General features: G+C 35.9%; 11 protein-coding genes, 1 non-coding gene and 5 pseudogenes across 17 annotated transcripts; 2 read left to right on the plus strand and 15 right to left on the minus strand.

Annotated features, from left to right (window-relative positions):
• The first annotated feature begins 18,075 nt into the window (after positions 1-18,075).
• Positions 18,076-20,074, plus strand: LOC143534592 (small ribosomal subunit protein bS6c-like). Its single transcript, XM_077029047.1, has 2 exons — positions 18,076-18,426; positions 19,711-20,074. Exons 1-2 carry the CDS (start codon positions 18,085-18,087, stop codon positions 19,948-19,950), a joined length of 582 nt encoding a protein of 193 aa, XP_076885162.1. The 5' UTR covers positions 18,076-18,084; the 3' UTR covers positions 19,951-20,074.
• A 652-nt stretch (positions 20,075-20,726) lies between these two features.
• Positions 20,727-24,501, minus strand: LOC143534633 (auxin response factor 11-like; annotated as a pseudogene). The gene is made up of 12 exons (XR_013135581.1): positions 24,392-24,501; positions 24,176-24,279; positions 23,980-24,075; positions 23,799-23,855; positions 23,565-23,716; positions 22,717-22,892; positions 22,473-22,637; positions 22,187-22,396; positions 21,967-22,079; positions 21,542-21,879; positions 21,271-21,458; positions 20,727-21,179 (listed from the first exon to the last, which is right to left on the minus strand). The product of XR_013135581.1 is annotated as an auxin response factor 11-like (transcript).
• A 14,128-nt stretch (positions 24,502-38,629) lies between these two features.
• On the minus strand, positions 38,630-44,997 carry LOC143534593 (3-oxoacyl-[acyl-carrier-protein] synthase I, chloroplastic-like). The gene is made up of 8 exons (XM_077029048.1): positions 44,928-44,997; positions 44,475-44,833; positions 43,765-44,196; positions 39,708-39,881; positions 39,515-39,628; positions 38,987-39,088; positions 38,831-38,897; positions 38,630-38,742 (listed from the first exon to the last, which is right to left on the minus strand). Exons 1-8 carry the CDS (start codon positions 44,986-44,988, stop codon positions 38,675-38,677), a joined length of 1,377 nt encoding a protein of 458 aa, XP_076885163.1. The 5' UTR covers positions 44,989-44,997; the 3' UTR covers positions 38,630-38,674.
• Positions 44,998-49,308: 4,311 nt separating this feature from the next.
• Positions 49,309-50,632, minus strand: LOC143534594 (uncharacterized; annotated as a pseudogene).
• Positions 50,633-55,757: 5,125 nt separating this feature from the next.
• On the plus strand, positions 55,758-56,378 carry LOC143534634 (uncharacterized). The gene has a single exon (XM_077029077.1). It carries the CDS (start codon positions 55,758-55,760, stop codon positions 56,376-56,378), a length of 621 nt encoding a protein of 206 aa, XP_076885192.1.
• Positions 56,379-57,068: 690 nt separating this feature from the next.
• LOC143534595 (RNA polymerase II transcriptional coactivator KELP-like) lies at positions 57,069-64,890 on the minus strand. The gene is made up of 3 exons (XM_077029049.1): positions 64,456-64,890; positions 58,183-58,288; positions 57,069-57,485 (listed from the first exon to the last, which is right to left on the minus strand). Exons 1-3 carry the CDS (start codon positions 64,804-64,806, stop codon positions 57,391-57,393), a joined length of 552 nt encoding a protein of 183 aa, XP_076885164.1. The 5' UTR covers positions 64,807-64,890; the 3' UTR covers positions 57,069-57,390.
• A 2,603-nt stretch (positions 64,891-67,493) lies between these two features.
• On the minus strand, positions 67,494-69,465 carry LOC143534596 (uncharacterized). The gene is made up of 3 exons (XM_077029050.1): positions 69,166-69,465; positions 68,450-68,725; positions 67,494-67,730 (listed from the first exon to the last, which is right to left on the minus strand). Exons 1-3 carry the CDS (start codon positions 69,405-69,407, stop codon positions 67,697-67,699), a joined length of 552 nt encoding a protein of 183 aa, XP_076885165.1. The 5' UTR covers positions 69,408-69,465; the 3' UTR covers positions 67,494-67,696.
• A 756-nt stretch (positions 69,466-70,221) lies between these two features.
• On the minus strand, positions 70,222-73,616 carry LOC143534597 (F-box protein SKIP8-like). The gene is made up of 3 exons (XM_077029051.1): positions 73,112-73,616; positions 70,984-71,180; positions 70,222-70,878 (listed from the first exon to the last, which is right to left on the minus strand). Exons 1-3 carry the CDS (start codon positions 73,520-73,522, stop codon positions 70,611-70,613), a joined length of 876 nt encoding a protein of 291 aa, XP_076885166.1. The 5' UTR covers positions 73,523-73,616; the 3' UTR covers positions 70,222-70,610.
• Positions 73,617-81,002: 7,386 nt separating this feature from the next.
• Positions 81,003-84,838, minus strand: LOC143534620 (SUN domain-containing protein 5-like). 2 transcript variants are annotated; one of them, XM_077029067.1, is made up of 4 exons: positions 84,637-84,838; positions 82,310-83,625; positions 82,134-82,219; positions 81,003-81,440 (listed from the first exon to the last, which is right to left on the minus strand). In XM_077029067.1, exons 1-4 carry the CDS (start codon positions 84,833-84,835, stop codon positions 81,218-81,220), a joined length of 1,824 nt encoding a protein of 607 aa, XP_076885182.1. In that variant the 5' UTR covers positions 84,836-84,838; the 3' UTR covers positions 81,003-81,217. The 2 variants fall into 2 exon arrangements, with proteins under 2 accessions (XP_076885182.1, XP_076885183.1); XM_077029068.1 differs by having other exon boundaries at positions 84,643-84,772.
• A 1,195-nt stretch (positions 84,839-86,033) lies between these two features.
• LOC143534598 (mitochondrial import inner membrane translocase subunit Tim13-like) lies at positions 86,034-88,107 on the minus strand (annotated as a pseudogene). Its single transcript, XR_013135571.1, has 2 exons — positions 88,004-88,107; positions 86,034-86,330 (listed from the first exon to the last, which is right to left on the minus strand). The product of XR_013135571.1 is annotated as a mitochondrial import inner membrane translocase subunit Tim13-like (transcript).
• Positions 88,108-90,454: 2,347 nt separating this feature from the next.
• Positions 90,455-90,948, minus strand: LOC143534599 (photosystem I reaction center subunit II, chloroplastic-like; annotated as a pseudogene).
• Positions 90,949-92,997: 2,049 nt separating this feature from the next.
• LOC143534600 (GDSL esterase/lipase At4g10955-like) lies at positions 92,998-94,626 on the minus strand. Of its 2 annotated transcripts, none has more exons than XM_077029052.1 (3): positions 94,592-94,626; positions 94,246-94,312; positions 92,998-94,112 (listed from the first exon to the last, which is right to left on the minus strand). In XM_077029052.1, exons 2-3 carry the CDS (start codon positions 94,305-94,307, stop codon positions 93,128-93,130), a joined length of 1,047 nt encoding a protein of 348 aa, XP_076885167.1. In that variant the 5' UTR covers positions 94,308-94,312; positions 94,592-94,626; the 3' UTR covers positions 92,998-93,127. The 2 variants fall into 2 exon arrangements, with proteins under 2 accessions (XP_076885167.1, XP_076885168.1); XM_077029053.1 differs by lacking the exon at positions 94,592-94,626 and having other exon boundaries at positions 92,998-93,845; positions 93,921-94,112; positions 94,246-94,381.
• Positions 94,627-97,884: 3,258 nt separating this feature from the next.
• LOC143534602 (origin of replication complex subunit 4-like) lies at positions 97,885-101,288 on the minus strand. Its single transcript, XM_077029054.1, has 16 exons — positions 101,122-101,288; positions 100,927-101,017; positions 100,783-100,839; positions 100,179-100,226; positions 100,021-100,071; positions 99,888-99,931; positions 99,738-99,801; positions 99,570-99,656; positions 99,361-99,452; positions 99,198-99,279; positions 98,991-99,076; positions 98,788-98,897; positions 98,607-98,699; positions 98,457-98,521; positions 98,188-98,328; positions 97,885-98,068 (listed from the first exon to the last, which is right to left on the minus strand). The coding sequence occupies exons 1-16, from the start codon at positions 101,217-101,219 to the stop codon at positions 98,039-98,041; spliced, it is 1,239 nt and encodes a 412-aa protein (XP_076885169.1). The 5' UTR covers positions 101,220-101,288; the 3' UTR covers positions 97,885-98,038.
• A 619-nt stretch (positions 101,289-101,907) lies between these two features.
• On the minus strand, positions 101,908-105,586 carry LOC143534635 (dynamin-related protein 5A-like; annotated as a pseudogene). Its single transcript, XR_013135582.1, has 13 exons — positions 105,382-105,586; positions 105,223-105,286; positions 105,040-105,144; positions 104,736-104,838; positions 104,584-104,634; positions 104,437-104,498; positions 104,269-104,359; positions 104,120-104,184; positions 103,850-104,044; positions 103,506-103,778; positions 102,838-103,063; positions 102,246-102,296; positions 101,908-102,162 (listed from the first exon to the last, which is right to left on the minus strand). The product of XR_013135582.1 is annotated as a dynamin-related protein 5A-like (transcript).
• A 1,820-nt stretch (positions 105,587-107,406) lies between these two features.
• Positions 107,407-111,478, minus strand: LOC143534621 (UDP-glucose 4-epimerase GEPI48-like). Its single transcript, XM_077029069.1, has 9 exons — positions 111,060-111,478; positions 109,482-109,531; positions 109,253-109,388; positions 109,070-109,171; positions 108,756-108,983; positions 108,595-108,673; positions 108,401-108,483; positions 108,183-108,274; positions 107,407-108,068 (listed from the first exon to the last, which is right to left on the minus strand). Exons 1-9 carry the CDS (start codon positions 111,363-111,365, stop codon positions 107,963-107,965), a joined length of 1,182 nt encoding a protein of 393 aa, XP_076885184.1. The 5' UTR covers positions 111,366-111,478; the 3' UTR covers positions 107,407-107,962.
• A 9,859-nt stretch (positions 111,479-121,337) lies between these two features.
• Positions 121,338-139,371, minus strand: LOC143534636 (uncharacterized). The gene is made up of 12 exons (XM_077029078.1): positions 138,835-139,371; positions 124,344-124,504; positions 124,154-124,231; positions 123,987-124,066; positions 123,787-123,883; positions 123,560-123,688; positions 123,361-123,468; positions 122,663-122,730; positions 122,494-122,581; positions 122,332-122,403; positions 121,642-121,695; positions 121,338-121,488 (listed from the first exon to the last, which is right to left on the minus strand). Exons 1-12 carry the CDS (start codon positions 139,277-139,279, stop codon positions 121,399-121,401), a joined length of 1,470 nt encoding a protein of 489 aa, XP_076885193.1. The 5' UTR covers positions 139,280-139,371; the 3' UTR covers positions 121,338-121,398.
• Positions 139,372-139,410: 39 nt separating this feature from the next.
• Positions 139,411-139,483, minus strand: TRNAA-CGC (transfer RNA alanine (anticodon CGC)). Its single transcript has one exon. It is a non-coding gene; the product is annotated as a tRNA-Ala (tRNA).
• Positions 139,484-143,878: the final 4,395 nt, after the last annotated feature.

Genomic DNA, 143,878 nt, shown 5'->3' on the forward strand with positions numbered 1-143,878 from the left:
TTAGTAAGTCGTTTGATCAGAAGTTCGTTTATTTAATAAGCAAACAAACATCACAAAAATAAAGGGTCAAATTGGTTTGTCATATTGACGATGCGTGCAAACGAACCAAACTTTCAGTAAACTGTTCGACAAGAAGTTCGTTTATATAATAAGCAAACAAACACGACAAAAATAACGGTTTCATTACTTGCTTCATCATCTATGTCACGCCCCAACATAACGGCGGAACATGCCGGGGCGCGACATAATTTGTATCATAGCTCAAAGACACTAAAAATAACAGTAAGTGTCAATATCTAAATTTAGTTATTCATAAAATCATACACAAATAATTCAAATTAAAAAGAAAAATTTAATACAACATCTAAACTCTATAATTTTTAGCCTAAAGTTCAATCTAAGTTCTTCACTTCAAACCATCTGAAATAACAACTTGCAATATGCGTAAAAATAATTTGTCAACAACACATGTTGTGCGAGTAATTCACTGTTTGGTGTAATAGTAATAATGAGAAATAAACAATTCCTTGCGATAATGTGTATTACATCAATTAATATAAACAAGTATAGGTGTCTTTTCGATCATGCCATTAGATTACGGACATATCTACTAGGACGGCGTATGATCATACTATGAGTATGAGGATAAGGATGAGATACCAACCAACCATAAAAGCAGTAAACACATAATTCATATAGCATTCAACAATTAATCGAGCAATATCACAACCAAGCAAATAATGGAATTGGTTTGAAGTATAATAATACTAATTTTTAATACGCATAATGCCCCCAAAAATAGAGAAAAAAGAGGATGTGATTACTCACCTGAAGTAAGCACGTAAGATGAAAGGTAAAGTGACTTAAGTGAGTGAACCTGAAGAGTTCAGTTCGATTTCAACTAAGTGATCCTAGATTAACAAATCAATTAGGTTCAACATGGAGTTTGACCAAAATGTGAAAATGAGTAACGAAATTGATGATTCAGTTTAAGGTTTATGAGTTTTGTTGATAAAAATTAAGGTCTTGTAAAAGAAATATATTGCACTATAATTCATATTTGTTAGTCATTTTGGTTTTAAATCATTATGTCTTGGATTTTAAATAAAATCTTTGGTCAAGATAATTATTAGTCAATATTAATATGGCCTGTTCGTTTTGAAATGACGCGTTGAAAGTTATAAAAGAGAAGAAAATGATTTAAGCGAGTAGTTCGGTTTTGTTGGACACGAACCCAATGTTGAGTCGAGTTTGTTTTCAACAAATTTAAAATGTACAAATTATGATAAGAGAAAATTTTCAGATTTAGCTATGTTTATGAAAATGTCAAAACTCGAACATAAACCAAAAAGATAACAAACTGAACATGATATTTGAAACACTACTACCTTTGTCAATTAAGTCTGACAACATGGCTATGATCAAAATAAAGTGTAAAATAATAATAATAAATAAAACAAACAATTACCCGATGATGGATTAACGAGAAAGAGGCATGAGATGGTGGTCATGTAAAAAGCACCATGGGCGGATCTACGGTAGTAACGGGTGGTTCCGCGGAACCACCCGAGTTTCGAAATTATAGTGTATTTATATATAGAAAATAATAAAGGAACCACCTTATAAATTATACAGGAACCATCTTAAAAACATATAAAGTGCATGCCCGGCTGGTAGTTTGTGGGTTTTGTAACCCGGAGGTCGCAAGTTCTATTCCCGTTTTTAACAGTTTTTTTTTTTTTTTTTTTTTTTTTTTTTTTTTTTTTTTACTAAGTTACCCTAAGTCCCTAACTGATGTTAGCCTGTTAGGGTTTTTTATAACATAACCAAAGCAGCTCAGCAGCTGCAGCGACTCTGTCCACCACTCCACCCTCAGCTCAGCCACTCCGGCACACCGCCTCCGCCTCTGATTGAATCAGTCACACGTAAACGGTAAACCGAACTGGTTTCAAACCCCTGAACCAATCCTTGCCCCCATAAAAATCAATTCCAACAAAAACCGATATTGACCAAACTAAACCCGGTTGTCCACACCGTCGTCCGTCGCTGCAGACTGGTGTCCTTTGCCTGCTCACTAGTCACTGCTCCTTGTAGGTATTTTTTTGCTTCTTGTATGATTCATTTTATTTAATCCATTCGAAATGATAATTGATTATTGAAAGTAGTTTGCTTTGTGAAAATCTTTTTGAAAGAGAGTGTTGTATTCTAGTTATCCGATTCATATTGATCCAACCCAGTCCTTCTTATGACGATTCCCGAATCCAGGGATGCCCTCCACCTGTTCGACGATTTGTCTGAGTGAAAATTTGTTTTGATATTTGTAACTTTATTTTTTATTTATTTCACTAAATAAACTTATGTGAATAACTTTATTTTTTTTATTTATTTCAAATAAACCCAGTCCTTCTTGTAACTTATGTTAACTCTGAAAATTTGTTTTGATATTTGTAACTTTATTTTTTTTATTTATTCGAAATGATTATTGAAAGTAGTTTGCTTTGTGATTAATGATAACCATCTGCATTCACCAACACTAAATAAACTTATGTGAATAAAACAAATAAAGCTCAATCAAACAACACACATTGGCAGTTACAATAAAGCCTTAATGATTATTGGTTTTAATTTGTTAGTTTGTTAGTTTTTGTTAGTTTCTTAGTTTTAAATTTGTTAGTTTGAAATTGTTGATTGTAGGTATTTTGAATATGAAGAGATATTATCAAAGTGAACCATCGAACCTTGGATCATCATCTTCAAGTAGTAAACCATTAAAAATAAATTTGGATGATCTACCATGGGATCCTTCCGAAAGGCAACCAATTTCATCTTATCACCCAAGTCAAAAAGATGAAATTAGACGGGCATATCTACTTAGAGGTCCATGTCAACCAACCGTGCATGATTGTCCTCTAACAAATTTTAGTGGTAAATTAAGACGCTTTAATGAGGAATGGTACACTAGTGAATTTGGAAATTGGTTGGAATATAGTGTCAAAGCGGATAAAGTGTATTGTTTGCATTGTTACTTGTTTAAGGAAAGTGGACAAAATGATGCATTTCTAAGTGAAGGATTGCGATGTTGGAATAGGTGTCGGGAGAAATTTAGCAATCATGTTGGAAAAATCAATAATTTCAACACGGTTCTCGACATGCAAATTCAAGAGCTTGGAAGCCGCTTTAATGAGGTAACCACTAAATTGCTTACTAATATGAGTTCTTTGAGCCCGTCTTGTAATTTTAGTGCCTTTAGTAAAGTAAAATAATTTATTTTATCGTATTTTTATTATGTAATGAACTTTTCCCGAACCATCGAACCGACCCGAACCTCAAACCGACCCGGAATTTTATATACCCGACTCGGTGAAATTGAAACATATAAAAGTAGTGAACCACCCAAAAAAAATTCCTGGATCCGCCACTGAAAAGCACCATACCATAGAGTTTTGATAGACACAAAAGAGGAGCAGGGGTAGAGATAATTGTTTTATGACAGCAATTAGGTTTCTGGATAAAAATAAAATGTGATAGTACTCAAAGGAATTAATGCCAGATGATACTGTGAAATTATTGATAGAAAATATTGATTTATCCTCATTTAGAAACAAAACCATAATATTCGAAGATTCCTAAATCCATAAAAGATATATGCATGTAGTCAAACTCATTTAGAATTAATTATATACAGAAACTACAATTGAAAATTTAATGCTATAAAAAGATTATATTTCAATATTTATATGTAGTTTTTACGTAGATGAAACCTATAAATCAAAAATCTACTAAATAATTTAATTAAAAAAAAGCTTTTAATAATCAATACGTTAAATACGTTTCAATGGAATGGTTGTCTATAATACATATAATATACTAACTGCCATATAAGTACTAAATTTTAATAACTAATATCATTTCCTCAATACTACTAGATTTTTTCAAATGTTTTACAACTCTCAATTAATCCACATTGATATTCTTTAGAAAATTATTATTAATACCAGAAATGTCATTTTAAATTTGTTTACAGTATTTCGACTACCATTGGTGTAAAAACAAAAGAAGGAGGATTATGAGTTGGTAAACTCAATTTCTAATTAATATTTTGTTTATTACCTCGTAAAAGATAATAATAATAATAAAATTCATTTTTTCAAGTCTATAACTATATATCATAATAGAGACGTTTATATTACCATTGACATCAAAACTTTTGCTTAACCTTATTGGTTTCGTCAAGCATTTAAATCAACTTTCAATACATTAACTCGTTTAAACACGTTAATAATTTGCGTCTCAAGCAAGGGAATAAATATAATAAAGATAAGATAATTTAAAATAAATAATAAGAATATGTCGTTTTATTTAATGAGCACATATCCGAATAATATAGTTTTTTACAATGGGTCGGGTTTTCGGTTCCGAAAATTGATGAATGCCACATTATTCACAACTTTTGAAAATTTCGTCCCGAAATTAAAATACAACAAAAATAACAATAAGATTAAACCATAATATGAAAGCGATCACCAAAACACAAAAAATAATAAGTAAATAAATTAATAATAATAATAATAGTAAAATTAAACAACACGGAGGTGCGAATGACCCGAAAAACGCAACAAGTGGGTAATATGACAAGTCCATTTATATATAGGATGTATCAGTGGCGTATCCACCATGATCTTGTCATATTATATGTCATTTGTATCGTTGTCCTATAGTCATCCGACTTGGAGTTGTTCACACACTAACGTAGCCACTATGACTTCCATGCGAGGGTTTCGATAATTATGTGTGCACTCATAATTACTTATTCCGTCGCATGGTCCGCATGGATTGTTCCATTGTGTTGGTTAAAATCGTACATACATTAATAAGAAAATCATTTGAACATCAAGATAAAATTTGGAAATAAAGACGAACAAAATCTTTAATGGCCATTGAAAAATAAGATAACTTTTAAAGTTGATTTTTCAAGATGAGAAATGTGACAACAATAATAGACAACGAAATAGTTTGATGAACGGAAAACAACGAAATCATAATATCAAGATATGATGACGTAAGATGCAACTAGTTGCCGGGTATTAAAATCAAAAGAAAATCCAAAGTAACCGAACATAATTATCAAAATAGTTAAGTCAATATATGAATCATTAAGGTCATGAAAAATTTGTGTAGACCATGGTATCCATAAGAAATTGTCATACTAATAATAATAATATAATGAATAAATCAATAAAATCGGGTGAAGTGAAATATGACGCAAATATGTTAACAACGTTATTCTCGGGGAAGTTTAACCATTATGAGGAGGGTTTAAGTTTGTGACGCTCGCATTGAGATAATGATAAAACACAGATGAGAATATAAGTAATAAAAATAATATAAATACATAAGGCTCCTATTAAGTAGCTATGCCTTAACCAAGTACACAGTCGAGACAGATTTCGAGTGACGGTAAGAGTGGGTATTGTTGTGTGCTTCGAAAAAGGAGTGTGAAGGTTGGTTTAAATAGGGTAAACAATGCGTGATCTATAATTGGAAACCTCATGATTTTTGCTCAGTTAAATTGGTTCTTAAAATCCTATAGGAACTTCCTTAACAATTGCGAGATCGCTACAATAAAATCGGGAACAAAAAGTTTTTGTTATGAGTTGTGTGGTGAATACTGAGGCAGGTCCCCTATTTTATTATATGTTTATAGTCAAATGAGTAAAAGAAAAAGTCTTAAGCTTAGAAGCAATTGGCAAAAAAAAAAAATTAAAACACATATAGAAGAAATTACATTAGCTTGGTTGCAAATAAACTATTTTGAATAACAATATATATTCTTTACCATTTATATAACCATTTTTTTCTCGGAATAATATTAGGCATTCGTGAGAAAGACGATGTTTTATAACCTTTTTCGTTTAAGAAATCATATCTACCAGGTTTTGTATATCAACTTAAAATTGTATATGACAAATAACATATGATGTACCTAAAGAGATTCTATGTTCTAGCAGTTTCAATATATATGTATATATATAAACTATTTATGTAGTACTATGTTATGTTTCCAAAATTTTTTTTTGACATAAATATAATTAACTAGTAAAAATTATTTATAAGTTGTTTGAAACAAAATATGACAGTTTCTAAATTCTGTAACGCACCAAAGTATGATAATAATAATTAATTAATATTAATATAACTATTACTTTTCACAAGAAAAACAATATATTAACATGACCACTAAATCTTATTATATAATAACATAGATAATGTAATTAAATTACTTGAAATAATTAACAAATGTATAAAAAGTTAGTCTCAAACACCACTAAAACCAAGTACTAGAAAAAAAAGGAAACCAGGTCGGTATCTTTATTCGATTACGTTTGGGAGTCACCGGTCATAGGCCGTTAGATTGATTTGAGCATAAGTAAAAAACTATAATTCTATAGATAGTATAAGTGATACGTGTCGAGTTTCATGAGGAGAGTAAATGAAGATATATATACCAATTGTGAACATGATTTCATCACTAATACTGAAAATTTGAGTACAATGAGACATTATTTAAATGAAAAGAACAACGACAAAAGTAATAAATGCGAAAAGGAAAGAAAAAATGTATACCGTAGCGCTTATCTTCTCGTGATAGGTACGTATTGGGCATAATAACTATTGTGAGGTGGTGCCATGATTTCTAAGCTGAAATTCATTGGTGTTGATGTAGTACACACGTCCTTGCGCACCCTGGCTGGCATGATTCACTTGATTTTGCTTGGCTTGGTTTGGTTGAGGTTGAATAGCTTGAATGTGTTGGGTTTGAGGTTGGAAGGTTTGGGCTTGATATATTTGAAGTTGGTTGGTTTTGGTTTGGGTAGCTTTGGATTTGATAAACAAGTTTTGGACATGTGTTGCAAAGATGGTTTGGGCTACCGCAATGATAGCAGGCTCGCATGATTGGGATTGTGGGTGCATAATATGGTTGAATAATGGGTTGTAGGGAATATGATTTGTGTTGAGGCGTCTTAAATGTGGAGGCAGTTATTTCCGTCCAATTTAATTGATTTAATTCAATTGTGGAGGCGTTTTGATTTTTGATGATATTTTCCAGAATAATTTCAAAGCAGTTTAATGGGAGATTTTGGTTTAATGGAGCTTGATTGCACAATGATGTAGGAAGGTAACATTCAGTTGGTCGGTTTCAACTCATTGGTTTAATGGAGCTTAACTACAAAGTAATTCACAACCAACTAGTTTGAAACCCATGTAGTAAACGGACAATTAATGAAAATTTTAATATTTAAACATTAAGCAAAATACAATCAATAACACAATTGTCATATATTGTTAATACAATTATAAATTACATTAAAATTACAAGAATTGAAAAATAAAATATTACCCACATATTTTATAAATAAGAAAAAAAATTTGTACACAACGTTTGTTGTATTGGTTAGATTACCTTGTTTATCAAGAATCAGAATCTTTAGGCCACACCTGCTTGTAACTCTTGACAAGGCGACATATAGTTGTCAATGTGAGAATACGAGTTCTTTTAAGTACAAACCAACCCTTGATAATGATTGACATTGACTTTTGTTTATCGTCATCGCGAAACATACTGCAAGGGGAAATTGTCGTCTTTGAAAATTTAAACCTAAGTGGAAGAACTTTAAATTTAGCTTTTAATAAAATGTGAAAAATAAGCATACGACATGTTTTGTACATCCCCTAATTGCATATTTTACACTAATGTCCGTATTTATAAAAAAGGTTGAAATTTTATGATTTATAAGTATTTTTCATCAACCAGTCAACTGTATATATTTTTTAATGTAACATAATACTTACCAACAATGGTGTTCGGTTTAGTAACCATGTCAATAAGTGCATCAATGCTTTGAAACTTGAATCCGTGTAAATCACCACCAAAATCTTCACATGGTGTAACAGTTGACTTCAGATAGAGATTGACCTTTTTGTCATTATCCACATACTTGTATGTAGGACTGTAGTCACCAACAGAAACATTCTTTAAAATGTAACACGCATATTCAGACATGGACCATGTTTCCCTGACATATAAAATGAATTAAAATCAATTTATAAAGGCAATATAAATGAAAATATAATGAAATTGCATAAAAGAACTAACAGAAAAGAACTCATGTTTCACAAGCTATACCACTCAATCCATGTTTCCCTGGCGTTATTTCACAAGCTATACCACTCAATCCACTTGCCATCCCTGCGGTTTGGCATTTATCTTCTTTCATAAAAGAACTAACAGAAATTGCATTGCGTTAGACGTCTGGTTTTAATTGAAAGAAAAACAAAACCACATTGACTTAGAAGTGGTTATTTTGGCCAAACCAGACTAAAACTCTAATTTAATCTAAATTTATATAACCCTTGAAATTATATACAACATATATGGAATATATATCTCGTTTGACAAATTTTGAAACAGAAAATTGCTTTGCTTGAAGCAAGAAACATAGAGTTGGATTTGGAAAACCAACTCCAGGAAAATCAAGTAAACTCTGAACAGTTGACTAAAACAAGAAATCAAGTAAACTTTGAAAAACCAAGATTCTGACGATGAAGACGACCCCAAGCGAGAGGATTCACAAGATTTCCAAGATGAGTTTCTCCACGTAAAAGAAGCAACTACAAAGATAAATTCCAAAATGTCACACCAGTGTTCATGCACTAGATATTCTGGTTGTAAAACAAATATGTGCGAGTGTCAAGCTCTTGATCAATCTTGCTCTACGTCTTTTGAATGCAGTGCGATATTTTATTTTATTTGATTGTCCCTCTCTATAGTTGTTAATATCTCATGTGGCGGATCCTTACTGGAGGTGACAACATGTTTAGACTCAAACCATCCTATAGTTGTGCTCAACGTCTTGTGAATGCGGTGCGATATTTCATTCTTAGACTCAAACCATCCTATAGTTGTGCTCTACACCTTGTGAATGCGGTGCGATATTTCATTGCTTAGACTAAAACCAATATGTTGTCAATGTGGTTTCGTTTTTCTTTCAATTAAAAATAGACATCTAACTCCATCCAATTTCTGTTAGTTCTTTTAAGAAAGAAGATACATGCCAAACCACAGGGATGGAAAGTTGATTGAGTGGTATAGCTTGAAGGGTCCCATTTTCAGAGGTAAGGTTATTCTGTTTTATTATATCATTATTCGTAATAGTAATCAGATTTTAATGTTTAGGAATATTGTATTTAATTATTTAAGAAACAGTAAATCATTTATGGTCCCTGCAGTTTGGCATTTGTCTTCTTTCATAAAAGAACTAATAGAAACTGAATGGCGTTAGATGTCTGGTTTTAATTGAAATGAAAGCGAAACCACAATGACTTAGAAGTGGGGTTATTTTGGCCAAACCAGACTAAAACTCTAATTTAATCTAAATTTTTATAACTGTTGAAATTATATACAACATATATGGAATATATATCTCGTTTAACAAATTTTGAAACAGAAAATTTCTTTGCTTGAAGCAAGAAACATAGAGTTGGATTTGGAAAACCAACTCCAGGAAAATCAAGTCACCTCTGAACATTTGGCTAAACAAGAAATCAAGTCAACTTTGAAAAACCAAGATTCCGACAATGAATACGACCCCAAGTGGGAGGATTCACAAGATTTCCAAGATGAGTTTCTCCACATAAGAGAAGCAACTACAAAAATAATTTCCAAAGTGTCACATCAGTGTTCATGCATTAGAAATTCTGGTAGTAAAACAAATTTGTGCGAGTGTCAAGCTCTTGATCGTTCTTGCTCTACGTCTTGTGAATGCGGTGCAATATTTCATTGTATTTGATTGTCCCTCGCCATAGTTGTTAATATTTCACGTGGCGGATCCTTACTAGAGGGATGCCAAGTGGATTGAGTGGTATAGCTAGAAGAGTCCTTCTCTTCAGTGGTTTCGTTTTTAACAACTATAGAGATGGACAATCAAATAAAATGAAATATCGCACCGCATTCACAAGACATAGAGCAAGAACGATCAAGAGCTGCACACTCGCACATATTTGGTTTACAACCAGAATTTCTAGTGCATGAACACTGGTGTGACGTTTTGGAATTTATCTTTTTAGTTGCTTCTCTTATGTGGAGAAACTCAACATGGAAATCTTGTGAATCCTCCCACTTGGGTCGTCTTCATTGTCAGAATCTTGGTTTTCAAAGTTGACTAGATTTCTTGTTTATCCAACTGTTCAGAGTTGACTTGATTTTCCTGGAGTTGGTTTTTCCAAATCCAACTCTATGTTTCTCGTTTCAAGCAATGCAATTTTCTGTTTCAAAATTTGTTAAACGAGATATATATTCCATGTATGTTGTATATAATTTCAAAGTATATATATATTTAGATTAAATTAGAGTTTTAGTCTGGTTTGGCCAAAATAACCACTTCTAAATCAATGTGGTTTCGCTTTCGTTTCAATTAAAACCAGACATCTAACGTCATCCAATTTTTGTTCTTTTATGAAAGAAGAGAAATGCCAAACTGCAGGGACCATAAGTGATTTACAGTTTCTTAAATACAATATTCCTAAACATTAAAATCTCATTACTAATACGAATAATGATATAATAAAACAGAATAACCTTACCTCTGAAGATGGGACCCTTCAAGCTATATAACTCAATCCACTTGCCATCCCTGCGGTTTGGCATTTATCTTCTTTTCATAAAAGAACTAACAGAAATTGGACGGCGTTAGACGTCTGGTTTTAATTGAAAGAAAAGCGAAACCACATTGACTTAGAAGTGTTTATTTTGGCCAAACCGGACTAAAACTCTAATTTAATCTAAATTTATATAACTCTTGAACTTATATACAACATATATGGAATATATATCTCGTTTAACAAACTTTGAAACGGAAAATTGCTTTGCTTGAAGCAAGAAACATATAGTTGGATTTGGAAAACCAACTCCAGGAAAATCAAGTCAACTCTGAACAGCTGGATAAACAAGAAATCAAGTCAACTTTGAAAAACCAAGATTCTGACAATGAAGACGACCCCAAGTGGGAGGATCCACAAGATTTCCAAGATAAGTTTCTCCACATAAGAGAAGCAACTAAAAAGATAAATTCCAAAATGTTACACCAGTGTTCATGCACTAGAAATTCTGGTTGTAAACCAAATATGTGCGAGTGTCAAGCTCTTGATCGTTCTTGCTCTACGTCTGGTAAATGCGGTGCGATATTTCATTTATTTGATTGTCCCTCTCTATAGTTATTAATATTTCACGTGGCGGATCCTTACCGGAGGTGACAACATGTTTAGACTCAAACCATCCTATAGTTGTGCTCTACGTCTTGTGAATGCGGTACGATATTTCATTGCTTAGACTCAAACCATCTATAGTTGTGCTCTACCTCTTGTGAATGCGGCGCGATATTTCATTGCTTAGACTAAAACCAATATGTTGTCACCTCCATTAAGGATTTGCCATGTAGAATATTAACAACTATAGCGAGGGACAATCAAATACAATGAAATATCGCACTGCATTCACAAGACGTAGAGCAAGAACGCTCAAGAGTTTGACACTCGCACAAATTTTTTTTACAACTAGAATTTCTAAAGCATGAACACTGATGTGACACTTTGGAATTTATCTTTGCAGTTGCTTCTTTTATGTGGAGAAACTCATCTTGGAAATCTTGTGAATCCTCCCACTTGGGGTCGTCTTCATCGTCAGAATCCTGGTTTTTCAAAGTTGACTTCATTTCTTGTTTAGCCAACTGTTCAGAGTTGACTTGGTTTTCCTGGAGTTGGTTTTCCAAATCCAACTCTATGTTTCTCGTTTCAAGCAATACAATTTTCTGTTTCAAAATTTGTTAAACGAGATATATATTCCATATATGTCGTTTATAATTTCAAGAGTTATAAAAATTTAGATTAAAATAGAGTTTTAGTCTGGTTTGACCAAAATAACCACTTCTAAGTCAATGTGGTTTCGCTTTCGTTTCAATTAAAACCAAACATCTAACGCCATCCAATTTCTGTTAGTTCTTTTATGAAAGAAGAGAAATGTCAAACTGCAGGGTCCATAAATGATTTACTTTTTCTTAAATAATTAAATAAAATATTCCTAAACATTAAAATCTGATTACTAATAAGAATAATGATATAATAAAACAACATAACCTTACCTCTGAAAATGAGACCCTTCAACAGTCAATCCACTTGCCATCTTTCCAAATAAGAGGTGGTCTCACATTCCATATCTAACAACAAATGTCTTTTCTTGGGCTGCAAGATACGCCAAATTATCAGAACATTTTATTTTGAAAACCTGAAAATAGATAATTGATATAATTATACATACCGGGAAATTGAACAGTTAGAAGTTACATCAATCTTATTTGTATCCACAACTACTGCTTCACACCAGCTACAAAAATGTATCACCATTTGGAAAATAAATGAAATTGGTTACACAAGCTCTTGATAATAAAAACATTATATATGTAAAATGCTTACCAATCTTGCACACACACATCAACTCGGTCTCCACTACACCAACCATAATCTGTAAATGTAAATGTTGTTATGCTTCTTTTTCTAGTACCTTTAGACCACATGGTAGACACACGATGATCAATCCGTAATATGGGCGGCTCTGTGCCTACAAATTCAAGTGGGACCCATTCCTTCAATTTCCCATACCCTAAAAAAATCAAATAAGTGCAAGATAAAACATATTATTCTATTTATATATACAGTTATATACTTATATGTTAAGATTTTCTAAACTTTCTTATTTCTCCAAATTAGCAAACATAGAATGTGGCAATGTCGTCATCATCATCATCATCGTACTCAGTATATCCCATCAATAGCAAAGCTATGGTAGGGTCTGAGGAGGGTAAGATGTAGACAGTCTTACCTCTACCCATAGGGATAGAGAGGCTGCTTCCGATGAGACCCCTGGCTCGATAGTAGTTTTGCATCAAGCCTTGGACATAAGGCACATAACACTCAATCATCGGGACACCGGCTGATTGGTGCATGTACCAATGTGGCAATGTGCTAACTACATATTAATATCATACTATTTTATTTAATTAAATATTTCATAGTTATAATTTGAACTTTTTGCCATCATCTGATTGAGTTTCAATGTAGCAGACATACGCTACGTGTTGTACGTTGGCTTTAAATCAAAAAAACTTCAGCAGTATGCGTCTGGTATGTAGGTAGGGTTGGTTTTAATGTAAGGGGGGTAAGCGGCTTGCTTTATTATTTAGTTCATAACAAGTTCAGGTCAAACTGTTTTTAACTGAAATGATTTTAAGTCGAAATCGGTTGCTGTCAAAAATATAAAAATAAACTGACTACATATTTTTGGAAACTGATCTGCACAAGTTTTATTCCTTTCATATACACTTTAGGCAGATTTGGAGCTGCAGGTCTTTTTGTAACTTGTGTCTATTTGACTTTTTAATTTTTTTTTGTTAGCTATGATGGTTGTGTTGGTTCCTATGTGTTGTAGAAATATTAGTAAATTTAAATATGCACTCTTGCAAGGGTGTTATGGCAACTCTAATTTGTTAGTAATTCACAAGACATTGTTTTATGTTATTTAAACTTGTATAACCTTTTATATCTGATGAACCTATTGTGTATTTTATTATGTATATTATTAAATTATTTTTTTATCAACTCGTGTATCACACGGGTTCTAACCTAGTGCTAATAATATAAATAACTAAGTATATAATATCACAAATTCGAGCACATAAGCATAATATAACGAGTTCAATGACCCGACTACGAAGTAGTGAGAAATCAAATTCGTACACATAAGTTGTTAAGAGATCCAAACCTGATAGACGAGTAGCAATAAGAAGCAATCCTTGCACGAGAAGTAACGATGCAAAAACCTATAATGATTGCAACGGTAACTACTTTGATTCCCATTTTACATAATTGCTATTTATATAAAAAAAATCAATTAAATAAATCACCATATCTAATTGGAGTCGTTAATTGTTGGAGCCATTCAATTATTATGCTTTAGAGAACACTTAATTAAACTGCACAGAACAATTTTATAAATAAAAGTTAAATATTCGATTTCAAAATACAGTGGCCACAACTTGATATTAAACCTTTAGTTTTGAAAGGGTTCATCACTAGTTTGGACTTTAAAGTAATATAAAAAAACAATTTAGTAGATTGTTTAAAACATCGTTAGACTCACTAGAGGTGCACAAACCGGTTTTAAACTTAAAACCGGTTCGGGTTGATCAATAAAAGTCAAAACCGGTTTATGATCGGTTTCGGTTCGGGTTGAAACCGGTTTCATGAACAGTGGCGATCGGTTTCTGTTTGGTTTTTTATCGGTTTTGGTTCGGGTTTTTGCCCGGTTTCGGTTCGGTTAACCGGTTTGGAACCGGTTTTGGTGGAGAAAATTACAAACCGGTTCCAAACCTACGGTTTCAATCAGTTTCAAACCGGTTTCTACATAATCGGTTTCAAACCGGTTCGGTTTAAGTTCAGTTTTCGGTTCGGTTCGGTTAATCGGTTTATTTGCCCACCTCTAAGCTTATAAGCTAATATTTGTAAGTAATATTTCATAAAATTGATTCAACCCAAATAAACTGACTTTATGGTTTTAAACGATATAAAGCTAATAAACACTCTCAGTAAGTAAAAAATTTAACCTTTGCATGTTTTGACTTTGTAAAACATGGCAGATAAAAGAACAGAAACATTAATATAGTGGTGTAAGACTCACCTTTAATTGGTGCTCGATGTACAACGTGAGACCTCGCTGGAGACTTTGACGACGGCACAACTCGCTAGCTATACCGAAGTCGGTAGTTTCGGTACAGCGAATGAGGCGTGTTTTGGAAAATTAGCAGAATTGTTATTATATATATATACTTAGCATAATATAGATCGTGTTACGTTACATACTTATTAGGAAAGGATTCCCAGGCCATAAACAGGTGATTGAGGTCGCATGATTTGCGGTTGACGCGTGACACTAATATTTCGGAAATTTATTTAGATACCAATTTAGGTAAAGATGCAGCCAAAAAAAATAGATTTGAGATTAAAATAATTTTTCATATTACACACCCTTTAGATTTGAAGAGTTCACTATTTATTTTTATACTTTTACAAGTAGACAAAGCAAACCCCTTTATTATACTATACTAATCATCATTATCTATACAAACTTAAATACTAAGAACAAATCAATATGTTTCTTATAATCCAGATTTACGTTTGCGCAATTTAATAAATAATTAAAAGTTAAATTTTTAGGGTTCCGAAAAATCGGGATGTTACATTTTCAAAGCTGACATTTTAACCTAAAAATAAATATGATATTTTTCGAAATGTTATACATTTACTGTATTTTTTATTTACAAATTGGTTATGAATAACTTTGTAGTTAAGCTCCATTAAACCAAGGAGTTGAAACCGACCGATTGAATGTTACCTTCCTACATCATTATGCAATCAAGCTCCATTAGAGCATTCACATCCCATCCTTCATCCACATCTCTATAATTACACTACATTTCTCTTTCCTGTTTAATTAAATAATACTTTTATCATTACAGTTTTTTCTTTCCTCTACTCACAACCAATCCAACAAATATTAAAAAATACATAGGGGCAAACAATATACCCCAAATATTTCCCCAAATTTACAAAAAATCACCACATTTCCCTCTCCACCCCTATAATTTACACTCACAATCATTTAAAGCTCCACCCTATAATTTACCAATCCCCCTCACATAATTATGGGGGATGGGATGGGATGGGATGGGATGGGATGGGATGGGAATGCTCTTAAACCAAATTCTTCCATTAAACTGCTTTGAAATTATTATTGGAAAATATTACCAAAAATCAAAACACCTCCACAATTGAATTGAATCAATTAAATTGGACGAAAATAACTGCATCCACATTTAAAACGCCTCCAGATTTTAGTCAATTAAATTTGAATCAATTACAACGCCTCCAAGTTTCACATTTAAAACTCTACTTTCAAGGTCAAAGCAAGTGCTGGTCAAAGTCATAGTTTATATTCACATGTAGTCAATTTTATCATTGCGCTTTACATGTTTGTTTCTCATTGCCATAACTCTTTTTAGCACTGCTTTTTTCATTGACATTTACTTCTCATACATATTCATCTTTCATATAAACATGTATATTTTTCGGCTTAGACTTTTAATACGTGTGAATGTTTCAGAACTGGAATGCCGCCTCATATTATCCCAATTAGAACTCCTCTATGGAATATTCCTACCCCATATAATGGTCAACGGTTTGAGCAAAGTTGAGGAGTCAAAGGTACAAGTGGGTGGTTGACGCAGCGGTGCATGCTGCTGCAGCTGAGCACTGCGAATACGTATGGAGTCAACTTGAAAGTCAAAAGAGTTATGATTTGGTTTTGGATGATGAAGCAAGGCTATCATCGTCAGCTGCATTAGTTGCAAATAATGAAACCGTTCCGGTGATTTCTGAATCAAAGTTTGGAACGGGGAAAGATGACATCTTCAAAGAGGGTTGCCTTGATGAGGTAAGTAACTGGAATTGACAATTGTTTAATAGTTAACTAAAGGGCTAATTATTATTTCAAAAATATTGACATTATGATATCTTAGTCTTTGAATAAAACGATTTAGAGGGTTATATGCACGGAATTTAAACTTCATTTGACTTTTAAGTTCAACTTGTTCGACCCATTTATCACATTCCCCGTTTAGCTATCCTATTTGACCCGTTAAGATAATACACAATCTGATTTGAGTATCTGACCGTTTTTGCATTTTTTGGTGAATCAATTGGTGTGCGTTTTAGGTACTTAAAGACAATATAAAAAAGAAGAACCGAGCCTGGTTCGCAGTAAATGTAATGACTTTGAAATATGGAAAAACGTATGTCTGCTACATTGAAATTCAATCAGATGAAAGTTCAAATTATAACTATGAAATATTTAATTAAATAAAATAGTATGATATTAATATGTAGTTAGCACATTGTCACATTCTATGTTTGCTAATTTGGAGAAATAAGAAAGTTTAGAAAATCTTAACATATAAGTATATAACTGTATATATAAATAGAATAATATGTATTATCTTGCACTTATTTGATTTTTTTAGGGGCTGGGAAATTGAAGAAATGGGAAATTAGTTAGTTTCTAGTGTAGTTTGATAATACTGAATGCCTTACCAGACTTTGTTCAAACCAATCAAACCATCTAATCACACTTTTTATTAAGAAAAGAAAGATTGAAAAATAATGATGTCTTCGGTTAAGCCTTTTATGCGTTTCTAATGTAAAAGTTAACAAAACCCTCGTACATACGTAACAGTAACACTGATGTGTAAATCATTTTAACTTTTTAGTAAACCGAAACTAGGATTGAGCACGATTCAGTTATTAGACGAAACCCAAACCGAAACCGAAGTAATCGGTTATTTGAATATACAAACCGTTCGGTTTTCGGTTTTCCGGTTATTATCGGTTTTTTTTTTCAATTTTGTGTAAACATTGCAAAAATAATAATAAAAAAAAATGAAAATGCATATTTTAAGCTTGTATAAGAACGTATTAGAGTAGCACATATATATTGAATTCAAAAAACAAAAATAAGCACGTGCTAGGTGAAACTGTACGAATACAAAGTTGCTAAATAAAGTTTAAAATTCAACAAAGTTCTTAACTAAAAAGCATTATAAGTTTAGTCCCAAATCCCAATCTTCATTCATCATCTTATTTACTTCAAAGTTTTGTCCATTCCTCATCATCTTGATAATCTTTATCACCATCAATCGGTTCGGTTTGGGATTTTTCGGTTTTCTCAAAACCCAAAATTCTGTTTTAAAAAAAAAACAAAACGTCGGCTAGCGCTTTAGTTTGGTTTTTTCAATACAATTTTCTTCGGTTAATTCGATTTTCTGTCCGTCCTTAACCGAAACACAAAATACATTTGAGAATTGTATAAATAAAAAACCATACCTTTGCTAAACCCTCTTCTTCTTTCCCCTTAAACCTAAGACGATGATGGTCTCTTGTTCTTTAATTCGCCCATCACGTCCTCTGCTTCAAACCCTAACATCTTATAAGCTCACACCTTTTGTTTACAATCATCAGATCAAAGCAAACCCATACAAAGGCTTTTCAATCAAGGCCCAAACCCTTGATTTCTCTGGAACATTCTTCGAAGGTGGACTCGGAAATGGAAATGGAGACGAACAACAAAACACTAACTCTTCTTCCACGGTTGAAGAAACCGAAGAGCCACAGTGTCCACCGGGTTTAAGACAGTATGAATCCATGGTTGTTTTGAGACCAGACATGTCTGAAGACGAGCGACTCGCTCTAACCCAGAAGTATGAAGAGGTAGTGTTGTTATACAAGTGCGGGAAGTTCGTTTATTTAATAAATGGACGATTTAATTAAAAGAACATGAACACATGTTTTGTTCATTCATTTATGTTCGTTTATGTTTATACTCTGTTCATTTATGCTCGTTTATATGTTCGTTCGTTTATGTTTGTTCGTATAAATTTTAATAAATACACAAGTAGTTATATTTATATAAACATATGGGAAAGTTAACGTGCAAACTAAAAAAGCGTGCTAATTGTGCGAATCAAGCAATGTAATTATATATACAAGTAGTGTAATTACACTACACTCTAATTACACTATGTTGTATATATAATTACACTGCTTGATTCGCATAGTTAGCACGCTAATTTAGTTTGTATATGATCCAAACCATATAAATATAAACCTATGCAGTCAATCTCGGTGGTATCTCGATTATCGGTCATCTGTGAAATATCGGTCAAAATATCGGTACCGATAATATCATTGATATTGACCGATATTTCATCGATATATCACTGATATTCCCGATATCAATGTTTAAGTCTTAATTTTCAACTTTTAGTGTTTAATGTTGGTGTTTTGAGTCTTAATAAGTTCATATTTGCTACAATTGTTAGTGTTTTGTAAGTTGCAAAAGGATAATCTGTTAATAGTAGGTGAGTATACTGAATTGTTAGCGTTAAAGTGCTACATATATAAATTTTGCATGATATTAAAGTTATCGATATCTCACCTCGATAACCGATATCTCAAATATCGGTCCTCGACCGATATCTGATATTTTTCCGCATTAACTGCTTAGATATAAACATAAAGGGGCTCGTTTAAATTGCACACATACACGCACACTTGGTTGTTTTTATTGAAAAAAATAAATTATTGTGATCATCCACTAGAGTTTGTGTTCGTTTGTGATTGGTCATCTATGTTCATTTGTTTAGTTATGTTCGTTTAGGTTTGTCTGATTACGTTCATGACCTGTTTGTTTAGGTTTTAAATAAACGAACATGAACATAAAAGTTGTTTGCTTATATGAACAAACACGAACATGACCCACCCGTTCATGTTCATTTAACTCGTTTACAGGCCTATTAACTTGAGAGGAAATGTTGAGAATTATTATTTATTTATGTTTATTAGTATTTGTTCGAGTTTGATTGTGTGACTTTATAATTACCCCTAATTCGTTAGGACTTAGGAGCGATGCTTATGGTGATTTGAACTCAAATTTGTCGTCTTTTAATTATTATTTATGACTTAATGACTTATTGACTTGTGTTGTTGTTGCAGTTGCTTGTTGCTGGAGGTGGGATGTATGTTGAGGTGTTCAACAGGGGAGTAATCCCACTTGCATACAGCATAAAAAAGAAGAACAAAGCTGGAGAAACGAACACGTACTTGGACGGTATCTATCTCTTATTTACGTATTTCACAAAGCCTGAATCAATGGAGGTACTCGAGGCAACATTGAAGATGGATGATGATGTGATCAGGTCATCCACCTTCAAGATTCGGAAAAGAAAGTATTAGTTTATGTAGAATAGCGTAGGAAGTTAGGAACCAGTAAAGACTATGATGTTTTCGTGATGTAAAACTAAAACGGTGTTTAGCAGAATATGTTGCGTCGACTTCGAATTCTGAAACTCTTTTCTCATATCACTTGCTTCACTCGATATCTGATACTTTGATCGTCAAGTCAATAACCGATATAATATAGAAATAAGTTTTAACCTTGGGACAGTTTGATATGTTGTCAAAAGTCAAATATTTGTGCAGCCTATGAAAGACATAACAGAAAGAGTAATTTAGGGGTGCAAACGAGACGAGCCGAGCCCGAGCTCGACTAGGCTCGAGCTCGGCTCGTTTCGAGCTCTATTTTCAAAGCTTGAGCTCGGCTCGTGAATAGATTTTCAAGCTCGAGCTTGGCTCGTTTACTATTTATCAATTATTTTTTATATAATTATAATTATTTTTATATATTTTTTCTATTATAGTATTTTATGTATAAAATAACATATATTATTTAGTTATTTTTATTTATTTTTCTTACATTATATAAATTAATTAACAAATCTTAAATATATATTTTAAAAAATTATATAAATGGCAGGCTCGTTTAGGCTTGTGAGCCGGCTTGAGCTCGATAAGTGAAGCTTGGGCTCGGGCTTGTTTATTAAACGAGCTTACTTTTAGGCTTGAGCTCGGGCTCGATTTAGCTTGGCTCGATTGAGCTTTTTAACGAACCGATCTCGAGTAGCAGCTCGGCTCGTTTGCACCTCTTTAAGAGTATACACATTATGAACACAAGAAACTCCCCATCATCATTATTATTAAACCATCCAAAACAAACAACTAATCATATACACATCTTTCATATGCATATATATGTTACTTCTAAATACTCACATCTCTCTTACTCTATCCTATAACCTATTCCATCCGTCTAGAGGGTCGCTAATTATCTACCAAAGCAGACATTCGTTCATCCCCTTGTTTAGGTGGAACCCAACGCCTATGAACACCTTAAAACTCGTTTAGGTGGAACCCAACGCCTATGAACAGCTTAAAACTAAAACTATAGAAAACCCGAAACTAGCACAGGGGAGTTTCGTAAACATCTTCAACATCACTTTCCAGAAGCTCCTAAGCTACCTGATGCCTCGCCGTCGGTTGAAGAGGGAAACTTACTTCCCACCCTCATTTTCTTGACTCCTTGACTTGAACGAATGGTGATGCGTTTCACCGTGCTTCAAAAGTCCCTACAATCACAAATTCACAACCACATCATGAGACTTTGTTAACATACCAATGCATATTTCAAAAAATTAAAAGTAGTTTTTAAAAGCTTACCGCCACGGCTGATCTCCCACGAGCTTATCGACGTCTTCACCATCGGTATACACAATTTCCCACTCATCTCCATTGTGCAACTTTCCTTCGACACCAAACATTCTTTCCATCTCTTCGATGAACTCCTTATAATTCCTCAAAACAGTCAGGTCAACCGCTCGGCCGACCGCCACCCCTTGCATCATCACCTTTCATAATCATAACCAAGTTGGTCAGATGCATATCTTGATCACAAAGATAAGTCAAAGTTAGAATAATGTTATATGCATACCTTTGTTCTGGTTCGGGTTGAACTGCTTTGTATGTTTCCAGCTTCCTTATCACCTCCTTTCGGTGGGACATTTATGTCAATACCAAAAATTCTGCAACTTGATCCGCTTGCAGAACTTGGTATCGAATCTTTTCGCGGCTTACCCGACCAAGGTGAGAAAGCGCTTCTTCTTTCTTCAGTTTCGTCTACTTCATGAACGTTCCTTGAAGCTATCACAAGTGGCGATGATGATGATAACCACGAACCATGGTTATGGTTACGGCGAGTGCCGGGGTTATCATCTCTCTGTCCTTCGTTGGTCGATTTTAACCAAGCGGATAAACCTGAACTTCCGGCTTCTAAAACAAATTAAAAGATGTTAATAAGATGCATATTGTATCCATATACAATAAGGTAGTAATAATATATAAGAAAAGTCAACGGACCAGCATTATGGTTTCCCTTTGATGGTCTTGACCTTTTATGTTTTAGCACCACTGCTTGACCTAAACTCGCGGGAACAGGTGCTACGAACGGTTCAATCTCCCAAGGTTCTGGTCTCACAATTGATGTCGGTTCATCCCACGCAACCTGGTATGGTCAACAAAAGGTTTGACTTTTTAGTTTATCTAAACAAACATCAAATTCAAACACATGTTATATTACATAAATAAGTAAATAACCATAACCTTCAACGATCGCCATTGTGAGTTTACCCACTGAGGCGACAAGTCTCCGACTTCAACAATCGTGCCGGTAAACCTTCTCTCCGGCGCATCATCACCCTCAAACCGCATCTTAAATCTCATTCCAACGCTAAACCTGTTATTCACACCTTCTAGATACTTGTTTACACCGATAATGTACTGGACCGTCCTGAAAAACAAAAAAAAATCATTATTCAACAAATGCTATAAGAAAAACAGTCAAAGATCAACATCATAATTCATACCTTGGTTTGTAAAAGACAGTAAACCGGGACTGGCTGGAAACCGCTTGTGACGCGGTTGCCAGCACGCCCAAGTGCATACTTCGGCTTGAAATAACTGAGGAAGGTGCTGAGCTGTGTTGACGAGTTTGACGTCTAACACCAACACGCGAATGACCATTTTCACTCCTAGAATTAAACATGGTATTTAACTATTTAAGTCATATAAAATGTACAAACTTTACAACCAATAAATAAAAAACAATACCTTAGGAATACAAGTGTATCCCCTGCCACTAAATTCTTTTGAGTAACAAAGGGACTCCATCCTGTTGTCAACAGATGCCTTTTTGGTTGACCCCTGAAAATATGCTTGAATTTCCACAGGGTGCCATGTAGATCAAAGGCCTCTATATCTTGACTAGGTGCCTCTTGAGTCATGATCTAACATACAAATTTACTCAAGTTAGACATAAAAACAAATTATTATTTAAAACATAAAAGTGTAAAAGAGTCTGGAATAATAATATGTGTGACCATATAACTAAATCCTACTAATAATTAATGTGACATGGTATCCCTTGTATAAATGTGAGGTGGAACTTAGGTGTTAAAATAATAATAATTAATTATAATTAATGAACTGAAAATGAGAAATTGGATTTTAATAATTCAAACTTTGCCTTGTCGGCTCGCACTAAGCCGAACTTTAAAAATATACCACAACAGTCTCAAGTTTCAACCTATCGACCGGCAACGGGCTTTTCACCAACGTGGTTAGATTCCATTAGTTTTTGCTGACGTGGACTAGCTTACGTAGATTTTTTAAATTTTTTATTAATAATATCGGTGGACCTGGCCACCGACATTAATAATAAAAAAATATCTTTTTTTCACGTAAGCTGGTCCACGTCAATAAAAACTAACTACGTAAGCTGGTCCACGTCAATAAAAACTACGAAATATAACCCCGTTAGTGAAAAGCTCGTTGTTGGCCAACATGTTGAAACTTGGGACTGTTGTGGTATATTTTTAAAGTTCGGCTTAACGCCGGCCAACGGGACAAAGTTTTGATTATTAAAATCCAATTTCCCACCGAAAAAAAAAGAAGTTTACCAACGCGGGAAAGCACTCTTGTGCGTGCTTTCGGAGCACTGAAACCCGCCATGGGTGCTAGTGTCCGAGGCCGTCAGGACCTTGGAAAACGAGCGCATACCTGGCCTTGCTGGCTCAGGTAAACATGGAACAAGACTTCTTAACTCCCTTTGCTGCAATTAATGTGACATTAAAGTAAGAAAACCATGATTTCATATATTTTTAATATAAATATTTAATGAATCAAATTCTTACATCCATTTCCGGGAGCAGTGTGACTTGGGCGAACACTTCATCCGTGTCATGCTCTGCCTACAAAGTCACAACATTTGTATATGATCATTCTTGATAAAAAGCCGAATTCGCTCCCACTTTTTAAGCAATTAAACATAAATCCCATGTTAAAATCTTAATCCAAAAATAGCAAATTACATACCAACAAAAGTGTGTTGACAACATGACACAAGATCATTGAGTTGAGTTCAAAATGTGGCATCTCTTGAGTTGATGTTTCATTCATTGAAGCTTCCACCTAAACCAAAAAAATAAAAAATAAAAAAACAAAAAAAACAATTAATTAAAGTTAAAATATTAAACTTTAACAAACAAAGATTTGTAATTTAATTACTCACTTGCTCTATATGTCCTTGGGGAAAATAATATACACGTTCTCCTTCTTTAGGCATATCAACCAATGGTCCAGCACAAGATTTCCAAAGCTCTTTGAACATAGCATCTGCATAATATTAAGATTAAGAACAACATTAGTTATGAAATAAACTTATGGAAATTAAAAAAGTAATCATTATGTGACAATATTATAGAATGAACTTATTAGGTAATTTCACCTTCAACTGAGACAAAAGATGATGATGCTGCTGATGATGATGGTCCTGCGTTCTCCATGATTTTAACAGTAGATAATTTTATAAAAAACACAATTATTTTATATTCTGTAAGATATGTGAAATATGTGAAAACTGGTGATAACTCAAGACTTATGGCTTCCTCTTTCTCTCACTAGAATAAAAGATATGTGAAAATGTTGTACACTTGAATTCTTCTCTCTCTCTTTGTCTCAATCACAATGTGTATAATGGGATATATATATACACATATATATAGGCATGTGTTTGTCTTATTTCTGGGTGGTGTGTAAAGCATGAGCTATTCTAAAAATTTAATGTGGCATGTTGGGTTAACTTACTTTAATTCTTTCTCCCTTAAAATATAACTTTTCACTCTTTCAGTGCAATGTATTATAATTGTGACATAACTTTTATAACCGGATAGTATGGATAAAAAGCTTGCCTTTTTAAATTGATTTTTTTTTTTTATTTTTTATAGTGGATTAAATTAATAATTAATAAAATACAGAACAAATTTTAAGTAAAAAAAGATCATAACCGTATAATCGCTTACACATTACATTGTGTAAGATAAAAATAATTATGTGTTATTTATTACAATAAAAACAAGTATAAATGTTTAGCTGGTATCCATAGTTTGGTAATTAAATTCTTGTTAATGATTATATAAAAAAGATATTTAGTTTATCAAATAATAAATGCAAAAGGATAAATATAGATTAAAACGTACTTTCACAAAGAATGGTAATAACTTTTAGACCTAATATCTGGCAGAAAATACTATTGACTTATTTCATGCATAACTAACATAAAATATAATACTCCCTCCGTCCCATTATAAATGTCCTAGTTTGATTCTTTAAGTCTTTCTTATTTAACTTTAACCGACAATATTTTTGTTTGTGTTATATAATACTTGATGTAAAATTATACTCGATATTTAGCGAGTTGCTCTAAAATAGCTTATGAACGGCTTGACTCATGTGCACACAACACGCTTAATTACTATCCTAAATAATTTAATATGATATAATTTTATGCAATATGATGAAATATGAAAAATATAATGTAATATGTTATAATATAATGTCATTTTATGCAATTAGTAAATACTCATGTAATATAATTTCATATATATGATGTAATATTTATATTTAATGTAGTATGAAGTAATGCTGTGCAATCTAAATTATTTAATGTGACATATTATAGTATAAATATTCCATCACTAAACTAGTCCCAAACCTATTACTTTAAGTGATGGAATATTAGTTTTTTTTATTTATTTTTTATTGAATGTTTGTGGCGGGATATAACCCGTTGTAATTTTTTTTAATTAAAAATCAAAGTTTATAAGTTGCTAATTTTCTTTGAATTAAATCGTTTATAAAATGCTTTGTTACAATTAAATCACTAAAGTTTCATTTGTGTTATAATACTAGATATTTTACCTCAATGGTATGTTATGTAGGTTTTTTTATTTATTTAAAAATTGAGAAAAATAATTTCAAATTGTGAAAAGTTACAAAAAAAAAAACTTAAAAAAATGGATTTTTTGTTGCAATTTTTCAGTTTTTTTTTTGCAATTTAAAATTTATTCTCAATTTTTACTACTTTTTTCAAATTTTTAAAAAATATTATGAAATGTTAAACTATTTAAAAAAAACCTACATAACCTGTTAATAATTCATTAGGATTGCAAAGGAATGTGAATTATTTATTTAATGGATCTTGGTAGTTAATACATGGTGATTTGGGTAGGGGAGTAGGTTGTGTATAGGGCCGTCCACGGGAGAGTAAACCGAAGAAATGGCTTTGGGCCTCAATTTGAATAGACCACGACTATTTTGTAAAAGGTATAATGAGACCAGGTGACAGGCCCAGTCATTGAGATTACGATAGAAATATTTTAATGAAATTCTATATGAAGTTATGAATTAATTCTTTTCGCTTAAGCCGTGAAGATCTTCAATACAAGTGGAGCTATGCAAATTTTTTCTATAATGTGTTAGGGAATTAGGGATTCGATAGGTGGAGTTGTTAATGAAATAATAATTTTGTGATATCTTTATATGCAATCTTCTTAATGCGGCATTCTTTCATACAATCATGTGATCTACACTAGCAAACAATGATATTTTAGTAAAACTGTTAATAATTCATTAACATTGCAAAGGATTGTGAATTATTTATTTAATGGATCTTGATAACTAATACACGGTGATATGGGCAGGGGAAAGGGTTGTACATACGGCCGTCCACGAGAGAGTAAACCCAAGAAATGGCTTTGGGTCACAATTTGAAAAGGCCCACGGATGTTTTGTAAAAAGTATATTGTGACCAGGTGACAGGCCCACGACTGTTTTGTAAAAAGTATATTGTGACCAGGTGACAGGCCCACGACTGTTTTGTAAAAAGTATATTGTGACTAGGTGACAAGCCCAATCATTGAAATTATGATATAAATATTTTAATGAAATTCTTTATATTTGAAGTTATGAATGAAATTTTGCTTAAGCCGTGAAGATCTTTAATACAATTCGAGCTATGCAAATTTTTTCTATAATGTAGGGAATTGGGGATTCGATAAGTGGAGTTGTTAACGAAATAAAAATTTTGTGATATCTTTATATGCAATCTTCTTAATGCGGCATGCTTTTATACAATCATGTGATCTATACTAGCAAACAATGATATTTTAGTAAAACTGTTAATAATCATTAACGTTGCAACGGATTGTGAATTATTTATTTAATAGATTTTGGTAGTTAATACATGGTGATTTGGGCAGGGGAAAGGGTTGCACATAGGGCCGTCCACGGGAGCGTAAACCCAAGAAATGGCTTTGGGTCACAATTTGAATAGGCCCACGACTGTTTGTAAAAAGTATATTGTGACCAGACGACATACCCACTCATTGAAATTACGATAGAAATATTTTAGAATTAAATCTCCCTCTCCCCTATTCCCTAATTTGTTTGATTAAATATCTTGAGAAATTTTTGATGTAACTGAAGTTGTTAATGAATTCTTTCTAGCTTTAGGAGAACAAGGATTTCTCATCTTTTTATGTACATGTGTGACTATACGGAATTTGGGATTTGACAGGTGAAGTGGTTAATGAAAATATGATTTTGCGAATGGATCACGAGCATAGCTCTTTCGAACTTAGCTTGTTTAAAGTTCTATATTCAAAGTTCGAGGCCGTAGCATGAGTAGAATTTCAAATTCAAGCTCGGCTTGCTTGCATTTAATTATTAATTTATCAAAAGGCGGTTATTGAATGCTTACAAGGTCCTCATGCCCAAGATTTTCTGACCGTTATCCCGATTGATGGCTTGGGCCAAAACATGTCTACGGTCGAGTATAGGGCCATTCTTAAGTACCGTTTGATGGTCCCAATATACCCAGAAGACAAAACATGTCCGATCTGCCGTAAGGCTTGCCTGGATAAATTCGGAGAGCATGCGGTTCATTGCAAGGAGATGCCTGAGTTTAAATACCGACATGATTGGGTGCATGACATTCTTTGGGACATCTTAAGGCGTGCTGGGATATCAGCTAAAAAGGAAGCCCCGTAAACTTCCTTACAGTCCCCACGGAAGGGAGATCCACTCTACGACCGGCAGATTTGCTCGTCTTTGGTTGGGCGGGGGGAAAACACGCTTGTGTTGACCTCACAGGGGTATCTCCTTTAGCTGGTTTGAGGGATAATGGTTTTGTAGCTGGGCAAGCAATGAAATGGGCCGAAACGAAGAAGGTGGAGAAACATGCTAACGCCTGCGAAGAGAACCAACATGTTTTTGTCCCTCTGGCTTTTGATACCTTTGACTCCTTGGCACCGGAAGCTATCCGTTTCCTAACCAGGGTCCAACGGGTTGTGCGTAATAATGTGTCGACTCCAAAGGGGCAGGGGTATGTCTTTAGCAGGTTATGGTTTGCAATTCAGAAAAGGGTGGCGGCGCAGCTTGTTGCCCGCCTACCTGCTATGTTGATGTAATATCTATGTTTCTATATAATGAGAAGTATTGATATAAAAAAAATTAATTTTATACACATATAACTATTTATATTACAATATAGGTTTAATAAGAGTTAGGTTAAAATAGGTAATGTCACCAAAATAAGAATGGTAAGAAAGATTCTTGGTATAAAAAACCCCTAAAAAGTTTAAGATAATAAAATATTAATAAAATCATATTTTTATAGGATAACTCAACTCTATTAATAAATAATAATGATACTTCTTTCTTTAAAGCTTATAAGATTTCCTAAACTAACACTCAAAAGTCACAACTTCAATCATGAGGAATATGAAGATACGAAACGAGGTTTAAATGAGGAGGTGAATGCCCATAATTTACGGGTGTCGTCAGCAATTATCCAAATTGTTGGATAATAATAAGATACCCTAGCTTTTAAATAGAAAACAAGTAATAGTTTTGTAACGCAAATATAATTAGGAAAAAAGTTAACAATGAGTGACGTCATGGTAGGGAGTGCTCCGTGGTTAGGCAACAATTTTGGCTAGGTTAAATCCTGCACAGAACAGAAGAGAACATAATAATTATTATTGTTTCAGTTATTAATATAGTACGAGATCCACTTGTCATGGATAATTACACTACACTACACTCCACTACTTGCCCCACCACGTGCCCTTAACCTTTTATTGCATGGACTTTGGCTATATGGCTGATCTTAACTCAGATACACAAATCTTTATATATTTCTATTAAGTGTTACAATTAAAATTATATGACATTTTGAAATGGTATATCCAAAATTTCTTCTCTTTTTTTAACACCAATTAGGTTAAAAACAAAGAAATATTCTTTTGCCCATTTGCTTGATCCATACGAAGGAAGCTGATTTGATGTTGTTTGTCGTTTTGAACAATACAAAGGGGAAGTTATTGAATATGAAATCATTCCTTGAAAGCCAAATTATTCAACATGTAATTACCATCGAAATGGATTGAACCACTTGACTCAACTCTTTGTTCTTTATGTTTTTACTATCCAAAAAAATTTCTAACTTATAATTTTATGTTAAGTGTATGCTAGGAGAAAAATCTGGGTGCTTTTTGAAATGTATATATCATTTTTCTGGACTGTTTTGAAATTTACACATTAATATGGTTATGTTTTTAAATTAATTTGTAATTAAATCTGAAACCTAAGATGAAATATATTAACCTCTGCTAATCAATTTTAGTCATGCAATAGCTTTTTTTTAATGAGCAAGTGAATTAGTAATCTTTAACATCAAAGATTTTAGATTGGAGTCTCACAGAAAAGTTTCTTTTAACACCCAAAGATTCTAGATTGGAGTACATGTAACAAATAAATTTACCTTAAAAAGGGTATATTTTAGCCATTTTAAAGAGATTAAAATTTGTCTCTTCTTTTTTCCCGCTTTTCAATGGGGAAAAGAACTTTACTCTTTCTTACAAATTAATTGTCACGTTTTTTTTCCACAAGCTGATCAATATTGACTTTTTATGATATATTATGGAATATGAATTAACGTATAAAAGATGTTCATTGTATATATCTTGCCTTCAAATATAAGAAACCTTTTCATCCTTACCATATAACAAAAATCCAAAAACACTAATAAAAAAATACTTAACATAAATCGATAAAATAATAACTTATTACATCTATAAATATATCTATGTACATAAAAAAATACACCATTGAACACTATACTTACGGATATACAGTTTAAAAAAAATTACAATTGAAGGTACGTAAAAATTTCCGTATTAATTATATCAAATCCAAAAACAAAATTTATTTTATTCAACCATGCATAACAGCATAAATGGAATACTAAATAGTGAGGATGTGCTTGTAACTTTGTGTAGCATGCCTAGAATTTTACTTTGTTTTGAGTAATATAAACCGGAAATTAATGACACTATACACATTTATTTTTCTTTTACTAATAAAAAGGAATAAGAAACTTTTAAAATTAAAATAGGACTTCGTATCTCATGATAATAGTAAATCATTTATATTATTATTATTGCTGTGCAGAAATAATGAAACTGTTATAAACAGTGTCGCGTACATTGATGCCCACCTTGCATGTGAAAAGTAGAAGCAGGTACATTGCAAAACATTTTTACCTATTTCATGGTCCCATCAATAATTTCATTTTTTCCTTGAAACGCGGTTTATCTTGATTCAGACATTCAATAACATGCCTCTTCATAGCTCAGACATATAATCCATACCTCATATGAAGTTACAACCGTTCATTATTAGTTTGACACTCGAGGATAAGACCAAACCGTTCAATGAGGAAACTAATTAGTTTGTAAAATCTCCGGACTTGCCTGTAATAAGAAAATTGCAAGATTTGAACCTGAGTCTAAACTCCCCGGTGGAAGTTTGGGAGAAAGCGGGTGCCGCTAGACCATAATTTCATATGGAGGAATTCTAAATATGCATCTTTTAAAACATTTCTTTTACCGTCAATCCACTCAACTAAGCCGTAAACTAATTAATCATGCATGATGCATGCTATGCAAGCTATTTTAAATTCAAGTCTTGATTATATTCTGAAAACGTTTTAAATAAATTTCTGATATTATTACGTTGGTTATATTAAATACATATTTTTGTTTTTGTAGAAGAGAAATATAAAACAATGAACAAAAGTACTTAAATTAGCTAATGAGCAATGTTGTAAAACTCGCTAGACGGTCCCTAGACGGCTGATCCCTTGTAGGGAGTATTCGGGGAGTACTCGGCTTGTATTCAGACATGATAAACATAATATTGGATATTATATATATGTTAAGATAAACATAATCCACATTAAAATAAGCATAATTCATATGAAAAAAAAAACATAATTCAAAAAATTCATGCTTTGTTGTTATTTATAATTTTTTACTAATTTTTTTTTTAAAAAATAATAAAAAATTGTGGCCAAGTTGACATTGGAGGTCGAGTAATCCAGAGTACTTCGACTTTTGACCGAGTTAGACCTTGGCGAGTAATAGTGACCGAGTTGGGAAACTACGGCAATGTTGATGTCCGAGGACCTTGGAATCGTCGATTCCAACATTACTACTGAGAATGTAACATTATCTATTAATTGAACTAGGTGTATATATGCAAGTTCAAAGTTCATATTTTTAGAAATATAATAATTAATATTGTCTTTCTACGCTTAATAACACACACTATCATCCATATAAATAAAACATAAATTATAGAAAATAGCTAAAAGGAAAAGTATACATTTCAAATTTCATATAATTTGTTTGTCAAATAAGCATACATACAATGGAGCGCATATAATTACTATATTAGCACGTGGGAAGTAGAAGGTTGGTGAACATTGTGAAAGCACTTTATACGCTTCATATTATATAGCCCCACAAATAATGTGAAAACCGGACATATAATATAAGTATCATCAGTCACGCTATCAATTAACCGGTTTGATAATTTCCAACAACCCTAAAATCCTCACACCTAAACTAAATAAAAAAAAAGGGACATTTACATCGCTATCAATTTACCGGTTTGTAAAAATTCCTAAAGAAAATCCAACAATCCGAGGTTTAAATTTATCCGGTTTTGTTCAACAATTGTCCAACACATCCGGTTTTGCCCAACTGTGAAACGTAGTACGGTATGTGGGCCCAGTTGACTACGTCATTTGTCCGTTTGTAGACATTATATATATATATATATGGACCACCCAATGAGTCATTATTATTATTATTATTATTATTGTGTACGGCATGCCACCATATATTCGTATTCATAATTTCATATTCATATAAACGTACTGTCCAGTGTCCACTAAGCGTCCAACATGTGTTATTAGTGGCGTGGGCATGCATGGACGCCCTTCACTGATTTATTTCAACAGTATATGCACATATACATTCATATCTTAGAATGTGGTCTATCTTTTCAATTGGGACAAAATGATAGAGATTTTGACACTTATATGGTTAAAAGTTAAAACCGGACCGATTGGCTCGGCTAGTTCAGTTTCACCCGGTGAAACTGAGCATAAGCGAAACATATGTTCTTGTGAAACCCGGATGCGTGCACGGAGTGACAGCCTACCAATTATATATAAAGATATCACATTAAACACTATGGTATTTGATTAGATGTATTGCAATCCATGAGTTTTCTTATATATTTTTTTCTCTAAAAATGAACCATTTATCTTGTTGTATGTGTTCTCGCAAAATATAGTTTTCTATACACATAGATCCTTATCGTTCCATTTCGAAAACAATATGGTGATAAGATTCGTGAGAACCATATAAGCACATCATGTACATATTTAACATTTCAATGATAATGATAAAATAAAATAAAAATGACATATTTTTTTTCTCTATACTTTCTTTGATTTTCTCTGTTTTCTCGTGATTTTTTTAAAGTCTAAAAATGTACACATATGATACACATGTTCATAGAATGTAGTGATTATATGCATTTAAATAAAAGACTACAACGGTAGTTTAAAAGTAAATTGTAAACATATTAAAATCTACATACATTTTATATAAAAATAGTAAAACTGTAAAAAGAGTTTTGACATGTTTTGTCGTTATCAACGTATTATTTTGAAATGCTAGATGAACTATTAAATCTTCAAAACATTGCTTATTTATATGCATCAAAATGTCTTTTTATGGTCTTTTATATGTATGTGTGTATATAAATATTCCAATGTGTCTTATATTGTAACGTTTGCCTTTAGCAAATCGATATAACGAGAAAGCAAAACCGAGTAGTTTCGTTCTAATGTTTAGTTATCTTATTTTCAATTTTCAAAGGTTTTTATATGATTGTGTTGGCCCATTAAAAGGACAATTTCCGACTAAACCATGTGTCACAGGTAAACACAGTAAATAGATATGCACATATGCCCCTTGGGCCTTGGTGCATTCATCATGGTGTTTGATTTATTTTTTCTATACAATTTACGAGAACTTTTATATGATGTGTGTAAATAGAATATCATAAAAACTTATTGCACAAGCCGTATTTGGTTAATTGTGAATTTAAGAATGCTTTAGCACTTGAACATTGTTTTTTATTATGGTATTGTGTTGTTTGTATTTAAATACTTTTTGGTCCACTACAATCCACTTCACATGTACACATTTTAACATTCAAAATCATTAAATTGCATTAAACAAGGGTAAGCTCACAAATGAATCACTAACAGGCTATTGATCCATCTCGCTCATCTTCATTCTTCGAGTACCGAAGATCACCTTCAGTCACGAGAAAACTCATCACATCATAGATGAGAAAACCCCATGGCTCAACCTAAAACCCCATATTTTCTTTCCACATGTAGGACCTGAACCCAAGGCCACGGATAAGTAAAACTAGCCAACATGACATTCTACATGTGTTTTAGCAAACACCCAACCCAATCAAAATTCATAGACCCATCCACATTCTCTAGCCTCGCCTCTCACATATTTTCCATTCTTATGCAAAACAACCGTCTAGTCACCAACAATCAAGCCTTCTATCTCTCCGTGCCACATCAACAACCTCCAGTCCTCTGTTCGACAGGTTTCGTGCCCTTGACTCTAAAAACCATTCATCAAGCAATTGATGTTGATCAAATTTTATGTTAGTTTTCATGAGTGACGAAATGCTCTCGAATGTTCTAGTGCTGGTACATAGCTTTTCGATAGAAAATAGGAGGCGTAACCCTTTTTGTCTTTCTAACAGTGGCATTTCCGACTTTCTTCATTCGACATGGTTTCTCTAGGTAACATAAATAAAATAAAATAGAATAGAAGATAAATTATCTAAAAGTGATCAATATATAAATAACTTCATTATAAAAAAAATTATATAGTTACGTTAACATACATCACCATAGGTCCATTCCTGTAATAAAGTATAAACAAGTATCTAACCTTAGATCACAATGCGAGTTATTGTTATAAAATACTATATTAATTTTGTCATCTTGTAAGTTTATTCACAAATAAAAAATTTATGGTTTATACTAATAATTCTTTTAGAATTCGCGTCCCCATGTGGAGATCAATTTGGTTGGTATTCCTTGCTAAACAACCCACAACTCCATTGTGGATCCAACAAAGTAGGTTTAAATTGAAAATGATTAAAACAAAAAGAAAGATATTAAGATTCGTGACAAATAAACTTTGGGTTGGAATCCATGTGGTGACAACTAAAAATATTTTCCATTATTGTAAGTAAAATTTACTTCATTTAATGCTTACATACTTTTATACCACGCTCGTTTCACATAAAGTAGAAATTCAAAGAAATTAAAATTAAATTCCATCACATGGCATGACATGTTCGAATCCGACAGAGATTTAATTAAAATTTAGGTGAATTCCATTGAAATGTTATGATGGGTGGAATTTATAAATCCTTTCAGTTTTGAAAGACAAATTAAAAAATAACATATATAATATTTTTAACCTCGCGGCCCCTCTCCCAGAGAAAAAAAGGTTAAAGTTTTAACCCATGTGCCGAAAAAAAAAGATTCATAGTAAACATATTTGTATATTGTTAAATTACGGGTGTTAATTTATAACATTAGAAATTATGAAAAAAATTAAAAAATAGATCAAATTAACAATTAGTAAATTTATATTTATATAATCTAATATATGGGGATTAATGTGTGAGTGACAAGTTTCAAAACATGTATGCTTTTATTAAAGAGCATAGATAATGTGTCTAGGATATCCAGTTTTTAAACCAGTAATGTATAATGAAACCGTAAGATTAATGCATGCTTAATGTTGGGTTTGCTTAAGCAAAAAAAAGACGAATAAAATGATTAAAAAGCTAAAGTGGTGGAAAGTTAGAATTGAAATCTACATGATATGTCAAAGAGGATGTCAAATGAAGAGCACTAGTTAAGAAAAAGGTGAAAGAGGCACATTAAAGCTCATTGATTAGCCGATTATAACCTATTAGTCAAAATTATTCATTAGTGTAGAGGAGATTAGGTCAATTACGGAATCAATCATAAGTGCACACATCCATTCTTTATTCCAGTTACAAATAATTATACTTCGCCTAAATGCTAACTTTTAAGTTTTAACCCTTTTCAGTTTTGTTTTCTAGTTATAAAAATTTTGTAATTTTATTTTTATTTTTATTTTTAAGGGCAAGCTTGATTTAAAATTAACATCCCGGTTAGAAAATCCTAATTGGAGACAAAACCAAAATTATATATAAGTAACGGGTTTTTAAGCACGTTATCTTACTCCAGCGAAATTTACAATTACGAGATGAGAATCACAAAAAAGGAACCGACGCAATCAAATCAAACATAGTACCCTTGGAGTCGACTTGAGAGCCAAAATCATATCATTCCGAGCTCTCTAGATATTCCACTATGTAGAAAAATTGATTGCCTCAATAACCTTTTTTCTTCTTCACCCATCTAGTCGAGTCCAACCGGTTAGTAATATTCTTAAGACTCCTATTAACCGGGAGCTCCACGTCCAACCACCAATCGAGACGTTCTAAATGTTAGAAGCCAAATAACACTTCCAAACGCTTGATCCAAAACTTCCACTGACATCGAATAACCGGAAATAAAATTGAAAGAATATGTACACCTTTATAAAAATGTTTGTATTAGAAATACTTGTCTATAGATATGTTCAAATGGAAAAATAAAACATGTGGTAAATAGATATGTTTAAAAATAAAAATAAAATATTTGGTCAAATTGAAAATACGAGAAGGGAGAAGACTTTATTCCAAAAAGGTTTCACACTAACTGAAATTAGGGCTGTTCAAACTGTTCGTCGCTCAAACTTGCTCGCCGATCGCTCGAAAATTGCTCGGAAAATGCTCGCTCGTTTTTTCGCTCGATTGAAAACGAGCCGCTCTGCTCGGTTTGGTTTGTAAACGAGCCAAGCAACGAGCAAGGGTTCGCTCGGTTCGACTCGGCTCGAATATTTTTAATTTATTTTATATATAATTATATATGAACAAATATGTAAATATATAGACAAAACACATAAATATAAGCTTAAAATTAATTTTACCCATTTAAATTTTTCATATTCTGTCAATTTTATAGTTTTATTTGTTCGATTCAAGTTTTTAGAATACTAAAAGTTTGTTTACATGATCATTATATCTCACTCTAAACTTATTTTTGATCAAAATTTACAATATATTTCATGTTTGTCTAAAAACTACTAATTTATTTATAAAATATATTATTTACAACCTTTAAATTGGTTTCTTATTAAAAGTTTTTGAAGTGAAAAAGAAATAAATAATGTTCGAAATCGCTCGATGTTCGATCGAAAAATGCTCGATTCGATTTTGGCTCGTTTCAGTTTTTCGCTCAGTTTGAATTTCAGCCGCTCAGTTCGATTCGGTTGTAAACGAGCCCAGCAACGAACAACCCTTCGCTTGGTTCGGCTTGACTCGGCTCATGAACAGCCCTAACTGAAATAAGCCATGGTGAAAATATTTTAATTATTTTAGTTATTTCGATCAAGCAATTGGAATTCATGAAATAAAGAGACAAAGATATCTTAGATATCCATTAACTTATCATCCAATGCAGAAATTAAAGTAATTTTTTAGTAATTTATTGTATAAGATAATAAACAATACATGCATAAAGTTAAAAAGAGAGTACTTTTCAAGGTTTTATTACTTCATAGGTAATCCAAAATGGATCACTAGTGAAAAGATATACGATCTTATCCATGTTTGTATTCATAGGAAAGTCCAACGTAGGAACTCTTGTTGACGACAAAATTGACCTTCTCATGTCATTATCAGGTAATGTTAGCCATTATTATTTTGTCAACAGTGAATATGGTCTTTCTTTAAGGTTGAGATTAAGACCTTAATCTTAATATAACATTCACTAAAACCAGAAGGTCGTAGGGTGTATTACTGGGCGAGAAATTGGAACGACAAATATGGTTTTGGGGCGAGAACACAGCCCCCAAGGCTACATATGGGACGGATTGTGGGAGGGCGACAACTATTTATCGACTGTTGTGTATTTCTGTTTAATATTATTATGTGTGTGTGTGTATTAGGGATGAGCTTTTTTTCCTAAATACTCGTACCCGTACCTGTTTAGTACCCGTACTTGTACCCGTACCTGTACATATCTTTTGGGTACGGGTATGGGTACGCAAATTTACTGATTATAGGTACGAGTACTTTCGGGTACATGTACGGGTATAACAGGTACTAGTACCTGTTTAGAATATGTAGGGGTTTTTATTAGGTTTCCAACACTTATGACTTAGCTCTCAAGCATGATTTTCAAAACATAATATATATATTAGTTGAATAAGTTCATTCTCAATTTATATGTGTATATTCATATATTGTGTATTCGTGTATTTTTTATTCATTAAAACGTATATGTGTAATTGTGTATATAATTAAATAACATGTATTAACTTTCTCTCATGTTTTTCTATAGAAATTGAGGAAGCAATAAACTAAGAAAAGGAAAAGGGAATGGATTTTATATTATGGTTGATTTGTTTCATGTTTAGTTTTGGTATTATGTTTTGATTGCGGTACTACGGTTTTGGTATTATAGATAATTGATTGTCGGTATCTTATTGCTACCGATACCTAGTTTAGTGGAGACTTTTTTTAAAAAAAAAGCGAGTACTGTACCCAAAGTACATGTACCCGTACCATATAATTCGGGTACGGGTATGGGTACCAAGATTTACTGATTTTAGGTACGGATACTTTCGGGTACAGGTACGGGTATAGGTACGGGTACAGTCCCGATCTCATCCCTAGTGTGTATGGAGATACAACACTATTAGACTCCAAGAAAAAAACCCAATATTTATTGACTGGACGTCACATGATGCAAAACGTCCCATTTAATAGTCTCTTCAATACACATAGCCTTACGAAAGCAACATCTTTAATAATTCATTTGAAATGAAAAGATTAAGTTGCAAATGGATCTCATCTCTCCTTTTAATTCTCTTTCTAAATAAACTATTTTGTAGAAAATAAATTAACTTGAAATGTTGTTTGCGACAATACAAATGACGTTTATCGTTTTAACAAGGAGATTAATACATATAGAGATAAAAAAATCATTGTAAAACGCGAAATTATTAAACACATACATATTTTGGGTTCTTGAACTCATATATAGAATACATTTGAAGTTGTGCATAAAAAACATACTTTTCTGTCGTCGGAAATGAATATTATAGAAGGTAAAAAGTGCGTTAACTTATGACTTATAAGGAGCGAATGCAACCACGGAATTGTGCCCTCCAAATCCAAAAGAGTTAGATATGGCTGCATTATTAAGATCTCAAAAGGTTAGTTAAAACTTATAAATTAAAATACATCAAATATAGAAAATAATCATTGACCACATACATACCAACGTTGACTAGATGTTGTTTCTTCACATTTGGGACCGTATCAATGTCAACTTCAGGCTCCAAGTTCTACATATGTACAATAATTAATAATCAATATGAGCCCAAATGCATGTACCCATAGTTGAAATAATTAAAAGCAACATTTTATGTAGTACATCTTGGTTAATCGTGGGGTGTAGCCAACCGGTGGCGATTGCTTTTATGCATGCAATGGCTTCCAACCCACCAGCAGCTCCAAGACCATGTCCGATCATTGACTTAAACATGCACCATAAACATTTCATTACTTACGTATACATGCCATACAGGGTTAGGTTCATGAGATAACATACATTGAATACATAATGAACAGATCAACTGAATTAACTTTTTTTTATCGATGATTCAATTTTTTAAAATTTTGCACTTATTTTTAAACTTTTTATCGTTTACCTAAACATGTGTATGTTGTGTATAGATAACATAACATGTACATGATTTACACATGTGTGGCCGTGTAGGTTATCTATGTAAAGAAAATTTGTTCCTATCGTTTTTTGCATTATGAGAGATGAATAAACCTTCTATTTCTATAATTTTTTCCATTGAAAAAAATGCATAATTTGTTTAAGTCTATGTGTTATCGCAATATTTAGCATTATGCATTGACCTCCCTACATATCTATCATTTAAGTGTTTCTTGCCTTGGTCCCATTCATCTTCATTTCAGACGTATTCTTGAAGATCTTTTTAATTGCGATAACTTCAGCCAAATCTCCGGCTAGGGTTGATGTTGCATGACAATTCACATAATTAACCTTCAAATTTATAAAGTGTAGATTTTTAGAATCCAAAAGGTATCGCATATGTCGGGTAACTAAATTGTAGAAATGTGACCTCTTCAGGAGAAACACCGGCATGTTGTAAACATTTGGTTATGCAAGACGAAATTCCAAGCCCGTCTTTGCGAGGATCGGTCATGTGATGTGCATCACATGTGATTGCACCTCCCAAGTACTCGGCAATGATATTTGCTCCTCTTTTAGTTGCATGCTCCAAACTTTCCATTATCTGTTTAATAATCCAATTTGTTTCAAAGTTACAATTATAACATTTACAAGTGTGAGTGCATGCTCAAATTAATCCATGTGTTATGTATGGCAACATTTGAGTTGGATTCTAGGCTTGGGCTCAAATTTTCATAGCCCAACTAAATGTCACGAAAACTTGGGTAATTTAATGGGCCCATGAGTCTATTTATATAGTCTTTTCTATTTAATTGGGCATTTAGGCTTATTGGATTTAAGGGTGATTCTGTAACTGTTTATAGAGATGTTCAACGAAACCGGTTCCTGGAACTGAACCGGTGGACCCGAACCGGACCCGAACCGGTTCCTACCCGTTTTTTGTAGGAACCGGACCCTATCTGATTCAACCCGATAATCCGTGACCGGTTCTTGCATTTCTGAGTGGGGGCGGGTAGGAACCGGAACCGAACCGGAACCGGTTCTGGAACCGAACCATCCGGAACCGGTTCTAGCCGTTGGATCGAATATAGCCGTTGGAAATCGTTTTTTTTGGCCGTTTTTTGACCGTTGGGGTCAAAAATAGTCGTTTTTTGGCTCCCCCAAGCACCCCACTACTAGTATAAATAGGTATTTGGTGTCATGGGTTCATCACAACACTCAAAACGCAAACCCGAACGCAAAAAAATACAAAAAAACGCTATTACAACGTTTTGAGTTCTCTAATATCTTGTTTTCTCTTCTTCTATATTCATATTTGTTGTTATGGCTGCCTCACAATCATCGGTTGGTCAAGGTTCCAACGCCGAACATAGTTTCGTTCGTATTGTACCTCATAATCGTAATCAAGAGATTTGGTGCAATTGGGATTTGGTTGAATTGAGTGACCATTCATTGAAGGCTCGGTGCAAGTTTTGTGGGATTTATTTAAACCCACTTTCGAATTCAAATTTGAAGAAACACATCGAAAAACCGTATTGCAAGGCGTTGAAAAAGAACGTCGATTCGCAACAAACGCAAATGGATAGTGAAGGCGGAATATTTACATACCAAATTGATCGAGTTCAAGATCGTATGGCGAAGTTTGTGATTCAAGAAGCTTTGCCGTTTAGCCACTTCGACAACCCTCGCTTAACCGCCATTATTCGAGATACGCTTCAACCACAATACACTCACGTAAGTCGTCATACTCTTAAACGTTATTGTTTAAAATTGTGGAAGAAGGCCAAAAAGGTACTAATTGCATATTTTGAAAATATAAATACGGGAATAAACTTAACTAGTGATGTTTGGTCGGCTCCACATGGTCTACCCGAATCTTATCTTTGTGTCACCACTCATTGGGTAGACCCGTCATCATGGGAAATGATGAAACGCACCATTGCTTTCGAACTCTTTGAGTATCCACATACGGGAGATAATTTGTTTGAAATTTTAGATTATGTTATAAAAACTTATAAACTAGAAAATAAAATATTTTCAATGGCATTTGATAACGCGTCGAATAATACATCGGCGGTTGATAAATTAAAATTAAAATATACGCCGATTTGCAATGGTGTATTTTTTCACTCAAGGTGTGTTGCACATATCATTAATTTAATCGTGCAAGACGGACTTGCTTCGGATGAGGTTACATCGGTTATAAACGATTTTAGACTAATGATACATGAAGTTTTTAAGAAAAGTAAAAAAAGACAAATGGAATATAGAAAATTTTGTAAAGATACGGGAAGAAAAGCTTTGGGAGCTAATTGGGATGTACCTCATCGATGGAATTCCACTTGCATAATGTTTCAAAGTGCTTTGAAACAAAAAGAAACTTTACAAATGTTTCATTCTAGTCTTGCCGAGAATGATTTGGCAATCCCCTTTTCAAATGAGAAATGGGAAATTATCAATGACTTATCGACTTTTCTTGAAGTTTTTAAAACATCAACTACGAAACTATCGGGAACGTATTATCCGACAAGTCCGTTGGTTCTTTCGGAGTTATTTTTAATCGTTAACAATCTTAAAGAATTTGAAAATAAAAGTCCAACGTTTTCAAACATCATATTACCAATGAAGTTTAAATTAAAAAAATACTTTCTTGAATTGCCACCGGTTTTTACTTGCGCCGCCGCTTTAAACCCAATGTTAAATGTTACGGGGGTTAAATGTGTGATAGACGAAATTTTTTCAGCCTTAGATATGCATGAAGTTGACCCAAACTTTTCAACAGAGGCAAAAAATGATTTTAACTTGAATTTTAAATTTATGTATGACTTTTATTTAAATAAATATGGGTCAAACATACACATGCCTATGCCGAGAGGGTCTTCATCAAGTTCAAGTGCTACTAGAGTACGAGATCCCATGATTAGCCTTATGAACACTGTTCGCAACGTAACGACTAAAAAACAAAGGGGTAACACCCCTTCAAGCGAACTAGGAAGGTATAGTGCAAATGATTACTCTATCGGTTTATCCGAAGAGGAATATGGCACTTTTGATGTTTTGGCTTGGTGGAAGGTAAAGGAAACCGAGTTTCCGATTCTTGCCACCATGGCCCGTGATTTACTAACCGTCCAAGCTTCTACGGTAGCTTCGGAATCCGCTTTTTCTCTTAGTGGCAGGGTAATATCGGTGAGAAGAACAAGACTAAATTCGGAGTCGGTGGAGATGTGCATTTGCTTAAAGGATCACTTGGACTCAATCGATCGTATTCAACACGTAACCACTCTCGAAGATGAAACACCACTTGATGTTCGAGTGCACGACGAACAAGAAGGCATTTCTACAAGTAATTCCGAGGAAGAAGTTGTGATCAGTGGCAACCTTCAGTAGTTGTCATCAGTGGCAACCTTCAGTAGTTATCATCAGTTGCAACCTTCAGTAGTTGTCTTCAGTGGCAACCTTCAGTGGTTGTCTTCAGTGACAAACATCTTCAGTAGTTGTCTTTTCTTCATCAGTTAATTGTTTATTTTTATGTTAATTGTTTTTTTAATTTTTCATGTTATACAAATACGAATCGTAGTTTAGAATCCAAATCGCAAACGAAAAACGAAAAAAAAAAAAATTTTTACACTGTAACCGGTTACGGTACAGGAACCGGGTTAGGAACCGGTAAGAACCGGTTAGATAGGTTAGGGGTCCGAGGGTGGGAGAACCGGTTCGGTTCCCTAACCGGTTCGAGCCTGGAACCGGTTTAAAAGGGGGTTTTGAATATAGGAACCGGCTAGTCCCAAACCGTTTTGAACATGCCTAACTGTTTATAGCAATTTTTTGCTTATTACACAAAGTGATTTGACTTGAATTGATATATATTTTCTTTTTCTTTGTAACTTCTTAATTTAAAACATTTTATAAGAAAAATGGATATAATATTATGATATTTTATCTACACTTCGATAAAAGTTTTTAAAAACGGAAATTTATCAAATATAAACTTTTATATTTGTACGATTCCATTTTCTGTCACAAAATTTATATCAACATTAAGATAAAAGCAAAGCATCGCAACATCATATTCGTTTTTTTTATAAAACATTAAAAGTAATAAAATGCAAACAAATATATATTTCAAGAAATGTCATATGACTCATATTAGCTGGTGCATTTAGCCAAAGAAAAAGAAATTGACACAAACAGTATGACTTGGATTTTACTATTTTAGTAATCCAAGTTATATCCGAGTGACTGATAATAATTCATATTGTAAATATGTAAATAATAATTCATATTGGAAATATGTAAATAACACTTAACTTAATTTTCGTTGTTTCATTCTAGCCCTAACAAAAAAGTAACTCCGCACGCCCCTAACTTTCATTTATATCGTTATAAAAATGAATTGCGTGAGTAATTGTTATAATGAATTATTATCGATCAACGAATATTAGTTTGCTTTATTAGCATTCATATTGCCCTAATAAAGAGATGCATACCAGGACACCTGCACCTTCACCAATAACAAACCCATCGCGGTCTCGGTCCCATGGTCGAGAAGCCTTGTGTGGCTCATCGTTTCTTTGCGACAAGGCCCTACACGCTATAAACCCGCCGACCCCCGTAGGATTAACTGCAGCCTCAGTTCCACCAACTACCATAACATTTGCTTCTCCTCTACTAATATGGTTTGCAGCCGCGTAAAAGCAATAATTCGCAGTTGCACAAGCCGTCGAAATCGAGTAGTTAGGCCCCATTAAGCCCCTATCTATCGCCAACAAAGCGGACCCCATGTTGGTTATCGAGTAAGGAATAAAAAACGGTGTGATCTTCTTAAACCCCTGCTGAATAAGCGCCTCCACACCGTTACTAAACGTCGTTAGACCCCCCATACCCGACCCCACAAGAACCCCGATCCTCGTTCGATCAATCTGTTACATAAGTAACACCATCTTGTTTAAGTAATCTTGGAACAAAAAAATGTTAAAAGGGTTATATTTCTGTAGCAAAATGTTCTCTTACTTTATTTTATTATTAAATAAACTTTTATATACAAGTAAAATGTTACTCTTAATCTACTTTATTATTAAATAAACTATTAATTAAAAGTAAAATGTTACTCGTACTCTACTTTATTATTAAATAAACTATTAATTAAAAGAATAATGTTATTCTTACTCTTACTCTACTTTATTATTAAATAACTTACGGCTTCAAGAGCCTGTTGACCAAGATTAGCGTCATCGAGGGCTTTTCTGCCGGCAACCAAACAATACCTCCAGCAGTCGTCGAGACGACGATCATTCTTTCCTTCGATATAACCCGCTGATGAAAAGTTGCGGATTTGACCCGCGAAACGAACGGTAAAAGGGGTGGCGTCAAATTTATCGATAAGGGTGATTCCGCTTTGTCCTTCTAGAAGCTTTTCGTAGAACGTGTTAACGTCGTTTCCAAACACCGAAACAACTCCCATTCCGGTAATGACAACCCTCTTCTTTGGGTCGGTTTCTCGTTTAGGAGGTGAAATGGTTCGTGCAGCCATCGGATTGATCGGTCGAGATTTTGAAGCTTAGAATATGAACATTGTGTTAGTAATTAAAGTTTAACAATTTAATAGTTACTACAATATAAAGTATATACATTGAAAAGATTAATTACTAACCTTTGAAATGGTTATACTGAAGCAAAGAAGCTGAATTACAAGTGGCTGCAATGCTTGCCATTATCAAATGTTATAATTGTTGATCTGTTTCTCAAAGACTAAAACAACTAGTAAACACTTTTTGTGAATGGTTGATGGCTAATTAATAGTTCTGGAGTGGTAGTTGGTAACCCATTTTTGCATGTTCATTGGACTCTTAACATGAAGCATTGGTCATCTTTCATGACTCCTAGAATATTAAAACCATGTGTCATTGTATTTAGAATTGAAATACTACAATGATATCTTAAGTGGATATATATGAAATATTAGTGTACATAGAAAACATAGAAAATAATAACGTGAAAAATACATAACGAGGGTCTTGTGATGCATAAGTGTATATTATGCATCAGTATTATTACAATACCTTGTAATAATACTTTTTGATACACATGCTTAAAGTAACCCTCAAAAAAGCGATTATATAGGTGAAATAAATATCTCATGGTTTCTCATTAATTGATCCAAGTGTTCTCACCTAAATAAATATGATGGTTTTACAAGATAAATTATTTTTTTTTGAACGATCAACTAAATAACGCCGACTACTTCGTACGCGCCCCCCATTGGCTAAAGGTAGCCCATGCCGGCCACTATTCCGGACGAACGAAACCCCTAGCGATCCACCCAATTGAGGGATTCACCGGATAAAATCCGACCCCCACACCAGCCTAATGGCACGACAGCGAGCAGCCGGTAAAACCGGGTGAGATCAGGACTCGATCCCTGGCAAGCTAGGGTCATTCCGCATATCTCCCATATAAGTTGGTGATAGTAAGATTTGAACCTCATACCTCTCACTAGTAAAGTGAGTGCTCTACCATTGAGCCACATCCAACCTTACAAGATAAATTAATGATAAGAAATATTTGAAATACGAATGGCTAACTAACTTAGGGATAACTAGTCATGCTATATAAAACAAGTGAGAATAGTAACAATATTATATAATTTGATAATCGGCAAAGATGCATCCACGCAAGCTGACGTTTGGACATTCATTTCTTCGTTTGTGTTTTAATTTTTTCGTTTGTGCTATCATTTTCTTGTTCGAGAATCAACTACATTTGAGCTTTCATTTTTTTGTTTGAGATTTCATTATTTCGTTTGGGTTTCTATTCCTTAGTTTAGGATTCCATTTCTTTGTATGGGCAACCATTATTCGTTTGGGCTTCAGTTTCTTCGTATGAGCAACCATTTGTTCATTTTGGATTTCATTTATTCATCTTAGCTTTCATTTCTTTGTTCGGTATCCATTACTTGGTTTGGTCTTTCATTTCTTCGTTTGGGCAACCATTTGTTCGTTTAAAGTTCTAGTTTTTCATTCGTGCCTCCATTTCTTCGTTTGGGCTACATTTCTAAGTTTAGGCTTCCATTTCTTTGTTTGGGCTACCATTTGTTCGTTTCGGCAATCATTTGTTCATTCGGGATTCCATCCTTCGCTTGGGCTTCCATTTCTCTGTATGGGCAACCATTTCTTCGTTAGGGATTCAGTTTCTTCGATTTGGCTTTGATTTCTTCATTTCGGCTACCATTTGTTCGTTTGTGGGTCACTATCCAATGTATTTAATGAGGTTTTTAAAGATCTATGACTTGTAAAATTTTGTTTGTCATTATCTATATCTTATGAACCCATAAAGCATGCTATTGTGTATATATTAAATTTAACTTTTTTATTGTATTTTTTTAACCACACGTCTATTTCTCTATCCTAGTTTATATTTTATATAATAGCTATGAATGAGGATAGATACTTCAATACGAAATCCAACTATAGTGATTTGAGTTGATACCAAGAATTAGTGATCTTATCATGGCTCCATTATTTTTTATGTATACCTTCTTATGGCAACAATACTTTTAATAATTAGGTGGAATACCCGCGTTATGTAATATGTTATCAGTTATCATATATGAGTATTAAGTTACAGCTGCATTTATAATTTATAATTTCTTGTAGAAGTCATCATCATGTATATTTGTTTAGTTAAGTCGATTTATTTTATTAATCATCCTCTTGCTAAAAATGTATTTACATTAAAACCTAATGTGCAAATGAAAAAAATCATAGCAAACTAGTATGGGGTAATTGAAAGGACGACGGAATGGAATGGACGTGGTAATGAAATGGACAAAGGAATTGAATGGGTTATTACCATTCCAATGAAATGTTTGGTTACCACATGGGAATGAAATGAATTATTACTTTGTATTGTTGGTAGGTAATAAAAAAATAAAATTAAAATGGTAGTGAGTGGTGGTGGTGGTGGTGGGAGCGGTGGCGGTAACGGTGGAGGTGATGGTGACGGTAACAGTGGCGATGGGAAGCGGTGACGGTGGGCGGCGTGTGTGATGGTGGGGCGATGATTGATGGATGCGGCGGGCGGCTAGAGGAGGTGGGTGGCTAGCACTGATGGCGATGGTTTGTGGAGGCGGCGGTGGACGCCGATGGTGGTGATTGGTGGTAGTGGCGGCGGTGGTGGGAAGCATTGAGATATATGCGGCGGGCGGCTGGTGGCGCTGGGTGGCTGGCACCAATGGCGATGGCTGGTGGAGGTGGTGGTGGCGGCGTTGGACGGCGATGGTGGTGGCTGGTGGCAGCGGCGGTGGTTGGTGGTGGTGGTGGGTGTTGATGGTGGGTGGTGGTGGTGTTGGGAGGGTGGTGGAGGTGATGTAGGGTGAAGGAGAGAATGGAATGAAAAAAACATCGAGGTATGGATGGAATGAAATTGGGGTATTTTAGAGAGAATGGAATGGACTAGGTAATGGGTCATTTCATTCCTTTGGTCAACCAAACACACTATTTTCCATTCCCTCACAATGAGTCATTCCATTCCGTCCTCCATTCTTGCATACCAAACACTACCTAAAAGTATTGATTTGTTGTATGTACGTAACAAATTAGCCACACAATCCACTACAAAAGACAATTCGAAAACTTAACCCAACCAAAAATTAACATAGCAATAACGACACTAAAGAAACCAAAAAATCTCGCTCTTTGCAGCTGCGGGTTGTCACGAATTTGGCTGGTATTTGTTAGCCTTGTGACAATACTATAGTCAAAGTCAAAAACTACATTCATCAACACCCAAATACCAAAATTTAACATATTAAAAAAAAAATTCTTGAAACGTCAACGGAGATAAACCCAAAAAATAAATTTGTCATAGTCCAACCATGCATTCCTTCGAAATAATTGGGTACTTTACGGTAATGGATGTAAACCCTACACATCAAATCAACGACACCGGAACTAAACCCAAAAAGTAATTTCATAAACGTCCAACTGCACATTTGTTGGTATTGGTTAGGTTCGTTACGGTTCCGAATACTAACCATTGAATTAAATGATTAAAAAAACATAAAGGAACTAGAGCTAAACCCGAAAAAAAATATCGTCAACGTCCGTTCGCGCAAAATTAAATTCGTCAAAGTCCATCCACAAATTCGGTCAGCATCGGGTTGGTTCTTTATGCACCGGATCTTAGTTCAATTGGACGGCTGAACACATTTGCGAGTAGTAGTGTCACTCTTGTTAAGAGTCCAGATCGTGATCTCACTACTGTTAAATGTTAACAAACATCGATAGATGTCTAATTTGCACGTGATGTTGGAGACTTTATTAGAAATTCAACGTTTTTATGTAATTACTAAAATTGTGACTTAAATTCGCATGTGCAATAAATAAAGGACTAATAATGTAAATAGCTTGTTAGCCCATTAAATAGCATTAGGGAACGGGGTGTGCATGAATCGGTTTGAATTGGTTTTGAACTCAAATCGAAATTTCGATTTTTCTTTTTTTAAATTTGAAAACTAGTCGGGTTCAATTTTGGTTTTTACAATTGGTTTGGTTTTTGTTCTTTCGTTTGGGCTTGAAATTTGTGTATTAAAAAACAGCTCTAAATAATGAATTTGGGACTCAAACTTTTAAGACTAATCTTTCTTTTCTCTTTAATCAATAAATACTTGAATGTTAGACAATTTAGCCTACACAATGTAAAATCCATAAATTCAATAGCAATGATAAGGTTTTTTTATATATTAAAAGGTTTGATTCAGTTTGATTTTATGGTTAAGTTCGGTTTTCTAGTTTATAGTATATGCAAAACCTAAACAGAATCGGAAATAATGTTTCTGAAAAAACATAGAATAAACCGTTGGTTTTGGGCAAGGTTTGGTTATTTCCGGATCGGTTTCTTTTGTTCCATGCATACCCTTAAACAACAACCTATTACCTTTTTATGTATCATACAATTGTTCTTCAATGGGAAAATTTGAAATAACTATTTCATTTACAAACGTATATCTTATTATTCTTCTATATTAAAAATCAAACCAAACCAAAGCAAACCATATAGGCTCAAACAATATTACAATGTCGAATCAGCCATGCTCCAAGACGACCACGGTCTGATCAAATCATGAACACATAGGGCAATACATTAGCCCGTTTTCATTACATTCGGAACACCTTTCTTTCTCTTTTTTACCATCCACCGCGATCTTACAACTCCCCCCACATTCCAAACACGGCACAAACCTTGCACCACCGCACCCTTCACACGCTTGTCTTCCAACCTCCCTTTCAATTCCAACCCGACTCAATATCCTTCTGAGTCGACCCGTCTCGTTTAGCCCCACAATCTCATCTACTCCCCCAATATACCTACCCTTCACAAACATCCTTGGCACGGTCACCGAGTCACCAAGCAACTCTTTCAACTGCGATCGAAACTCACTGTGTAACGATATGTCTCTCTCTTCATACAAAAACCCATGGAGCTCCATAATAGACCTAATCTGGTTACAATCCTCATAGGTCCTTCTAACCCCACCCAATGATGTCAAATATATAACCACTTTTTTAGACCCGCCAGGCGGGCAGATTTCGGGGTAATCCTCAAGTGGGTCCCGCTTCATCCAAAGCGGAGGTAAACCTTGTTTTTCTCTCTCCTCTTTATCTCGTAATAAAAACGGGTTATCTTTCAAAGATTTGTACCCTTCTGGCACCGGGGGCGGTATACCTCCGCCCCCTGACACGGATTTGGTACCCGGGTCAGTCCGTTTCAATTGGATATTTCCCAATTCGTTATACGACTCGGTTTTTTTCAATACGGGTTTGGTTTACTTGTCGTTTTCGTATTGTTTTCGAGTTCTTCAAGCGTGTGGAACGAGAAGCTCTTGCGTTTCATCTTTTTCTCGGGCTCGGGCTCTTGTGGCGTGGGCCCGGGTGGTGGACGAGGTGTCGGGTTGTTTAAGGTGGGCTTCAAGTGTTCTAAATCTTTTTTCACTTCATCCCATGGTTTTGGGACATCTTCATCATTGTCAAGTGTTTCAAGTATTGGAACTGGCAAGTGGCTAGGCAGTTTTTCGACCACCACGGGTTTTTCAACTTCTTGTTCTTCGACGGCTAGCCATGGTTCTTTGATGGCGTTGATGTCGAATACAGTGAAGCTAGTGGCGGATGGACGATAAACGTCTATGGTTCCGGCTTCTACGTGTTTAGATGATGCACAACCCATGGTTGGTTGAATGCAGGGTACGTTTCGGATGTTGTGGAAATGGGATTAACAATTAACAGGACATGTGTAGTAGTAGTAATAATAATAATAATAATAATATTTTTGTGGCTTAGATGGTTTAAGCCTTAAGGTTTATCCTTTGGGCTTTGTGGTGTGTGAGTTTTGATTAGAGGTGCACAAATCGGGTATTTAAAAAACCCGGAACCGGGTAGGAACCGGTTCCGGGTATGGTCAACAAAAGTCAAACCCGGTTCGGTTCCGGAACCGGTTCCGGGTATAGTCGGGTATTTGACCGGGTTTTGACCGGTTCCTCCGGGTTTTTTTCGGGTTTTTGACCGGTTCCTCCGGGTTTTTTCCACCGGTTCCGGGTCGGTTCCGGTTCCGGAACCGGCTCCGAGGAGAAATCCTATACCCGGTCAGGAACCGGTTCCGGGTATGGGTTAGAACCGGTTCCGGGTCGGTTCCACCGGTTCGGTTCCGGAACCGGTTATTTTGTGCACGTCTAGATTTGATTGTATGTGTCACGGTCACGATATTCGGGTTGTTTTTATTGTGGATTGTAAGGTCACAACGTGCTTCTTTATGTGCCTTTAATTTTGTTTCGTCTTATTTGATCATTGAAAATGAGCTTCAAACTATTTGAGTTTTAATATTTTTAATATTTATTATCCTTTTCAAATAAAATGTTTATACTAATCGAAGAATAATGAAAACCCCGTTAGGAGGTATAATGTATTATTAACCAAATATATATAAGAGTACAATGAGATAAATACACTAAAACATAATTAAATACAATCTTCTAACTATGGTAACACTATAATAATAAAACTCCAATAATATATTTTATAATATTCTCTAATGATCATGTTTACACGCAACCACTGAAGCTCCAATATCACTTGTGTCAATCCAAGCTGGTCCATAATTCATCCTTAGACCATGTGTTACGGAGGAATTACATAGTGCAAAAAGTATTGTCATACGGACGGAGAAATATTCATTAACTTTTTCTTTAAAAACGCGTAATGATTTGACTAAAAACACATATTTAATCTTTTTTTATGAAAATGTGAATGAGATGATTTGATTGGTTGGAATGGGCCAGGCCCCACACCCTTGTGGCCTTTTCTATTGGCGTTGATAACATGGTAACGCCCAAAAGGACTCTATACCCTTTGGCGCCCTCTTTTCAACTTAGTGTAATGGTTTACTATACAAAAGTAGGGTGAAGTGATGGGTAGTGAAACGGAACCCATCACCTCTCCATCACATATGGTCGTGTGTGTATATGTATTGTATAAGAGTGTAGAAGAGGATGAAATCATGTTAAAACTGTATGTTGGGTTAACCCCGTTCGATAAAGGCTAGTTAAAGACGTATTCCGGCCCGGCCCATAGGGGTGGCGAGGTGGTCGACGGCCACAGGCCCGACACCCCGTTAGGCCCGAAATATATATTTTTTTAAATTATATTTATTTTTATTAAACACAACAAGTATATTTAATGTTTAAACTTAATTACATGACTACTACCTTGGTCTAGTGGCAAAGGGGTATTACTCTCAACCACGAGGTTATGGGTTCAAGTCTCATTTGAGACATGTTTAATCTTATTTCTATACAAATGTTTTTACACAACCCAAATTATAACTAAATAAACCTATATAAAAATTTAATTGTTTAAACCAACAAAATACTCATTTTAGTTAAGGCCAAAAAAATTTCCCCTTCGGCTCAAATTTTTATTTTTGCTTTCTCGAAGCCGGGCCTGGACGTATTCTACTACAATTAATTACTATATAAGGCATTAAGGCTTATGATATAGGCAAATCATCTAATTTTTGAAACGAAAATTACAAAGATAAAAGGGAGTGGGCCATCTCGGAACATGTCCGCGCGTATCCCCCAACAACTACAGTATAGGTTAGAAACTTTATATGTTGAGATTTATTTTTCTTTTCACTTATAAATATATTCATAATTTTTACTATTTTTCTACACACTATTTTACAACCAATCCTAAATTATTTTTCTCCAAAACATCACTTTATGAAGCAACCAATTCTCGAACTGAGAATTAGGAGAAGGCCACGAACATGAAGCTATGAAGAAGAAGTAACGTTAGCAAATGTTTGGATCCATATTTCTGACAACTTGAACCCATGAACCAACCAGTGTTAGGTTTTTTGGCCACCAGCTTGCATATAGTATGTATAAGAGGGGATCAAACGATCGTACCGTGTACCAAGTGAGCTCAAAATGACAGAAAATTAATGACTCATGATAACGACATGTTTGAAGTGAAAATGAAAGTTAAAAGCCGAAGAAATTAATAATAGCATTCTTTTAATATATTTTAATGAATAATGTATTGTTTAACTATTTATGTATATTAAAATGAAATCTATGCATGCAATTTTATTTACTTTTTTATATTTAAATTTATTATTCGTTAGTTATTTTAATTAAAATTAAAATTTTTTAGAATGATTAAAAGGAGTGGCGCCACTCTTTAAGATAGTCTAGAGTAGTTTAGGATAAAATTAAAAATCTTAAAATAGTTTAAAAAGCTTAAAGTTGCTTCCCTCCCACTCATCATGCAATTCTCTCTTCTCTATATCATCCTCACACCGTTTTTTTCTGTTACATCCCAAAACCGTTTTCAATTAACTAATTCAACTAAATATTATTAAAATTAAATTAAAAATAGTATATGTTGTTAAATTACATAGGTCTGGGATGTGATAGAGATGACTATTGAAGAATTTGTGAGATGATTTGATGATGGAAAAGGCTATTAATTACATGGTTTTGGTGTGATGGAGAAGACTATTTCAGTATTTTGATACATTCACAAAAGAATAGAAATTAATTTTGATACACTTTAAAACTTTTTTTTTACCTGTAGTAGAATAAGAATAAAAATGTTTGAGCATCAATTTTTTAAAAAAAGGGTATTTTGTCAATCATGAATTACCACACATGTTACATGTATGGTATTTCCTGTTTATTAGTGTAAAACTCTAAACGAATTCCACATCAATCGTGGCTAGAACAAATAGTTATGCATCTTTCAAATGAAATATCGAACCTCAAATATTATTATTGCATCTTTCATGCAACGCATTCAAGAAATCATTCAAGAAATTTTAAAATTTCTACCAACGATATAGATTTAAATAGGTAGGGTAGTCGTTTAAATATTAATAATTTAGATTTATTTATTACTTTGTAGGTATTAAGGACATAATTATGTGAATATTAAATGGTATTAAAGACTAATAATAATTTTCTTATAATTTATAGCATCCAGTGGCTATGTTAATTACTCATGATAGGGTATCCGTGTCTGACACAAACGTGTTAACCTGACACAATGCGACATGAGTTTTAACAGGCTTAAGTTTGAGCTTAATAGATTTTGTGTCTCAAACAAGTCAACATATTTAAGGTATGTTTAAATTTGTGTCATAACAGGTTAAAGACATGTTAACTTGTTAGTAACTTGTTTAGATTTTTAATTTTAAAAAATTAGCATACAATTCTAAAGTCCTAAACCTAAAGTCATACTTACATAATATGGCGTTTCACTACTAGGTGTCAGAACCCAATATTATGTTTTAAATGGACACTATGATATGCTTCTATGGGTTTTTTTTTCTTTGTTTCAATTATGTTATGGATTTGTACTTTTTATTTCAAACATGTTATGAATTATGTAGTAATTAAGACTTTAATGTTGTTCTTGAAACCTTTTGTTTCATTATATGTATTATATTCATTGTGTCTTTATATAAGTCCATTGACAGATCTTAACATGTTAACATGTTAGCAAACATGTTAATGTTCGTGTTTGAAGAAATAATGACATTATTAGTTATTGTGTTGTGTTTGTGTTTAATATCACATGTCATCATATTTTGCGTATCGTGTCTGACATATAACAACCCGATTTCATTATTACAATTATTTCTAGAAAAAACGGTATCAATGTTAAATTTCTCAAAAACACTATTTAATATCCAAAATGTCAAAAAAATAATGCATCCACTCTTTTATCGGTTAAAAACATTTACTAGAAGAAATTAACCACGTTTTTGGCTCTAGCTCTTTGCCAAGCATGTGTTTCAATAAAGTTGCTGCTCTATAAAACAAAGAACCTTTTTAAAATTTTTTAAAATACATCAATTGTTTGTTTGGGTGAGGTGGAGCGGGTTTAATTTTTAATATATATGCATATACGAATTTGATTGGTCGCTGAAAAATTATAAGGTTTCTAATATGTATTATTGATTCATCACATGTGGTCTAGTGGTAGAAAATCTTGGGCTTTTTAGTGGAGACTCAAGTTCGATCCTTACTTGTGTCATTTTGGGTGGATATTAACAATGAAGATTTGAGCTAGGCCTTGTATATAAGGTTGTCAGTTCGGATTCCGAAGCCACCCGGGTTTTCGTCCCACCATGTGTTACGCTAAAAAGTTATACTCTTGTGACAGCACACACTATATCATTTTTGCGAAAATAGAGGAACGGCGGTTAATTTTTATTAAAATACCACAAGTTACACCAAATTTTATATGATCAAATATGGTGTAACATAAATATTTTAAGGAGCAGATGCATGAACAAACCGAGTTTATCTTTCAGATTAATTTCATGTCTAGATATTATACTTGTTTTAGTCTTATATTTACATGTGAGCCATCTAACTTCTCTATGTTCGAATAAAGCAAATTATTAATTTATTACCTATTTAAACCAAGATTCAAAAATGATACTCTACTTTTACATTCCCTCCTCTAACCCTATATAAAACATATGAATATGGCCAGAATTATGTGTATTATAATATTTTTAAAAGAAAACTTTCTACTTCTTTTCCAAATACAAGACTAAAACAAGTATAAAAAATGAAAAGCAATAAAAATATCAAATGTGATCATTTTATATCAATTTTTTTATAACCATGTCCCATATGGTTAATGTCATTTAAAATAATAAAAAATAATAATTGTATTTAATTACCCATCTGCAGCTACCTTAATTTAATTGAACATGTTACTGTCTTGGATCACTTGAGTTTGATGCTTTCCCAACGGTATTGTTTCATAATTGCATGATTAATTCAAATTTAAAAAAAACATTGGTTGTCTATGTTTTGTTTTTTATCTCAATCCAACTTCAAACATGTCATATATATATGCACACATAACATAACACCATTTGCATATTCATGATATAGCATAAAGAATTAGAGATGGGCAATTGTGCTTTCAAAGGATTTGATACATGTCTCGACCCGATCCGAGTCATGACACCCTCGGGTCGTGTACTAGAGTTCAACTCCCCGATACTTGTCTCGGAAGTCATTGCCGACTTCCCAAAACACGGGATTTTTAAGAAAGATCAGTTGTTATCGCCATTATCCCACCATGAGCCACTTCTCGGTGGTCAATTCTACTATCTATTTCCTCTAGCGTCAGAGGAACCGAGTGAACATGAACCCGTTAGAGTATCGGGTGTTAGTGAAGTCGAGCCTGTCAGAGTGTCTACAAGTACAGTGGCATTGCAACTCGTGACGAAGAATTTATCAGACGGGTCGGGGTTTGAAGTGTTACCGCCACCTAGAAAGGGAGTATGGAAGGTGAAACTAGTGATAAATACGAAACAGTTGGAGGAGATATTGTCTGAGGAAGGTAACACCGAGGCGTTGATTGAGCAGATGCGGGTGGCAGCAACTAGCTCGGTGAAGGTCGGGCATCGTTGGAGCCAGAGTTTCTGGAGGGTGAACTTGAAGCCGATTTTTCGTAGCGACGTGAGTAGCACGGTGGTTGATGATAGTTCATCACCAAGGTCAGTTACTCCAATGTTGAAGTAGCAAATAAGTTTTGTAGCAACATGGAAAGGAACTCCTTATTCCAATTTTATGTAATTTTTATTATATACTTGTATTTCAACCATATGAGCTTGTTATGAATTTGGATGAGCTAATATTTTTAGCTTATTTACAAATGAGTCGATTCGAGTTACATTTGAGAAATGCCAGAAATCGACTAGAGTGTATGTTAATTGTTAAATCTAAAGAACTTTTAACTCATATTGTAAAAAGTAAACTGCGGTTTTCGTCCATGTGGTTTGTCCACATCTGCAGTTTTAGTCCAATAGTTTTAAATTTGTGATTTTCGTCCATGTGGTTTCATTTTACTTGCAATTAAACCCAAATTCACTAACTCTGCTAAGTCTGATCGTTAAACTCATCAGCATGCTCCTCACGTGGGGGCAGTTTGTCATTTTTCTCTCCAAATACAACCCAACCCCTCACGTGTGGGGGCTAATTGGGGTTTATTTTGGGAGAAAAGGGACGAAACGGCCCCTCACGTGATGGGCACGCTGATAGGTTTAATGAGTAAACTTAGCGGGGTTAGTGAATTCGGGTTTAATTGCAAGTAAAATGAAACCACATGGTTAAAAATCACAAATTTAAAACTATCGGACTAAAATTGCATATTTGGACAAATCAGAGGGACGAAAACCGTTGTTTACTCTATTGTAAAAAAACAAAATGTATTTAAGAAGTGTTTTGGTCAACCCAAATGCATACCAAGCCAATAATCACTCATTTTAACCGGTTAACCAATGCATCAGATGCACCATGTATCCATCTGATTTTGCAGCAACATATATGCCATGAAATTAACATTTCCACCATTAAAATTGCGAAAATATTAAGTTTGCATTATACTAACTATCACATGTTGCCAACAATGGATGAGAATCATAAGGACCAGTCAGAAAAGAAAACATGGTACGTTACAGACTTACAGATAAGGTTTAGTTTAAAAGACTAGGATGCCGTCGATGTTCAAGTTGCAGACTAACGATCAAAAGGTTTAGTTCATCCTTCCTTCCAATTTCTTGATGGCCTTCTCTATTGCAGGTACATTCTTGCTGAAGTTTGCCCACTGCTCAGGAGTCAAACTGATACCTAAACACACCAACCAAACAGAAGATCTCACAATAATGAACAGATCACAACAAATGTATGAAAAGAATTTTAATAAGTTAAAAGCAGTTTTGACCATAAAATAACTTTAAACCAAACTGGTCGGGTTGGTGTTGCCAGGTACGGTTTAGTGGTTTGAACTAGTACGTTTTAAAATTCAAACTCTTTAGTTTGTATTTAAATTTAAAAAATGATAAAGATGACGTAAATATATTATACATATGCTTAGCTGCGTATTCCAAAAATGAATAAATAAATATAAAGGTAAACGGCTGATAACTATAGATGATTATCAATTAACCTCCTATAATAACAAAGGTACCTTAAGACTCCTGTTATACCTTAGCTAGTCCATGAACATCATTGTTACCATTTTCATGCTGATACAGACATGAAAAACTTGGAAACACAGAAACAGTCTTAAAAGACAACTTAATCCAATTCTAATGTAAGACCAAGTGGTGCATCGGTTAGTATGAAACTATGAATATAAATCTTTTTTCATACCCTTTCACTTAAGGTAAATGAGGTGAATAGCAAGCCACTCATACATGCAGCATATTGTTTATGTATAAAAAATAACATTAATCGATTATCGGTCTATCCAGAAATCAACCAGATTGGCATATCTAACATCATTACCAACTGAGCATTCAAATTTTGAAACATTAATAAATACCTTTAGAGCTCGGAAGCTCTTTGCCGTCTCTTTTGTAGTACTCCCTTATTGACACCAAACTTTTGCCTCTGAATTCAGTAAGAGTCACCCTCCTTTTATCAGAAAGCTGCAACAAACAGTAACACAAAATGAACAAAATTAAAACTCAACATATCATAGTTACAGCATAAGTTATAGAGCATAAGTACATCAACAGATAAATTTGATGATGCAATCGAGACAAATTCAACCTATATGAATATTATAGACCAACAAAGTTACCAGTATCGACTAGGAGCCGATTAATCCCAAATTAATCGCTAGTCGGTACCCCCACCGACTTGTTGCGAATAATCGCTGTTTGGGCAACTCGGTCAAAATTGAATAAAATTCGGTATATATATGTATGTTTGAAAAACTAATAAATACAATTAACAACTTTGGAGCCACAATAACCCTATTGGGCCACTTGGTGGCACCTTATTGGTTTGTGCCGTGTTTTTTTCCATTCCAGTCCGTAACGAAAGCTATAATTGGTAATTGTTAATTGTATTAACTGAATAATCTGTATACAATAGGAGGCCCTATATATATATAGGACATATATTACATCTAATATAAGAAACAATCAATTACATATATAACACAAATCTCTGTCTAATATTCCCCCTCAAGCTAATGACGGGGAGCAACTTTTAGCTTGGATCTGAGAAGTAGAAATCGTTGTAAGGATAGGGGTTTTGTAAACACGTCTGCGATTTGATCATCTGTCTTGATAAACTGTATTGAGAGCTTTTTTTGAGCGACCCTTTCTCTAACAAAATGAAAGTCAATCTCCACGTGTTTTGTGCGCGCATGAAAAACGGGATTGGCTGATAGATAAGTGGCGCCGAGATTATCACACCACAAGATAGGTGGCAATGTCATAGAAATGTGAAGCTCCTTTAGAAGTGCTTCAAGCCATGTTAACTCAGCAACAGTGTCTGCTAGGGCTTTGTATTCGGATTCTGTAGATGACCGAGAGACAGTTTGTTATTTACGAGCACGCCATGAAATAAGATTGGACCCAAGGTAGATGGCATATCCCCCCGTGGATCGACGGTCATCGAGAGAGCCAGCCCAATCTGCATCGGAAAAGGCTGTGAGAGACCGTTTGTGAGCATCAGTGTAAGCATGAACAACAAGAGCTGACTTTTGTTGAATCAACAAACCAAGATTAGATGTTCCTTGAAGATACCGAAGAATTCTTTTGACCGCAGACCAATGATTTTCTGTAGGGGAGTGCATAAATTGACAAACTTGGTTGACCGCAAAGGTTATTTCAGGTCTGGTAAGAGTTAGGTACTGTAAAGCCCCAACTGTTTGTCTAAATTTCACTGGATTGTCAAACTGAGGGCTATCTCCGAGAGCTAAATTAGAGTTAGGGACCATAGGCGAGTCAACAGGTTTTGACTGAGAGAGACCTGCTTTTTGAATGATGTCAGCAATATATTTTTTCTGTGAGAGAAGCAAGTCATTGCCTTTGAAAATTACCTCAATGCCCAAAAAGTATGACAACCGACCCATGTCTTGGATCGCAAAAGTAGTGCTCAACCATTGAATGATGTGGTCAATGAGTCGGGAATTGTTGCCGGTGAGAATTATGTCATCCACATAAACAAGCATATATAGTAAGTGACCATTATGGGAATAAATAAACAGTGAAGGATCTGTTCTAGACCCGTGAAACCCAAGTTGTAACAAGACTCCCGAAAGACGATTGAACCAGGCCCTAGGAGCTTGTTTGACGCCGTACAAGGACTTATGAAGCAGACACACATGATTTGGCTTTTGAGGATCGATAAAGCCTTGTGGTTGTCGTAAGTACACGGTTTCCTTGAGATCACCGTGAAGAAAAGCGTTTTGAACATCTAATTGGCGAAGAGACCATTTCCTTGTAACGGCAAGCGACAGAACCACACGAACCGTGGTGGATTTTACCACCGGACTAAATGTCTCATGATAATCAATTCCCGGCTATTGGTTAAAACCTTTCGCCACTAAACGGGCATTGTAACGTTTTATATTCCCATTTTCATCATGTTTCAGCCTGTATACCCACTTACAATCAACAACATTAGCATTAGGAACTGGATGTACTAAAGTCCATGTACCGTTTCTCAGTAAGGCTTTGAATTCCTCTGTCATGGCAGCACGCCATTGAGGACTTTTGTTAGCAATGGCAAAGGTGGATGGTTCAGTTGAGGAAGAGTGAGTGGAAGTGTGAAAAGCAGAAGCATTGTAGGAAGTCCGTTGCTTAGGATTTTGTCTTAGATTTGGAGGGCGTGTACGTTGTTGGGTGTCGGTTGTGGTGGGGATTGAAGGGGATTCTGTTTGGACAGAAGGTTGAGTTGATGATGGAAAGGATGTGGTAGTAGATGGGGCTGTTTGAGCAGAATTTTGGTAAGTCTGGTAGGCTGGAACTGTGGGTTGAGTAGCCATAGTAGAGCTGCGCTGATAGGTGGCAACAGGTGGGGCTGTTGGTGGGGAGTTGTCTGGTTGGGGCGAGGTAGTGGGTGTTTGGACAACATTGGTTCGGGCTGAGGGTGATGATGGTTGAGGTGAGTTGGTAGTTGGTTCAGTTTGGGTGGGAGTTGATGAGTGATGATGTTGGTCGTTTGTAGAAGATGATGGTTGTTCATGTGTTGTAGGAAAAGGATAGGATGAAAAGTAAGGATCTGGAGAGGGTGGGGTAGGTGTAGGAGAAGATGCTCGAAGGAAAGGAAAATGTGTTTCATAAAATCATACATGTCGAGCGATGTATATACGATTTGTGGTAGGATCAAGACATTGATATCCGTGATGTGAAGGACTATACCCAAGGAAGATACATGGTAATGAACGGAAATCCATTTTGTGTGGATTGTATGGACGAAGATGAGGAAAACATTGGCACCCAAAAACACGTAAAAATGAAAGATCGGGTTTACGATTGAGAAGATGCTCAAATGGAGAGATATGGGACGAGGTACGAGAAGGCATGCGGTTTATCAGGTATGTGGCAGTTTCAAAAGCAAAGTTCCAAAAACGCATTGGAACACCCAATTGTGCTAAGAGTGTGAGGCCGGTTTCGACCACATGGCGGTGTCGTCTCTCAACAAAGCCATTTTGTTCGCTTGTATGAGGACATGAGAGACGATGTAGAATTCCAAGTGTTGTAAAGAAAGAAGACAAGTTTCGAAATTCCCCACCCCAATCTGTTTGAACTTATTTAAGTTGTGTTTTGAATTGTCTTTCAGTCATTATGTGAAATTGTTTAAAGGTGCTAAATACATTAGAATTTTGTTTAATGGGAAATATCCACATATATCTAGTGTAATGATCAACACAAAGTAAAAAATAGCAATGACCATAAAAGGAAGTAACAGGAGCAGGTCCCCAAACATCACAAAAAACCAAATCCAACACATGGGTACTTTTATAATTTGAAGAAGATAAATGCAGTTTTGAAGACTTTCCCATGGGACATGAGTTACAAAAAGGAAATGTAGAATTATTGCTAACAGGAACACAATTCTTTGAAATCATGGATTGTAAAAGTTGCAAGTGAGGATGTCCAAGTCTTTGGTGCCAAGTTGTAGGAGAAGCTCGAACAGTAGAAAAAGCAACATTTGAGACATGATGAATCTTTGGTAGATGAAAGGAGTAGAGACCATCTTTACTTGGACCCATGAGGAGGATAGTTCTCGTAACCGTATCCTTCACACAAAAAAATGTAGAGTGAAACTCAAAAAAGACATTATTATCTTGACAAAAACGTTGTACTGAAAGAAGATTTCGTTTAATTTGTGGAACGTGTAGGATGTTATTAATAGAAAGGGTTTTATTTGGTGAATTAAAGGCGGTGGAGGCAATATGAAGAATAGGTAAACTGTTGCCATTACCAACAAGAAGGGAATCCTTACCAAAGTAAGGCTCAAAATTGTCAAAGCCAGTGAGATCAGGTGCTGCATGACTGTTTGCTCCGGTGTGAGGCAGCCATGATGATGATGCTTGTGAGCGATGATCAGCAAAGTTCGCTTGTGGAGCGTTTCGTGGTGGACGAATTGTTGCTGGATCACGATTTGGGCACATAGATGGAACGTGCATAATGCCACACCTGTTGCAAGAACCATAGAGGGTATTGTTGCAAGAACCATAGACGGTATTCTGATTAGACGCCCAAGCAAATCTGGAATTGTTACCTGATGAGGAGCCCGTGTTCCGGTTGTTGATATAGTTTCCTCCCGTGTTCCGGTTGTTGTTATAGTTGCCTCGTCCACGTCGGTTGTTGTTATATGAACCACGGTCACGGTTGGACTGTCCACGAGCACTGTTATAGGCCTGATTTTGCTGTTGTGCAGGTTGCACATTGAAACCTAACTGTGTCATCAGTTGTTGAAGTGATTGTACTGTTTCAGGCGGGAGTTGAAGGCTGTTCTGCGAAGCTGAGTCACGGCTGGTTGTAGCCATGAAAGCTTGGGTAACAACAGGAAGAGTGGGATCAACCTTCTTTGTCATGTATTCATGATCAGCGAGTAGCCCAGGTAATTCCAACAAGGTAACAGGAGGGTGTCGGCCAACAAGGGTGGGCTTCAAGTTGTTGTATTTTGTCTGAAGGCCTGAAATAATCAGCATAACGACATCTTTTTATTGCATAGCTTCACCAATGTTTGCTAATGCATCATTATATTCTTGGGCTCGTGTGATATAAACAGCTGATGATTCATCAGGTTGCATCTCCATCTTGAGGAGTTGGGTTTTCAGTGTGTACTCTCGAGAAGATGTATGTGGTGCGTAAGCACATTCCAAAGAAAGCCATAGGTCACGAGAAGTATCACCTTGTACATGCTTAAAGGAGGCTTCAAAGATCGTTGACAGCAAGAGCATGCGAACGTGGGCATCATTGGAAACCCATGTTGGGTAGTCAGGGTTCGGTTGTTGTGTGGGTGGCTCTGGATCTTTGCCAGACGAGGAAGAATTAGCAGTGATGGTTTGGGATGGACATGGAAGAGAACCATCAATGTAAACATACAGGCCGTTGGTGATGAGAAAAGGTTTGATCATGGTTTTCCAATATCCATAATTGGTGGGACTTAGGGTAAACCCGAACTTGTGAGAGTTGTGGTTGGTTTTCTCCACTGTGATGAAGGAGATGATGGCCATTGTTAAGAGGTTTGGAAGAACAGGAAAAAAAAAAAAAGAGAGGCGTCTGTTAGGGTTGAATGATCGGTGGCTGTGATACCATATAATTGGTAATAGTTAATTGTATTAACTGAATAATCTGTATACAATAGGAGGCCCTATATATATAGGACATATATTACATCTAATATTAGAAACAATCAATTACATATATAACACAAATCTCTGTCTAATAAAAGCTGACCGAATTCCAAATTTTTTTATTTCTTTTGTTTTGTTTTAATTCCGATGCCATGATGAACGTGACGGAAACCGACCAAATTCGCGTAGAAACACCGCCTTTTGTTTTAGTTCCAATACCGTAACGAAGGCAACGATAATCGAACGAGTTTGCGCAAACTCACCACCTCCATGCCCGGGATCGAAAAACATCAGGTTTTACCAACGCTCAAGTTTTATCGACCGACACTTGGTTCACCTCAAGTTTTATAATTGTTTTGTTTTATTTTTGGTTTTATTTCGGTACAATAACGCATGTAACCGAATCCGACTGAATTCGGGTCGACTTATCGCCCGGATTTTACCAACCTGCCCTGGAGCAACCCGCATGGTAAAACACTAGTTACATAAAAATTACGATATGATTACTCACTAGTCGCTACCCCACCGTCGTAGGGGTGCAAACGAGCCGATCTTAATCGAGCCCGAGCTAGAGCCTAAATGTAAGCTCGTTTATTAAACGGGCCCGAGCTTCACTTATCGAGCTCAAGCCGGTTCGCAAGCCTAAACAAGCCTGGCATTTATATGATTTTTTATTATATATATTTAATAATTATTAATTAATATATATAATGTGGTGAACAACTAAAAATAACTAAATAATATATATAATTAAAAGTAACATAAATTATGACTGAAAAAAAATATATAAAAACTAATTAATAAATAGTAAATGAGCCGAGCCCGAGCCGTGAGTGGAGCTCAAGCTTTGCAAATAGAGCTCGAAACGAGCCGAGCTCAAGTTCGAGCTCCGTTTGCACCCCCACCGCCCGAGTTCTACAACACTCACTTACCAGTTACCACTATACAAATGTTATGAAAATAAAAATTAGGGTTTAAAAACAAACTTACTCTGCAGATGATGAGATCTCCTTCGTCATCAAACTCCTGAGCACCTTTCGTCTTATTATTATTATTATTATTCTTCTCATCCTCACTCTCTTCTTCTTCTGGTTCGGCTTCTTCTTCATTATTATTACTAATAGTATTATTAACATCAGCGTCTGCTTTAGCCTGGCGTTCTTCAAGGTAGTTCTGGACGATGTTACGGACAAATTTCTTCCTGGAAGGCTCATTTAAATCGATGCCGATGAGGTCCGAAGCTGACTTACGGACTTGGAATTCGGTGGTGGAGTCCATGTCTGAATTGTTCAACACCTCCAGGACTGCTTCCTTAATATCCTTTGCTAATTCAGTATCCATTTTGATTATGATTAGGTTTCAGTAGACGTCTGAATGCCTGAAACTTAAACCGATCTGACTCACACTTGACGGCAAATAATAATAATAATATGAAGAAGAAGAAGATATTTGGGGAAAGCGTTTGAAAACAAACTTTAAATTGGTTTTGTTTATTTTTAGAAATTGGGTTTTCACACCTAAAACCTAACAATAATATAGAACTCTACATTTAGTTATTTTGATAAACTTTATATTTTTTAAAGTATAATATTAGTTAAGGGGTGTGTGAGATTAGTTATTTTTATCAATTTATAACTTATTAACTTTTTTAAAAAGTAATAAGATGTTTGAAAATTTTTTTATTATAAAAGAAAAAGTTAGTAAGTTACACTTTTATAACTTATTGAAAAATTATAAAAAGGTAAAATTAAAATAAAGAATTCCAAATACTAGTTTGAATAGGGCCCCTCCAGGCTCCAGCCCTCCCCACCTTGTATGCGGCGTAATGGATTATTTGAGTAACTTTACCAATATGACATGACTAGTCCCTGACACTTATCTGATGATAGTAACTATAAATATTAATTATCAGATTAAGATTTCTATTTAGGTACATCTAATAGAGAATAAAAAGAGTTTTCATAACGCGTCATCATTATTAATCATTAGGATTAGGATTGGTCATAAAAGTTATAAATATAGAATTTTCATAAGAACACCATCTGATGTTTCTCTCTAAAATCATCCATCAAATTAAGATACCATAACAGGAATCAACGCGGCTTCATCACAAATATAATCAACACACATTACTAATGGGTCCTTGAAACCACTAAAGAATGACCATATAAGCTTTAAAAACATCAAAAATCTCTTATTAGAGATAATCTTACATTGTTTACTATGTAGGGAGTGTCTTAGTTGTCTAGGAGATGATACAATTTAATGTGAAATGAAGTAATGCTACATATTTATTCACATTGAAGTTTAATAAAAATGAACTTAAAACACACCGGAAAACACATCCAACTATCAAATCAGATTTTCATTCGTATTCAAAGTACAATAACACTCCAGTCTCTAGTGATATATTTTTCACAAATATCAATACTACATTGGTTGAGTTACGGGCTTTCACCATAACCTAAGTAGTAATTTTCTGGAGAGACATTGTTCTTAATAACCATTTAAGTTAGTTTGTCTTGTAATTTTGCAAATTAAAGTAACAAGTGTTAACGACTCCACCTAAACCTCATGAACGAATATGACTAATAAAACAACTATTAAAATTAGCCTTTTCTAAATTTCCCATAAGGAATATTATTTATATATAAATAATAAAAATTGTTGACTAATAAAAGCAAACATTTGTACAACTGACTTTTGACGGAGCACATTAAATGCATTACATGTTCGAAAACTATTGTGTTTTGCAGCAGAAACTCGGTCGGTATCGGTTAAATTCATTACAGTAAAAGGTATGTGCCAAAGTTAAAAATTAAAAATCTATAAATTTTATGACCAAAGTTGAAAGTCTAAAGTTCAAAAGTTAAATGGCCTAAAGATAAAGGTACCAAACAAAACTCCAAATCACCAAACTTTGGGAGGCCAAAAGGTAAAAGAGTAAAACTTATGTGACAAACAAAATACCAATTGAATTCTCCCATAGTTTCTTTTTCTTTTTTCTCAGTAATCAAACTAGTAAACATCCTAAACGGGTTGCGGGTCGATATGTTTAGTCAAACACATTGACAGATCAACCTGCTTAATTACACGGGTTGAGTATGTCAAACCAGACACAAGTACATGATGCGTTAATTAAACAGGTATAACATATGAACCGAACATTGTTTAACTAATCATTGTAATGTGGGCATAGCACATGCCTTCATAAAACTTGATACTTTTCTTATTGTGTGTGCGATTTCGTCAATATTGCATGTCGATAATGTGTGGAGACAGATTCGAGCTCGCACCAACATTGTATGATTCTCTTCTAAAGAATCTAAACGTAATTTATTTTTCTATTAAGTTTCATTTTAAAAGTATTTGGACTTTATAAACCTGTTTTATCTATCATTTTCAACTTTACATAATGGTGTCATATCCTCATCAATACAACCTTTAATGAACTTCAAATTATGATATAAAACAATATTGTTTGACTTACAAAAAAATATTTTATTGAGAATTATATGTGCTCTTACAACACAATTCGAACACAACCTGATGTGTCTTTTAACTGGTGCGCAGACACTTTATTGACCTGTTAACCGTGGTTATTCGTTTTTTGGCTCTTAAAATTTGTTCAGCTTTTGACAGTTGACACAAACTTGAAGCTCACCTTTTACCATCGATGTATGGTAAGACTGTAGCATTAATCATGGTTCTTTTGTTCTTGGGTTCTTTAACTCGTGTTCTTTTAACTACATCATATTTAGGACTTGCAAGGGCGATGCAAATTGAAACACACTGTTTATTCGGTGCACTGCATTCTAAGGCACAAAAGACAGAAGCAAACCGGGCCTAACTTACTAGGCTCGGCTGCAGCAGCTGTGGCTGCTTCATGCTTTGATACAACTGAGAGCCAAACAGACCAATGCACCTCTATTCACGACAAGTATAAGTGGAGTGTATCAATAGAACAATACAAAAGGTTTAATACGTAAAACTACTCAAAATCTCTTGTATCTAATACAAAGAAGACGTGTATAAAGATATAACGTATTAACAGTTCGAGCATGAATTTCATTATACAGTTCAAATGAAGCAACCCTACGGGTCTAGCCGATTTAACAATTGCTCATTTGATTATAATCTACATGATTACTATAAGAATTTGCAGAAACATGAAAGCATGTGTGAAACACAAAATCATATAGGATTTTCATCATTTTGTATTAACTCAGCTTCATCTCTTGAATTTCCTAGGTCCTTTTTTCTCACTGCAAGAATTTTAAGAAACCATAAACCAGCTGCACTTTGACTTTAAAAAGTCAAAATCATTACTTTAAAACTTCAAAATGGATACGATCCTTTAAGAAATTTAGGACAAGTATACAACAGTTTTGAAATCGTACCAAATAATACAAGGGCGTGCATGCAACCGAAAACCGGAAAAAAAAAACCCCAACAAAACCAAAGGCTTGGTTTTTTGTTTGTAAATCCGAACTTACCGTTAGGTTTTCGTTTCTCATGCAACAAAAACCGAACTGAAGCAAATTTATAGATTTTCATATTTAGTAATTTGTAAGAATTTAATAAATTTGAATATTTTAGCCCAAATGTATATTAATCAATTATATACCAATTAACAAAATGATTTAAGCCCAGATTCATTATTTTTGGCCAAAATATTTTTTCAGCTCAAAAATTTCAATCTCAAATGGCAAAACTGAAACCGAAATGAAACCTAATAAACTGTAACAGAAAAAACCAAAACCGAACGGTTTTCAAAAAGTCGAAAACCGAAGTTCCGTTTTTTGGTTTGGTTTCAGCCCAAAACCGAACCATAACCCGAAAAAGTGAAACCGAAAATACAAAAACATGGCGGTTTTCAAAAATTCAAAATCCAAAGTTTCGATTTTTGGTTCAGTATTAGCCCAAAACGACCCAAACCAAACCATGCACAAGATATGTATTATAGACCCAACCAATCCACTACCTTGATTGAGTTTCAGTACCAGCAGTGGTTGTGGTGGCGGTGGCAGTGGTGGTGGTGTCAGCAGACATTCTTGGGACGCTTCCGAAGCCGGCAACTTCATCCATGCTCTGGCCTTGTCGGCGATACCGTCCGCCAGTGGCAACAAAGCCAGGACAAGGCCTGTAAGCTTTGATGGGCCACCAACCAAAGCCTGGGACGGTTGCAATTCCGCCTTGAATCCTTCCTTCACCGTTACATCCTTTCTCCATCTCTGCTTTCCCACATCCCTTACATCCCCTACGACATAAGATCATGTCATTCATATTCTGTTAGTAGATTAAACGGCTTCTTGTTACCTGTTTGTGTGCCTTCTGCTTCAATGTAAACACCGGCTCTTTTAATTATTATATACTATAGATTTTATCTTTTTGGTTAAATATTTTGGGTGTGAATTTGATGGTTTAAGGGTTCAAATATTTAGCTGTTAAAAAAAAAGGTTCGGGTAAACTTAACCGATAACAATCAAATTACTCAAAATCATGCAACTGGTAACAACTCTTCATCTTTTGGATTTATTTTTATTTTTTAAATATGTTTATTTTACGAATATATTTTTTTATGCTTTAGTTCGGGTACGGAACTTAACCGATATCAATCAAATTGCTCAAAATCATGCAACTGTTACACAGGTTACATATGAAATAATATAATATATCCCAAGTTAATGAATTTAGTACCCAATGGGGATTGAACTGATTGGCTGAGATTGGTTGTCAGAAGTAGTTGTAGAAGACTTGTCTTCAGATTCTTCTTCTTCTTCTTGTTGTTTGTTGTCTACGGTGGGAGTTGAGGAGGAAGCTCGGAGGATGAAAATACGTGGAGATTTGGTGACTGTTAACTGCTGCCAAGAAAAAGATGGGGTGGAAATTGGGTGGTGGTGGGGTTTTATTGGGGCGGAGTAGAGGGTGGTGGCTGCCATTTCCGCCGGGAAACTTAAGAGAGTTAGTGGCCAAGATAAAGGCAACCGTATCTTGATGATGAGATGAGAGGTTGAGAAAGAAGCCAATGCCAACGGTTATTATTATTATTATTATCATTATATTTAGGCTCCCGCACTCTACAAAGTTGGAGAGACCCGATGCCCCGCTCTGGCTAGACAATATTGTCTTAACCGGGATCACGCTGAATTCAGAGTTTGGTTTGGACGTTTCCTCAGAAGACCATACCGCCTAGTCGAGTGACGTCACTGTCCAAATTACTATTTATTTATTATTTTGAACTTTGATTTAGAAAAAAATTTATTGTTTTTTTTTCAAGTCAATTAACAAATAAAACAAAGGAATTTAATATTTTCTTCTTTTGGACTTGTTGCAACCCTGTGTTTCTGAAAGAGTATAAACTAGGAAGAGAGTAAAAGTTCTAATTTGCATATTCTAGTTTTTATAAGCAGATGGCAACTGATGTGTAAGCATGGCCACAAGAACTGGTTTTCTAAGATAGGGGAGTGTGGATGTGCTCGTTCAATGGGGCACCCGCGCACCTCTTACGTGACCACTTTTTTAGAGGCTAGTCAATTGATCCAAATAACTAGTTTTATTAGGTTAGTGATTTAGATGCAAACCACCGAGAAACTGTAACTGTGTTCTTCATTAACAAGCAAATACAGTAATTTAAAACAAAATGCATGATCAATGCAACAGAGTCCATAAACCTGAAGTTTACGGGTCTAAATCGTGAAAACAAGCTCTTGCAAAAATGCATATGGAGGCACACTTCGACCTGACACACCTGAACTCCACATGTGAATGCCTCTTGCATGCCAATTAGTCTAGCAACTTAAAGATCTAAAATAAAAAAACCTCTAAAAGTGGAACAATAGCCACCTAATGCTTGGTTAGTTTAAGGGTCACTCAATACCCATTTAAAAGGTTGTCAATTTTCATTTCATAATGGCATCAAATACCTACAGCAAGGTGTAAACCAAACATAACCTACGCATTTATAAACATATCATATATCGCCACAGGAATGCCAATAGGTAAAAAAACAAAGATTCATCATGTACGGCCAATCATCATATCCAAAGTATGAAAGTAATATTCAAGATTCCTAGTCAAAATAACTGTACCATTTTCCTTTTTCTTTACTTTTAAAAAACCATTATCTAAAAGAAGCCTCTTAGTCAACCAAGCATAGGTGGCTGATGAGCCACCTCACCATCAACATTCATGGCCGAGCTGTGATGGTGAACCATGAACCACTGACCGTTATGGAGCTCAGACACATTAGTAACGTTAACCGGGTGGGGGTTATGCTCCACCTCAGCATAGGCTTTCATTGTCACCCAAGCCACACCTGGCAGCACCCTTGACCTTACATCTCGAACCTGGAAGTTAACCGCTGGTTCCCAGTTCAAAGCCAGCTGCCAGCTACCTAAAACACCACTGTACCTGCATCATAGTATAAACAAATAAACCCGCCACTTGTCATATATATAAAAAAAAGGAATATTAATGATTATAATAACTGAAGTAAAGATGTAATGAGAAGCTCACCCAGTAAAAAACTCCCCTGAGGCATGAATGCATTTGACATAATCAGCATTAAGCCAAAGTCGGCCCATGTCTGGAAGAGACCTTTCTCTAATGATATCAAAAAACTGTTGATTGATATTCACAATGGCTCTGGTAGCTGCATAGTAGGCCTTCCACCCATTTGCAGGTGTTATGCTATCTTGTTCCATTGTAAAATCCTGAGAAAAAGTACAAGTACCAAATTCATACACGACAAATGGAATATTTTCATGAGCCGAAACTTTTCTAGCCTAGAATACTTAAAAGAGATGAAATGAGAAAAACTTTAATGTGACATACAAGAAATAAGTAATACTAGTAGCTAGTTTTTACAATATGTAAACTCAAAATCAAAGTTAACAACGCAAAAGATTCCAACAAAATAGAGTGTACTTCCATTAATGATAGTGTGGCACGTGAGTACAAATAAACCCATGGTATATTAACATACATGTTTCACATGAGTTTTAAACATACAAACAATTCACAAAGATATCTTGAATATACAGTTATACACATAAAACCATGCTACACAAAATATTGCCTACAATTCTATAGCCATGTTTAAGCCATAAACTGCATTTCCTATGTGATTAGCATGAAAAAATGTTTACTCCTGTAAGTATTGCAATAAGCAAGAATAATTTCTACAATATGTGTCCATTAGCTTTGAGTAACGCTGCTAGGTGTCAAATACTCCATCTGAGTATCTGACACTTCCTTTAAAATTTGATTTTAAATGGTAAAGAAGCAAAGTAGAAGATTTGGTTAGGATATAGTTGCCTTTTCTGTTACATGCTTACAGGTTCATCTTGGTTCAGAAACTGTATAAACTTCAATCATATATTCAGATTTCGTTCTATATTTTCAGATGGCAGCCTCATCACAGTTATTAAAGCCCTCGATTCTTGTGCCTAGGCCCATTTTCCAGGCTATGCTCAATAAATGCGCTTCTAGTTCCTAGGCGAGCACTTTGGCATTGTCTAGTTCGTCTAGGCACAAAAGGAAAAAAAAATATCGATTATCCTGATCCTAAATTTGAAAATTCAAGAATTGGGCTTGAAAAATTAAAGTGATTCCAACAAAGACGGAAGCCTAGAATAATGGAATTAGAAGAGGACAAAAGTCGAAGAAAATAAATGCAACGAGTGCGACTGAAACTTAGATCTAGGAGAGGTTAAAGAAAATGCATTGAACATTTTGTTATTCAAATTAGGGAATTACATTAAAATCTTGACTATTTTAGAACTTTTGGTACTAGTTAGATGATATTAAATGTGATATAACTACCACGACTAGGCCCCAAGCGAGGCCTAAGCACCTTGAGTGTGCCTAGCGCATTTAATAACTACGAGCCTCATCATGCAATGATAACTACACACGATATGCAACTCAACATTTAGTACATCTCTGTACATAGTTTGCTCACTTCAATTCTTCACAGTAATTTTAAATGGTTACATTCTTGGTTTACAAGTAATACAGGCTAATAACTATAGGGTTACATTCTTGAGATATATACACTTAAAACTCATTCTAGATATGATAGCTATATAACTGATTTAATATACAGTCACAGAGTTTATAAGTCACCTTTACATAATAATTTTACATAAATCAGCATGGAAACACAGCCTATAACTGCAACAATCCAGAAAACTAAACAATGAAACGTATGGCCTAAACTAAAGAACAGAGAAAATCAGAAAAACGCTAATCAAATAAAGACATGTTTGATCATACGAAACAGAACAAAGGGTATTGTAGATGCACGAAACAATGAAGACTTAACAAAATGGTAAACTAATTTTCCATGCAGTTATACAATACAACTAGACTATCAATATACACATACTTGTATCAAACTCCAATGACAGCTAACTTAACCAGCATAAAGACCTTATATTATTTTCAAATTTCAACACCAAATATCTACACCCTAATTCAGTTTTGTACATCAACTACACAATCTGTACTCTTAATAACCAGAGCTCTAACACACCTGCAACTTATTAAACTTCATAGCCACATAACATCAACAAATAAATATATAGCACCAGCATAATAATATAATTATAAAAACATATAGTAGCTTTAAAAAACAATTAACCTTATGATAAAGAGCCTTCCAAGCATTATCATCATTAGCAGCCTTCCTCATTGAAGAATTAGTCATCGAAAGCCGACACAGACTCGGATAATCCAAATAACTCAACGCGTGAGTCGTAATCTCCGGCACCAACTGTTCCATCATCGACGCACCAATCACCTGCTGCTGCCGCTCCCTCTCCACCACTCCACCACCACCGCCGCCATTCATCACCCTCGCCGCCGCCGTAACAGCCATAGACTCACAACCTCCAACACAATTACAATTACAATTACAGTTACAATTACGAGCCCTAGGTTTATCCAATTTCGGAAACTTAAGCAATCGGAAGAAGAGTGAGCACACGACGGTTGCAATTAGGGCTAGAATAAAGTAATCGCCGGTGCCGGAGAAATTAGAGGTAATATCCATTGACGATATTCATAGGAGATGGGAATTAGGGCTAACATAAACCCTAAAGTGAATAAGTGAGTCAATATTATTATTATTATCATTGATGACGTCACACGGTGTGTTGAGCAATCAAACCCTAACGTAATATTATGTGCAGGTGGGGTTTTTAAAAAGAGAGATTGAGGAAGACGTGTAACTGACGACGGGAAGAGTATTAGTAACGCCGGTTAGCTAACTAGTAACTGGTACTGGGTATGTGTTTTGGATGCCGTCAAGGGTTCCGTTACTGAATTTACTTTTTGAGAAAGTTTCCAAAATAGCCCCTAAATGGTGGTGAGATATTCCAAATATGTTTTTTAGATTTGTCGCTCTTTTAATGCATCACCGACGATGTGTTAATTAGTCCCGTCGATGAGTTAGCTAACACATATTCAACGATGTGTTATGTCTCTAAAACATGGTCACCTCCGGCTCCGAGAAATAAAAAAAAAATTGGGCCAAAGACGAAAAAAATTTTAGGCCCTAAGTAAAATGAGTATTTTGTTAGGTATAAACAATTTAGTTTTTATATGGGCTTACTTGGTTATAATTGGATTTTGTAAAAAACTTTTGTATAAAAATATGATTAAATATGTCTCAAATGATATTAGAAGCCATAACATTCGGGTTGGGAGTAATACCCTTTTCCCACTAGATCAAGCTAGTGGTTATGTAATTGAGTTTAAACACTAAATATACATATAATTTTAATAAAAATACATATAATTCTTTATAAAAAAATTCGGGCCTATCGGAGTTTCGGGCCTGTGGATGTCGACCACCCAGCCACACCTTATGGCCGGCCCTGCACATGGTCAACATAAATTAAGACTTAATCCATCGTCAAGCATACGTTAAACACTTCATCAACCATGTGTATTCATTCCACCTTCACGCGTTGTAATCTTATTGGTTTAGTAACTCATTGGCGATAATCCTGACGATGAGCGGAAGACTTTAGTTTAAATAGCAAACTTGGAGTATCTTTCTATAAAGGAGGAGCTATTTTAAGAGTTTTTCGTTTACTTTCAAACAATTATACTAAAATGTATTATGTGGTAGGGTAAAAGTGAGATATACGCCTTTCTTTACGCCATAAATAGAAAAATTGAAAATTTGAGTTGTAATTAAAATAAGAGTTAAGTGTCATTTTAGTACCCGTGGTTTGGTCAACTACGCAACTTTAGTACATATTCTTTATTTTGTGCAAATGACTACCTCAGTTTCATAAAACTTGCAATTTTAGTACCTTTTTTTAACCCCGTCAATTTTCCTCCGTTAAGTCAAGGGTATTTGAGTAATTTTTTCTTTTCACTCCACCTTGCAATTTTAGTACCTGTCTTCTTCCAGATCTCCCCCTTAACATTAATAAGAGATCTTATATCGATTTTCATATATCAAATCTCACCCCACCACTACCAACCACCATCTCCAGAACCACCGCCATCCACCACTGCTGCATCAACCGCCAACCTCCACCACCACCTGCACCATCTTTCTCTATCCCTTGAGCCACAACTGCCACTCGATTTTTTGGCTATCTTTTAATCGTTGATCCACCATCGCCGCCTTCTTTTGTAAACCAAACCCCACTTTTCAATGGCGCCACGAAATCAAGTCGTTGTCATCTAATTCAGATGTAAAAGTAGTGGTTTCCGGTTGCTTTTCGTTTTTCCGGTTTCCGGCCAGCGGCTTATACCGGATGTTCGCCGGATTTACTCCGCCGTTAACCAGTAGCTCCATTGGTGGTGGAAATGCCTCCATTTATGTATAAAAAGAAAGAAATTTGGTGGAGAGAATAAAGTGATTTAGGTGTGACACGATTGTTTGATATTGTAGGGGGGTCGATTTTGGGATTTAGGGTTAGAGATGAAGATAGGTTAGAGATGAAGATAAACAGGGGGATTTGGTTAAAGGAAAAGATAAAATAAAGGAAATTACCAATTTAACCCTGACTTAACGAACAAAATAAACGGTGTTAAAAAAGGTACTAAAATTGCCAAGTTTTTTGAAACTGATGTAGCCATTTGCATAAAATAAAGAATAGGTACTAAAGTTGCGTAGTTGACCAAACCACAGGTACTAAAATGACACTTAACTCTTAAAATAATTACAAAATTGAATTGAAATAATTAAAGCACCTCAAAAAATATTGTTCGGTTAGGGTGTAGTCTATAACTTACTTTTATTATTCGACTATAGTTTTATGGATCCATCCAATCTTTATGTTTTATAATTGATGTATTAGATTAGGGATGTTATATAGGAACATTGTATCTATGTTGTTTGTATAATTCTATACGACTCGTATATGTCATATGTGACTGACAAGTGTATAGAGGGAACAAAAGACAGTTGTTTGTCGCCTACAAAACCTGTATATAGTCCTTCCTATACAAGTCATACATGGCTTCAATGGCTCGTTAGAGCCTGACAGAACATAAAACTTATATGAGTTTTATAGGATTTATACGACCGTATAGAATCAGCTTGCAGGAAAAAAAGTTGTGTATATAAGAGACACAAGACATAAACTAAAGCATGCTAACACAATTCAGATTATATACCGGTGTGTGAATAACCAAGGTGGTGTCTATAGAAAGCAACCCTTGATTATATGTATGAAAAATTTTAGTATATATATATATTATGTTATAAATAGTATACTAGTTGTCAGCTTTTTCTACGTTAAAATAACTGTCAATATTTTATTTGTTTTAAATGTAATTCAATTTGTTAATTGGAAATAACTTAAATCAACTTACATCGAAATCGACGTTATACACGCTTAGACTGGTCGCTATGGGGCTCCAAAGGCTGAGCTGGCGGGCGCCGATGGGCGCGGAACACCGCAGTGGGGCGCGGTCCAACCATGGGCGCCGAGGGAAAGGTGGTTCAAACGGCCGGCGCGGATGGGAAATCATGTGGGCCCTCTCTCTCTCTCTCTCTCTCAAACACACATACATACCTTGCCGGAAATTGGTAGATCGTTGTCTTCGGCGGTGGTTTTGAAGAAGGTGGTGGTGGAGGTTTTGGTGGGCTTTGGAGGTTTTGGGTGGCTGTGGGTTTTGGAGGTTTTGGGTGAGATCGGTGGTGGTGGTGAGACCAGTGATGGTGGTAACACAAGGGTCTCCAACCAATTTCTGGCCGGCGATGGTTGTGTTTAGAGGTGGAGGATGAGATCGGTGGGGGTGGTGAGGTGAAGGATGAGGAAGAAGAGGTGCAGGAGGTGGCTGTGGGTTTTATTTATTTATATAAAATAATAAATAAAGGGGCTTCGAAGCCCCCACCCCATTGAGGGGCACCTTTGTGGTGGGGCTTTGAAGCCCTCAGTGTCCACGTGACGCTGATGTGGCATTGGGAAGGGGCTTCGAAGCCCCTCACCATAGCGAGTAGTCTTACAATCATCTTTCTTTCTTTTCATAAACCAGATAGTTATCAATTATAATAATTTAGAAACTAAAATATTGGTTGTATTTTCATTAACCCATAAGCAAATAAAGTCATTTACATTCAAATATTATTATTATTATTATTATTATTATTATTATTATTGTAACAAATTCTACGTTAAACTATACTAGTAGAGTGCCCGCGTGATGTGGCGGCGAACAACAGTTAAAGGTTGTTAACGAGCTAATATAATCCAAACCAGGGCTAGCTCGAACTGGACTCGAACTTCATTCCGAGCTGAATTGGCTAGGCTTCAAATTAAACTTGAGATGGTATGCTTGACTGTCAGTGTATGATTTGTTGTCCACAGTTGATCGAATAAGTTAAGGATAGTTTAGTCTTTATGTTTAATGTAATATGGCTAATTCGCTAGGCATGTTTAGCGAATGAGGTTCATTCATTATAGATTAAGCTCATTCGCTAAGTGATTTAGTAAATGAAGGCTCATTCGTTAATGTAATGTCCATTCGTTGAGGATGTTTAACGAATGGGAGGTCATTCTCTATGGGAAACCTTATTCGTTAGGTGTGTATAACGAATGAGAGACCTCATTCATTAGTGATGATTAACGAATGAGGGTAGCTTATAACTAGACATTTCCTAATGAATATACGTAGATATCTATGCCATATTTATTCTCCGTGTAACGTTACCATGCCGAATTCTCTATAGGCTTAACTTATGTAATGTATGAACAACAACGCATATCAATAAAGTATTGTTAACGTAATCGTCTCGTGTACGTATCATGTTATGCGATTAGATCTTGCAAGAGGACCATACGTTTTCTCATTGACTCAATTTGGCTCAACTTTACAATTTGTTATCATAAATATCACACATATAACTTAATCATGTCGATAGATTAATTCTAAAACTTTACTTAACCAAAAAGTTGAGTAAGTCAGTTGCTTGTTATAAGGACTGAACTTGTGTTTATAGAATATATAGTCTCTCCCATATTGTTTCTCCATTCATATGGACAAAGAAACAATAATAAATGTTTAACCTTAAACAAAAAGATAAATTATTTATAAGATTTCTAATGTGTTTTAACACTTGTATTTACTTAAACAATTGAACTTTATATGCATTTATATTTTTCTCCTCCTTATACGAGAACCTAAATTAAGCATAATTCTTCAACTTTTAAAACATTGATAACTTTTCTTCACGACATTATTATATAAAAAACAACACCATAAAATCAAGCATTTAAAAAAAATTACATAAGTATTTTCTTTTCTAAAAAAACAAACTACTTTTTTTTGATATACTATTTTTTTAAAGAAAAAAATGATTTTATTTATACCTAGGTGTGTTGTGCGTATAATAAGTGTGATTATAGTCGTGCGTAATTATGAAAATATGTTGTGTGATTATCATAGAAGGTGTGTAATTATCTTTCTTTATGCGTAATTATGTGCATGCAAAATTGCAACATATATTGTGTGATTATGTACGTGTCAAAATGGGTTGGTGTTATTTTCAAACATGTTAGAATTAGGTGGTGTTATTTTCCAACTGATCAGAATATGTTGATATGGCATGCACAACCCGACGTTAGTAGGCGCGTCAGGCTCGCTATGCACGTCAACCAACATTGGAATGAACACAAACCCACATCTGTCTCATAAAGCAATATCAAACTTGTAATCAATGTCGATACACATGTAACTAAGGCACATCGACCACATAGTTGTTGCCGGTACGAGCGTAACTTGACGACCATAAACGCATAATGCATCATCGGATGCGTAACCAGATTCGGTACCTGGGTAATCCGCGCTTGAACGCATGAAATCTAAAGTCGCCACGTGTGTAACGCGGCATTTGACTCGTAACCGATGTCGGTACGCATGTAACCCGACATCAAACGCTTAACCAGTGTCGGTGTAACCCGACGATGTTAAACGTCTTGCCAGAACCCGGTTGTCGGTCGTAAATCGTATTCGTGTAACATGCGATTTTTTTAAAATTACAAAGTATAGCATTACTATACTCAGATTAAAGAGAACAAAATTCTCGTTTTTATGGTGTAGTTTCTTTTTTTAAATATTAACGTATGAAATATTTTTGATCTTTTAAATCCGCGCTTGAACGCATGAAATCTAACGTCGCCACGTGTGTAACGCGGCATTTGACTCGTAACCGATGTCGGTACGCATGTAACCCGACATCAAACGCTTAACCAGTGTCGGTGTAACCCGACGATGTTAAACGTCTTGCCAGAACCCGGTTGTCGGTCGTAAATCGTATTCGTGTAACATGCGATTTTTTTAAAATTACAAAGTATAGCATTACTATACTCAGATTAAAGAGAACAAAATTCTCGTTTTTATGGTGTAGTTTCTTTTTTTAAATATTAACGTATGAAATATTTTTGATCTTTTAAATCCGCGCTTGAACGCATGAAATCTAACGTCGCCACGTGTGTAACGCGGCATTTGACTCGTAACCGATGTCGGTACGCATGTAACCCGACATCAAACGCTTAACCAGTGTCGGTGTAACCCGACGATGTTAAACGTCTTGCCAGAACCCGGTTGTCGGTCGTAAATCGTATTCGTGTAACATGCGATTTTTTTAAAATTACAAAGTATAGCATTACTATACTCAAATTAAAGAGAACAAAATTCTCGTTTTTATGGTGTAGTTTCTTTTTTTAAATATTAACGTATGTAATATTTTTGATCTATTAAAAATCGTGAGGGGTAGTTGGTTTTACTTGAGGGACCAAAAATATAATTATTGTTTATATAGTAAAAGTTGATAAAAATTGAGGGGTCAAGATGTAAGTATTGATAGAAAGACATATTTACCCTTAAAAAGAAGTTAAGACATGCATTAAGACTTGTAAACTTAGCAATATTTGTTAAACCTCTTAACTTTTAAGAGGTACTTCACTCACTCTTTATATATAGTAGAGATAAATAGTTTGTAATCTGTATTTTGTTTGTACCTGACTTACTGAAACAACTAATAAAGTTATACAAACAACTATTTTGCCTTCTTTGATGTTATACTTTTGGTTTCTTAAACTTCTCATTTAGTCATTTGTTTCTTTATGATTCTTTTAAGATTTTGTTTATTTATTTGAGTCATTTTATTAGTTTTAATATATGTATTCATAGGTTATTGTTTTATGTTTACATCATTGAATTTTTTTATATACATTAGGTTTAATTTCCCTCCTCTAGTTTGTGTAATTTGTTTGAAAACCATCACCACCACCAAGTTACATTCGTTGCAATCAAAAGCCACAAAAAATGTTATCAAAATCACCTAATTTGTTACCGTACGCATAAAATTAATCAACATTTTTTACTTTGATGTAAAGCATTGTCTGCAGATGTTATGAGTTACAAGATCTATATCGTCGTCAAGTGAAATAAAACAAACTTAAACCAACGAATTAGTTTTGTTTTTATTTAATATCTAAATGTAGTACAATAAAAAATTTGTTAAATATATATTTTTTTAATTTGAAGTATATAATAATTAATAACTTTAATAAAATAATTATTTTATTTGAAAATGAAGGAAAGTGATGAATTGGTAAATTGGTGTCCATTTATTTAATATTGTGAAAGAAAGTGAAGTGGAGGAGGGTATAATGTGGCATTGACGTGACACTCTGAATTAGGACGTAAAATGACATCCATACCTGATAGTCTAAGAGCCAAACCCCATACAAAGTTTTATAATCAATTGTGAATTGTTGAACAAAGATGTGACTTTTAATGATGACTGAGCTAGCAAATACATTGTTTAAGATGAAAAGGGCGATAAGGGGGAGTGTTTTGTAAAAATCGGTAGTCGGGCAGTTATAGAGACTAGCTATTAATCAGAATTTATCATGACTAATCGGGTAAGCGAGGATTAATCGACAACTAATTAGGATTAATCAATGAATAATCGATGCTTAGTCAAGGTTTAATTACTTGGCAGTAAATATGTTAGAATCATTACTTAAGTAACATTGAACTATTGAAATATCCCCAAAACACTGATTTTTATAAAACCTACACCAGATCCAAATCCCTACAGACAAAAATGTTCATAATCCATTTTAAAAGAAAGCTTGATTTCGCCTTTACATATCCATAATGCCACAAAATTAAGGTCTAAAGGAACTTTATAAAAAAAAAGTACAACACTCCTAAAGATTTCTATTCGCCAATATTCTCCAACTGCAAGCGTACATTTTCAGTTAAATTGTTAATAGAGGTTCAAAACAACGAATGCAATAACAACACAGGTAACTAGTAGCAATTTCCAACTCGTCTCATTTCTGTATGGTTTGCTGTAAGGAGATTTAAAAAGCCGATCCAAAACAATCTTTAAAATGGCAGCAATGGCAAACGAAACACTCACAGTCAACACAGTCAACTCAGCTTTGTCCAAGCTTTCTTGATCACTTGCAATCTTATCAATCTCTAGCCTGCACAACAGAAAATATAATCAAGACTTGAATATTATTCATCAAAAAGGTCAAGAAAAAAAAGAAAGAAATAACCACATTTTAAACTATATAATATTAGGATTAATTTCATATATACCCTTACAAACATTACAAATATCATATATACCCAAGCAAAACTTAAAATATCATATATACCCTTACAAAGTAACTAAAATATCATATATGCCCTTATAAACACAATTAAAGTATCATATATACTAATATACCCCTATTAATTAATAATAATTTAATAAATGACATTTTACCGTTATTTTTCAAAAATTTAAATTTCATATATGCCAATTTTAACGAATAGACCATTCTACCCCTTTCTATTACATGCTGCGTTTATACCCTATGTTATTATTTAATTTTAATTGACGTTTCTCACCTTTAACGACAACCAAATCGTCTCTCGTCACTTCTTCAAAATTGCAAACCATTCGATGATTTATCGCATCGACTGGTCTACACTGTAAAACCTTATATCGCGTCTAATCAAACTAGAGTAATATGGTCATTTTTTAAATTTTTAATGAATTGGGTATATATGATATATTAATAACTTTGTAAGGGCATATACGATATTTTTAGTTTTGCATGGGTATATATGATATTTTCAATATTTGTAAGGCTATATATGAAATTGCCCCAAGTATACATTTACACAACCTGAGACTTGCGTTTTCTTTAATAACCGACTCCAGATGAGACGACACAAAATCCTTCCAAGATTCCATGTCAGCAAGTTCTTTTTCCTGAAAAATAATAACTTTTGGTCAATATTTAGTCAAGTCTATAAAGATCATTACTTTATCATGTACCAATCCATTAGAAAAAAAAAATACCATAGTTGCCTTCCATAACAAAAGATCCTTAATTTGCAACCGGGTATTTTCCACAAGCTCTGAATACTTCCTAACTTCAGTTTCAAGTTGCGGAAACACGTCCCCTTGTCGTTTATGCAATTCTTTAATACAATTCTCCAATAACGATAAATTCTTTTCAAGTAACCAAACTTTTTGCATCAAAATCTTTAAAATAGCATCACCATGTATTCTCCCGTTACCTTTCGACACAAGTTCAGAAATCTTCGTCACACCAGCGGGTTTTTTCGCTGCATCATCATCAGCCCGTTTACCATCATCAACACCTTCCGTCTTTCTACCAACCGTTTCACCCGATTCATCATCCGGTTTCACGCTTTTTGAGCTTGAAGATTTTGTTGAAGCAGGAGGACCGGTTGAATTAACATTCGAATTCACATTTGTTGATTCTTCCGAAGTCACAATAAGATCTTCAAGCATTCTTTCAATTGCATCTATACCATACACTTCAATTACATTTAACGTGCAGTAGAATTCCGACCCGTAATGAGTCACCAAACTCAGTTTTAAGTACCTGGCCCATTTGGGTTCGGTCAGCTTAAAATACTGTCGATGTTTCACGTTTTCAGCAACAAATGTTCCGAGAGGGTACCATGTTTCAGTTGGAAAAACCAAACTTCCCGACAATAAAAACTGCTTAAAATTGGAAGAATGGTGTTCGAAGTTAGCAATATTTACAGCATCAACTAGGGTTTCCTCTGCAAGCTCAATAACAACATATTTATCCAAAACAGAACACGGGTTTCTTAAATACTTATCATGATCCGAACCCAATATGTTGCTTGCACCATTTGCTTCTTTATTTTGAGCCACAACCTTTGCACCTTTGGATGCAGACGCGTAGTTGTAATAAGTCCCATCTGGCTCGAGCCTATGGGTTATGTTAAGCAACCCACTCGGTGCACCACTCGAGTATTCTTGTTTTGTAATGTTTGTCAACTCATCAACATTAGGGTAAGTGAGATCGACCCTATCGGTTTGTACTTCTTCTTGTTTGTTTTCCATATAACTATCTTCAAATTCTTTTTCACAAACTAATTCAGAGTAACCTAAAAGTTTTGAAACTACTGATTCAACAGGACTTGTTTCTTGAAATTGGTTGTTGTCGGTATCTACAGAACTTTGACCATTAGATATAGCATCTTTTGACTTCCCAGATACACTGAAGTCGAAAAGCACATTACTTGTATGATCTTGGCTTTGTTCTTCGGTAAGCGGGCATGTGGTAGTGTTAGTGAAGTTCCTATTATTATTATTATTATGTGCATCTACATTCCCTGAAAAATTAATTTGAGATGGAATAATCAAAATACAAAACCACATAATACCAAATTGTTTTATGCATACACTAAATTTGAATAACATGCAACTTGAACATCCTATAAAATGGGGCATTTTGCGCCATGTGGCGCCCAGTCAGCAAATGGTAGGTTTTTGTTTTTGGGGTGTAATGGTGTTGTAGCCCATATATATATACATATATATATATAGGTGTAAAACAAAACATAGATATGTATAAAAACTAATTTTCAAAATTGTAATAGTAAATATAGATATAAAAAAATGATAAAGCTACACTCAGATAACATTGACATACAAAATTTAAAAAAAAAACGTCAGTTTTCAAGAGTTCCTTCAAGTTCTTAAATAATTTAACAGTTCTGTAATGATACTCATTATATATATATATATATATATATATATATATCTCACACACACATATATATAATAATAATACACACACATACAACACAGGCGAGAAATACCCCCCCCCCCCCACAACAATTCGCCCCAAAAATCGCCCCAATTCGCCCACTACACATAGCCTAAGAAAGTTAGCAATTCAAACACTTTGAAAACCACAAAATTAGGGCTGGCAACATCTAACACGGACCTGTTAACACGTTACGAAACAACATGGAGTTAAACAAGTTTGGTTTTGGGCTTAACAGGTTTCGTGTGTTAAACATATCAACATGTTTAATACCTACTTAAATTCATGTCTAAACAGGTTAAACACCTGATTAAACCTGTATAATATATTTTTTTATGTTTTTTTAAATAAAATATGTGCCCTAGTTAGTGACTATTATGATTTGATTATAGTCTTTTATGAACTTTTGTTTCAAATATTTTTTTCTTTTAAACAGGTTCGTGTTCGTGTTTGAAAAAAAAAAAACAAACACACGATTAGTTATTGTGTTGCGTGTTCATGTCTAGCACCACAGGTAATCGTACGAAATGAAACCCTAGAAAATACAATTAAAATATGAGAGAATAAGACCTACCAATACCTTGATTGAAGCCGACGAATGTAGAGAACAAAAGCAGAAAAATGAACCAAAATGAGACTACCATTAAAGGCTTCAAAAACAACAAGTTACTGCTGTTGTGTCGTCTTTGTTGTTTAATTTTCAATAATAAATTGTTATTATTATCTGTACGGATGATGATGATGATGATGATGATGATGATGGGTTTTTTCATGTCTCGTCAAACTCGCAGCTGTGTGATCTTCCATAAGACAACAATAGCTTTGTTCGGTTTAGGTTTTATAATTAATTAATAAAGGACGCCTTGTATCTATATATCTGTATCTATATATGTATCGTACACAGGTGATAGGTGCTTTGTCTCTGTACCTGTTTTTCTTTCTTTCTAATTATGAATTTATTATGATGATGATGATGTGCAAGATGACACGTTTGTATTGTATTTGTATACCCCCAAATTTACTAGGGTGCTGATTCAAAATTAATACTATATCCGTATAATTAAAAGTTTTCACATTTCCTTTCGTACATTCCTGTCAAACTTTTAAAATTTATTAACCAAATTCTAAATTTACACTTAAACACATACAACTAATATTAATAAACAATATTGATGGACCCACTTTTCAAGGGCATTATTGTCATTTAGTAAGAAAAAAAAAAGTAATCATTTAATTCATTTTAAACTTTGTGTTTTTCAAACCATGACACTTATAATGGGATGGAGGGATATGAGTAATATTTGAGACTTCTACGCTCCTATGAACTAAAATTTATTTAGTCTACGATTTAGTCTAAATCATTTTTTTATTAGTATCTAGTAGGAGTTCGAATTTAGATTCTATTTTGTTTGAAATTAAACTTCTAATTATTTTTAACTGATAACGAAAACGATTAGAATCATAATAAGTTCTCAACATGTATTTCAATCACCGAGTAATAAAACAATGTGATTACCACATCATAATCATCGTCATCAAGTAAATGTTTTTTTTTCAACTTTGCAAACCAAATTAATTACCTTTTTTATTTGACAACTTACGAGTTCAATTTCAGACTAATGAAGACAAACTAAGAACCAAGTCGTTTAAACTGATTCGCTCCTAGTTTCTTAGGTCTAAACCAACTTGCACGCACACGAATACTGAATTACTTGAAAGAAGTTGTATTGGGTCAGACAGTGGCCTTCATCCTGCTGGTAAAGAGAAAATCAGATAGTGGCCCGAACCACGTTTCAGTCTTAACCGACCACTAGTCTTTACGGTCACAAGCCTTTTGAATCGAGTCTCAAGCATCTCATGCCAATTTGCAATGCTGATATAATCAAGTTCATGATTTTCTTCTATTCTCACATACAACCATAACATAACCATGTCAACTAAGATAACATACAAAAACCAACCATTCAGATATGTGACAGAAAGTTTAAAACTTCATTGAATCAACAAAGTCAAATATAGTGATAAACAAAACATAGCTCATGATCCTCACTTTCCTAAAAAGAAAGCATTATGCAAGTTACACATAAACTTTTCAATTGAAAATACTCTGCTTTCAGTTTTTTACCGAGAGTTAAAGAGAGCTCTGCTAATAATGCTGGTAGCCTCAATGTAACGGTCCACACACCTGGAGATGCAACTACTCTCTCCACCACTCAAACTGCTGCCCGGTTTAGTGATACACTTGTCAAAGCACTTCCCCCTCACTGTCTGTTTCCAAAACAAAACAAATCAAAAACAATGTCAATGGTAATTATACAAAACATATTTACAAGTCTTGCAGGTAGGTTGTTTTTATATTCATTTAACAGCATCATCGTATCCGGTGACTGTTGACAAGTCACGCAAAGACACAATTAACCTAGATAACTAGGTTAAGTAAAGTATTGTATCCATGAGGGCGTGTATTTAGCATTATTTTTTTATTTGACCATGAATATTAAAACTCAAAAGATGTTGAATAAGACTGAATTAACCCGAGGTTTAAAAAAACAGAATCGAGCCTCGAGGCGTTTTCCCTTTGCCTCGTAACAAATCAAAGAGTAAACCCGGGGCGGAATTAAAATATAAATATAAAAAATATATATCTTATTAATAACAAAACACTAAACATAATAAGAAAAAAGTGAAGTTAAAATTAAAAGAAATTTAAGCATTAAAAGTGAAAAATGTAAATTAGTAAGAAAAATACAACATAAGAAGATACATAACCCTAAGGCTATCTCCATTTACTCCATCACAAAGTAACCCTACAAATCAACCATCATCCAAAATCGTATCCATCTACTCATCTCTTACCCATCGTCGCTACCTCTGGCTCATCTCTATCGCACATCTTCATCATATTCCGTATAGGTAAGCTTTATTTTCTGCTTATTCTTACCCCCTAATTTCCCCACCTATATCAGACTCACCGCCTCTGTCAGATTCTTATGCGTACATACAAACCAAACCCTTAAGGTGCCTTGCCTCAAGGCGCACATCTCAACCTCTTTTTTAAACCATGAATCATAGTTATTAAAAGCCCTCGCCTCTTGCGCCTATGCCCGTTTTCCAGGCCAGGCCCAATATCTGCGTTTCTAGTTCCTAGGCTCTTGCTTCTTGAAGGTGACAACACCTCTACTGGCATTGATGACGGATCAAGAACACTAGTCATTTGAACGTTTACTATATATTACTTTTTGACCTTTTGGTTTTTATGTTTTGAACATTTTGGTACTTTACTTTGAACATTTTGTTATTCAAGTTTTGGAATTACATTTTAATCTCGACTCTTTTAGAGCTTTTGGTACTAATAGCCTTTGTTTATTATATACGAAGAATAGTATTATTTTTCTAATACATAATATATTTAAATATTTTTTTATTTAAGTGCGCTTTTTTTTACTTAGGCCCTCACTTATTTTGCGCCTCACGCCTAGGCCCCAGGCGAGGCATATGTGCCTTAAATGCGCCTAGCGATTTGATAACCATGCCATGAATTAAACCAAAGCCAAACTAACTTTCATCTACAGCAGTGACTGCCTTTGTTGTTCAAGGAGTTTGAAAGAATTTGACAGAGCTCAAAAACAATTTCCTAACTGTATACAAGGAGATTGTTTACATATTGCCCGATAACAACTAATAAGTAACAAGATTGTTGTCAACAAGATAGGTTAATTTTTTTTATTAAATCAGCATAATAATATCTCAATGTAACAAAATAACAAATAGATATCATCGACAACAGATATTTAGTTTTAAGTTATCCCAAATTAGGCTTCCTTATGCATATATAAAATCATACATCATAGCAGATAATCAGCAACAATATAACAATTAATCATTCAGTATATATGTATAATCGGATGTGTATATATAAATATAAATATATATATATATACCTCGAGGAACTCTTCGGCGTAGGCCTGAGCGAGTTGAACCTTAAGCTGATCCATGAAGTCTTCGGGTCATGTGATGAACTCGACGGCGATGAGAATGAATCCATCTCTATTGTTTGTGTTGTTTACGTGCAACGTATTGAATGAGAGATCTATAAACCCTAGTTTCTGTGGACACACGACTCTTTATTGCCTGCCCTAAACCCCTACCAGACTTTACGCTTACGGCCCTAATTTTTATAACTATGACAGTTTTAGTCTGTTTTGTTGTGCAAGCCAAGTTCTTAATATGATTTTTAGCTAGCTAATTACTTTTTTTTGGGATGGTTATATAAAACTAGGAAAAACCCATCGCGTTGCGGCGGTGCAGAGATGAGATTCGGTCGGTATCGGTTTAGTTCATCACAGTACCGACAGTCAAACAAAAAAATATACCTTTAAACGCCTAAATCAATATCAAGACACGACCAAAACACCAGTGACATTCATATAACATGTGATTTAAAAAAAATAACATATTTAAGGGACCGTTTATTCGGCCGGTAATGGTTAGTTTCGTTATGGTAATGGAGTAAACTGTAAACCCAATAAATAAATTTGTCTACGCAGGCCCAAATACAAAGACTAAAATAGTTAAAAACAAAAAAGACGACATGAATTATGTCGGTATCGATTAGGTTAGTTACGGTATCAAATATAAAACCAAAAAATAAGTTCGTCAATAGTGTTAGTCAAATTAAATATATAGTCTAGCTAATATTTGCACATATAACTTGCTTTAAAATATCAAAAAAGAAGACCAACATAATTTCAGGAAGAATTCGTGATAGTACCAACCAAAAATCCAGCTACGGTGAAGTTCGAGATTGCATGATTGACTGTTTGAGAGAGAAAGAAAAGAGTCTTAAAAGGCACAACACCAACCATCAAAATAACCCATCATATTGTTTTTTTCCAAATAGTTTATTCACTTTTGTTCGATGAACACTATGTTCCTGAGGTCAACATTTATGCACTCCGGTTGGCCTTCAAAAGTTCTATTAACGAAGCTTAATGCAAAGTTTTTCTGATCGATATTTGCATAGCTCTAAACATGGGTGCATTGCATTTGAGTACGTATTGACTCCTAATTAGATCAACGAGCGAGCCCTCTATGATACTATATGCCAACAAATCTAAGGAACTTATTAAGACCTTTCTTCCAGTCTCTCGAAGTCATTCATATCCCAAGAAGCTAGACAAAACGACGGACACGCTAAGCAAACAAGCTTTTATCAGGTTCAACCATTATACATTAGCCCATGAGACATGTGACCAAATAAGCGCGGTAATAGCATGAGGGTATTAACTAACTACCACGTGCTAACGGTTATTCTATGACTTGACCATATCATCATTGCAAGCTACATCAAATAACCTTATCATGGTTATTATCGTTGAAACAACCAAGACGGCTCGGTTCAAGCATATTAAATCGATTCTTTTGGAAACAAATCAAAATTAATGATTTTATATCAATCTTTATAAATTAATACAGATGGTTTGTAATAAAAAGTAATAATTCAACAATAAAGTTGAATGACCCGTTTCAAGTTTCTAGCAGGGAATCAATATGTTTTACTCGTTTTTCAAACCACAAAAAATTAAACCAGACTCTATAGACATGAATGATCTAACCAATCTATTTATTTTGGTTTAATCTTTAAACTGTTTACTTAGGGGTGCAAATGAGCCGAGCTGCTCGCAAGCTACTCGAGATCGGCTCGTTAAAAAGCTCGATCAAGCCGAGATTTATCGAGCCCGAGCCTAAAAATAAGCTCGTTGAATAAACGAGCCTGAGCCCGAGCTTTACTTATCGAGCTCGAGCCGGCTCGCGAGCCTAAACGAGCCTGCCATTTATATAATTTTTTTAAAATATATATTTAATAGCTAGATATAATGTTATGAAAAAATAAATAAAAATAACTAAATAATATATATTCTTTTATAAATAAAATTATAATATAAAAAAATATATAAAATACTTATAATTATATAAAAAAAATAATTGATGAATAGTAAATGAGTCGAGCCCGAGCCGAGCTCGAGGTCTGTGTAAGTTAAATGAGCCGAGCTCGAGCCTTGAAAATAGAGCTCGAAACGAACCGAGCTCGAGCACTGTGTAAGTTAAACGAGTCGAGCTCGGGCTCGGCTCATTTGCACCCCTATGTTTACTTTTGATTAAGCAACACCTAAAATTCTAAAAAACTATATTCTACCTTATGTTGGTTACATCAAACCAAGATGAACATATATTCAAATCAAGTACATAACCACACAATCCCAACATAAGATTTATCAAACAACTATAATCCAAACAATTAAGCAGGCGCAAATACGAAACATTTGTCTTTAATTACGAAACAAACAAATTACATTACATAATAGTAATAATAGTAATAGTAATAGTAATAATAATAATCACAACCCCATACATACATAATTCAGCAACATCATCATATATCATAAGGCTGCTTGCCAGTGAACTTAACCTCAATGGGGCTAACATTCTTCCCAATGGACCGCATATCCTTGTCGGCCAGGGTTCACCTTCTCGGGGTACACCCCATCTTTCGGGTGCAAATACTGCACCTCCCCGTTCGGGAACACCCGATAGAACTGATACTTAATCTTATATTTAGACCGCAGCCTAGTTCCAAGAGCCAAGCACTGCTCCTTCCTAGCAAGCTTCAACAAGTTGGGTCCTTCACGCATAATAGCCGCACCGCCAGTGGGCATTTCGAATATTTGTTCCTTGGGTGATTCCCATGTGATTCTTTTGGTGGGGCTGGGGTGGTGCCTTCGGCGGAAGTGGCTTTGATGGTGAAGGTGGTGGTGGTGGGTTTGAATGGGGAGTTGGGGTTGGAAATAGTTGGGGTGAAAAGAGATGCTTGGGTAGCCATGGCCATTGAAGATGTTCAAGATAATGTGGAGGTGTTGGTGTTTGTAGGGAATGGAATGAGAATGAGAGGAGGCTAGATTATGTGGAGGTGGGTGTGGGAAAGTGGGATAAGGTGATATGTTGTGACCAATTAGAATGGCTTGTTTTGATACGCTTATTTATTTATTTATTTATTTGGATTTAAATAATCTCACATTTAATGGATTGACCAATAATAATCTCACCTCTGGTATTTCCCGCTGGCAGTCCCACATTTTCAATGTTTTTTGTTTTATAAACCAGCGTTAAAAAAACTTAACGGGGTTAAGTTTTTGCTTATGTGGCGAGTAACATGGCTTTTTTAATATCCTACCTGGCTTTTCCCTTTATATCCCCCCTCCCATTACTTACGTGTAATATTCCCCATTTAAACCCCAAAATTAACTATTGAGCCCTAATTAGCTTTTCCCTTTGAATCCGATTGAATCCTCAGACTGTCGATTGGATCCCAAAATCCATCACCGTCACAAACCCTAACCAATACCCGTAAAACGCATTCACCTGCGCGTACGAAAAATAACTAAACAAATCAGGAACAACAGCTGATGCCGATGACGATGACGATGGGTTTGTGCCGGAGAAGAGGATTTGTGAGCGGTGAGAGTCGTACCAGGCGCGTTCTCTGACGTCGAAGAGTACCTCGTAGGCGTTGACGAGTTCTTGGAATGAAGCGGTGGCTTCGGATTCTGAGATGCCGGATTTAATAAGCTTGTCCGGGTGGCGTTGGAGGGCGAGTTTGCGGTAGGCTGATCGGATCTCGTCGGCGGTGCAGTCGCGGCTGAGACCCAGGACTTCGTGCATGCAACGCTTCTCCGGCGATGTCATTGGTGGTGGGTGAACCGTGAGCTACGACTAGGGTTTTGGTAACTAACCTGTGATATGTATTAAAAAAACCATGTCACTCGCCACATAAGCAAAAACTTAACCTCGTTAAAGTTTTTTTAACGCTGGTTTATAAAACAAAAAATATTGAAAAGGTGGGACTGCCAACGGGAAATACCGGAGATGGGATTATTATTGGCCAATCCATTAAAGGTGAGTTTATTTAAATCCAATTTTCCTTTGATTAACTACCAGCTCGAATAAAAAAAAAGATTTTTTGTGTTGAAATTCTTACACTCAAATCTCTCCAAATTGGAATGCCGTACATAAGCACAAAATTTCCTTGCATCTCTCTCTCTCTTTTCCTTTTTTTACCTTTAAAAAAGTGACAATTTTTTTCTGAAGTCCTCAAAATCTATGTTTTTATTTTCTCTCGCTAAATGAAACTCGGAAACACATCGTTAATCTATTAAATAAAATTAGAAGTTCAAAACAACCGGAACATTATATGATGTAAAATTAGATGTTCAATAATATAGTAAACGCATGTAAAGTACGCTGCACTTTATATGAAAAAAAGTTACAATGCAGGGATGCGAATATGTTTCGATTAATAGGAACAAATGCTAGATTGTTCATTTCATACCAGATACCATTCCTGAAGAAACTACTCTTTACAAGAACAAAGGAACATGGTTATCTGCAATTAAACAGCTAGGAGCTAGCTACACTAACTAATTGCTAACGACTCAAATAACGTCAAATATGAAAACAAAAGAACAAGGGAGTTAGTCATGAACACATGCAATATAAGACGAATGTAACACGGCATTCTTGACTTCTGGTTTAGTCTAAATCAGTTTAGGTCAAACCTATGAACATGTTTAACTAAAGATGTAAGGTTCAGGTTGACCATACGGGTTACCGGGTTGACTCATATTACCCATTTACTCTTCTAAATTTTTTATGCCAAAATTTTAAAACTAAGAGATAAATTTACAACTTAATGTGATTGTTTTAGATAGCTTTGTACTTTTTTTTGGTGAATTTGTATTTTTAAGAGCATTATTATTTAAAACGGGTCATGTACGTGTAAACCCACAAATGTCCGTGTTCACGATTTTCGGATGCGTCATGCATGTTGTGTTCGGGTTAGACAGCCAACCCACAAACACAACCAGGAGCTATCGAGTCTACAAACAACACATTGACAATCTTAAATCATAATAATCAAGAAAATATCCAAAAGAACCATATATAACAATCCAAATATACAATAGCACAACCGAAAGGTTTGACCGAAAACAATCAAAGCATTTACCTGATCATGATCTGTAGGTTCTCGATTCCAGCTGCTGATCACACCTCCACCACTGGTGAACACCATGAGCCTCCTTCAAATCACGCGCAGGGCTCAAATTCACAGTCACATTTGCAGACGGAAGAAGGTGAAGCGGTTCATGTGATTCCTTCCCAATCGCATCCATAAACAAACCCGCAATGGAATGCTGCGCCGCCAACCGTTCCACCCCTCCCGCCCCTATACCCTCCATCTTCCTCCGATGCTGAAAATACCCAATATACTCCGAACATATATGATCACGTGGATTCACGTACAAACACGGGACCCACGATGCCAGTTTACTAAACGAGTTCTCTAGTGCAATGTTTCTTTGCTGATGAGTCTTTTTCGCCTTAACAGCAACTGCGAGTCCAGCTGTCACAAAGCTGCTAGCGATTCTGATCCCGTGTTTCACTTTCTTGTTTTTAATGTTCTCAATCGGAGGCGAAACGTAAGGTGGATTAAAAATATGGGATTCGAGATAAACCGCGTTTTTCGCCATGGTTTTTCCTGTAAGCAAGGCGATGGCTGCGCCAAGTGAATGACCGGTCAACCAGATGTTTTGACTACCAGAAGCAACCACGCTTCTAACGGCTTGAATGGCGGTTTCTGATCTCGATGATTGATGCAATACGTTTCTGACAAAGTGGAGGTCTAGTTGTAAGTCGCGTGAAAATGCATCGCCTTTAGTTACCGTGCCTCTGAAAGCAATGATATGAGACGGGGTTGCGGGTGTCGAGAGCATGGAGCATGACGGGTCGGGTTTAGGGTTGAACCGGAAGATGGCACCGAAGATTGACGAGTCAGCATCGTCTATGAGTAGACTTTGTACGTCAAAGTTGAAGAACTGCCACCATGGAGGAGCAAGTGCGTTGGCTCCTTGGCGGTTTTCCTGGCGGTCACGCTGCATGATGTATACACCTTGGACCATGCATGCTGCCACCGACCTCCGGTGATCCACATCCGTCCTGAATTATTATTATTATTATTATTATTATTATTATTATTATTATTATTACTATTATTATTACTATTGGTAATCAATTTAACTATTACGTATACAAGGTGTTTGATGAAATGCCTATGAGGATAAAGTGTTACCAGTCAATAGAAGTCAAGTGTAACGGGCCCGAAATCTCGAACACATCCCTTTCTGAAGCCATTACATCTATAGTTTGTACAAATCAAATGAATAAACACATTCAAGCAAATTAAAACCCTGAAATTAATGTTATGATAAAGGGCTAAATTGTGGATTGTAATGTATAACAATTAACAACAATCAATGAATTAATCAAGCAAGTATTAATTTAGGATTCATTAGTCACTAAATAAAAGATGTTATAAGATCGTACAAGCATACAATGGTAGTAACCAAATAAAACCCTAACGGGTTTCTGATCAATAATAACTTATTATAGAAATGATGAGTTATGAAGAAATGTACCTAATGTAAGAATGACGATTGAGGAGAATAGATCTGAGCAAAATGGAATGAGTGAGAATAGTTGAGACTTCACATCACACCACATTTGCTTCCTAGTTTTATAGTTTTTCAATATACATATTTAAATTCTGCAGCTCAAATCAGTATTTGTTTGTTTGCCAATGAGCTTTTTTTAAGTTTGAGCGGTAAACAAGAGACTTGGGGCTGTTTGTTTTTTTTTCTCAAAATCTCTTACTGGCAGACGAGAAGGCATTTCATTAAAAAGTTATGCGCGTCCTCTTCACCTGGAAGACATGGAACATAGTCCAACCCCTCCCCCTCCGACCATCGAACTCTCCTCCATAACCGTTGCCGTCGGGCCTCTTGAACCGCCGCCGTCACTCCCTTTCTCTTCATCTCCTCTTTGATTTGTCGAGGTTTGATTTTATCTTACAATCTTAGGATTCAGGTTCGATTCAGGTTTGATTTATGTGACTCAGGTTCGATTCAGGTTCGATTTATGTGATTCAAGTTCGATTCATGTACCCAGTAGTGATGATAGAAGTGAGTAGGTGGTTTTCACTAGTTAGATCCTTGAACGATACAAGTTTTATCTCACCGCAATGTCGTGTCTTCCAGCAAGTGTTCACGAGCGTTGGCCTTAGGTGAGGGTTTTTCCCGGATTGAAATACGTGTGTATCCCAGTATGGTGAATTCTGCCAGTGGCCCGTTTGAATGATTCATTAGTCGTTCAAAAAAAATAAGAAATCAGTATTTGTTTTTTTAATTATATATTAAGCTTATTAAACTAGTTTAAAAAAAACGTAAAATAATCAAAAGGACATGTGTTAATATTGGTTATTGGGTTGGTGCTTCAGTGGCAGAAGGAAAATCTTTTAAGCACCTAAAGGTTGTGGGTTCAAAGTCGTAAAAAAATAAAATTTTGTTGTTAAAAAGGTGCTAACATATCAAGACGAGTATTTTAGTAAGGATAAAAGTGGAATAGATCGGTATATAAATATCTTTTTTATTCCGAAGGGTGTATTTATATAAGTAGACATCACGTAGAGTCAAAAACCATACGCACAGCATATTGAACTTATCGTGTTATATAAGATCGTCAAGACATGTTTATGACTCATTTATCAAAATACTAGACTTGTGTAGTTTTACAGATAATTATATATAAATGTGATTTTTGTTAATATTCATTGTGTTGTGTTTATCATGTTTACCATTTTTCAACCATGTTTGGCTAGTCATGCCAACGAACAAGTTAAACATGTCCTGTATGAATATTTTGTACTTAATCGTGTTAAACATGTTGTGCATTCGAGTAATTGAACTGGTTACCTTCCATCATGTTACAAGTGTCATGTCGTGGAACTCACTTACTAAGCATGTATGTATTGTTTAAAATAAGAAGACATTTATTTAAATGTGTCATGTTCAGGGTTCAATAGTCATGGCAAACACACCCTGTTTATAGCAACATTTTTGGTCATCTCTAGCTTCCTTCAAACATGTTGATAAAAGTACCTATAAGTTTCGTTTAGCATGATCAATCACCACATGGTTCTTGATGATCAGCATGCTAGAATATCTGAGTAAAATAACCACCTACTAACAATTACACAATCAAATTAAATTGCAAGAATAATATAAAGCACCCGAATGGCCTTATGTCACATGGTTCACTTCATATATGTGATCGAGTTACATTGTCACAGCCCCCCCCCCCCCCCCCTCCGACCCCTATATCCCGGGAGGGGAGCCGTGAACATTGATTGGTGGTATTGGTGTTTATTAAATTATTTTGCAGCGGAAAATTCATCAGAAACGTAGTTAGGAAAAATGATCAGAGTTATAAAAACACCATGATTATTATTATGATAAAACCGGGAATTTAATCCCTTTTGATACAAACATAAGTTTTATAGGGTTAAACCCTAATTTACAAAACACGTTTATTTATTCTGATGACAAGCCACTTATTTAAGCTGGAAGCCCGCAGGCATCATTCCTTTGTCTTTAACAAGTCACCTGAAACATGTTTAAAATATTTGATTAGCAAGAAATACTGGTGAGTACATTCATTTGTAAATGACACATTTTTACAATTACAGCATTAAGATGTTTTTACATCTGTCTGCTTACAAATTACCGAAAGGTACTTGTCACTCGACCGTATCTATGACTGTGGTCATATTACTTATTGACTAACACTTGTCCAATAAGTAACATGTAATAGCCCAGTAGGCAAGCCTTGTATACAAAACTCCACAATACCAGTAGTAACCATCCCGTAAGTCTACAGAGGCTTAATCATTGTAATGTATTTAAAATACTTTTAAAAATATATTTAAAACCATTTAGACAATCTATCATGGGTTTTGTAGGTTTTGAAATCACCATGACAGTGTCAGAAAAATAATTGTCTCACACAAATGTTAGTTGTACAAAAACTCGAATGTCTCACCTTGCAAGTTACAATTAAAGAACACCTCCTGGTATTAAGCACCTAGGATAAATACAATGTAGTATAACTAGATTAGTATAAAACCAATAATCATAACGATAATCACGAGTATAAATTTTACACGATGGCACAATGTCATACCTTAGCTTTCGGATTCGTGTATATTTCTTTCGATCGGATAGGGTATCGTTACGTCTCGGTATTATACTATTACTTAATATTTATTATGTATGTGTGTGAAAATAGAGAGAATTCAGAAGTTTTTGAGCAAGAAATGGACGTCCCGTTGCCTTTCTATTTATAGCAGGTTTTGGATCGTACCGCGAAGCATCTTGTAGCTTCGCTGAGTCAGCCCTAGGCCTGCTACGTGGCAGGCTATGTGTCCACTGCGTAACCTCCACGTCGCGGTACGCGATGGCTAATCTGAACCCGTCACGAAGTGCAAAGTGCGCCATCAAAGCGCCACATTGCGCCCATCGCACTTCGCCCGTGCCCGAGCCCGTGCGCGTTCGGGTGCTTCGCACCCTTTGCTAGGACCACTGGGTGTGATATGCCTTATAAGAACATTATCATAGAAATTTCCTTTCTTATAAAGAACTCACTAGTTTGTTAATCTAGCGACGTGAGACAAGAGTTTACAAACCTATTTATACTAATTCTCCAATTCTTTCCTCCACCAATGTGGGATAGAATTTCCTTCTTCCATTTCCTTACTTCTTCCTTTTATTTAATTTTTGGTTTGTTATATACATCCACGACTGGAATAGAGACTTCTACCGGTTTCGATTTTGGTATATCAAAGAGAAACGAATTAAATTTATCATGCCTACTAATAAAAAAGTCAACCACTCCATTATATTGACTTGGTTAAGAACGATGCGTTCAAACTTATACAACAACCAAAACATAAAGATCAACTAAGACATAAATTAGACGCATCGTATCATATCATAATAATGTTGCACGCATCTTGTTTCTAGTACTAACCTTTATGATTCCATTAGTTTCTGAAGGATAGCCTGTATAAAAAAACTTCAATCAGTGAACAACTTTATTTTATTTTACATTATAACAATTTGCAATCATTAATGGTAAAATGAATCCATAATCATATCGTACGAGTCTTTAAATAACTTACTGGACATGAACGATTTGATTTCAACCCTTGATGCAGTTCAGAATGTGAAATTAGCAGCTTCACTGAACGGTATTCAATACACTGATTGTGTCCTCTATCTGCAAACTCAACTAATTGGCGATCAAGAAGGTGCTCAAATGCCTGCACATTTTAAATTATTAAAACCATTAAAAAATTTCCATAACTGACTTTTCTGAATTGTTAACTTAAAATTTTACATCAGAAAACTCTGATACTGATATACAACTATACAAAAAAGTAAAACTTACTCGTAAGCATACATTATGTGAATAGTAATCAGAAGTCTTGAATGAATCATGTATGGTTTTGTACTCTGTCATGTAGAATGAGTTACTAAAATAGCATTGAAGAAATGTAGCATAACTAGAGGATTAAAGTGTGGTCACATTTGCACAGACCTTTCATTACAGAATTAAAATTATATGGTTCCTGCTCTTTGACTTCCAACCTCTTCATGCAAACCATTAAATAAAGCTCCAAAATTGAGCAATCTGGAACAAAAAGGATGAACATGTTTTAAATGATACCGATATCAAACAACTTTGACTTGATTTTAAATCAAAACAAATTAAATCATACCTTTTAGACAATCCAACTTAGGCTGCCTTTGGATGGTTGAAAGTGCAGATTTGAAGTTCTCAGGTGTCATGTAACCAGATTTAGAATCAATGCAACTTACAGCAGAAAACCTAAAGAAATGAAGTTTTGACAAGTAAGATATGAAAGAAATCACCGAAAAAAGATAACAGTAAGGAAGCTTGCATTAAGAAGAAATAACTTACAGAAACCTCACAAAATTATTAACAGTGCAGTCAGAATCTGTTAATTTATCAGTGATTTCAATGAATCTTTTGTCTGCTATTATGTTCTACAACATGTCAAGGAACATCATACTCTTGCAAAAATAAATAATAAAAATAATTAAATGCAAACTTGTTGACTTTTTAAACTGAAAACCATGTCACTAGCAAAAGAAAGAAAAAGGATACTGAAATTCTTAAATTAAAATCTGTTACAAAGTCATGAGGCAGGCTTGAATCTGTTGGCAATAGTAAAATGTGTTTCAACAGTCTGCACAGAAACACACAAGTATTAAAGCAACAACTTCTAAATTACACCAAAATTTAACCTAAAAATAAAAAATGCAATCACCTTTGTAAATCATCCTTTTGGGGAGGAAGAAACAACAGCTTCCTATGTGAGAACCGAGATCTCACTCGTTTCTCCAACAGCTGATCAGCATCCTACGTGACAAAATCAAGTCTCATAATTTTTAAAAATTATTATTGATTATAGAAGCCACTAGATTAAATTATTATAGACTATAAATGAAACCTAATAGAGTAAAATTTATAACATACCAATCGACAACTAACACAGATGACAACAGCTTGTGATGATACAGATTGCATTGCATCCAACAAGCTATAAAGTAATCTTTGTTTACCCTGCAATGGCAAAAAAGTAAATTCCAAACCTTGAGGATGAAAGAAAACAACCCATTATTACAACTCGTTTGCTGACGTTACCTGAGCAAAAAGGTCAAACTCATCCAGCACAAAAACTACCGTCTTGTGTGCTAATCCACATTCTCTGGTAATAAAGATCATAATCAAGAAATCAACACAACTACTCCTTCCAACACAGAAAATAAAAGTTAAATACGGATAGATGCTGACTGTAACATGGCTATCATGAACTGAGAATTATCATCAGATGACGCCTGCAATAAATTTAAAAGGTGATGATGAACTGCAAGTTAACTTGGTAATCATATGCATCATTTAAACAAGGGTGAACTTGAGATAGTACCACTTTGGAGAACATCAGTTCATGCTCTATACACAATTGTCTAGCAATTTCCTGTAATGAACGTGAAACAATTCAGTCGAAGAAATTAAACTAAAACAGAAACCAATGCATAACTTACAAAGATAAAAAAAAAAAAAAAGTAGAACTGAGAATCTCACCTTTAGAGCACATTTATCATCACAGTGCAAAAGCCCATTCAGTTTAATCTAAAATAGTCACAAAAGAAGCTTATTAGACATTAATCATTGAGCTTAAAATTAAGGGTGAGCAATAACCAAACCGCTAACCAAAACTGAACCAAAAGCCAACGAAACGAAAGCGAAATTAACCGAAAACCGAACTAACTGATAATCGATTATCTGTTTTTTTTGTACCCTTGAAGCCCCTTGATTAACCGAAATTAACCAAACCATTCCTACTTTCATATGCTTCTAGCTTTTATACCTCCATTTCATGTATTCGTAAGCAAATAATTTAGCCCAAGTTTGGTTTTCGTTACTAATCGAAATTAATCAAACAAAACCGAAAACCAACAAACTAACCGAAGACCAATTAGTTAATAAAATAGATTAACCAACGACTTCGGTTTTGGCCTCGTTAAGGCTAACAGCCAACCCAAACCTAACCTAACCTAACCGTGCACACCCCACCCCCACATAAAAATTATTTAGACCTAGAAAAACATGTTTATAGTATATTTATATATACATTCTTCATATTAACAAAATCTATTTTTAAAACAAATTCATCATAATTACATACCACTGATATCATGTCAGGATATTCTTTCAGTAAATCTTCTAGAACAAGATCCAAAACCTAAAATCAACAATCAACATTAAAAAAAATCACATTACATACTATCAAAATTAAAAGAAAAATTATTCCAAAACGTAAATACTGTACCGCAATTTTACCGCATCCTCGAGGAGCTAGAAGCAGTAATGAATTGTTACAGGCCTCAGTTACTGAACTCGATACTATAAATTTCAACTTACTGTAATTCGTTCATAAATAAATTAATTAGGGCAAACTTATTATAAAATAGATAAATAAATTATTAGCATAGTTTAATAATAATAACAATAATAATAATTTTACCTGTAATTGCTGTCTGGTGAATCGGAGAAGATGAAATCGGGATCACAGAGTCGTTTACGGAGGAGTAATAATGCTTCCTCTACTGTTCTTTCAACCATCTTTTGCTCCGGCGAATGGATTTTTAGCTATGAATCCGATCTAGGGCTAAATAATCAGCAAACCAGTGTGACTGACTGATGAAAATGGCGGGAAATATTGTCCGCTGTGAGTAGTTGTTGATGTATGGGCCTCATAACCTTCTGGGCTCATTTTTAGATAAGCCCACGTTCAGATTAAATTATTAAAAAATGTATAGTCAACACACATATTGTATTGTGCTAATCTTATTGGGCGGTGTTACTCGTTGTCTCCTATGCAATTTTAGTCCAATAATTTTACATTTGTGATTTTCGTCCATCTTTTATTTCACTTGTAGTTAAATCTGACTTCACTAACCCCCGGTAAGTCTTGTTGTTAAATCCATCAGCAAGACAGTTTTGTCCTTTTACCCCAAAATACACCCCGGCCTCTCACATGACGAGACTTGTGAATTAAGGTTGGGTTTTTTGGCAAGAAAAAGGACAAAATCGCCCCTCACGTGAGTGGCACGCTGACATGTTTAACGACCAGACTTAACGGAGTTAGTAAATTCGAGTTTAATTGCAAGTGAAATGAAACAATATGGACGAAAATCGCAAATTTAAAATTATTGGACTAAATCTAACCAAACGTGAAAGAACCATATGCACATACTGCAACACTGTGGTACATGTTTTCATATTCCTAGTATTAGGACCCACAAAATGATTATATTAATGAATCCACTAGCTCACCTATTCGTTGAAGGTACGCCTCGTTATATCTATCAAAAATGGATTGTGTCAGGTTCCCTCCTTTCTCGACTTCTTGAGGAAGGTTCCGGAAAAAGTCAGCAGTCAAATAGCAACATTCCATATCAACAAGCATAAGTGTGGCCTTTCTACTTTCGGTTTTCATTCTTTCGAGTGACTCGTTTGCAGCCCGTTCCACTTCTTTTCTTAGACTCGGGTACTGCTTTAGCTCCTGAACAAACAATCTTTTTATAAAGAAATAAACTTTTTTTAGAGAAAAAACAATAAATTGTTACAAGAAAGTAAAAAACACACCATTGTCTCGCTCATGGCTTTTCGAACCAGCTCCTTTAAGATGATATCAACCTAAAATCTTAAAAAGTTAACTTCTTTTCCAAAACTAATATTGGCAAAATAAAAAATGTGTTTATCGGGTCAAATAAAAAAAACAGAACATGGTCAAACGGGTCAAACCAAAAACAGAACATGGTCAAACAGGTCAAACCAAAAACAAAAGTTGGTCAAATGGGTCAAACCAAAAAATAACATGGTCAAACAGGTCCAACCAAAAACAGAACATGGTCAAACAGGTCAAACCAAAATCAGAGCATGGTCAAACGGGTCAAACCAAAAAAATAGAACATGGTCAAAATAGGTCAAACCAAAAACAGAACATGGTCAAACGGGCCAAACCAGAAATAAAACATGGTCAAACCAAAAACAGAACATGGTCAAATGGGTCAAACAAAAAAAATGCGGTCAAACAGAACATGGTCAAACAGCCCGGCCCGTTTTGACCAGTAAAAAAATGACCTGTTTCAGTCCAGACTAGTTTTGACTTTTGACCCGTTATTCAACCTGTTCATTATGCTGCATGTACATAAAAGGTTTGTTTTTTTTTTGTTACCGCATTAACGGAGGCCTCAGCGGGCCCTTTGATGGTAACCAATGAGGATTCAATAATGTGACGGTATCCTTGTTCGGGTGCTATAAGATGTGGTTGATATCCATCAGCTTGGGTGATTAGTTTTTTGATATTCTCCAAAGATAACTGCTTGTCAAACTTTAAATTCCTTAGAGCCGAAGGAAGCTCGCTTTCAAAAACATGGTACACTTTATCTCCTCCGGATCGCCTACAAAATGAGAATCGTTAGATTTAAAAGTGGAAAAATGGGCGGGTCACGAGTCAAAATGAGTTTTTTTTGTGTAGCAAAACGGGCCGAGTTGACCCAAACCACTTTATAATTTTTTTAAATTATTTTTAGGTAAATTATTGTTTTCGTCCTTTACGTATGTGAAAATTACACATTTTGTCCTTTAGTTGTAAGGGCAAAATGGTCAAAAATATTTTTTTTTTAAATAACACCGGTTAACGAAAAAAGGACGAAAAGTGTGACAACTGTAATTGTTGGCCAACAACAACATATGACAACTGTAATTTTGGTGGCTTTTAACCCGTTCCCAATTCATCAACCTTTAACCGTTTGACCCGTTATGAAAAATACTTAACCCAAATCAAACCCATTCGTAAGTTAACGGGTCAAAATTGGCAATGGTTAAGGATCATATACTTACGTCCCGTCTAGATGTTCTTTGTATATTTGATCAAAAGCCCGGCATATATCCATTAACAAAAGTAACTTACCCTGCATAATCATACATAATCATCAATACCAACTAAAATAGATTCATAATATTTTTATAAAATATACATGACATAAAACTTACACCAGCATCAGTTGATATAGGCTTTCCAAGACGGCTCAACTCAGCTTCAAGTTCAGCTAAAGTTTTGTTTATTAACGACTGAATACCTGGAATGCGCGATTTAATCATACCTTCCAAATGCTGAAAGAGCAAATATATAAAGATTCATTTCAAGAACACGTACGGATTTTAATATATAAAGATTCTTTAACCTTTGAGAGCATTTTAGCAAGATATTCAGAACCCATTCTTGAAGCTAAATGCTTGTATTCTTTGCTGGTAGAAAAATATTCCCTTTCTTTACGTTTAGCGGATGTCATATCGACCCGTTTATTAATATCTTGTTGCGAACGGTTAACAATCCCGACCCATGGGAACTGTAGCCGGTAAGACTTTCCTTCTAATATCTGAAATATCAAGAAAATGTTAAAATATATTCAAAAAGTTTAAGCCGATCAACGTATCATTCGAGTATAACTTACATCAACTGCATCAGTACCCTTATCCATCAAGTCAATTTTGGTCAACACTCCAATAGTTCTTTCTCCTAAAGAGGCATGCCAACTTTAAAGCTCATAACTTTGACTTTTACAATAACTTGACTATGTTTAATAATTTGCATATTTGGTACCTGTAGGGTCCACTTCACGCGACATTTTGATCGCATCTGATGTGGCAAGATCTTGATTAGCAGGTGAAATTGCCAAGATAATGCAGTTTGGCTGCATCAAGAAAATCCCGTTAACCGAATGAAAATACATTGTCACAATATTGTTTAGTAACTGAATTTATAATCCACCTTTTGAATGTAGGCGCGGACCATATTCTCGATATCTTGCACAATTCCTTCAGATTGACCATCTACATTTGTTCAAAAATTTAATATAGAACCGGAAAATTTCATTTCGCTTGATTTTTTATTTTTTTTTATTTTTTATGTACTTACCAACTGCAACTTTTGTAAGGCCCGGAAGGTCAACCAAAGTCAAGTTGACCACTGTCAAGATAAACAAATTTCATTAAGATTCTTTCTAAATTGTGTATAGACTTATGTTAGGCAACGATTGCAACTATGTCGAATATTTTTTCAAAATTTACCATTTGGAGAATAGATACTAAGATGGATCGGGACACTTAGAAATTTGTTTCGTTTGACCTGTTACACGATCAGTCTCGTCTGAAATCTCTTTTCTCACAGCAGCTACACATTTCAAAATCACCACAATTTTATCACTACTTTTAAAAAAACATTATATGTATACAAGTTACAACCTCCTAAATCATTGTATATAATTGTAACTATAATTAACACATAAACTATCTATAGAAAATGTTAAAATATGAACAAAAGGTGTTTGCGAGTCAATCTACCCAGCCCATTATTTATGAAGTAAGATTATACCGAAATCATAAAACTTTTTTGACGGAAGGTGCATGAATTCTGCATATTCATGACCTTTATCTATCTTATGAAGCTGCAGCACAAGTGGACGTCTAGTAACGATGCCTGCATACATAGAAAAATTATATTAAATATTATATATTTGATCTTCAAGATTTTGATCAAATAATAAAAAAGATAAACCTGATCCTCTTGGCAAGAAGTCTTTGCCGACAACGCTTTCTAAAACGGAAGATTTGCCTGAACTCTGTGAATATATAACCGAAAGCAAGATTTTTTTATGATCTAATAGCGAAAATAAAGATGGGAAATTTAGCGTTTGATGAATAACTATTAACTAACCTGACCGCCAACAACAGCAATGGATGGCAAAGAGTCCCAAAGAGTAGGCAATGAAGCCGCTTCACCGTGATCACCCAATGCTGTGCATGCTCTCTGTATTTTGTTCACTAAACTGATCAAATTCTCCATTGCAGTGCAGTGTTCTTATTAGTTATTACATATGTATATGCAATAAGACTGGATTGAACAATTTATATAGGTGGATGTTAAGTACAAAGAGACCTCTACATATGGACACCAATATGCTTTGTTTTTGTAAATTTGAAGATTCTTTTTACTTTTTCCTTAAATATCAAATTAGTGTCAAATTTAAATTTTGTTATTTTGTGAGAGTTGTTTATATTTCAGGGAGGTGCTAATCTATACGTTACTAACCAACCCCTATTAAGGTAATGTATATATTGAGTAAAAAACCTTCCTTGAGGTTGTATGTATATCAATGTCCATTTTTTTTCATGGAATAAATGCACTTTTATTTATTAATATTAATATATTATTCCATGTATTTACACTTTTTAGAGTGATTATGCTACACACAAATCAACTGGAAATGTCTCTTTGTAATATTTTGATTTTAGTCTTGTTTACAATACTTTTTCATATGCATTTTTTTATGTAAATGTATATTTTATAACATTCAAGTCATCAAAGTTTTTTTATTTTTTGAACTTTTAATGTGGGGTATGAAAAATATTAATTAAGATGAAACATATTTTACAAGTTTAATTGCTCATTTATCAATAGCCAAATACTAAACATAGTCAAACATGTGTGACGTGTCGGGTCAGGCAACGGGTCAAAACCCAAACTCATTCGATTCAAACTGAGTTCGGACCTAAGTCGGCCGTTTTAAAAAAGACCATTATGATCTAGGTCAAAACACGTTTCGAAAAATGGGTTCGCCTTGCAGTGAGTCGTGTAAATTAGGTTCGCTCATTATATTTGCTTTTATAACGTCTAGTGACACATGACGGCAGGCTAGTAACGATGTTGACCCATGATGGTAATGGGTAGTGTGTATCCATTTCACTCATTTTAAGTTAGCAAATCTTATAGTAACTCAATTAACCCCAAATTAGTAAGTTGTATATTTTATAGATACAAATTTTTTCACCCAAGTAAAACTAATCATAAATGATAGTCTTAAATCAATTTGTATATAATTAACTGCTTAAGAGAACAGTCACAAAAACTCATCTACGAGTCGCGACACAATTTTGAATCCAGATTCCAGACCGAGTAAAATTTTGTCATGTCTTAAAAATGCTTAATTATATTGATTTAGAAACATAGTATTTTCATATTATATAAAACCAGAACCACATTTAAAAGAACATATTCTATCATTTTTTGAAGTTGAAGTCTGCATGCATTTGTCTTGTATATTGTTTTATGCTTTTTATTTATAGCGAAAGCGCGTGTATAGATTTTTTCAATAGAATTACATTTGTATTTTTGTTAATGTAACTTTCTAGTTGGTTTGATGTTGATGTGTTGAGTGTCAACAAGCTTATTAGTTCTTCGTAAACATCAATGATTTGCACTATATTATTAATTAGATAACAGTACGAACACGGCTAAAAACAAATAGAGCCGGCAAAACCTACGATTCTGTCTCGTAGATTCCAACACATTCTACGTTAAAGACATAAAACAACCTGAAAGATTAATCCGTTTAGTTAAATGGGTTGATCACGAACCCGTTTAACCCATTTTTACAATATACCAACTCGATTAACACGCTTACAACTTGGTTGTCGCCCGCTAACAATCAACTCGTTTGACATGTTTATGTAAATATCAAACGAGTTGTGTGCGAGTTAGTGTTGATGTTTTTGACATGATCTAAAATATGGTTGTGTTCGGGTTGAACAATGCAACCTGCCAACTCAATAATAATTTCACTTATTATACTCATGCCAAAAGAACTCAGTAGTAGTCTTTTTTACTTCAAAGACTGTAAATTAGCATGATAAACAAAGGACAAAATAGAAACACAAAAGAATACATAATACAAATATTGGGTTTGGATCAAATACAAATTCTAACCGGTCTTGAGTTCTTGCCAGTTGATCGGTTTAGAATGAAATGGGCTTAATGAGCCCAACTGATCTAGACTGGGCCGGGCCTAATGGGCTTTCCTCACCAGCTTTTGAGGTATGGTCTAAAATGGTCCAATTAGGTACATAACCACAGTCATAACTCATAATCATAAAAACAAAACATGGAAACATAAAACTATAAAAGAAACCAACCCAAAACAGTAGCAAAAGCATAGACGCAGAAAGCATAAATCTTTACTGAAATAATAATTTTAATATAATGAATAAAAGAACAGATTGCTGCACAAATACCATACCAATGTTCGATATACAAATCTATTTGTTCTTTCAGCGTTAGCCCCACTACCTTAACATCTATATAAAAACCAGCTACTAATTACAGAAATAACGAAAGACCTATGAACACATCACTCATAACACTAAACCTGATTACGCTATTTTGGAAGATTCATGAACTAATGACGCATAGTAACCACATAAATACTGCCATAAAATTTGAATGAGAATTCGTCTGGTTTTCATTTATACTTTTGTTTGTCTTCCTCTTTCGTTAAATAACCGTACGGGTTCTTACTGGCCCAGTTCCACTGATCTCTGCACATCTCGTCTATGCCATATTTTGCCCTGCAATTAACACGCCAATAGATTAGCATAATCTCTCAAAAAGTCAATACTATGCAGGGTTAAACCTCTTTATAGATAATAAGATCAATTCGGGCTATGCTTTCTGCTACTTACTTCCAGTTCAACATGCGTGCAGCCTTCTCTGTTGATGCGTATACCACCTCAGCATCACCAGGTCGTCGGTCAGACATTACAAGAGGAATTTTCTGTGCAAACAATATCAAGATTCAGATATTATATATAACCGCTAGTGCATAAAGTAACAGATACAAGATTTCGGATATATTAATATTTTTTAATAAGAAAAAAACATGTTTTCAAACTCATAATACCTTTCCCGATGCCTTTTCAAAAGCCGCTACCATCTCCAAAACAGATGTGCCTTTACCCGTTCCCAAGTTGTACGCCTCACAGCCTACAAATGATACAACAGTCAGTCAAAGTCAAAAGTCAAACACGGTATGAAATTGAAAATAATGCAAAAACCATGCTCTTTAAATTTCAACAAGAGAAAATAGAGACTGACCGGTGTTAGGGTCCGAGAGTTTCTTCAATGCAGCAGTGTGTCCGTCTGCTAGATCTACAACATGGATATAATCCCGTACCTGAAAATCAAATTGTAAAACACAATATCAAGACCAAATTCTACGAAGTTATAAAATATTTAAGTAAGAATTCCAAGCATACCCCTGTTCCATCTTTAGTTGAGTAATCAGTTCCAAACACTCTAAGTGTAGGTAACCTACCAACAGCGACTTGCTGGACAAATGGCATAAGATTATTGGGGACCCCACGTGGGTCCTCACCGATGTCACCACTAGGGTGTGCGCCAACAGGGTTAAAGTACCGCAATAATATTATTTTCCATCTATTATCTGAAGCATATAAATCCTGGCATATTTCCTCAATCATCAGCTGCAAATATCGATTGATTAATTATTCATTAGTCCATAATAACACTTTGGGTTGACCAAACAAATACAAGGTTGACCGTTTTGTACCTTGGTACGCCCATACGGGTTAGCTGCAGATAAAGGAAACTCTTCGGTGCAGGGTACCTCTTTTGGCCAGCCATAAACCGTTGCAGATGATGAAAACACAAGCTGAATAACACAATTTACAACAGATGAGCATCTTAAGTTTTTTAAAAACAGGTTTACGAAGAACATATAATAATTTGGTACCTTTTTACATCCATAGGCATCCATAACTTCCAATAGAGTTAAAGTACCAATGACGTTATTGTCATAATACAGCAAGGGTTTCTTCACACTTTCACCGACTGCCTTTAATCCAGAAAAATGAATAACAGCATCAAACCTGCATACACATCAGATTATTTAATTTAATTCATTAAATACTAAAGTGCAAGATGTAAGAATAGTTTGTAAAGAGTATAATTAATTAACATACTTTGTGAATGCAAAAAGCTCTTCTAATGCAAGCTTGTTCCGGATATCCATCTGCAGTGAATTTAAACCATAAAAAATTTATCCTTTTTCAAGTCATTTTAATTGAATTAAGCAAAGCTTATAAGATTCACTTCTCTGCAGATCTTATTACAGCCTAAAAGATAATAACAGACATGGTCATGTTGTGACAGCATATCAAAGTCCACACACGTAGTTCAAGATTACAACTTTATAACATAAAAAAATAAAAAGAAATAAATAAATCCAGATGCTCTAAATAAACTTTAAACCAATTTATTATGTTTGGTTTCTAGCCTAACAATTGTAGAGATTGTATCAAGCACTCAACTTTCTAGCCTCAAATGTAGATACATATCTAAGTTTCAGACGCTAAATCACTTAATTACCATATAAAGCAGCACAAGTTTTTAAAATCTAAAACAAGCTTAAATCTTTAAAAAGATATGCATAAAAATGAAACCATCTCTAGCATCCTATCAACTAATTTATTAAACACAAAATGTAAATTAAAGTTAAGATTCAACAGTAAATAACTAACCATGAAACAATATAATACAAGACAATTAAACAAAAAATAAAAGACTAACATATGAATATAGTTTCTTAATTTTGCTTGAAAGACTAAACTTGAAATAAAAAATTGGGAATAGTGAAACATATCTTATTACTTTATTGAACACAACATGTAAACTTAAAGTAAAGATTCAATTGTTATTAACTAAATATATGAAAAAAAACATATAAAACAGTTTAAAAAAAAAAAGAAAACATATGAATAAAGTTTCTTAATTTTGCTTGACTTAACTTAAAATCAAAAAATTGAAAAAAAGGAAATTTAAAGTTACAGAAGACAAAATGTAATTTTAAATTAAAGATTCAATTGTAAATAACTTAATAATTATATAAATTTTCTTAATTTTGCTTGAAAAGACTGTATCTCTAAAGTAAACATCAAATCAATTGAGTTACAGAAGACAAAATGTAGATTTAAAGTAAAAATTCAATTGTAAATAACTAAATAATATGATACAATACATACAAAACAGTAAAAAAAAGTAATAACTGAATAAAGTTTGTTAATTTGCTATAAAACACTAAAATTAAAGATCAAAAAAGGTAATAATTGAATAAAGTTTGTTAATTTGCTATAAAACACTAAAATTAAAGATCAAAAAAGGTAATAATTGAATAAAGTTTGTTAATTTGCTATAAAACACAAAAATTAAAGATCAAAAAAGGGTAATAATTGAATAAAGTTTGTTAATTTGCTAAAAAAACACTAAAATTACAGATAAAAACAGGTAATAATTGAATAAAGTTTGTTAATTTGCTATAAAACACTAAAACTAAAGATCAAAAAAGGGTAATAATTGAATAAAGTTTGTTAATTTTGCTATACAACACTAAAATTAAAGATAAAAAAAAAGTAATAATTGAATAAAGTTTGTTAATTTGGTATAAAACACTAAAATTAAAGATCAAAAAAGGGTAATAATTGAATAAAGTTTATTAATTTTGCTATAAAACAGTAAAAAATTAAAGATTAAAAATTATTAACCTGGTGAAAAGACAGATTAGACCCATAATCACCAGCAAGTTTCCGAACTCGATTAATAGCAACTTGTGAAGAATTATCAAAATTATCAACAACCACCGTCTTGTAACCTTCTAACAGCAGCTGCAATACAGTATGACTGCCGATGTAACCAGCACCACCGGTGACCAATACGCACTGCGGCTGGCCCATTGAAGCTGAAACTGAAGAGGGTTTTATGTGCAATTGATTATTATTATTATTATTATTAATATTATATGATGATGGTAATTGTATATGAAGAGGTGGGTTTGACGTAATGATGTTCATGTTGTATATATTGTGTGTGTGGTATTCAATTCAAAATGGTGGGGTACATTTGGAATTGGAAGAATTGGAATTAGGGTTTTTTTTTGTTTGTTTATTAATCGATTTTGGGGATTGTGAGAGAAGATACAAATTGAAAATTGAAGGGAGGACACGTAACGAGATGTTATTGGATACACGAAAATATAATGGATTAAAAACTTAAAATCATATTTTTACGGCGGTTAAAACTTGTCAAGCTATCGTTAATATCATTTTTTTAAGTGGTAACGAATGTTTCAAATCATCAAATGAGATACTGATTGAATTCATCATGTGAAAATATACTCGTTTTTTGATTCGGGAAAAACCTTTATCTAAGGCCAACTCCCGCGAATACTCAATAATATGGTGAGATAAAATCTGTTCAGTTCAATAATCCAACTAGTGAAAGTCACATACTCGTCTAGTTTTTCATCATCACCTTGGTGACTCTGAAACTAATCATGAGGGCAGACTCGAATATGGGTCGTATGAAACACCAAGTCTGTCCCTTATCACTCTAACACCGGCTCATTGGCTTCCGTTAAAATCATTAGCTAAATAAACTATATTATTATTATTATTATTATTATTATTATTATTATTATTATTATTATATATACAAAATAAATCCAGGGCATGTGTGGTGGTTTAACCATAAATGATTAATTAAAACGTCACTTCATTGCAATGTAGACAGGGGTTTTAATCAGTCCATTTGTTGTCGTTCAAAAAAAAACTGTCCATTTGTTAATTTAAATGTTACTGGTTAACTAATTTTAACTAGCTAGTTATAATGGTAGAGAAATAAAAAAAAAGAAGAAGAAAAGTTTGATTGATTATTAGTGGATGACCCACCTTCCATCCGTTAAAGAGCTCGTTACCACATTAACACACCCCCTTTAATGTGACCTCGCTTAACGTCGCGACGCGGTATATCCGACGTTAAGGGGCTACCACATTAGTTGTAACGGCAGTGTTTGTGATCGACAAGAGCCTAACAACTATATGATGCATAGTAAATGTTTGTACATGGTGTTTTCCAATTTAAAAATATCAGACAATTATACACTTAGCTATTACCCGTAAAACAATATAACATTTGTATTAAGCAGTTTTCACTATTCTTGATATATTAATAACCATGAAAAAACCTTCATCTGAGGCCCCATTAGTCATTTACTTACGTATCGCAATTTACATGTGATCTGATTATGTTGTTACTTTCGGTTCTTTTTTTTACTAACGTTCGAAAAATATTTTATAAAATTTTATTTTATTTTGTATGAAGTTTATTGAGTCGTGTAAAATATAGAAAAGTAATACGTAATGTAACAAACAATGAATGTCATGGGTATCTTCCAAGAATCTTCGTTGTCACATCTTGAGACTAACGTAATCAAAGGTAATACTTTCCATGACATTATACTGTAGTTAATTTAAGAAATATTAAAAAGTGGAAGATATCACGAAATTCATTTCACTTTCAATGTCGCTTTTGGTTGGCATGAACAAGAGTATGAAATCTCATGTGACTGTATGAATAATTAATTTTATATAGTTTCAATCTGAAATATAAATTATTAACTTCTTTACTGTATAGTTATTTATTTTTTCTTTAACGTCTAACACACAACCCTTAGCTACAACCACATTTTACATACCTTGATCATGCTAGCTCAACGATGCTTCAGTGTATTAGTAATTTAATAAACTTGTAATTTGTAAAATTGCTAGAAAATATAGTGTATTTGTTAGAGGTTGGTTTCTTAATAAATGTGTTTTTTAATTTATGTTTTAATATCAACACTTTAGTTATGTTTTAATATTAAAGTTTTATTCTTTTTAAAAAGAAAATAAATTAAAAACAAATAATGTTAGTTGTTTAAAATAATTAATGATTCAATGAGCTAGCGGTGGAGTGATAAAAGAGAGACTTGGTATTTCATGTAACCCATGTTCAATTCCTGCCACCAGCATTTAGTTTTAGAGACACCAAAATGATGATGGGAGACTAGACGAATATGTGGCTTTCACTAGGTTGATATTTGAACTGAACGAGTTTTATCTCACCACACTGTCGTGCCTTCTGTTAGTGTTCACAGAGGTGTTCAAGAAATCCGAAATCCGAACCGAAACCCAAATAAACCGATCCGAATTCTTATTCAGATATTCGGATCAGATCAATCCAAATATCCGATTAACTAATTCGGGTTCGGATCGGATTCAGGTATTAAATTTTAAAAAATTCGGATTGTTCGGATTATTCGGATATCCGTTTAATCCGAATAAAAAACATGTGTTTTAGTGATATTTTCCGGGTTAATATATTAATTAAACTATTATTTAAAGTTTAAACTTTAAATTTGTGTTAAGAGTAATTCGTATTTTTCGGTTTGTATGTTTATTGTGATTTTAAACTATTAAATGTTATGAACAAAAAAAAGTAGGAAAATTTTTTAGGCTTATTTCGGATTATTCAGATAATTTCGGATTTTTCGGATATTATCCGAATCCGATCCGAATTGAATTCGGATAGATTCGGATCGGATAGGAATAAACCTAATTCGGATCGGATCGAATTTTGGATAGGGTCCAAAATTCTAAAATCCGAATAACCCGAACCGAATAATCCGTTATCCAATCCGATAAACACCCTTAGTGTTCATGGACGTTGGCCTTAAGGGAAGGTTTTTCTCGGATAGGAAGACGAACGTATCCCGATATAGTTAATTTAATCAGTAGTTCATTTAGAGTTTTGTTTCCGTTTAAGTAATGATAATCACATTCACTTTTCATTATCCATAACATCCATTTCATGAATGTGAATGTGAATGTGAATGTGAATGTGAATGTGAATGTGAATGTGAATGTGAATGTGCTCCATACTTCTTACACCCATAACACATGATGCATGCTAGGCCAATAACCAATTTGTAAATATTGTAACGGAGAACCACAAGAATAACATGAAGATAAATAATAATATGGAGTGGTTGGGTTTTACGTGACGGCAATCAATTGGATGACAACCGTCGCTTTGTAACTTTATTAGTATGTTGGTCACCATAGTTATAGTTGTCAACCCAACTCATTTTCCTAATAAAATAAATTAATTAACAAACTCCATTATCATTATGCCTCTCACCCCTTCCCTATACTCTCATGCTTATGTTCCACCAACCTTAATCATATGTTTCACCTTCAAGCTAGCCAAAAAGATCACTAGTTCATATGAAATTCGACACAAGTGAATATTTTAATAAGATCAAAATAATTGATCCATTAGTATTTTTTTAAGCCTAAAGTTTTATGTTCCTAATAAAATCAAACTTGTTTAGTAAAACTATTCAAAGGATTTTAATCACTACTTTAGAGCGACCTTTAACTCATTTCACGATTAACTAGCTAACCCTAGATAAAAGAATGTTATGTATTTGCTTGGAGTTATTTTGCTTACCGGCAATTATATATGAATGTATGATTGTACATACCCGCAAAACATGCAAAAAAAGAGAGAAAAGGGATAATGAATATAAACATATACCTACTTTGATCAAGATGGCAAATGGTTTATGCTTAAGAGTCTTAACTGAGGGTCTCTACTGTTTATTTATATTTTAGTTTTGAGAATGTGTTACTAGAAAACTTACTAGATTTCGTCAAATACACTACGAGTCACATTTTTTGTTGGGCGGGTGGCCTTCAAGAGGTCGTGGTACAATTTAAGTGGAAGCAAGATTCATGCATTAGAACTTTGTTGGAGGAGAATTGCGTACTTATCAATGTGCTGGACTTGAAGGTTGGGTTCGTCTTACTGACATGTATTAAGTTGGACTTCATTGTTAAATAAAATATTTTATTATATAATATTGCATATATGTGTAAATTAACACGGTTAAACACAAGTTATAATTTAATTACCGGAGATCTGTCTATGGTACTATTTGTAGAATTGTGGTGATACTATGATTATCATGCAGATACACAAGATATCATTTTATTACCTGTTTGATTTAACTTATCTGTTACTGAACTTATAATGACAATTGTCGTATGTTTTAAGTGTGTATATCAAGTACGTGTTGAGGAGTTACTAAGGATTGGATGGATTTAGAGTTAAAGTGTTAATAGATTCTTCATGTTGCTATTTAGGACCAGTAATTTCTGACACGAACTTATTAACACGACATGACACGGGTTTTAAGAAGTTTGAGTTTGAGCTTAACAAGTTTCATGACTTAAACATGTCAACCTATTTAAAACATATTTAAATCTGTGTCCTAACAGGTCAAAGGACATGTTAACCTCTTAATAACCTTTGTAAATTTTTATTTTACGAAAAGAAAATTAATAGGAATATTATATTTTAATAATCCTTATTAAATGGTATTGGCCGATAATAATCCCTATTCGTTTTATCGCCACTGGTGGCCCCAAATTCAAAAAAGTTGGCCCCCCAATGGTTCCCCGTTAAAAATGACTTAACGGTGTTATAATTTTTCCTGAATTTCAAACCAATGTTTTAGGGCTTTTGATCGTTAGGAGGATACGAGTCGATTGGTGTAAAACTTAGTTTGAAATAGTGCTTCAAAATGACGAAACAATACTTCAATTCGGGTGTTTTAACTTACAATTAACCAAAATCAAGTCGTTTGGATCATTGTTTCAAGCTAAGTTTTACACAAATCGACTCGTATCCTCGTAACAATCAAAAGCCCTAAAACATTTGTTTGAAATTTAGGAAAAACTATAACGATGTTAAATCATTTTTAACGGTGAACCATTGGGGGCCAACTTTTTTGAATTTGGGACCGTCAGTGGCGATAAAAAGAATAGGGATTTTTATCGACCAATACCATTTAATAGGGATTATTAAAATCCAATATTCCAAATTAATATACACCCCTAAAGTTAACAAACCTAAAGTCATATTTACATACGACATTTCATTCATGATTGTCAAACCCGATATTATATTTTTAATAGATGTTATGATTTGCTTATATGGTTTTTTGTTTAAAATATGCTATAGATTTTTGTTTTTTTGTTTCAAATGTATAATGGATTATGTATTAATTAAAACTTTTATGCTTGTTTTGAAACCTTTTGTTTCACTAAATGAACATTATTCATTGTGTCTTTAAACATGTCTTAACATGCAACATGTTACTGAACATGTATGTGTTATTGTTTGGAGAAAAAAAAGACACATTGCTTATCGTGTCGTGTTTAATACCACATATCATCGTGTCTTATCATGTCTGACATACGTTTTGCCAGCCCTATTACTATTAATATTTTGAAAACCTTGTGTTTAGACTATGCATTCCTATATTTCTTCACTTCTAAGTATTGTGCTAAGGATTTTAGTGAAGTTTTTAAGTTTTCTGGTATGTAAGTTCTTATATCAATCGATCGCGTTAAATAAAGAATTAAAAAAAATATGATATTGTTCTACCGACATGAAGTTTAATAGGATAAATAATAAGTCAATTATACACTTAATTTCCATCATTTTGCAATTAATTATATCTCTTGATAGTTGATACTCTTTGGACGTTATTGTATTATGATTGTTTGAATTTAATCATTTTAATACCCAAAACAAAAGACTTCTAAAATAAAGAATCATAGCTAGTGAGAGTGGCATGTGGAAGTAGACTAAGCAAAATATTTATATTATATAAACAATTGTGAGTGTAACCTGTAAAATTTATATAGTGAAGATTTATCATTTGAAGATTTACAATCTACTTGTTGCTTCTATGCGTTGTTATTGAGTTATTATTTCGTGTATTTTAGTGAATTTTTGCATTATTATTTCTTTAAATTATTTATTGATAGGAGTTTATTGTAATCTACTCTACTTTAAACATTTACAAAAACAAGTCTTGGTATTATCTGGTGGACAGTATGCATGGTTCAACCATTTGAATCCCCAAAGCATATACTAAAATTGAGATTCTTTTCATAACAAAATATTTTTTCTTAGAATATGATAAGTTATGTATACGATTTCTAAAAGAAACAAAATCACACAATTGGTACCATACCAAATAATATCGATACTTAAAACGAGTAAAAGTATAAATCGAATGTCATACATTTTAATCGGTTCGATACTAGTACCATCGAATACCGAAACTAAGTGGTATCAATATCGAAAACTTGAAAAACAAATACTAGTATCATTAACGATGTGTTCGGCGGTACCGGTATAGTGAAAAGAAAACATATCTGTCACACCCCCATCTCAGGCCTAGGAGCGTGACCCATAAGTTGGTATCGTAATTGTAAATAAATCAGAGTTGCGTTAATTTGCGGAAGACTTATAAAACTTTAAGAATCAAAAGTAACATTGATATATACATTCAAAAGACGGGATAATAAAATACCCGTTTAAGTTGTTACAAGAATATTACTTGTTTATGTTTACAAACCATCATTTTAAACTTATACAAAATGCATCCGAGCCATCGGATATTAGTAGCACTTCGTCATTCCAAGCGCTATCATTGTTCACCTGCAAAATGTAAGAAAATACGTCAGCAACGAATGCTGGTGAACACGCTGACGCAAAATAATCTCTTTTACTTTATTACCCCTCGAGACTACACCTGCCTCGGCCCAACGTGGCTTAGAAATAACAAAGTCAAATAACACATTATAACTCGAGCCTCTACTCTAGGTCACCTCAGCAAACACCGCAGCGTTCGACTTAGTTAAGTACCCGTAAATATACACATAAGGTCGTACTCCCTGCAGGAGAGCGTCCTACGACCAAGGGTGGTGCGATGTGCCCATTCACCTCATAGTACCACCTATGTAAGGATCCAAACATACGTATACCACAGCCTGAGGGCTAGGTTCATACCCATAGTTATAACGGTTTTAGGAACACATGGTTCCTTGTAAACAATTTCATATAACAAGTTTGACTCATTTGAAAACAAGTTTAAAAGTTTGGGGGCGTATTCACCTTATCTCTTTAGGATCAGCTTCACTCACCGTCCAAGGGTCTTTCCCTTATTTATCTCGCACCTATAGTACGAGTATAAATATTTGTTAGTCGGATACACGATCCGGCTTAAGACCTTTAGTCTTATCTCAATTCTCGATGAACCTTTAGTTCATTTTCTTTTACTTGAAAACCTTTAGTTTAAAAGTAAATTATAAACCTTTAGTTTATATAGAAACCCGACGTTTCTTCTTCTCCAAGAAACGTAATCAATCATTTTCTTTTATTATTTAAGAATACTCTTTATTCATTAAATAATATTTTCATAACAAATAATATATACATATATACTTGCACACATATATACGTATTCACCATATTCAATAATCAATCTTTTATTCATTTATTTGTTATGTTTTTTTCTCTTTTATCGAGGTATCGAGTATAACCTCGACTTAAGGCTTAAGCCTTTAATATAATATTATATTATATTGAATTGTCGTTACGCCTAACCTTAGTGGCGTTTAAAAACTCTAGGGACTCGAGCAGCACTCCAACGCCGCTTCTTTTCTCGATCAATACTTTTCTCGACACGCAAATCGACAAACGCCAATCTTCAACACACGTTGGCATGTACTTCGAGAACAAACACCATCTTGGTCAAATGTGGGTGGAGGGTGGCACGAACTTCGAGGAAACGTTGTATACAAACGAGGGATCGGGGCACACTTATCGAGGTAAATCGATTATATGAACTTGGAATTCTAGTGAGATGTTAGAGAGAGAGAAAGGAGAGCAGATTTTGGTGTGAGTTGGAATGAATCCCGAACCCGCTATTTATAGACAAAATTTGGGCTCCCATCGCGGTACGCGATGGGTCCCTGGACAGACCTATCGCGACCTATCGCGTATCGCGATATAGGTCTGTCAAGTCACTGCATAGGCTTGCCACGTGGCAGGCGCCGCGCCACGTGGCGGCAGTGATGCCACGTGGTGACACGTGGCAGCAACCAGTGCCACCGTGTGCCACGTGGCACACGTGTCACACTTTGTCAGACACCCCATCGCGGTACGCGATGGGAGTCTCTTTTGATCCATCGCGTAGCGCGATGGGTCAAGAAAACAAAATTTTTATTTTTAACCCTCGGGTTTGAATTTTGGCAATTTTAGTCCCTAGCCTTTGGAAAGTTTATATTTTGAACTCAAAATTTACGCGATGTTACAATATCCAAGTAAAATAAGTAAATTGCTATTTGCTCTCCTTGTCAATGTTGCAAAAATCCCGACTAGGCGTTGATTAATCGCTAGTCAAATCCGGACAAAATCTAGATTAATCATACCTAATTGGTTTTTTCTAATGAGGTTTTGGCTAAAATATGCGGTTTTCGACGTCAGAGGTTTTCAGAGAGATTGCAGCAAAAACCAGTGGTTTCCAACAAGATTTCAGCCAATTTCCGGCCCAAATGTTTTTGTGTATGTATAAAACTGAAAGAAAAACATATAATAATGTGTGCGTGCAGAAAACTATACATTAAAGTCCGATCTGATTAATTGTTAGTCCCCACCTAATCATTCGACTAACGGTTTTTACAACACCGGTCCTTGTATATATAAATTTAAAAATTGAACAAATTTAAGGGTAGTATCAGTATGTAAATGTATAATAAAAGGTATTTAATATTTGTGTAGATGAGTTACATAAGCTTTGGACAACTCTGTTAATGTTTAAACATAAAATGATTGGGTGAAGATTTTTTGTAGGTGGTGTTGAACACCGACAAATATTGAAGTAAAAAAGAATATTATATTATTTAGCTGTAGAAGAAGAAGAAGAAAAAAGAATCCAGAGCGTTTATTCCATGGAATGTGGCAGCATTTTATTTGTCCAACTGTAAGAATAGAAGGGGGAAGAATCCACCCACCTCACAATTCACGGTTTCAACTTTCAACACGACTTCCTTAAACTTGCTTGCCGACCATATATTACTAATTTTTAATTATTGTTTATTGATATAATAATTTTAATAAGATATTAATTCTAAATTTTTCATCAACATATATTAGTCAGGAGCTATCTTAATTACTTTTACCATATTAACGTATAAGATTTATTATATATATATATATATATATATTGTTGATTAATAATACGTAATAATTGGGATTCCAAAGCAACTGTTAACAAAAGAGTAGCAAGAGGCGATTCAAGCAATTATTGTAGTGACGTTTTGGATTATTTGAAAATGGAGAAACGAGAGAGTTTTCACAGACATTGGGCGATCTTAAAGGTAGCTGCCAATGAGAGATTTTCTTTTTATAGATAAAAAATCAAAGCAAGAGATCCACATAGGATTGAGAAGCTTGATGTAGGTTTAACTTTGTAAAATTTCCTTTGTAAGTATATGTTATATTTGCCATGAGCTCCTAGCTACTGATTAGTTGTTTCCCATTCTGGTTTTAATATATTCTAATTTAAAAAAAGAATTTGTTTTCATTAAATTATGTCAATTTATACATTTTACCCAATATTTTTGGAAGAAACATATATACATTACTGACAAGAGACACAGACATGTGTAGTGTGGCTGTGTGTAATTCCTGGATGACCAGAAATGAAGGCCCACAACAACTGTTTTTTGTTGGATACTTGGATTCATATGGTTGAATCAATGATTCTAATCACCTAAAAATAGTTAGTTAATACTTAATAGTAGTAATATAAATGATTAATACATTATAAAACCTATATATCAATAAAGTAATAACCACTTACTTTTAATAAAACAAGTGTGTAAATTTTATAAATAAAGAGTTTGGTTTATGTAGTGGAAGTGCAAGGGCGTAAAGTAAAGTGTACCATCATGTTCCTGTTGGAGACCACATGGCTTTGGTAATGTTGCCTCTGTAAGCAATTTTGCCATCCAACATCACTCAATACAATGCCAATTTATAAAAAAATAAAATAATAATAATAATAATTATTATTATTATACCAACATTGTTTTTATACAAGATTAATAATATGAGCCACTAATTCTCATCTTTACCAGTATGTTATATATCAGAAACCTGTTGTGAAGGTAATATCTCAGAATTCAGAAGCTTTTCCACCTCATCATTTGCTTCTGTTTGAATTCTCCATCTCTGTTTTAAGTTTTAACAAACAATACTTTTTATTAGGGACACATGAAAGTAACATGTCCGAGTGACCGAAAGGGAGACTAAAAAAAATAATAATATCAAGCGTTTATGAATGCATCATTGCAAGAAAAATGCTTAGTGTTGATGAGAACTTACCTCTTCAAGATTTTCGAGTTCCATCATCTGCTCTATCTGTTTAGCAATAGTCTCCTGCACAAAATAAAATAAATAAATAAATAAATATATATTTCAATGACAGTTTTGGCTTATAAACATTCCCTTATCAAAAGAACACATAAACTGTAGGGACGTGCATGGGTCGGTTTGAGTCAGTTTTGGCCGGAAACCTTAACAAGAGAAAGATAACCGATTGGACGATTGGTTATGATTGAGTTGGTTATGGTATGTTGATTCAGTTTGGTAATGGGTTGGTTAACCGTTAACTAGAATTTGTCATGAAATGTTTGGGCCTGACTAAAATAGCCCAAAAACAATGTAACTGGGCCTGAAAGTTTGGATTTAAAATTTTTAACCACTTAATATATTCTTATAATCTTATTACACATTTGGGCTTGGGCTACAACAATTTAAGTTTTACCATTTGACATTTGTATTAAGGTAGTGGATTGGGTCGACTAACTGTGTTTTTAATAGACCAACCCGCTAATTTCGGTCTTTAAAATAATTAAAACCAACCCATCGGTTATTGGTTCAGTTAATTCAGTTATGTGTGGTATTATGGTTCGGTTCAGTTATGTTGGTTAATTCAGTTATGGGTGGGTTAATCCGGTTTTATGCACATCTCTAATAAACTGTAGGAGAAAAGTTTAGTAATTGTTAACAGACCGCGTTACTGGCTGACTCAGCAGCAAGAACATCAGAGTCCATTTCCACTTCAATTTCAATCATTGAAGAAATCTGTAACAAGGGCAAAATTGGAATGCAAAAGCTATCAAACTTCAAGCCTAATAAAGATATTATTATCTTTAGTGGTGTAAGAATGCATACTCTTGCATAGCTTTCAATTAGTTCAATTCGAGATTTCAACGAGTTTTCCAATCCTTCACGCACCCTTTTAACTCTACTTCTCCGTGCACTTCATGATATCATTAAAAAAAATACATTTTATTAACTTTGTCTTATTGAAACCAAATAATTACCCTACAAAGAAGATTACCGATAAGAAGGTTCACCAACAGCAACAATTTTGTTCTCTAGTTGGCACATACGGGCCAGCATCCATACCTAATATACTTGACGGTCAATGTTAACTATTAGACTAGTAAATGAACCGTACGAACACAAATGGAGCATGTTCATGTCCGTTCGCTTAACTTCAATTACAAATTATCGAACATGAACAATAAATGAACGGTGTTTTCTTGTTCGTGTTTGTTCATTAAGAAAATGAGCTTGTTCGTGTTTGTTCTTTGTTCATTAAGAAAATGAACTTGTTCGTGTTTAATTATATTCGTTCGTCAACAATGTAAATGAATCACAGATGTAAATCGCACAAACATAATTGAACATAGATGAACGAATAAAATTGAGCTAAACCAACCGTAAAGTAACAAACATAAATGAATGCACACAAACAAATTTAAATAACGATTGTAAACGAGCATTAACAAGCATAAATGAAAAAATGAGACATGTTTTCATTTTTGTTTGTTAATTGAATAAACGAACTTCCGGCTGCACGGTTCATGAGCTGTTCACCGAATGTTCGGTTCGTTTACCGACCTATAAAAACCATTGATGAAACATACCATAAAATAAACTTAATTGCATGTCAAGGACTCAAAAATGTGAATTTTTTTGAGCAATTTAGAGCACAACTCAGAAACTCACAACTCTTAATATAATAAATAATACCTCATTTTCAACAGCATCTTTTAAATCCTTAATACGAGACTGAAGTGTGTCGTACTGAGACAGCAGTTGCTGTCTTATGGCAACTGTTTCCACAAATCTAGGAGGAAGCTAATGAAAAACAAAAGGGAATCAGCAAATATATCCAAGACACTGGGACACAGTGAAGAAGGTTTTAAGTAACATCAATAAGAAAACTTACTCGATTCAACTGTGGAAATACCAGACCGTTTAAAGTGGCTCCAACAGCTACAGACGAAACAGCTGCAACTGAAATGAGCTGAGGTAAACCGGGGTCTATCATTCCCGAGGCCACATCAACTGTGGCAAAGAAGCGGGATGATCACACCAGGACTAAAAAAGGATAATCCTCTGTTTTTAGCAGGGGCTCCTAGGAAACATAAGCTCTTGTTTAGGGTTTAGGGTTTATGAGAGACTTGCCACAATGGAGTGAACAGCAGCAGGAGTAGTTTCTTTGACTATCTTCAAGAATTGTAGCCCTCGTTTCCATGCTGGTACATCCATGCTGCGTTCGGTAGGAGGACATCCTTAGAAAAAGTGAATATCACATGATCAACAGGATTGACATCCTTAAACAACAAAGAAAAGGTAGGAATACAATAACCAACCTTATTTCTTCTGACTCGATACTAGTTATGTTGCCAGAAACAAGCTCGTATTGGTACCGGCATTTGGAGCAGGAAACAATCTGCAGGACAGACTCTATCTGATAAGGAATCACGAAAACATTTTAAGGGGGGACAATAAGTAAAACTCTACGCATTTTTGTGTATGCCTGAATACCATTTTGAGGTTGTGCAACAGCAACAGCTATCATGCAACTAGGGCACTTTACAATCTTACCAAAAGGGACCTGCATGAACAAATGCAAACTGCAGATCAGCATAATGATATAGTGAAACTAGAAAGAATATTTAGTATAATGTTTGCCAACAAATAAGTGAAAAGAGTAACTGCAGCTGTACCTCTTCACCAGGAGATACCCCCACTCGACATACATTACCAATAATCCTAAGGACATCTGAAACCCTCAACGATGCTGCAAGACCCCGAACCAACAGTGTGTATGTATTTACATCAGGTCTGGACCACCTCCATCTATCACCAACATTTTTATCTCCTACACCTACCAATACATCAGACATTAATGCATTACAGTATGCACCAATGTTCTAGTCAATAATATAATAAAACTATAAAAGACCAGTTATATTCTTTAAAAAGCAGAAAATATGTCCTTGTTTGTCTTGTGCACCATGTACAAACACCTGAATGTGTACAACCAGACAATCAAATTGTACTTTTTAACAGTCTGAGAAGATTGTGAAAAATATGAATGCATCTTTTGAAATGACTAAAAATAGTGAAATACTTCACAATGATTTTCAGAAACAAAACTATACTAAGATCAAATTCCTAATCATTTTGAAGAAACACTAAATGACCCCGGCAGATTATGGATAATCTTAAGGTTAAGTAGATGTTTCCCACGAGGGTTAAGTCCGGCAAAGATGGTTATTCTTCTTGACCTGCAAGACAGACACCGTGAGCTCGTCACTGAGAAGGGGGGGGGGGGTTCCTCCTTGTGACCACCATCCGGCGTGAGAATCAGACTAGATTGCTCTGAATATAAGTATATATAGAGAGAAATAGCTAAAGATAAAATTATATGAGATGATGATACCGTTCCAAGGTGTTGGAGTATTTATAGCCGAAGGTAGGTTTCCAAGCAGGTACGGCCAGCCGTATAATATTCCTTTTCCACCAACTATGGGCTATGTACGTGCCACAATGGGAGTTGGTGGGTAGGCAGCGGCTGATAGTGACATTTTGTACTAGAGCGTGCTCCTCCTCGTACTATTGTCGGTGAGCTGTCACCCTGTGATTGGTTCATGGGCTGCTTTGGTCAGATCTTGTCTATTTTGTCCATACCTTGGCAGGTATAGTACAAAAGATCTTCCAGAAGCGTACGGACTGGCTCTTTTGGGCGGGAATATTCCAGCCTTGCTCATTCCTTCAGGTGACATTGCTGAAGTTAAGAGTTAGTGCCTTATGCGTGTAGCCTTACCGTTAGTGCGGGTAGCCTTCCTTCTTGGCTTGTACCCATAGCTGCGGGAACAGGCAGGGTACTGTACCAAGGGAGGCTTTCCTGCGGGAACAGCTGGCTTACTGCGTGTAAGGTCTTCGTCTTTGAGCATGGTGGGTCCTGCGGGACCAGTTAGTCTTTGCGCAGACGTACCTCTTCAAGGTGTGTCTTGCGGGTCCAACTGGGCTTTGCGGGGACCTACCTCTTCAAGTCCCCCCAGTCCATTGTTCTTCTCATGAATTATTAATAAGTGAGGTGAACTTTTGGACTTTAAGCAAGGGGTTTTAAAGAGATTTTTGTTTTTCAAGGTTTTCCGTGGGGATTCTTCCCGCGGTTTTCCTAATGTCACTTGCAGAAATTCCCGACTTTTCTGCCTGATCTTTGGTTATGATGCGAGTAGGTGTTTAACCTCTTCGCAAGTCGGGAGTGTTGAATTTCACTTGTATAGACTCTTCACGAGGTTTTGGTAGTTTTGGACATAGTGATCAGTTATGTTAAAACTACCAATTCCACCTTGAAGTTTCAAACAATCTAGTTCTCAACGTTCCCGTCATGCGGAGGTGTTATTTCCCTTTCCGCAAGCATGGCCCATAAGGGCCTTGGCTTCAATTCCCTGCAAGTGCTAAGTATGTGAAGGGTTTCGCCTTGACGTTGTACCTGCATTTGTCTTATGGTTTTTTGCTTCCCAAGGTAAGGGGGTATATTCCCTCTTATTTTTGAATCTTTTTGAAATTTGAAGAGTTGGTGAAAGGATAAGAACAGTCCAAACTGTTGAAGGGACGTTAGCGTCTTCCGACGGTTTCTTCTGGCAGTTCAGGATATGCAGGAGTTATGGCGACGTGACAGTATATGGTCATTCCAGACGCTTTTTCAGGCGCGTGGGCGCAAGTTTTCGGGCGCGTGGGCGCGAATTTTACGGCACGCGTCTTGTCGACTGCTGTTGCCAGCTTGCTTTCCACGTGTCGTCATCTCATTGCACCTGCGCTCTTCTCTCTCCCCCGCATTAAATTCATCACATTCATTGCGATGAGTATATAAAGGGGGGAGAGGATGCATCTCAACTCACTTTCACTTCTTCTTCTAAGCGATTTCCGGCGAATAATCTACTTTTGTCGAGCATTCTCCTGAAATCGTTCTTTACATCTAAAACATGTCTTCCATTCACGATCCTGAAGTTACTGCTGAAAAGTCCGACGTGTATTCCGAGAACCCGGCGTCCACGTCTGACAAGGACGATAAGAGTACTGCTGGCGAGTGCCAGTGTGCTCTTTCCGTCGACCTGTATCACTACATCGTGAAGAAGTTCATGCTCGAGCCCTTCGAGCCTGAGTTTCCAGAGCCCCACCAAACGGTGTATAATGCCCCCAAGGGCAAGATAGGGGTATATGCTGCATTCTTCATATATGGGAATCTCAGATTCCCATTGACGAAGTTTGTATATCGTGTTTTGGAGAAACACGGTGTACACTTGACGGAGGTACACCCAATGGCGATCGCCAAGATCCGCCACTTTGAATGGGTGTGCCACATTCTGGGTGTTGAGCCCCGCGTCGATCGCCTGATGACCTTCTACTCTTGGAGGTGCATCCAAGGCTGGAACACCTTGGTCACTCGGATCAAGGGTTTGAAGATCTGTGCTACCGAGCGCAGTCTTCGATCTTGGAAACGGGAGTTCTTCTATATCTCTGCCCGTGTCGTCCCTATCGCGATGACATTCAAGAACGGGAGAGCACTCCCCAACCTTCACGCCTCCAACTACCAGGAGGCGGAATGGTTTACCAAGATCTCCCGGATCCAGACTCCGGTTTACCGCTTTGCGGAGTCTGGGATGGTGATGCTCGGGATGAGCCGGGTATGGAAGGATGCCGGGGCAGAGACGCCGCAGATACCCATCGTCCTCGAATACGGTTTGAACTCTATCCCTTACGGTATGCTCCGTCTTATTTGCCAATTTAGGGTTTTTTTTCTAACCATTTCTCTTTTTATTTTCAGAGGGAAACAACTTGCAGTCGCTTCCGCAACCGCGGGAGAGCGGTGGTCCCGCTCGGCTGGGTACTCGTGATCTTGACGAGAAAGAGTTGCCCATCCTGGAGCAGACGACGGGTCTGTTCGTGGAGGTCTATCCGCCGGGCCACGAAATTCTGAGCGCCACGCGGCCAGGTAAGGGATTCTTTAACCCCCGCCCTCTTCATGCTCAAACCTCTGCTGGAATTCCTCTAATTTTGTCATCTTCTGATGAGGAATCCGCAGATGGTCATTTCTTCGCAAGGAAGAAGAAGGCTGCCGGACTGAAGGGCAAGGCGAAGGTTACCTCCGCCGATCAAGAGAATCGGTCTGATTCGGAGACCGAAAGTGAGGAAGCGGCGGGGAATCCTGGTGATGGTGAGACCGCTGTCTCGGAGGTTGAGACAGCTGTCACCTCCGAGCAGCCCAGTACGACGACGGCAACAGGCATGAAGAGGCCGGCTCCATCGGGTTCGTCCCCACCTGTCAGAACCTTCAAGATCAAGAAAACCCGTAAGTATAAATTTCATTTGTCTTAACCGCATTTCTTTCCGCCATTATATTTAATATCTTGTCTTCATGCAGGCGTGGATGCAACCGCATTCCAGAGTGTTGCGTGAAGAAGCAGTTCTGGACCCATGACGGTAGGTTTGGTCAACCTACCCGAGGCGATGACCCAGGCGGCTGCGTCTGTTTCAAGCATTGGTTCAGTTGCTCATCCCGTTGAGCCAACTGTTACAATTGTGACATCTCCGCCGGCAGCCAGTGCCATCTTCACTGCCTCCTTCACTGAGCCGGTGGTGATTTTTTCTGCGGGTTCCTCCGCAGCGGCGGCCACGGTTGTGAGTTCACCTCCAGTGAGTTCACCTCCGATGGTTTCTACCGCGGCGGCTTCTACCGTGCCTCCTCCGGCACCGGCGACTACCTCGTCCATGGCCGGTTCCTCAGGTATGTCCAGGGTTGGGGCTTCTAGCCAATCTCTGCCTCCTTCCCATCTCCCCGACCTCTTGGATGGATATCCCTTAGGTTCGGGTGATGGGTTTGGCGGCTACCGGCCTGTTGTCGACCCTACAGGTGCGTAGGGTTATTTTGGCCCCTTTTTTAATCATTTTTTCCTAACTGTTTCTTGTTTTTGCAGTTTCAGATTCCAATGAGGTGTATGTTCCACGGTGGAACATCCGCCGGGGAACAACCCTTCGAACGGCTGTGGACTGCGTCGAATGGGCGCGCCACGTCGCCCCAAGCGGTGCGTTGGGGGAGGCCATGGCTAGCTACCAGGAGGGTAGGCTAACCAACGAGCTCCGAATCCTCCTTGCCCGGATGCAGCCACGCGTCGAGTTGCTCTGTCGTGAAAACGACAAGTTAAAGACGGCGCGTAGCCTGGAAGTGGCTCAGGCGTGAGCTATCCGGGAGGAGAATAAGAGACTTGCCGCCATCGCTGCGGAAAAGGAGAAGGCCTTCAGGGACCTCGAGGTTGAGGTTCAGGCCCGGCACGAGGCCTGTTCCAAAGCTACCGAAGCTGTTAACGAACAGCTTAGGTTGGCTAAGGAAACTGCACGGAACGCAACCGAGAGGGCCACCAAAGCTGAAGCCGTTGCTGAGCCTTTGCGCACAGAGAACGAAGAGCTTAAAGCCGAATTAAAAGAGCTCCGGCAGGCTCATGATGCTTTGGCCTTGGAAGATGCCAAGAAGCTCCAGGAGCTACTGGACCAGAGGGGTATGCTTGACCGTGCTGAGCGTAAGCTGAAGGGCGTTAAAGAGGCTGCAGCCAAAGATGTGTTGCTTGCTAACCTTAACAAAAACGAAGCCGAACGCGCCCGTGATCAAGCTCAAGCTGCCCTCCAGGAAGCTCTGGTCACCAAAACATGACTTCTACGAGAAGCGTTGTCGCAGGTATGCGTAGTTCCGTAGTTTCTTTACGCTTTTCTTTATACTTAGAAAATTTTTTGATATATTTCTATTTTGTAGGTTGTGCATCGGGTTCTCACGAACACATCTTATGACGATGCCATGAGCGCGGCCCTCAACACTTCTCATGAGGATGGGGAAAAGGTTGGCTTCCTGCTTGGTCTAGGGTTTGTTGAGGAGGGCATCCCGCCTTCCAACTTCCCTCTTTATGACGTGGACACTGAAGCTGTTTATGACCAAGCAGTGAACCAGTATGCTGCCTTCTCGCATCCGGTGGTGGAGAAGGTGAACGAGATTGCTGCTGCTGATGATGGGCTAGCCATTCTCAAGGCTTTCCTTGAACCGCCACACTCAACTGATGGTGCGGGTTCAGGTGGATTTGGAGGGAGTGGTCCTGAAGCTTGAACCTTTAGATCCCTTCCCACCGTTAGAATAGATTTATATTTTTGTATGCGGGTATATGCCCAGCCATTCTTGTAATGTTTGAATTTTTATGGAATATTAACGTTTTTTTAATGCCTTTGCCTTGTAAACCTTATATGTCTTTCGCATGCATATTTTAGTTTAACTTATCAATTTCTTAAGTATTTTGGATAAGTTAACCTTTCAACGTGATAGATGATAAGTTAAAGTTTTGTTTCCTCCCTCATGATTGTGCGGGTAAGACCGTCACTTTCATATGGTAGGATGGCCAAACTTTACCTACATCTGACCTGCGTGAAGGTTTTTCTCATCTTCCTTAGAAATTTTTACCGTTTTTATGTTTATGCAGGTTTTGCCGCCTTCCACACGCAACGACTTACTTCTTTTCACACTTATTTATGCGGTGAATACCGGCATATCAGTGTGGAAAGTTCATAAGTATAGAGGTAAGGCTATCAACACAATGTGATGGAGAATCATTTCCATTAGAAGTGGCTCTGGGCTTTTTCTTTAATAGTTTGGAATTGATCTACATGTAACATTTGCGTAATTGAGCTCCATTCCATGTTTTTGGGATGGGGGCGCCATCGAGCCTTTCGAGCCGGTATGCGCCTTTTCCCAAAACTTCTTTAATAGTGTATGGCCCTTCCCAGACCGGGGCCAGCTTTCCTGGGCGCTCTTGGTTCGAAGCCTCGTTACGCAGTATGTAGTCTCCGACATTGAAGTTGCAGAGTTTTACCCGCGTGTTGTAGTACTTTTGCATTTGTCGCTTATAGTTTTCTTCGCGCGCTGCGACTAAGTCTCTGCGTTCTTCGGTTAGCATAAGGTCTAATCGTCTTTCCGCATCATTGTCTTCTGGTTGAGTCAAGACCCTTGGTGAGGGTAAACCAATTTCGACCGGGACCATGGCTTCAGTGCCATAGGTGAGGCTGAACGGGGTTTCTCCCGTACTTGCCTTTTTTAGCGTTCTGTTCGCCCAAAGGACATATGGAACTTCATCCACCCAGCCAGATCTATGCTCCAAGAGTCTTTTCTTTATGCCGTCGACGATGCTCTTATTTGCTCTTTCCACCTCACCATTACCATGCGGGTGTGCCACTGAGGTAAAGGTGTGGGTGATTTGAAGTTCTTCCTGCCACTTTTGTAGCTTCTTGTCAGCAAAGTTGGTGCCGTTATCGCTCACCAAATTCTGTGGAAGTCCAAAACGACAAATAATAAATTCCCAAATAAATTTTTTGATATGCTTTGCGGTTGTTTGGGCCAAGGGTTTTGCTTCTATCCACTTGGTGAAGTAGTCGATGGCTACCACTAGAAACTGAACTTTTCCTGCTGCTGTGGGAAATGGGCCTGTCACATCGATGGCCCATTTCTGAAATGGCCATGAGGAGGTGACTGGAATAAGTTCATTCTTCGGGCGATGCGTGTTGGGTGCGTAGAGTTGGCAAGACCTACATTTTCTGACGTATGCCAGCGCATCCGTATGCATCCCCGGCCAAAAGTATCCCGCGTTGTTTAGCTTAGCCACAACAGCGCGTGGACCTGCGTGTATTCCGCAGATGCCTTCGTGTACTTCCCTTAGGAGGTAATCAGCATCTTGGTTGTCCACGCATCTTAGGAGTGGGCCAAGAAAATTACGTCTGTAGAGGATGTCATCAACGAGTTGATAGTTCAGTGCTTTACAGCGTATCTTTCTTGCCTGTGTTTTTGACTCTGGTAGTATACCCGCCGCAAGGTAATTTATGATTGGTGTCATCCACGTTTCCGTGCCGGTTTGGATGACACAAATTTCCTTGTGCGGGATTGATGGTGCTCCAAGGAGTTCAACGCGAATATCCTTTCCCAAGTGGGTGAAGGCTAATGATGCAAGCTTGCTTAACGCATCCGCAGATTTGTTTTCGCTACGCTTGACGTGTATGACTTTACAATCGTTAAAATCGCGCGTAAGGGTTTTTGCTTGTGCGAGGTACAGGGCCATTGTGTCGTTCACGGCCGTGTACGTCCCGTTTATTTGGTTGGCTACTAACATGGAATCCACGTGGGCTTCCAAGTTTTTCACTCCCATCTTACGCGCAATTCTCAACCCGGCCAAGAATGCTTCATACTCCGCTTCATTATTCGTACTTGGAAAATCCAGTCGAATAGCGTAAGTGTATTCTTGGCCTGCTGGGTTGGTTAGTTTCAACCCTGCGCCTGAACCCTCGTTGTTGGCTGCTCCATCAGTGTAGAGTCGCCATACATCATCGATATCCTGTGCTGGAGAGGGTTGAGCCTCCTCCTGGCATTCTTTCTCCTGCGAAGCGGGGACTTCTGTAATAAAGTCGGCCAAGACCTGGCCTTTTATGGCTGGTCTTGGCTTGTACTTTATCGCGTATTCTCCCAATTCTATTGCCCATTTGGCTAGACGTCCTGACAACTCGGGTTTTCCTAGGACGTTTGCAAGTTTGAAATTGGTGAGAATGGTGATTGGGTGACCGTGGAAATATCGTCTCAGCCTGCGTGAAGCCTGTACAAGCGCTAAGACTAATTTTTCCAGGGTAGAGTACCGGGTTTCTACGTCTGTTAAGACGCGGCTAACATAGTAGATTGGCATCTGGATGCCTTTCCGTTCTACTAGTAGAACTGCCCCGGTTGCTCTGTCTGTGGCGGAGAGGTATAGGATTAATTCCTCCCCCGCTTCTGGTGCTGTGAGCGTTGGGAGTTCGATCAAGCGTGACCGAATTTCCTGAAAAGCTGCTTCCGCTTCTGGTGTCCAGCGGAAGTGCATTTTCTTTAAACAGTTTTTTCTCAATGTTGATACGAATGGGAACGACCTATCCGCATGGTTCGCCAAAAAGCGATTAGGTGCGAGTAGTCGTCCGTTCAGTGTCTGAGCTTGTTTGATGGTAGTAGGTGATTCCATTTTGATAATGGCTTCGACCTTTTCAGGGTTCGTCTGAAGCCATCTTTGGTAACGATGACTCCTAAGAATTTCCCTTCTTCCATCCCAAAAGAACACTTGCTCGGATTGAGCTTCATGTTTATTTTTCTGAGCGTGTTGAAAGGTTCTTCAATGTCTTTCAACATCGCTTCTGGCTCAAGGCTTTTGATGACCAAGTCATCCATGTAAACTTCCAAGTTCCTCCCAATTTGGGCATGAAACTCTTTGTCCATCAGGCGTTGGTATGTGGACCCGGCATTCTTAAGTCCGAATGGCGTCATTTGATAACAAAATGTGCCATCGGGCGTCCGAAATGCTGTTTTGTCCTGATCGTCGACGACCATGTGGATTTGATGGTATCCCTTATACGCATCAAGGAAACATTTAAGGCGAAACGGTGCTAACGAATCTACCTTAAGGTCAATTTCGGGTAACGGGTAACAATCTTTGGGGCACGCTTTGTTTAGGTCTTTGAAATCTATGCACATGCGCCATTGTTTGTTAGATTTCGGTACCATGACGGGATTTGCAACCCATGTTTGATATCTGCTAACGCGTACGATGCCTGCGTCAAGGAGTTCCTTGACTTGGGTTCTACACGCGTTAGCCTGTTCCGCCCTCATTACTCGACGCTTTTGTATGACTGACGTAAAAGCCGGGTCACACTTGAGCTTATGCTCTGCCTTACTTCGAGGTACACCAGTCATGTCAGCTGGTGTCCATGCGAAGATGTCAGCGTTTTTCTGCAGTAAGCGTTTGAGTAAGGTGCGTGTAGGATCGGTGATTGTTGGGCCAATGGTAACAGCCTGGTCAGGGTATTTGCCATTGAAGGCCCATTCTTCTGGTTCAGTTATGGTTGGTTTGGCCATCTTTGGTTTGGGTTTAGATAAGACAGATGCGATGCATACCTGGGGAATACCGGTGATCATCGCTACACCCTCAGCTGTTGGCCACCCCATCATGCCGTGGACTAAAGACACCATGGCATTGAATCTTGCCATCCCGTCTCTCTCGAAGAGAATGTCGTATGTGTGGTGTGGCTTCCTTATTACGACGAAGTCCACGTCTTCTGTGCGGGAGTGTTTCCCGTCCGTGAGAGTGACGGGGAAAGATAGGATACCCAGGGGGTGTTTGTGCTGCCATCGAACCCTTCCATCGAGGCGTATACCGTTTCCAGGCGTTCCTTATCTTCGTCGTCTAGCTTGTCGAACTGCCTGTACATGACCGTTGACGAAGCACCGTTATCAGCAAGAGTGCGGGAAGTGATGTAGTGCCCCAACTGACTTTTGATGACTATAGGGCCTTCTTTGTTGGGCCCTCCTGGCACTCGCGGGAAGCGCACTTCAGCTTCCTTCCACGCACATGGTTCTGTCGTTCGTCGTTTTCTTCCTCTGACGTTACCATGAACCATGTGGATGCTGATGTCAACAGGCTTTCGTCCGTTGCCCTTGTACCGATTATCGTTCCTCCCTCCATTCTTGATTGATGCTACAAGGTGTGTAAGTTTTCCATCTTTGACGAATGTTTCGACAACATCCTTCAAAGATGTGCACTCCTCGGTGGTGTGGCCCTTTGTCCCGTGGAAGTCACAGGACTTGCTCTGATCCGCATTATGACGTTGCCGGATCATTGGAGCTTTTGGCCATGAGAGTTTCTCGGTGGCAAATATCTCCGTGACGCTTTTGGTGAGTGGCGTCCATCGGGGGTTTCGGTTTGATGGGTGCGTGTTATCCCTCCCGCCTAATAGAGGGCTAGAGCTGGATGAGGTGTCAAAGTTTACCCTTGACTGCCAAATACCTAGCTTCCTCTTCTTGTTTTGTCGGGCGGTGCGGACATTATTCTCTCTGGTCCTTTGCGTGTAGAGGTTTGTACTCTGGGGAATATTTCTACCCAGTTGCTTCTCCGTTTCGGCAAAGCGTTTAGCTGCCGTCATGATGGCATCCCATGTGGATGGCATGCCATCTTTACCCGTCAGTGTGCGGATAAGCTCTGGGTATTCGGCGCCCTGGATGAAAGCGGCGCGAACGAGATCTTCACTTATGGTGCCCAAACTCAGCTTCTTTGAGTTGAAGCGAGTGATGAAGTCTAGCAAAGAATCCTCCTCCTCTCTAACGCATTTGAGGATCGTCCACTGTTCTTCAGTATATTTTCTCTGTTGACTGAAGTGCTGGCTGAACTTGTGCTGGAAGTTTGCCCAATCATAGATGTGGTGGACCGGTAGACGGTCAAACCATGCCCTGGCCGCTCCGACCAGCGTCATCTGAAACATATAACACCATGTGGGTTCCGTCCAGTTGCTGACGGTTGCCCCCGCTATGAATCTGTTCAAGTGATCGTCTGGGTCGGATATGCCATCATAAGTGCCGATGTTGGACATCTGTTTGGCACTCTTCGGGGCGATTGCTTCCTCAATGTCCCTCGCAAACTTGGAAGTTCCCGCATTTGCAACAGTTGGCCTGAAAGTCTTGGAGAAGTCACACGGGTTTCTCCCCGCGTTCCTTGGCTTAAAGGTTTCTCCAAAATTTCTTCTCGGCTGGAAGTCTGCTTCCTTACGCTTCCCTTTCGTCTTATGACGAAGGTTTGCGTCACTGTCAGATTCTTCCCACTCATCATCCGAATACTCGCAATCATTGCTCATGTTGAGCTGTTGTCGAGTGCTTCCGAGTTCGTCATTAGCCTGTTGGAGTGAACGGAAACGTTCATCCAACTCAGCTTGGAATTCTTTTTGACGTGCTTCCGCCCAAGCCTTAACTTGATCAAGTGTTTGGCGGGGGAGCCTCGTCTGTTGTTTCTCCAACTGGGTATCAATGAATCCCAGGGGAGGATTGTTTACTGCACTTGCCCCGGCTTGAGTAACCGGGGTAGTGTTCGTAAAAATCGTGTACTCGTCGGTGTTCCCTCCAGTAGCTGGGGTTGTGGTTACCGGAGTTTCTTGGTCACTCGTTGGACTTGTCATTGGAGTAACCTTAACCATCTTTCCAGAGGTTTTGAAAAAACTGAAAGAATTAGTTCTAGCTTCTATGCACGGATGGCGCCAATGAAGAAACACTAAGTGACCCCGGCAGATTATGGATAATCTTAGGGTTAAGTAGATGTTTCCCACGAGGGTTAAGTCCGGCAAAGATGGTTATTCTTCTTGACCTGCAAGACAGACACCGTGAGCTCGTCACTGAGAAGGGGGGGTTCCTCCTTGTGACCACCCTCCGGCGTGAGAATCATACTAGATTGCTCTGAATATAAGTGTATATAGAGAGAAATAGCTAAAGATAAGATTATATGAGATGATGATACCGTTCCAAGGTGTTGGAGTATTTATTGCCGAAGGTAGGTTTCCAAGCAGGTACGGCCAGCTGTATAATATTCCTTTTCCACCAACTATGGGCTATGTACGTGCCACAATGGGAGTTGGTGGGTAGGCAGCGGCTGATAGTGACATTTTGTACTAGAGCGTGCTCCTCCTCGTACTATTGTCGGTGAGCTGTCACCCTGTGATTGGTTCATGGGCTGCTTTGGTCAGATCTTGTCTATTTTGTCCATACCTTGGCAGGTATAGTACAAAAGATCTTCCAGAAGCGTACGGACTGGCTCTTTGGGCGGGAATATTCCCGCCTTGCTCATTCCTTCAGGTGACATTGCTGAAGTTAAGAGTTAGTGCCTTATGCGTGTAGCCTTACCGTTAGTGCGGGTAGCCTTCCTTCTTGGCTTGTACCCATAGCTGCGGGAACAGGCAGGGTACTGTACCAAGGGAGGCTTTCCTGCGGGAACAGCTGGCTTACTGCGTGTAAGGTCTTCGTCTTTGAGCATGGTGGGTCCTGCGGGACCAGTTAGTCTTTGCGCAGACGTACCTCTTCAAGGTGTGTCTTGCGGGTCCAACTGGGCTTTGCGGGGACCTACCTCTTCAAGTCCCCCCAGTCCATTGTTCTTCTCGTGTATTATTAATAAGTGAGGTGAACTTTTGGACTTTAAGCAAGGGGTTTTAAAGAGATTTTTGTTTTTCAAGGTTTTCCGTGGGGATTCTTCCCGCGGTTTTCCTAATGTCACTTGCAGAAATCCCCGACTTTTCTGCCTGATCTTTGGTTATGATGCGGGTAGGTGTTTAACCTCTTCGCAAGTCGGGAGTGTTGAATTTCACTTGTATAGACTCTTCACGAGGTTTTAGTAGTTTTGGACATAGCGATCAGTTATGTTAAAACTACCAATTCCACCTTGAAGTTTCAAACAATCTAGTTCTCAACGTTCCCGTCATGCGGAGGTGTTATTTCCCTTTCCGCAAGCATGGCCCATAAGGTCCTTGGCTTCAATTCCCTGCAAGTGCTAAGTATGTGAAGGGTTTCGCCTTGACGTTGTACCCGCATTTGTCTTATGGTTTTTTGCTTCCCAAGGTAAGGGGGTATATTCCCTCTTATTTTTGAATCTTTTTGAAATTTGAAGAGTTGGTGAAAGGATAAGAACAGTCCAAACTGTTGAAGGGACGTTAGCGTCTTCCGACGGTTTCCTCTGGCAGTTCAGGATATGCAGGAAGTTATGGCGACGTGACAGTATATGGTCATTCCAGACGCTTTTTCAGGCGCGTGGGCGCAAGTTTTCGGGCGAGTGGGCGCGAATTTTACGGCACGCGTCTTGTCGACTGCTGTTGCCAACTTGCTTTCCACGTGTCATCATCTCATTGCACCTGCGCTCTTCTCTCTCCCCCGCATTAAATTCATCGCATTCATTGCGATGAGTATATAAAGGGGGGAGAGGATGCATCTCAACTCACTTTCACTTCTTCTTCTAAGCGATTTCCGGCGAATACTCTACTTTTGTCGAGCATTCTCCTGAAATCGTTCTTTACATCTAAAACATGTCTTCCATTCACGATCCTGAAGTTACTGCTGAAGAGTCCGACGTGTATTCCGAGAACCCGGCGTCCACGTCTGACAAGGACGATAAGAGTACTGCTGGCGAGTGCCAGTGTGCTCTTTCCGTCGACCTGTATCACTACATCGTGAAGAAGTTCATGCTCGAGCCCTTCGAGCCTGAGTTTCCAGAGCCCCACCAAACGGTGTATGATGCCCCCAAGGGCAAGATAGGGGTATATGCTGCATTCTTCATATATGGGAATCTCAGATTCCCATTGACGAAGTTTGTATATCGTGTTTTGGAGAAACACGGTGTACACTTGACGGAGGTACACCCAATGGCGATCGCCAAGATCCGCCACTTTGAATGGGTGTGCCACATTCTGGGTGTTGAGCCCCGCGTCGACCGCCTTATGACCTTCTACTCTTCGTGAAGAAAAGTAAAAAAGTTGATCCATTAACAATCCAAATCTGTTTTTTTCGGTGAATCGATGATTAATTGAGTATGTATTGATGATTCCGAGACGTTGGGATGTGATTTCATGGATCAATTTCGTGAATATAGGTATTTTTGTACATTAAGGTACGTTACGGATTTTTGTATTATATCCTTTATACAATTTTGTAACAGATGCTATTAAAATCAAGTTAAACCTAATCTATATTATTTAATAAATAAAACTTTTTAAATGCCACATGTCATCACTATATTAATCCTTACAAAATTTTCCCTCATCTCTATCATATTAACTACATTTCTCTTTTTAATATTTCATTTTGAATTTTTAATAATTCCATCATAATTTAAAATAATCAATACCATCATAAATATGTTAATTTGTTTAATATAAATATATTGCATTGGTTATTAATATTTGATTTTTATAAGTAACCAATATGAAATGGGTGGGTTTCTTTAACCGGTTAAAGTTTCAAACATTGTTCATGTCAAAACAGTTTAAGATTAGAATGAGTTTTGGTCAACGAGTTGGTTTTAAAAAGTAGACATTTACAACCAAGTTTTGATATAGAAAATAATAAGAAATAATTTATGATTTATGAAGTTTCTAACAACTTTTTATTTCCAAATTGCGTAATTTTAATTTTTTTACCGTATAATATATCTTTAAATATGTGATACATTTTTTTTTGTATTTCATATTATGTTATTATTTTAAAAAAAATACTTATTCTAACCCGTGTGCTACACGGGTAACTAACCTAGTATACAATAATATGATTAATATCCTTCCACAGGTCAAATAATATATATATACCTGCATCAAAACTCGATCGCATGGCTTGGAAAATCGATAGTGCCAAGCCCGCATTGTTGCGGTCCAGCGCAGCCGAAATAATGGAAGAACAATCCGAAGTACTGACAACGCCACCGTTTCTCTTAGACATTTCAGCGAACACTTGGAGTGCATCAGTGGCGTCTTTTGCAGCGGAAGCTTTATTAATAATAACCTCATAATCATTCTCACTACTACTATAACCAGCAGCATCATTATCATCATCACCGTCCACTACAGCGCCTTCGTGGTAGCTTTCACTCAACGAAGCCTTCATGTTGTTGTTCTTATAACTTGGAGTTCGAAATCTGCAAAACACTTGAGATTTTGATGAATTTGAAGCGGATTCGTTGGAAGTTAGTCGGAGACGGTGAGTGGATTGAAGATAGAGATGATTTGGCCATGGAGAGGTTAAGTTGAGCGTCATGCGACTGAGTTCGAGTATGTGTGTGTGTGAGCGGAGAAGATGAGAAACGAGCGGTTGGAAGTGGTAATTAACGGATGGATAACAACAACATTATTATTATTGGATAAGAAAAAAAGTGTTAAAAATAAAAATGGAGGTGCGGGGAATCGAACCCCGTGCCTCTCGCATGCGAAGCGAGCGCTCTACCATATGAGCTACACCCCCGAACTGTTATGTTTTATTTAGAGATTATGGTGTCTTGTGTTAACTTTTCAAAGTTGCTTATTTGTTTTATGTTTTATTTAGAGATTAAGGTGTGTTTGTGTGAACTTTTCAAAGTTGCTTATTTGTTTGTTAAATAACAAATAATCATGTTCGGGTATCATAAAAGCATTTCTATGTTTTGCTTTTTATTGTGTGTTAAAAATACCATAAGCAATAAATCCAAGTCTTTTGTTTTACTTTTGGAATACCAAATTATAAATATACTCATCATTTTATATATGTAAAACTAGTAGGGGACAGCTCTGTAGAATAGTAACCAAGTTTTAAGTTTGTTCTAAATAAGTCACTCATATTTTATTTTGTCTCAATTAGGTCACTCAACTTTTAATTTTGTCTCAGTTAGGTCACTCAACTTTCAATTAGTCTTAATTAGGTCACTCAACTTTCAATTTTAGCATAATTATATCACTCAACTTTCAATAAATGTTCTAATACTATCTTTTTTACATTCATATTATATGTTCATAAATAACTAGAACACAAATAGAAATTTAAGTGATATAATTGAACCAAACTTAAAGTTGAGTGACCTGATTGAGACAAAACAAAATATGAGTAACTTAATTGGAAAAAACTTTAAACTTGGTTAGAATAGTGTTTTCCCAACTAGTAAATATATAACAAATTTATCATAACTAAAGAGATATTCTAACAAAATGATTAGTTGCCATTTTTCTTTTTTTACATGTGCAAGGGATATTCTAACAAAATTTATCAATCCAAAAATGTTTTGAGATTTCCTACGGCAGGATAAGAATAATAGGATGGATAACAATGGTTTCAACGAATCACATGTTTGATTAAAATTGAAATGAATCTAAGTTTTTCAAACAAAGGATTTGTTGATGTTCACAACACGCTGAGACAGTCCAACCAAAGCAAGTCGGCAAATTTAGATCCAAATTCCTAATTGTTGGGTTTCATCATTTGACTGTCGATTTATCAGTTTAACAGCTCAACCCGGTTTGGAACTTGGAATATGTCATTTACGTGTATGTATTATATTCATAAACCATACGCATTTTTGTAGTACAAATTAATGATTTCGAAAAAAACAGTTTAAACTGTCAAGCTGGACAGTCCAGCCGACCCATCCAACTAGACTGGTTTATTTTGTCTTTCTCCAAAACCATAATTATTGGTTTTGTAAAAACATCCAAAACCGAACATATGTACAGCCCTAAAAGAAACTTAAAACAATTCTTCCATTAATGAAAGAAAACAAGCCGAAAAAGTAAAAGCCGAAGATCAAATGAGGTGAAAACAGCCCGCATCAACCAAATACTTATTTCTTTAATGACTATAAAGATGGTCTTTTGAGAATCTTTCAAATTACAAAACTGATACCGTTTTTGCTCACTTTTAAATTAAAAACAACATTTCTGTTTACTCTTTGGTTGTTATTCTTGCAGCCGAAAAACTAATTTGCCTAGACAACCCACAGATGTCATTCCATTAGTTGACTCCATAGACCCACTTTTCTTGGTTGCTTGTGTAATTGTTCAACTCCTCTGGTTTGAACCATAAGTTGATTTCATCCTTGGCGGTTTCTGGACCGTCACTTCCATGGATGATGTTCCTACTGAAGGGGTATGCACCCGCCTTAACATCGAGCGGGGCGGGTCAACTCACAAGATATAGACAAGAGGCTTGAAAACCTATGCGCAAGCGCATGGATGTCATGAAGACACAAAGCCAAAACCTATGCGCAAGCGTATGAAACATCTGCGCGTGGCGCATATCACATATGCACACAACACACACATTTAGTGTGAGAATAAAGAGAAGACCCTGCGCATCCCCGGGATAGGCGCATAAAGGCCGCGCGTAAGCGACACACAACAAATGAGACAATAGTCTAATCCAAATCAGGATAAGACAACCATGATTGTACTCATCAGACAACCTTCCAGAAGGTATCTTTTAAGGAATAAAGAATGTGCTGATGTTGACAGCTGCCAATGAAGGGTGGACAACTCAGCAAAGCCCATGTGCCACCACGTGATGGCACATGGGTCAGGTGAAAGACCTTGGTCAGAGAATAATCAATGAAAAAGCACCAGGTGTCCTAAGTACACGTGGCGCGAAGCAACAGGAGGAGGCCAAAAAGGCCCCAATTGGGTCTGAGCCAAATCATTGGAAACCCTAATACTATAAATACCACACCACCTCCACAGTTGGAGGCAGGCAAGAAAATATATTCTAAGTCCTTTACTCATTTTCACATCTTGGTTATCCTCTCCTACAATATCTGATTCTCACACCGGAGGGTTACCCCAAAGAGGACCCCTCTGTCCCTTTCTGAGGGGTAAGCTCACGGTACTTTTCGTTTTGTAGGTGGAAGAACTCGTATCATGGAAAACCATCGGTGATATAGCACACTTGTACCCGAGGAACGTTGATCGTATACAAGTAAGTCGATACACGCTTCTTCATTGGCGCCATCCGTGGGACAACGGCAACAAAACCACTATTTCATCAATTTTCTCTCTGAAAATCTTCACCATGGTTTCCGGTGTTCGAAACAACAATCAAGTTCTGGAGGATAATGAGCTTGAGGATGTTAATGAGGGACATCAGGTTCTGAGGGCGCCGCGTGACACTGCGCGCACCGCCAGTAATCATCCCTTCAACACAACACCTCATAATCAAACTGAAACTCCCCCAGACGATCTCACGTTCCAAAATATGACTGGTACAAAACAAAAAGGACCAATGGGCCCGGAAGTTGAAACCAATGACCCTAAAGAATGGCTCATAAACGAACAACGGCGTTTAATGGACAAATACAATGAGTTGGTAAAACATAAAAAGTTAGCCGATTTAACACAAAGGCTCGCATTTGATAAACAAACCATTCAGGGAACAACAAAAAAGACGCGCGCGCTGGAAGACGGTCATTCTGTTCACACCGAACAAGCTGATATTAGTGATGAGGAAGAGGTGCACAGCATGAAGAAGACGCGAGATACTCATGCAGGAGGATCACAGCTTCGCGCACACATACACACATCACCTGGAGCCAAAGCTGATATGGATTTATACACACCATACAACCCACAAGCGAAAGGGCAAGTGGACGTAACCACACCATATAGGCCAGCCATCTTGGTAAAACATTCAAAATTCACTGAGCGCATTGCGAAGGCTCCCATCCAACACAAAACCAAGATGCCAAGTGGTTTAGGCAAGTACGATGGTACAACAGATCCAAATGATTTCTTACAAGGTTTTTATAACACTGGAAACTTAGAAAGCTGGACGATGCCAACATGGTGTCACATGTTTGCTCGCTGCCTCACGGGTGCAGCGCGTGTCTGGTTCGAAAGCTTGTCGACAGGACAAATCGATGGGTTCGAAGAGCTATTGGAAAAGTTCCAGGCTCACTTTGTACAGCAGCTCAGACACACGCGCGACCCCGATGACATCATGCACTGCGTACGCAGGAATGATGAAACCATTGAAGACTACATAACTCGTTTCAATCAGGAATCTCTTGCAATTGGAGGCATCACTGAACAACTCTTGCGCGTGGCCTTTATACAAGGTGCGCGAAATGATCAACTCCGCAGAGCTCTCGTGAGCAGAGAAGGCATGCCAACCACTTGGGCTAAGCTTATAGAAGCATCGCAAGTCTTCGCACGAAATGAAAAACAAATTGCCCAAGACAGAGCAAGAGATAAAGGGCATCAAACAGGAGCACCACGCAACAATGAAAGGAGGGGCAAACAAAACTCCGTATGGTCCAGGTTGCAACAAACCAATTATTCTCCGGCAGAAAAGCAAGCGCAACAAAGTTCACCCCAACCCCAAAAAGACATTCTTAATCGCGGAGAAGGTGACAAGAAGGAAGGCGGCAGAGAGCCTAACAGACCTCTACCAAGAATATGGACTCCCCTCACCAAAACGCCTTCGCAAGTGTTAAGCACAGAGAATGTCCAGTTTAAAAACCCCAGGCCATTACTCCATAAGGGACCACCGAACAGTGGCAAATATTGTGAGTTTCACAAATCCACAGGGCACAACACCGATGCATGCCATCATTTGAAGGATGCGATCGAAAAAGATGTGAAATCAGGCAAGTTGGCTCACCTGGTAAAAAATCCAAGACCAGAGAACGAACAACCAGACGGAGCCTCAGACAGTAAAAAATTCAAAAGAATCTGTGTAGCTGAAGGAAGAAGGCAAGGGCAAGGATCGAGGAAGAGAAGCGCGCAATTCCAAGGGGATTGGCGCGAGCAACAAGTAATCTTTTCAAGAATCAGAGGAGGCCCGTCTATCAGCAGTCCTCTAGTCATCACTACACACATCGCTCATTATGAGGTGTCAAGAGTC

This window comes from Bidens hawaiensis, unplaced genomic scaffold (genome assembly GCF_021521415.1).
Source record: "Bidens hawaiensis isolate Kalapana, Puna unplaced genomic scaffold, B.hawaiensis_p1.1 tig00010251_1, whole genome shotgun sequence".
NCBI lineage: Eukaryota > Viridiplantae > Streptophyta > Magnoliopsida > Asterales > Asteraceae > Bidens > Bidens hawaiensis.

Coding starts and splice junctions, on each gene's coding strand:
- LOC143534596 (XM_077029050.1), bottom strand. CDS start 69,407: ATGGCAGCCACCACCCTCTACTCCGCCCCAATAAAACCCCACCACCAC. Junction 68,726..69,165: donor ATCAGTTCAATCCCCATTGG/GTACTAAATTCA, acceptor CTTATGTCGTAG/GGGATGTAAGGGATGTGGGA. Junction 67,731..68,449: donor GGTACTGAAACTCAATCAAG/GTAGTGGATTGG, acceptor AAATTCTTGCAG/TGAGAAAAAAGGACCTAGGA.
- LOC143534593 (XM_077029048.1), bottom strand. CDS start 44,988: ATGGCAAGCATTGCAGCCACTTGTAATTCAGCTTCTTTGCTTCAGTAT. Junction 44,834..44,927: donor TCAGTATAACCATTTCAAAG/GTTAGTAATTAA, acceptor TCATATTCTAAG/CTTCAAAATCTCGACCGATC. Junction 38,743..38,830: donor ACAACATCTAGTCAACGTTG/GTATGTATGTGG, acceptor TTAATAATGCAG/CCATATCTAACTCTTTTGGA.
- LOC143534634 (XM_077029077.1), top strand. CDS start 55,758: ATGGGCAATTGTGCTTTCAAAGGATTTGATACATGTCTCGACCCGATC.
- LOC143534621 (XM_077029069.1), bottom strand. CDS start 111,365: ATGAACATCATTACGTCAAACCCACCTCTTCATATACAATTACCATCA. Junction 109,389..109,481: donor GAGCTTTTTGCATTCACAAA/GTATGTTAATTA, acceptor ATGTGTATGCAG/GTTTGATGCTGTTATTCATT. Junction 108,984..109,069: donor ACCCGTATGGGCGTACCAAG/GTACAAAACGGT, acceptor CGATATTTGCAG/CTGATGATTGAGGAAATATG.
- LOC143534592 (XM_077029047.1), top strand. CDS start 18,085: ATGATGGTCTCTTGTTCTTTAATTCGCCCATCACGTCCTCTGCTTCAA. Junction 18,427..19,710: donor TAACCCAGAAGTATGAAGAG/GTAGTGTTGTTA, acceptor TTGTTGTTGCAG/TTGCTTGTTGCTGGAGGTGG.
- LOC143534600 (XM_077029052.1), bottom strand. CDS start 94,307: ATGGCTTCAGAAAGGGATGTGTTCGAGATTTCGGGCCCGTTACACTTG. Junction 94,113..94,245: donor CACTTGACTTCTATTGACTG/GTAACACTTTAT, acceptor ATAATAATTCAG/GACGGATGTGGATCACCGGA.
- LOC143534602 (XM_077029054.1), bottom strand. CDS start 101,219: ATGGTTGAAAGAACAGTAGAGGAAGCATTATTACTCCTCCGTAAACGA. Junction 99,802..99,887: donor TTCATGATAGCCATGTTACA/GTCAGCATCTAT, acceptor CTTTATTACCAG/AGAATGTGGATTAGCACACA. Junction 98,522..98,606: donor TTTTAATTCTGTAATGAAAG/GTCTGTGCAAAT, acceptor TCTACATGACAG/AGTACAAAACCATACATGAT.
- LOC143534636 (XM_077029078.1), bottom strand. CDS start 139,279: ATGACGCTCAACTTAACCTCTCCATGGCCAAATCATCTCTATCTTCAA. Junction 124,232..124,343: donor GGGTATCTCCTGGTGAAGAG/GTACAGCTGCAG, acceptor TTGTTCATGCAG/GTCCCTTTTGGTAAGATTGT. Junction 122,582..122,662: donor GTTGGTGAACCTTCTTATCG/GTAATCTTCTTT, acceptor GATATCATGAAG/TGCACGGAGAAGTAGAGTTA.
- LOC143534620 (XM_077029067.1), bottom strand. CDS start 84,835: ATGAAAAAACCCATCATCATCATCATCATCATCATCATCATCCGTACA. Junction 83,626..84,636: donor CGGCTTCAATCAAGGTATTG/GTAGGTCTTATT, acceptor TTAATTTTTCAG/GGAATGTAGATGCACATAAT. Junction 82,220..82,309: donor TGTTATGGAAGGCAACTATG/GTATTTTTTTTT, acceptor ATTATTTTTCAG/GAAAAAGAACTTGCTGACAT.
- LOC143534597 (XM_077029051.1), bottom strand. CDS start 73,522: ATGGATATTACCTCTAATTTCTCCGGCACCGGCGATTACTTTATTCTA. Junction 71,181..73,111: donor GGAAGGCTCTTTATCATAAG/GTTAATTGTTTT, acceptor ACTTTTTCTCAG/GATTTTACAATGGAACAAGA. Junction 70,879..70,983: donor TCAGGGGAGTTTTTTACTGG/GTGAGCTTCTCA, acceptor ACTATGATGCAG/GTACAGTGGTGTTTTAGGTA.
- LOC143534595 (XM_077029049.1), bottom strand. CDS start 64,806: ATGGATACTGAATTAGCAAAGGATATTAAGGAAGCAGTCCTGGAGGTG. Junction 58,289..64,455: donor GAGATCTCATCATCTGCAGA/GTAAGTTTGTTT, acceptor TGTTTGTTGCAG/CTTTCTGATAAAAGGAGGGT. Junction 57,486..58,182: donor AGAGCTTCCGAGCTCTAAAG/GTATTTATTAAT, acceptor TGGTGTGTTTAG/GTATCAGTTTGACTCCTGAG.